General features: G+C 39.7%; 1 protein-coding gene across 3 annotated transcripts; it reads right to left on the minus strand.

The window, feature by feature from the left end:
- Positions 1 to 2,866: 2,866 nt before the first annotated feature.
- On the minus strand, positions 2,867 to 97,212 carry ST8SIA2 (ST8 alpha-N-acetyl-neuraminide alpha-2,8-sialyltransferase 2). 3 transcript variants are annotated; one of them, XM_072617475.1, is made up of 6 exons: positions 96,932 to 97,212; positions 47,772 to 47,834; positions 44,517 to 44,645; positions 38,900 to 39,157; positions 25,990 to 26,283; positions 2,867 to 11,509 (listed from the first exon to the last, which is right to left on the minus strand). In XM_072617475.1, exons 1-6 carry the CDS (start codon positions 97,027 to 97,029, stop codon positions 11,224 to 11,226), a joined length of 1,128 nt encoding a protein of 375 aa, XP_072473576.1. In that variant the 5' UTR covers positions 97,030 to 97,212; the 3' UTR covers positions 2,867 to 11,223. The 3 variants fall into 3 exon arrangements, with proteins under 3 accessions (XP_072473576.1, XP_072473564.1, XP_072473571.1); XM_072617463.1 differs by lacking the exon at positions 96,932 to 97,212 and adding an exon at positions 53,304 to 96,663; XM_072617470.1 differs by lacking the exon at positions 96,932 to 97,212 and adding an exon at positions 51,207 to 53,290.
- Between the last annotated feature and the right edge of the window lie 46,967 nt (positions 97,213 to 144,179).

A 144,179-nucleotide genomic window follows, 5' to 3' on the forward strand; every position in this document is an offset into this window, starting at 1 on the left:
CTTAGTACAGTGCTTGGTACATAGAAGGTGCTTAATAAATGTTTATTGAAATAGAGAAGGATCTGCTTGATGGAGATGAACAGCTGTTCAAGGGAGGTCAAACAGGCAGGTTTTTTCAGATGTAATTCTAGAACACCTCTTTACAGAGAAACAATTGATTGAAATGGGTAGAAAATTCAAAGTTCCACTGTGCTTATGTGTTCCCTATTTTATAAACCACATTTGATTTAGTAGAGCAAAATTTCACCTTGCCAGCTCTGCTCTAACATCGTGAATCCACATGTTGAAATGATGTACATTTCCTTGACAGATATAACAATGGAGATACCTTTGTGCAAAGACTCTCTAATTATTATTATCAACTAAGATGTACAACAAGGAGACCAACGATCATCAAAGGTGTTTGCCACTGTCTTGGAGAATGTGCAACTTACAGTCTAAATGGGAGATGGTATGGTCCTTCAGATGTTCTTATTTGTGTATGACATTGAGGTGATCTCAGCAAACCCTGGACTACTAGAGGACATCCCAAATGTGATCCATAATCACTTTTGTTCAGCCTAGAGGCCGATGAGCTACCTGAGTCTACTTACCTTTCGCAGGTCTTCGGAGGCCAACCAGATAAACGTATTGAGAGAAGAGACTTTCTAGAGTCAAACAGGGGTTAGGCTTTATTCAGGGTTTTAGTTACGTATCCATATGCAGGGTGAAATTCTTCTCCAGGAGAAGGGAACCCTCTTCCTCCCCAGGGGCAGGGATCATACAGTAAGAGGATGGGAGCAGAAGAGGGAGGGGACCTCTTCCCTCCAAGGGCCCTGCAGCAAGAAGAGAGGAGAAGAAGAGGAGGAGGAGAGGAAGAGGACCTTCAGGCTTTCCTGTCCCCACTTAAGCTCTCCCAGCCGCATAGTTTGCATGTGAATATTGTGAGCGCTCTCAGCCCCTAGCTAATTGACGATGGGTGTGCTCAGACCACAGACCAACCTCAAGGGTGGGATGCTCTCCCCAGCAAGTTTCCCACTGAGAAGAGGTGGAAATACACGAGATATCTCGTGTTTCTCGCCTCAATCCCCAGCTGTTCCCTGGGGGGTCTCGTGAGAACTCTGAGGTTTAGAAGTCCCCACTTTTACCTGCCCGACACTGTTCAGGTGAAACTGAGCTTACACCCCCAACACACTTTAAAGAATTTATGCTACATGACTGGCCCATTTCCTTTACTAGTTGTCTTTCTGACTGCTTTTCCTAAACAGTTATTTGTTGGCAATATGCTATGTAGCAAGATCAAGAGACAACTGATGGATAGATCTAATTCCCCACTGATATCCATGCAATAAAAGAGATCTAGCCAAAATCTCCAAACTCATAGAAGGGGCCCTATTGGAGGATTTAAAGGAGAACATGGACAAGAGTTGCACAGGATGAGAAAGTGTTGTTGTCATTGTTATTTCTCCTTCATTCTCAAAGAGGACTGTGACATCAGGAGGGAGATGCCATGACTTGTAAGTGAATTGGATTTAAGTGAGGGAGGGCTAAGTCAGTTTCTTCACTGGAGCCATTTGGGCCTAATGGCAAGATGTAGACCAGGACAACTGTAGATGGCCCTGGCTGCAGACCTTGGTCTTTTTAAGCTAAGGTCTTTTCCAGGTCTCAATTTCACTGAAGCAACACTCATTCAACGATTAAAGCAGGGTAAGAAATGAGGCAAAGACTGGCCTCTTTTACCTATTTAAAAAGAATCAATCTGGAAGGGGAAAGACCCTTAGGGTTTCTGGCCAGAACAGAAACAGTTGCTATTTACATTAACTCTGAGCCATGCCCAGGTGGGGCTTGGGTTGGGACCTATTGTTGGCCAATTAATGAGAACCAGAATGATTTGGGTTTAAGGTATAGTCCTTAAGAAAGAAATCTAGCTGGTAAACTCCAAGATATCTTTGGAGGTTTCAGCCATCAAAATTTACATTCCTTTGGGCAGAGCACCTGCAGGTAAGGGCATTATGCCCTCTGTGGACAGAGGAAGACGAGGAGAGGAGAGCAAGAAGGAAGGAAGTACCCGCATTGCCCAACTGGAACTGGCCAGTTGGGTCCCCAATGGGACAGCTCATATTATTGACAGGCTGTTGTTTGTCCTTCATTCTTAAAGAGGACCATGACATCAGGAGGTTGATGCCATGACTTGCAAGTGAATTAGATTTAAGAGCGAGAGAGATATGGATGGCTTGTGACAGAGAATTCATATCATTAAAATCAGAGGTACTTTGAAGTATCAATGTTTAACAAGAAAGTGAATGAAGATGCATATAGGCAGTTTCAGAACTGTCACTTAGCAGGAAATGGCAAAGGCTGTCATCAAGTCTTGGGTTCAATATTTCTCCAACAAACTATACTTTAACCCGAATTTTTCCTTTTTGGGGGAATATGTCTCTATATAGGAAAGGAGAGATATTAACCAAAGAACATGAGCCAGATAACAGAAGTTTCTTTCATGTTTCTGACTTTTTTAGAAGTAAGGACACAGTTCAGGGAACGGAATGGCAAAGTCCAACTGGAAAGGATTAGGGTGGGGGAGCTGAGAGCTCCATGTTGTTAGATAATGGGAAACTGATGTAGAGTAATGAGCTGTCTTTCCTCCCAGTAGTTTTAAGCTTCTTTCAAACATTACTTACTCTATGGAACTTAACAACTCTGTTGAAATGTGAAATTGGGCATAAAATGTTCCTAATTTTTTTCTAGCTGAAGAAACTGAGGCTGTGGGAAGCTTGAGTATATGTGGGGTCAACTTGGTTATAGTTCCAATAATCCAGAATCTACCAATGCCTCCTATTTGTCCATCAGAGCAACATAGTTTCAAAAAAACCAGAAAACAGCCCAGTGGTCCAAATAGAACTTTATAGGAAATAACAATAGTCAAAAAAGGGACAAAGAGGAAAAATGAGCAAATCGTAGGACAAATGATTCCAAGAATCCTAAGCCTGGGAGGGACTCAGATCAGTCACTGGACCCCTCCCCTTGACAGTAGCAACCAACAGTAGCGCACATCACCATACAAATAAGTGAGCCAAAGCTATAATGAGTCTTGTCTTCTCCAGGCTAAACATCTCCAGTTCCTTCCGTTATTGCTTAGACGTCATGTATTCAAGGCTCTTTACCATCTTGGTTGCCCTTTGACCCCTCCCTGGCTCACCCACAAAGGCTCTCAAACCCACGTGTAAGCTTCCTTACCCTCACCCTATTATTCACACTGAATATTTGATGTTTTAAAAAACCCTTTTGCTCTGTTTTCTTACCACTGGAGTTGCCAGGTCTGTGTGTTCACCTAGTCACTTTGTCATCTTGGTTCCATGAAGAGTAGGCATTGCTTCAAAAGGCAACAAAACATTTTTCCAATTGTTGGTGAGGCTACCAGCAGCTTTAGCACTATTTCATATAGTATGGAGGAAGAAGTACTGGTCTGCCTCCTTTGGAAACTTTGCCTTGTGATAGCATCATGGAAATCTCCCCAATTTATGTTATGAAGGTTGTTCAATCCCTGTTTCATGCAGAAGATTACCATCTTAATATCCAGAATGCCAAGTATCGTTGGGTTCTAACTCCCAAGGTCATGAGAGTTGTAGCTTCTTCTGTTCCAGCTTCCACTAGTGAAAAATTACCACCTACTTAAGACCTGAATTGCCAGTGATGTGTATGTGTGTTCATCCTTTGTTGCCGAAGAAGACCATGACATCAGACAAATGATGACATGACTTGCAATTGACTTTGAGTGAGGGAGGGCTGTGCAGGTCACCAGCCTCACTTCTCCTCCAGAAACCATCTGAATCTAGTGACCAGATATTCATCAGAATGACTGGAGATGACCCAGGATGAGGCAATTGGGGTTAAGTGACTTGCCCAAGGTCACACAGCTAGTGAGTGTCAAGTGTCTGAGGTGAGATTTGAACTCAGGTCCTCCTGACTCCTGCACTGGTACTCCATCCACTGCACTACCTAGCTGCCCCTACTGCCAATGATATAAAATATCTGGTGGGTAGATTGGGTGGTTGTTCAGTGTGAGGGCAAGAAAAATCAAATCCAAAGAGTTTTCTCTTAACTAGACTTGCCACTCCTGTGTGTGCCATGACCTCATATGCATTGGTGATAAAAACTTTCCATCACTGGTCATCTGTCTCTCACTGTTTTCCCTCTCCTGCCTGGACTTTTGCTATCTTTTGTCCCACCTCCAAGATATAGGCTAACTCAGTTTACCTAACACTAGTACTATTGACTCTCTTTCTTGGAGGGTCTGGTGACATGGAGGAAAAGCATGTTAGGAAATATAGTTTCCTAGACTATGCTACAGGCAAAGTATAGTTTAGCAAGGAGTTGTTTTCTTCTATACTGCAGTAAGTCACTTAAAAACGTTAATGACCCTGTCCTCAGACTGGGGTTACTAATGTTTCATGGCAGAGTTTACTTTCTGAGCAGATTCTTTCTTCCTCTCATTAGGAACCATGGATCTCTCCTCACTTTTTTCTTTTTTGGTATAACAGACTACTTTCCACTATTTCGTGTAGCTTACCTTGCTGTCAAATAACAATAACCATTATGATAACACCTCTACTAGAGGTGCAATGCCTCTACTAGAGTGGATAATAATTGTTTTTACATAGACTTTTGAGATTTGGAGCTGTTCTTCCTCCCCACTTCCCAAGGCAAGGAAATTTGGCATAGTTTGGGACCAAAAGGAAAGCACATTAAAAGAAATCGCTATCTTCCTCAGCCTCCCATGAAGGAGCAGCATAGCCACGTGGAGAAATTCTGCTACCTCCCGCCCCTCTGGATGTTATCTTTCTTTTCCTGGGGTTTTCATTTTAATTCTTTCCCAGTCCCAACGTGTGCACTATTTCCTTGCCTTAGAGATAATCCAGATTCACTTTTGGATAGCATTATTTCTGTATTTTTTTAGAGTACTTTTATACCAATTCTATTTTATAAATCTTTTCCATAACTCAATGAAGCAGGCATGGTATCATTAGCATCCTTTTGTAGATGAGAAAACAGGCACAAAATGGACCACTGGTTTGTTAGAAACATAACCCTACCTAGGTCATAAATAATAGAATTTTAAAGTTGGAAAGGGTTTCAGTGCTCATTTGGAAACCAGGTAGGTATTCTTTCTCCCAAATTACACAGTTCTTTCCTGTTTGTAGCAATCAAGGGACTAATCCCAGAGCTGTTATCAGAATAGGCTAGTTTCTCATCAGTCATCCTGCCACTTCCATTGCAATAAGAAAAGAAAATAGTCTTGGGTTTTCTCAAGCCATGTTCTCAAGCACACTAACTTGAGAAAATTGGCCAGTTGTTACATCTTCTGTAACATCCAGCTTCCCTTTAATATCATCATCTTGAATGATCCGTTCTTCCATACAAACGGTTCTATCCAACAATCTCAACTTTTGTGTCCCATTTTAGAGCAAAAGTTCATGACATGATTTCACCTAAGTTAAAGAGCTCTTCCAAAGGTACCTACCCATCAGTCAGATACAGTAATATCTGCCATATAGTTCACTTAATGTTGCCTATGTTAAATGGTGTGGAGACATTCCATTTTTCTACAACAGGATCTAGGGTTGGATAATGGACTAGATTTAAACTTGAGTAGAAGGGAATGGGTAGAAATTTGGGAATTTGCACCATCTTTACAGAGACACTAAGTTTGTTTCCCAAAAATAAAAACCTATCTTTTTGATGTCAGTATTTTTCTGATGATGCCCAATGTGATTGCAAGATTGGAAATATCATAGTCTTTAGGGAATTAAAGTGGTGAGTCCCCTAAAGGGAAATAAAGAGGCTTAGACCAACAAATAAAAGCATGGTGGAAGGGAAGAGGATGTTAGCAGAGAGATATGTTTGGAAAAGGAGACAGTCCAGTCATTAGCAAGTACAAGAGACAAACAATGGATATCTCATGTGGCCTGCTTGCTACACTGATAGATCACCGGGCCTGGAGTCAGGAAGACCTGAGTTCAAATCCAGTCTCAGATACTTCTTAGCTGTGTGACCCTGGACAACCACTTAACATGTCTGCCTCAGTTTTCTCAACCTTAAAATGGGGATAATATTACCTACTTCACAGGGTTATTGTGAGGATCAAATGCAAAGAACTTGCAAAGAACTTAACACAGTACCTGATTCATAGTCAGTGCTTAATAAATGCTTATTCCCTTTCCCTTCCTCCTCCCTTTTTTCTGATCCATGTAATTTCAAGAAGTTTAGAGGAAGGTCCTGGGTATCTTGAGTGGATAACCTGTAGTGGGTTTATAGGACACGATCTAGAGTTGTACAGAACAAGGAGGTGTAGATGGGGAACAATCTGCATACCTGAAGGGAGTAAATTGATAAGATCACAGATCTATTGAAATATGGAAGAAGTGGCTGCTCACAACTTTTGTTGAACTTCCTCCCCCCATCTGACTTGGCTAGAAAAGATAAACAAATAGTAGGTGAAGAAAGATCAAGAAGACCCCTATTTTGTTACCTTGGTAATTTGGAGGCTTGCCCACTGATAAAGGGTGAAGATTAGTTTGATTGTGTGGTTACTTAGTGTGATTAGTCAGATAGTATGGTTTGGACTTGGAAATTTCAAAGTAGCATGCATTGCATCGAGATCATTTGGCCAAATCAGGCCTAACCATCCTGGCTGCTACTGATCAAAATTCTGTTTCTACTCCCATAAAATCAGAGAAAAACTGAAAAATGGTCTCAGCTCAGTTCTTATGAACATTCCCCCTTCTTTGGCAGCTGGCTCCATCACTAAAATGGAATGGATTTCTCATTGCCTTTGTTTTGTGATTCATGGGGGATCCAAACATGGAACAGGCTAGAGAGACCCACCTCCATCTAAGCTTTTCACAGTAGTTACCCTAGGTCAGGACTCAGGCATCCTGGAATCATAGGATGTTTAGAGATGGAAAGGTGCCAAATACTCCTGCCTGGGCTCCCTCTGCTCTTTCTCTGAATAGAGAGGACAATGAAGACAGAAGATGAGTTGCCAAGGCTAGAATTAGAGGTTCGATTTGGGATGGGATGAAATGCAGAGCAGGAGCAGCTTGGGTAGGCTGCTGCTGTTGGTGTCATTGGGGATGCTATTAAGGACGCTGATATTGCAACACACATGTCTGGATTCCCATCTGATCAACATCAATATACTTTTCAGCATCACTCATTTTGGAAGAAGAGCCTTAATTAGGCATGAAGAGATTTATCAAACAGCAGCCTCCTGGAGCAGGTTGGTCTCTGCACCAGCTGGTCTGATGGTTTCTTATCCCGCTTGGAACATCAGCAGAAAAGATTTATTAAGACCTGTAGCTCCAACAACCCCTGCCTGGTAAAATCAAACAGCTTTTGTCTCCACCAAACAATGGGAGATTTCACTTACACAGACAAGCATACGTCTCTAGGTTCATGGTAACATATACTCTTCCATGAGCATATTCTCCCTATCTCATTATACAGATGGACAGAGAGTTCTTTGCACTCATGTCCTTTGAATATGATAAGGGTGCTACTGAATCACTGCCAATAAAGCATATACTTGAAGTAAATTTTTTTTAGTATTAGGAATATTTTTCATTGATTAGTCTACATATTATAGTGGAAAGACAGCAGGAGACTATATAATATAGTTCACTATATTATAGCGGAAAGAGGAGAAGACCTTAAATTCTAGGTCCAGCTTCACCATGTGCTTGCTGGGTGACTTTGGACAAATAATTCTGAGCTTAAGGTTTCTTCACCTCTAAAGTAGGGGAACTAATCCTGGCCTTCCAGGGTTGCTGGGAAGATCAAATAAAATTGAGTTAGAATCATGGGTTCATAGAATTTTAGAGTTGGAGGGAAGCTTAGTGACAATCTATAGGTGAATGTGCTATATTAATAAATTATAAAGTGCTAAGAAAATGTTATGACCATTAACTACCATTTCTTACTCTCCCTGGATGATTCCCCCATCAGCAACATGCCTGCAATATAGTTGGCCAAGGTAAGCCTATGGAGGCAATGTAATGTAGTAGTAGAAGGAATACTGGGTTTGGAGTCAGAAGACCTGAGTCCTAGCCCTTACATTAACAGTGGGACCTTGGGCAAGGTGACCTATCTGAATCTTCAATTCCTCATCTGTCTTAAAAAGATGATAAAAATGGCTTGCATTTGTACAGTGATTTACAGGTTACAAAATACTTTCCTTAAAAAAATTTCCATACGATAGGACTTGAAAGTGTGATCCCCATTTCACAAATAAGGAAACTGAGGCTCAGAGAGGTTGTCACTTAACCAAGGTCAGGACAGAGCTGGAAATCAAAGATCTTCAGTGCTCACAGATTTATCTCTCTCACAGGGTTCTTGTAAGAAACAGATGAGATTATGGGGTAAAGTGCTTTGTGATTGTAAAGTGCCATAAAAATGTGAGCTATTTTTATTACACTCCCACCCCAACCTCCCAGCCAAAGCTAACTTGTCTATACTGGGATAGAAGCCATGACCCCAGGCTTCATTAGTATTATGATCTAATCAAATAAGCCAATTAGGCAAGAACATATTGTCTACTTCCTTTAAATCTTAGTGGTAGCATGGAAAAGGACAGAAAGGAATAGCCAATGCTGCACAAAGCATTTTGCCAGTACAAGAATCAACCAAATTGACCTTACATTTCTAACCTTTTTCAAGAAATAGATGAAGGCAGGTTTTCAATCGCTTCCCACTTCTATAAAAGTATCCTTCACCAAAGCTGACCCTCAGGAAGAGGCCAATCTATTATTCTTTGCCATGAAGTTGAAAAGCAAAAATCAACTAAAATTGTTTCTGCATACAACTACCACTAATGTCAGTTTAAGGAGCCTAAACTATTATAGGCCAGAAAAAAAACCCCCCAAAACCTCAGGTAAACAATTTGGACTTCTTCAAGAATCCTCTCCATTAGGAATGGTATCTGCTGGCTAGAACATGGGGCTGGAATTCTGGGCTCCTGGATCTTTTTCCTGATCTTGCTCCTGACTTGCTTTGTTAATTTCCAGGTTAACCACCAGAGTCTTTTGTGTTTGAGTTAATCCAACTGGAGTATGCTGGCAATGTGACTTACCTGCTCCCTCTTGGGCTCTGTGAGCCTTGAAAATGAAATGTTCCTAAAACCCTTTGAGATCTTCAAGATGAAAGGCTCTAGAGAAGTGTAAAATATGATGTCAATTATTTCTACTTCCTCTAAGGAATCTGTATCATCCAGTTCTCACTGAAGCTATCAGCTGTTGCTTTTAAAATTTTCATTTCATGATGAAAACTAAAAATCTAAAATCTAGAACAATACTATGAAGAACAAAACGATTTATAGTAGCAATCACTGCCTTATCCTGGGGAGTATTTTGTCCTGGGTTAATGGCTTAGGGGCATCCTTCTGCTAGCTTCCAGCTACTCTCTAACCAGCCATTAATCTAGAGCAAATGTCCTGTCCTGAATTGCTATTGATTAATTATGTCTGATCTCATATGTTTAGAAGCAGATCTTGATTTCTTTTCTCAACTCCCTTCAAGATAATGGTTTTCCACTTAACTTCAAAATATGTCTTAATACACATTGTTAATCAGAGAGATAATACAGCAATCAAATCAAGACAACCTATGCCCCATATCCATCTCTGTGGCCCCAGATTCCAATTCTTAAGTAACTGGTTCTCAGCCTACATTTCCCCAGGATGTTATGTCCAGTGGTTTGCACCCTATAGTTGGCTTTATAAAAAGGAAAGAATATACAAACCCTAGTAGGAACAAGTCTAATTTCACAAAATCCCAAAATAATTGCGTCATTTGCGGAGGGAAGGGGAGGATTTAAATCTCTTCTTGCAGGTCAGAAAGCTAAACAAGAGGGTCAAACTATACCACCTGACAATCAGGACAGGAAACTGACAAGAAAGTGATGTTGAAACTGAGCAGGCTGGTCGCTTTGACCATACGGAGTGAGATGCAGAACACAAACGGTGTTGGTGCTGAGAAGTAAAACTGGATGTCTAGAATTCTTTCAGGTTTCACACTCTGGGGCTTTGTGCGCAGTGAGGGAAGGCAATCTTATATATTTTACCATGACGACATTTATCTTGACAGTGCCCTTTTAAGCCTTGGCTTTGGATTTCATTGCTGTGGTAGTTTTCAGTCCAATCCTTGACCTCATATTTTAACAGGAAGGTGGGTGGGTTAACTGTTGGGGATCAAAAAAGAGACTTAAAAGGTGACTTTGCTTGGTATGAGGTCAGATTATAATATCCGTTCTCTTACCCTCAATACCACTTTTAGGTCTGTAATTCCTTGTCTTTCCCCTAAGTCCCAGGGCTTTTCTCTTTTTTGCTACTCTAAAGAACATTTAGAAAAGACTGAGCATTGTTTGACACTTCTGTCTTTGCCCCAAGTGTGCATTGCAGATGGTTTTTGCATTTTTGTAAACAAGAATTGATCTGGTTTGGATGATCAGAGTACTTTCAGGGTCATCTTTTCTTCTCTGCTTCAGCCAGCAGTGGTGTTCATGCTGGCATCATGGTTTTGTAAGCTAGAAAGCCAAAGTCCATTGCTGGTTTTTCCAGTTTGTTTTACGAGCTGAAAGAGTCTCCCATCTGGAACACATTGATGGGCCATGCGCTTGTCTCCTGGGCAATTCACCTAGAGTGAATAGACCAAGGCCATCCACTAACATGCCCCAACCTGTGCTTCTTGGTTTCGTGCTCCACTTGAGCCCCCATCCCTTCCCCCTTTTTCTTGAAGTGTCATTTTTAACACTAAAGCCCAGTTGACAACCTCTAGGTTCTGGGTCACCTGGAATCTACTTTTCTCAGAGACACAGAGCAAAATGCCTTAGCATTCATCCATCTGCCCCCAGAATCCTTCAACCCAGGAGACTATCACATATCCAGTGCTGGAACAGATTTCCTTTTGAGTCCAATCCTCTCACTCCCAGAGATGGTGTCTCCAGATCAGGTGAGTCCCTCAGCACCTTCTTCCTCTAACTTGTCTGCCATACTCTGGATGAACACCACACAGTTATAATACTCAGGTCAATATATATATGCAGGTATATATATTCTTGTCACTGTTTTACACTTTAACAAAGAAAACCACTAGCCTCTGCTCGTCCTATTGTTTTTGCCTCCTGACCCCCATCTGCCCGTGGTGTAGCCTGCAGGAAACGTGAGCCACGGAATCCTCTTTGGCCCCCACTTTACGTGGCTCCATCACACTCACCGACGGTCAGTTTCAAAGCCCCCTGTTGGTGCAGGGTCTTTAGGGCTTTAAACTCCAAAGGCATGGTATGGGGGCTGGCCTGGGATGTATAGCCATATTTAAGGCTGTCATAATAGTGATACTTGACAGGGTTCTGATTCTGATCTCGTGGAAAGGGCCAAAAGCCATAGAGGTAGATGGTGTTGCAAAAGCGTGTAGCCAGGGTATACATCAGTAGTCCCGTGGTGGGTCTTTTGATGTGCACTTTGTTTGTCAGCCAATACCTGAAAAGAAGAGTAAAAAAAGGCCCACAAGTTTCACAACTCACTTTTTCCTGAGAAAAAGTACTTTGTCATGCCCTAGAATTGGGAGTATGCTGGATCCAGCTCATACAGTTAAAATTTCAGTATGAGCACCCACACTTTGGAAACTGGCAAATACTATCGATCAGGGCTTCGTTTATTGTTTCGTTGATGGTCTAGTCTTAAGAAAGTGATGTTAAAAATGTTAATAACACAGATTAAACTTAAAAGTTCATTGTAAGTATATTCCTGTGCGCCCCCCTCAAGCTGGTTGTTAAACATTTACAAGGACCCCTTTGACAAGAAACCTCCAACCCATCAATCCCAGTTTAGAAACAAAGGGAAAAAACATCAGTCATGCAATTACTCCTTCTAGCCCCATGTGATTATTTCCTGCTCTTCAATAATTAGAAAAATTCAACGTTAGAGCTGAAAGGAATCTTAGAGATCATTTAGTCCAAGTCTCTCATTTTATAGCTGAGGAACACTGGGGCCCAATGGCTTCATTTTTATTGGATTTGCTTCAGGCAAGCTTTTGATTGTTTTTATTTTTCTGTCAAAGGACCCAAGTTTAATCCTATCTCTTCTGTTCATTCCTTGGGTGACCTTGGACAAGTCACTTCACCTTTTGGGGCCTTGGTTTACCAACCTGTAAAATGGAGGATTTGACTAGATGGTTTCTAATGTCTCTTTCGGTTCATGAACCTATCATTTGTCTGGCAGGACTTTTATTTCAGATGTTCCCACAGTGGTGGGGGGCGGGGATGGAGGAACAGAGTATGATACATGTTTTAGAGGGTAGCCAGCATTTTGGGTCAGGGATAGCCTACAATGACAACTGCCTTTGCTCCCAACTGTGAAATGGAGATCAGTGATACTTACAAAGGTCAGAAGGAGGATTTGAACACAGGTCCTCTGACTTCAGAGTCAGTATTCTTTCCAGTGTACAGTTTTTATCCTCATTCTATCCCCACCTGGGTTCATATCCCACCTCTGAAATTTAATAGCTGTATGACATTGTTCAGGTCAGTTCATTTCCCTGGACCTCAATATCCGTATCTATGAAATGCAATTATACTACATGGCATCTGAAGTCCTTCTAGTTTGAGCTCTCTGTGTCTGTGAGTCTACTAATTAGTTGGGTGACCTTGAGCATGTGACTTAAACATCTCTGGGTCTCAGTTTCCTCATTTGTAACATGAGGGGGTTAAGCTAGCTGATCTCCAAGGTGCCTTATAGCCAGGATCATCCATGAGGTATTTTCTGCTTCTGCAGAGATAGAATTTTGTAAATACAGAATGTAATGAGTACAGTTCTTTGTGCCATCATCCTTCTTTCTTCTGTCTTTATAATTTGTAAGGACAAATTCCCTATGTCTTTATTAGCCAGCTAATTGAAGTTGCAGACATAATTCCAAGCATTCCATCCTTAGAATGTCCCCCTTCCCCTCTCTGCTTCTCAAGATCGACCCCTCCAAAGCTCAGTATTTGGACATCATGCTGCATTCCACAAGACCTTTCCTTATTTCCTCAGTTATTAGTGTCTTTTCCCAAATATTACTTTGTGTTTATTTTGTCTGAATTTTATATTTACTTGTTTTCCTCCAGTACAATAAAAACTTCTTGAGGGCCAGAGATTTATGATTTTGTCTTTGCATCCTTGGTGCTAATATAGTGTTTGGCACTTAACAAATCTTTAATCTTATAAAAATGAACAATCCTACTCAACAAATTAGCAATGAATAACCTTAACCAATCTTAACAAATGATTTCTGAGTGAATGAATCTAAGGATTACTCTCTCAAATACAGTCTAGTCAATGGTATAGCCTAGAAGTGCCTTATACTGTGAATTCTGTCTCTAAAGACCCTTCCTATGGGATCCCTATCTTGCTTCTTCCCATTTGCTGCTTTAAGAAAACCAAAACAACTCTCACCATAAAAAATAAAACTAAACAGTACAGTAAAAAGAGTGCTGGCTTTAGAATGAGAGGACCTGAATTCAAATTCTGATTACTACCTATACGGATTTGGACAAGTAACTTGTCATCTCTGGACCTCAGTTTCCTTATCAGTAAAATGAGGGTATTTTTCTCTGGGGTTCCTTCTAGATCTTTGATCCTATGACTAATACTCTGCTTTTGATATAGTACCAGTGAGGTTACCTGTCTTGAAAAAAAAAAGTAAATAATTTACTTCCACAAACAAAACTATAGACTATGCAACAAATGAAACTATGTAGTAAACGTGGACACTGGGGTCCTCTTGAACACTGTTGTATTCTGGTGAATTGAAATACAAGACTTTTAAAAGTCCTGCTTGGGATTTTATCAGCTACTTGTTTAGATTTAGAGAACCAGTGGCTGAAGTAACTGTTGCCACAGTAAGCTAAAACGTATGTCTTTACATGTAGTCATTTTGAGAAAGGAATGGAGCTTCCCAGAAAAGAGCTGTGTGTGTGCTCACATGTGTACTTGTGTGTACGTGTCTAGAAAAGAGAGGGAATTTCCCAGCTTCCTGCATTTTCTGGTACTATGGGCCACTGAGCAGAGGGCAGACATCCTCTGTTGGGATGAGTGCTGGCCTAAGAGGAAAAGCTCTGGGGGGTGGGGATATTTCTTCCATTTGATCTGTCTTGTTTCCCAGCTGCTATCTCAGCCAGCAGATGGAATTTCTCATTGAGGGCCCAGCTGTGATTTGGCTTGGATTACCCTGGCTCAGCCTATACTTCCCAGATTGTCACTGGGAGCTGGTTTCTCCATCAGCTGGCATGGTTGCTCATTCAGTTTAGAGGTCCCCACCCACTGAAGGCTGGTGGAGCTATAGTTAGAAAAAGTGGCAGGACAGAACTGGAGATCAAGTAACTGTGTAAGCCAATCTGGCTGCTTTGTTGACTTACTTTCCTGAGAAGAGAGAAAAGCAGCACGGTGGTGAAAGAATTCTGGGTTAGAATTCTGTCTTGTGATACCTACTGGTCATGTGACCACAAATAAATCCATTTCTCCCTTAATGCAAGAATGAGGAGTCTTAATTTAGGCACTTAAGGTCAGTTTTATACAAACACTGAATTCCTGGGAATCTACTATTTCTCTGTTGATTGGGGGGAAATACTTGGGCAGAATCACCTGTCCCATTGACAATCTGGGACAAGATTCTCTTGTTTTTAGGGCAGAAGGTTCTAATTCCAAAAACATCACCAAGGCTGTATGTGTAAAGGAGGGTGAAGAGCAAGAAAAATTACATGCATTCATTTGGCAAAAATCAAAATGTTTGACATTAATTATCTGGGAATTTCCAGATAATTATTTTCCTATTTGACCTTAAGCTCACTGAAGGCAGGGAGGGCATTACTATTCATTTTTGTATACTCATTGTCTATCTCAGTGACTTTCACATAAATGCTTATTATTAAATTGAATTGAACTAGGATCACAGAATCATAGATAGAAACCTAGAAGGGACCTAGGCTATTAGAGATTATCTAGTTTGGGGCACCTAGGTGGCGCAGTACATAGAGCAATGGCCTTGCAGTCAGAAGGGTGTGAGTTCAAATTCAGCCTCAGATACTTATTAGCTAAGTGACCCTGGGCAAGTCATTTAACCTCATTAGTTTTAAGGAAAAAAAGTCATCTATGTTAGCCATTTTATTTTAAAGATGAAGTAGGTCCAGAGATGTTATGGCTTGTGCAAGGTCACACAGATGTAAGTTGCAGAGCTGGGATATATACCTAGTTACTCTTTCCATCACTCCTATTACAACTATATTTTTACCTGAATATCAGATAGTTGCCTCACTCTACTTATCTTTGTACATGTAGACAGAATCTAAATGCCCTCACAATGATTTCCTTGAAACATCCCAGTGCTTCTTTTACTAATCTTTCTGGCCACATATATTTAGCTATTTTCTTACCTCTTCATGATCCAACCTTTCTTTTATTATAGTCGTTGTTCAATCATGTCCAACTCTTCATGACCCCTTTTGGGGTTTTCTTGGCAGAGATATTGGAGTGGTTTGCCATTTCTTTCTCCAGCTCATTTTAGAGATGAGGAAACTGAAGCAAATAGGGTTAAGTGACTTGTCCTGGGTCACACAGCTAGGATGTGTCTGAGACCAGATTTGAACTCACAAAGATGGGTCTTCCTGACTCCAGGTCTGACATTTTATATACTGAGCCACCTAGCTGTCCCACGTTTATATACTATCATTTGACTAATTGGCTAAGCCTATGACTAAGCTCCTATACATCTCTGCTTAAATGAGCATATTTCATTTAGTCCCAAGTACCACTAAGCACTGCTTATTAAGGTGAACAACAGGATTAGGCTGAAACTAGTCTTAATAATTCTCTCACAGATGTAGTGAGAAGGAGATTGGGTTTTTAGACTCAGAGGACCTGAGTTCAAATCCAGACTCTGTTAATTGCTATTGTATGACTTTAGGTAAGTCATTTCCTTTCTTTGGGGTTCAATTACTTTATCTTTTAAATGAGGATGTTGGATTTTAGATGATCTCTAAGGTTCCCTTCAGTTCTAAATTCATCTAGGTTTTATGAAATACTTTACCCATAGCAACTCTGAGAAGAAAAGGGGGAGGTATAGAACGGAAGGGAAAAGGAAGTAGCAGAGTAGGAAGGCACCCTGAAGGCTAGCTAGTCAAAGCCACATTCCTCAACAAAATATTTAATGAATGTCACCTAATCTCAGACTAGAGGAGTCCTCTAGGGGAGAAGATCTCACTCAATTACATGGCTATTAGGAAGTTTTTCCTTACTTGCAGCCTAAATTTTGCATCTTTGCAATTTTTCCCCATTGTTCCAAACAGAAACAAGCGTAATTCCTCCTTCATGTAGCTACAGCTCCTCTCTCTCCTCCACCCCTCAACCCCAGACTTCTCATTATTCCTGAGCCAACCCTCACATTTTATACGTTTATAGTAAAGGAAGACCCAGATAGGCTTTCAGGGACACATAGGTAGTCATTTGTAAAGTTGGGATGGAAATCTAGGTCTTCCAAGTCTGAATCTACTATTTGTTTGATTACAGAAAGCTTTTTTTCCCCCCTTTGGCTCTTGACTTAGATCCTATTTTCATCCTTGGCTCATGTTACCTTGCTGCCCTCTTGGTACTTTGTGTGATCCTGCCTGTCACCCTGACACTCTCTGGACTATGTATTGACTGACCCACCCTTGTGGCAACAATCCTGGTCCTAGACCCACACTCTGCTACCTCAGCAACCCTTCCAGAAGACTATAGGCCACACCTAGTCACTAACTCTGATATAGCTTGACAGCAACAAAATGAATAAAATGTTCATCACTAAGAAGGAATCCTCTTATCTCCTGGACTTACTGCATAGGTAAACAAGGACTCCTGAATGATGTCAACAGGAATAAGGGGGCACTACATCTGGGCAGTTTGTAATAAAAACCAAGTGGATTAAAAAGGAACAAATCACTCTCTATGTCCCCCCTCTCCTCCCCCCCCTCCCTTTTCTTATCTTTTCAGTTGCTCTGGACAATTTAGAGAATGTCTGTGTGGTCAACATGAATACAGTTCCTTTCCTTAGGATAACAGCTGGGGACTGAAACAAAAACCAATTAATTTTTCTTCCTCAAATGAGGCTAGCTCGGTACATCCTGGATGCTGGGTTGATGATGCACCTTTAATATTCCAGGCCTAAGATTTTAATTACAAGGCAAGGTAATCTCCAAGAGGACAATAATTATTTTTCAAATTGGCTGCACCAATCACAATAACTATTAAGCATGATGTTCCACAAACATAGATAGCAATAAATGAAAATAGAAGAATTTGTTTCTGTAATGTGCATCCTTCTTTCTTTCCAGGAGTCCCAAGTTCCTCTCCCTACATGCTGAGGCCATGGTTACTCCACAGTCTAAATAAGGGACAAGAAGAATTTTAGAGTATTAGAATGTAAGTTCATTGAAGGCAGGCCCTGTCTTTGCTTAGCATAGTGACTAGTATACAGTAAGTGCTCAATTAATGCTTGTCAATTATTCATATTTTTATAACACCTCTCTCCAAAAGGTTCACAACACTATGTGGTTACATGGAGTATATCTTAGAATCACTTCAACCCTAAGGGAGAAGCATTTCTATTTTTATACGGTTGAACTGGGCCAAGTGACATAGTAAGATTTACTTGCTGAGGTCAATCATAAAAAAGTTGGGAACAGAATCCTTGGATTCCAGTTATCTGTGTTCTACCCATCCTCCCATATTACTCCAAAGCTGAGCTGTATCTGATTGGCCAGTGTTTGAGATTCTCCAGTCAACCAGAGAATAAGACCAGCTGGAACGAATAGGGCTTGCCTTGGCATAGGTACAAAATCCAAAGTGGCCATGGGAACCCCCTTGATCCATTGCTACTCTTTCTTTGGAAGCTCTGGTATCATGGAAATTTCCTAGGTTGAAGTGATTCACCCCTGTCGTCTGGCTACAGAACCAGATGGTTTTGGCTTGGGAAGGATGGCATGATTCCATGCCTATAAGTGGGGTCCATAGCTTGTTAAACAATGGAGTACTCAAGGTTGGGAGGGGAGGCCAGCTGGCTTGTTAGTTGGGGAGTATCAGAAGCCTAGATTCATTCCTGGGGCTTTTCAGTCTGAATAGACAGGTTAACAGGGCACCAACTAGTAAGCTGCCAAAATAAAATATCTGTGGAATAGAATATTTATATAAATCAGCTGAGGAAGCTCCTGATGTTTGTGTCTATTAAGAAGGATATTGTCTTCTCAAGGTGTTACCCTGGAAACAAGCTGTGGCATAGTTCTTACCCAAATGGCCGGTATGGGTGGAGGGGAGACTGAGGGGAGATTGTGTATTATCAAAATTGATTTGAATTCTAGAATTAAATGTATTCCACTAGCTTGTTGTTCTTTAACACTTTGTGTGAGGTTCTAGGTGTTGTCCTACAAGGGTTATATTTATTAGGGAGGTAGAAAGAAAAGCCTGCTGGCCTCATTTAATACTCCGCATTGGGAGGAATTATTCATTCATTCATCCAGTCATTCATTCATTCAACCTTAGGCATTGAGTCTTAAATTGAGGTTGCTCCCTGGTTGAGCATCACTTGAGAAAAGTTATTATGAAACAGGTGGATACTGCTGCAGATATCTGCATCTTTCCTTTCTTTCTCCATAGGTCCCAGGCTGTCCCTTAACATCAGGTGGATGTTTTTGTGACCTGCCTGAGCAGGTTCCTCTCAGGATCTGGCTCTGTCTGTCTAAAAACAAAACCAGAAATCCATCACTTCTGGGACATGGCGCCAAATCTCCCTGTGGTGGCACACCACAGGAACAAACAAAGGTGGTTCTCTGGGCAGTGATATAAGTTTAAATTCCAGAACTGTCCAGGAAAATTTACAAAGGGCTTTTCCTAAAGCTCAGTTCCTAAAAACAGTTTCACTAATACTCTGGTGGACTCTTGCCTGTTTCAGGAGTCTATGAATAATAATAACTCATATTTCTGGGTCACCTTATGGTTTATAAAGATTTTTCTCAAACTCTGTGCTCTAGGCAGTATAAGTATTGTTATCTTAATTTTACAGATGAGGAAACTGAGGTTCAGAGCAATTGATTTGCTTCTATTTACATGATGCCTTTCAGTCAGTAAGGATCAAAGCTGAGGCTCAAATTTAGGTCTTCTGGCTTCAAATTCACTGCTTTCACCAGGATGCCATGGAAGATAAGAACCCTGTGGCTTACATAAGTAGAGTTGACTCTCTACTAAGATAGTGAAAACTCCAGCCAGTTGTAAGCCTAGGGTTTTAAAGCTGTAAAAAAAAGTATCTTGAAAACTTTAAAGTGCTTTATTGAGATCACATCTTTTTCTTTTCATTACTGACTAAGAAAAGCCCTGAATCTTTGGCAGTTTGATATAGTGGAAAGAAGGGAAAGGAATAGGCAGTTATTAAGCATCTACTACTTAGGTGCCAAGCACTGTGCTAAGTGCTTCACAAATATCTCATTTAAAGCAGCTATATAGTGCAGTGGAGAGAGTGCTGGGCTTGGAGTCAAGAAGACTCATCTTCCTGAGTTCAAATCCAACCTCACTCACTTACCAGCTGGATGTCCCTGGGCAAGTCACTTAGCTCTGCTTGACTCAGTTTCTTCTTCTGTAAAATAAAGTGGAGAAGAAAATGGGACCCCCACCCCAGTATCTTTGCCAAGAAAACCCCAAAAGGGGTCATGGACATGACTGAAAATGACTGAACAACAAACGAGCTTGTCACTGTGCTAAGGGCACTACTTTTAGAGTTAGGGGCCCTGGGTTTGAATTTTGACCATGCTAAAATATTAGCAGTGTTTTCTTGGGCAAGTTATTTCAGTTCTCTCACTTTCACTTTCCTCATTGTAAAATGGAGTTTATGGTAACTTAACCATCTACTTCATAGAATTCTTATTAGAAAAGTACTTCATGAACTTTAATGTTAATTATATCAATCAATTAATCAATCATTTATTAAGTACCCACAACCTGCTAGGTGCTGTGCTAGGCATAGGAGGCAAAAATACAAAATGAAAGGATCCCTGACTTCAGCTTCTGTTATTAAAGGCAACTAGGTGGTCCATCAGGAGAACAGGAAACCTCAAGTTCAGATTTGGCCTCAGACCCTAGCTGTGCGATCCTGGGCAAGCCACTCAATCTTCATCTATAAAATAGGAATAAAAACTTACAGAGTTGTTGAGAGGATTAAATAAGCAATAAAGACTATATAAATACTAGTGACAATTACGATGATTATTAGTAGTCTGGAGCTTTATACAGAAATTCTAGACTTGCATGAACCTTCTTCAGCCTACCCAAATGGATACCATATAGAAAAGTGGAATTTTAAAGGGCTATAGAGATCATCTAATTCAGCTGCCAAGTTTTCCCCTTTTGAATCATCCTATTTTAAAAAAATCAGTTTGTAAGAGGTGGTAAAGGAATTGATTTTTTTTTAAACATAGGATCATAAATTTTTTCCTTCCAGTCTAATCTCATTTTCTTAATGACTGAAGTGACTTGCGCTAGCTAAGCAGTGGCAGAGCTGCATTGTTAACCCTGGTCCTCTGATTCAAATGCCAGGGAGCTTTTCACTGCATCCTGCCATCAGGGAGGTTACCTTTGACTTAGGGAGCTTATAGTTTACGGGAACATATGTATACTTTCAAAGTTACTTCCTAAAAGAGTATAAAGGGCAGTAAAAAGAGGCCAACAGCTATGGGGCCATGAGAAAGCCTTCTTTCATATTCCTTATTAGAGAATTCACAGGATAATGGTTAGAAAATACTGTGGAGGGGTGGGGGGGACAGGCAAGAGAGGTAAGAAGGTTGGGGGTCCCTGTGATGTGAAGAGTTTTCAAGAATAAACTCAGATCACCAACCAGTTCAGTCAGAAAAATGAAAAACAAGCCAGCAGGATTCCCCATAATGAGAGTAAAGCTATGTCACAAAATTTGACATGCTTCTACCGATTTGAAGGCAACATGGAATTTTGGTGATAAATCAACAGAATATTTAAATCAGGGTTGGGACCTAAATTTCATTTAACTAATCCTACTCCTTTTCTCCCCTCCCTCCCCAGTCACGAACCAGTTTATCAAAAGAATAGAAAGTTTAACATAGGATTATACTAGAGTTATTATTTACTTTTGGGGTCCTGAGGTCCCAAGTTTGGTGAAACTGATTTTGGAGTCAAGGAATGACTTGTTAGCAATGTCATTCAAAATCAGGTTGTAAGCTATATTTCAAGAAGGAAAGTTATGCTATTAGTTAATTTTACCCGGATTAACTCTTATAAATACTCTCGTCTAGATTTGGAGGAGGTACATATGTGTATATGAAACAGAATTGACTAAATTGTCACCAAACTGTTGAAAGAGTGTTGGGTCTTTGCTGAATTGCTGGTCACAATCTTAAGGGATGCTTTCCTTCTCTTGAAGTATCCCAGGTCCTATTAACACTCTTGTGCCTTTTTAGTGTGGTGAAGTGGAGAAACCACTAAACTAAGAGCTAGGAGGTAAGTGTTTACCAGTGAAACCATGAACTAGTCATTTAGCCTTTGTGAGTTCCACTGAGCCCAGCTGTAAAAAAAGGAGAGGTTGGAATAGGTCATCTCTAATTTCCAGCTTGGAAATTCTCTGCATTATTGCTATGGTGAGTCAATGGCTGTTTTTGTCTAATTTAGCTGAAGACTAGTGTCTTCTAGATAGGGACAGTGCCCACCCTTATCACTACCTTCTTCATAGAATCTAGTCCTATACCTAAGGCTTCTTGGACAGTTGTTAAATACAATTCAAAATTCACAAGGAACAAGAAACCAGTAGCTTTTCAAAGAAGCTGGCTCCAGGAGCATCTCAGGGAGGAAAGGAAGCATCATGGCTATGTCCAGTTCCCTTAAAAAGTATTTTAATAGTTACTGGACTTCCTGTAGAGAAATTATGAAGCACAATTAGATGCTCAGACTAGAGCAAATCCATTGGATTCCAGATCTAACATTTCCCTAAGAGTTTCAATACAAATGTTTCCACACACAGTTCCCTGGTTTTGAGATTGCACTAGGATAAGAAGTCAAGTAGTCAGTTAAAAGATATAGAAATGCCTTGAAGAGTAGGCACCACCAACCTGATGTGTGATCTCGCTCTCTTTTTCTTTCTGTTTTTGAAGGAAGTGCCTTGACCTTAGCAGGAGCTCATGGATCTGGCTGCTGGCCAGTTGGTTTCTGCACCAGGCTGATAAGCCACAGGGACTCATCAGGAATACCTTTTCTTAAATACTTTATTTAGTATCTCTTCTGCCCTGGCTGTGGATGTCTGTACAAAGGGGATAGGGTCTTAAAGAAATCAGTGAGGCATCCAGGAGCCGTTAATTAGGCATCAATTTACATCAGTTCTCTCACTCTAGTGGGTTGGGAAGTGAGAGAACTGGAGGGGCTGAATAGGTCAGTGTGTAGCTTTTTTGGCTGAGGGGGCTACTCTCTCTGTGGGTTACAACCTTCTCCATTGCTCTAATTGAATTAGATCTATTCGGTACCAGCTGCTGACTCTCCTGTTTGCCACTTCTCACTGCCATAGTCAATTACCTCTGGGACTCATTTGTGGAACTCTGCCCCCCTGTTTCTCACCTCACTTGCCAACAGCCTGGCCCTCTGCATTCTAGCACTCGGCAGGGAGGGCAAGCCAGCTGCTCTCCCATGTTACCTCAGTCCAATCTGCCTGGCATCTCCCTGGCCTCTGCCATGGTAGGCCTTAGCTCCTGCCAGCTCCTTGTCTGGGGATTCACGAACAAGACTGTCAGTTCCAGCTCTTTCTTTGAACTCTCAATTCACCCTTTAAGGTACTAGTTGACTAATCAGCTTATATGCCCATGATGGAGCAGGAGCGATGACAGAATGACACGTATTAATGTGATTCTTTCAACATAAAGATGGGAGCCTACCTATCACTCTTGGAAGCCACACAAATGTCTGTCAGTAGATCAGATGTCACCAAGAGACACACAAGACCAATCAACTGACAAGCATTTCTTGAATACTTTCGTCCATCAGGAATGCTCTTCTGTCTTTGAGACAACTGCAACTGTTTCCAACTGGCCTCATCTAACTCTCTCCCTTCTGGTGTGCTGAAGGCCCCGAGCTTTTGATATGGAAAGCTCTCATCCAAAGGATGCAGTCATTATCTCAGGGGCTTTACCACATCCCTGGGTGCCTGTTTGGTTTCTCAGAGAGTAATGATGAATTTCTCAAACATAAAATCACAGAACTTCAGAGCTGGAAGGCATCATCATGGTCACCAAATCCAACATCCACCTGAACAAGAACCCCTTCTGTTACATACCTGACATGTGACCACTAGGTTTCGCTTGAAGACTTTTAAGGACTTTTCTTTTTGGAGAAGGCAGGCTGTTCTGCTTTGGAATAGCTCGGATTGTTAAGAATTTTTTACCCCACTTTTACAAATTTAAATCTGCTCTTTGCAACCGCTACCCACTGTTGCTAGTTCTGCTCTTTGGGGCCAAGTAGAACATATTCAATCTATCCATATGGCAGCCCTTCAAATACTTGAATACAGCTACCATATCTTCCACAACTCTTTTATCCAGTTGAAACATCCTGAATTCCTTCAACTAATCCTTATTAATTGAACTCAAGGTCTTTGACCATTTTGGTTATTTTGAGCTGGGGCACTCTCTACTTTCTGAATGTCTTTCCTAGTCTATGGCATCTAGAAATAAAAATGCTACTTCAGTTGTGGTCTAAACAGGACAGCATACAGTGGAATGACCTCTTTCCTGTTCTGAAGCATATGATTTCCTGCTTCCACGTTACATTATTGATTTATACCGGGCTTGCCGTTCACTAAAACACTTAGTTTTTTTTTTTCCAACTGCATTGCTGTCTATCTATGACTCCACTGTTTTGTACGTGGAAAATTGAGTTTTTGTGCCCCAGTGTATGAAGGAGTTATGAGTGAATTCTGTCCAACTCTACAGATAGGATATATGGCATAGAATGTCACTCACTGGCATTCTGCTACTGCCCTATTATGCCATCAACAAATCTTATGCCTCAACTAAGGGAAAAAGTTATGTGCACTGGTTAGGCCCAAAAATTCCTTCTCCTTTCTCTGTTCAAAGCTGAGATCTATTTTCTCCCAAGTGGAATATAAGCTCCCTGAGAGAAAAGATTGTTTTGTTATTGTCTCTGTATCCCTAGCATCTAGCAGCACATTGCCTGGCACAGAGTATGTACTTAATAAATACTGGCTTTTCACTGTAGCCTGATGCAACTAGGTTCTCAATCAGTGCACCCTTCAGGGAGTTTCTGGCATAGAAAGATGCCACAATCTCAGGATTAGCAGCCTATTTGTTTAAAGGGCTTATTACAAGAGCTTAGAGCAATTTTGACAGATGAAAGTAAGTCAATTACAGCTAGAAATAACTTTGCCTTCCCATGGTCCTTTGCCCCCTGCCTGGTTCCCTTTCAAGAGTGTTTTTTCCTCTTTACCTGCAGGCTACTCTTCTTTCTCACTAATCCTTTCTGACCCATAACAAGACATTTAAGTTAAGTTGCCTCCCTGAGGGAAGGATTATTATAACATACATGAAGCTTAAGAACTGTCCTTTTGGGTCAGATTTAGCAAACTAACTGTTCTGTCCCTAACAGCAGCACAGTGAGGGATTTGAGAGAGGGCGTTGTTGTTCTCTTTGATATTAACATCAAATATTTAAAGATGGACCACAGACATCCTTAGTTACTATTAACAACTTGTTAGATATCTCTCATGATCGAAACCTTTCTTGAATTTATTTACTTATCCTACACAGAGAGGCAATGGGATATAATGGACAGAAAACCGAACTTGGAATCAGGAAGACTGGGTTAAAAATTCTGCCTTAGATATTTACTAGCTGTGTGACCCTAAGTCAGTTAACCTTGCTCTGTCTCTGTTTCCTTACTTATAAAATAGGGAAAGAAATAGCTTCTGTCTCACAAGATTATTGTGAGGATCAAATGAAATACTTTATATAATTCAATTTTCATATCTTAGAGTATTACATAAATGTAAGCCATTGTCATTATTTCTTGCAAGATGGATGTGCTACAGGTTCACTATCTCCTGCACCGATGTGTGCTGCTCATAGACCTAGGTCATGGGTGATATTCTATAACTCATAATCATGAGACAACTGAGGGAATCTGACTTTTGACTAGGTATGTAAATTCTTTTTCATCTTGAATCCAAATGAAGAGCTTTATAAAAAATATTTTTGGGTAAGCATGGAGGACACAATGGACTATTTGGTCTTACTTTCATTTTAGGTCTCCTAGGGTTCTTGACCTCCTAAAGAGCAACAGAGCCCAGGAACTGAGCATGTGCTATGAAGTTGGGGAATGTGGAATATTTACTATTTAATTCTGGGTCTTTTCATTGAGACTGCCCTTGATGGCGCAATATGCCAGTGTAGATGCCAGGCTGATGGATTCTATATTACATTAAGAGATAGAATCAGCAGACTGTGATGTGAATGCTGTATGAAAGTCAACTTATTTGACTAGGATTGGTGAAGAACCAACAGATGGTGGTGATTTATTATCACCTCTGACTCAGGATGGATGAGGGTCAGGGGAGCACTGCAGAGCTTCTAGTTACCCCCTATATCCTTTTTTCAATTCACTGATACATTCACTTTCCCAGGAAGAGAGACAGCCCCCAGAAGGAAGGTATCATCACTAATGACTTAATCTAAATGTCTCAGCACTTTCCTTTATGTTATCTAATTAAAGAATTTCCTGTCCTTCTTTTCAGAGATCATACCTTGTAGGCTAGAAGACCCAGTTTGATTACTAGTAGCCCAATTTGCAAGAGGCTCCATATGGTAATAAAAAGCCCATATGCCCAGTCTACATCTTTGTCAACTACATCATCTCCTAGCCTCAGGAAGAGGTACTCTTACCCTCGGACAGCATGTAGCAGGCGCAATGAAGGGTAGGCTGTACGCACATTGACGTGGTGCTTCAGGATGAGTTCATTCACCCACTCTACCCTCTCCTTGCCACCCTTGGCCATGAAAGCTGGAATCCACAGGATGCTGCCATTGAGGCTGTGCAGGCGCTGAAGAAGCTTTTCCCTCCAGGTCTCATTGACCAAATCTTCGAAGGCCCTCTGGATGACAGAAGGGTTCATGGTCACCAGATCTGTCTTGACCCCTACATCCTGGGCATACTCCTGGACAGGTGCCAGGTTGCACCTGAAAGAAGAAAAATGAGCAAAACAGCTTCTGGAAAGTAGTAGGACCGCTATGATTTTCCCCTTCCTCCTCTACCTATTTTAGTGTTTGTTATATAGCAAATGCTCAATAATTGCTTTTTCCTGTATTTATTCATTCTTTAGGGTTCTCTCTATTCAACAGTCATCCATTCCACCTACATTTATTAAGTGCCTAATATGTGCATGGTACTAGGTGCAAGAATATTTGTGAAGATAAATGAGGTCCCTGGCCTCAAGCTTTCACTCTAGAAGGGGAAGATGATAGGTACACAGATAAATGTACAAATGAGAATCCAAAAACACAAGAGAAGCGTACAGCACTATGAGATTATAGGAGAAACAAATAACTTCCAGCACCAATCAAATGATATTTCTATCCCATTCCCACAATTTAATAGTAAAAAACTCCCCACTTCCCAAGGGCTTTTTCTGTGCCAGACTGGTACCCTACTCAATGGCAATGAGGTTAGCATTTGGAGGATGTTTCACAATAGTACCAATCTGGAGTTCCCCACCCCAGGCTCTAAGCCCAGTAAGTACCCTAAAGGGATATTCACCAACCTTTTGTATTATAGGTTTGTGCCTAACTATTCCCATTTATTTCTCTCCCTTATCCCTCCCCTTCTAGCCAGGTTCCTATCAATCAGGCAAGGGTTATTATTCAACAAACATCTGATTAGTGGGGAGCCACAGCTGAGGGACATTATTTACCACTCTCAATTGGTATTAGGGCTTTATAGTTATCAATGGAAAAGTTCTTCCGGAAAAATAAAACTGTTAGGCAAATAAGAATATGTATTTATTGAGTAGAGACATGAAAAGCTATTATTTTAAATGGAAACATTTAGGAGAAATTCATTTCTGTGATTTTTCTTTTCCCTTTCTCCAATCTCTTTGTTATAACTTCACATCTCTTAGATAACAGGGACTAAAATCAATCAGTCAATGGGCATTTATTAAGTGCTTCTGTGTCAGGCACTAGGTAAGGAAATGGAGATATGAAGAAAGGTGAAGACATGCTCCCTGCCCATAAGGAGCTCCCATTGTAGTGGGGGAATTGACAGGCAAATAACCATGTACAAATAAGAGATATATACAGGGAACCTGGGAGGTAATCTCAGAGGGAAAGAATTAACAGTGGCAGAGACCATGAAAGGCCTCCTGCAGAAGGTGGGATTTAGGGTGGGAGGCTGGGGAAATGAGAAGGCAGAGCAGAGGAGGGAGAGTATTCCAGGCATGAGAGACAGCTGATGAAAAAGCAGGAGTCCAGACATGGGGCATTGTGTACAAGGAACAGCAAGGAGGTCAGTGTTGCTGGGTTACAGAGTAAGAGGAAAGAAGAATAAGAATGTTGTGAAGGGCTATAGAAGTCCAACAGATCAGATGTTCTGAGGTTCTGAATGCCCATCCTAGGACACCAAGAGTTCTTGTCAGATGGAGCAACGGCTCTCAGTGTCACTGGTTTAGTGCATGCAGACGTAGAAGATGTATTGGGCTTTCAAATGCCTCCTATAAGTCTTTAAGCCTCAGGCTGATCCTAGGAACCCTAAATTTTCTCTAGGAGCATGTGTGCACTTCAGGGACAGTTTTGAGGGCTTTATTCCAGCGTAAGCTTTCTCATTGTCCATTGTGACTAGATTTCAGATCTACTTGGGGTGTTGATGATGGGGGAGATCCCATACTCAATGGACTCTGAGGACAATCCAATTTATCAAAAACTTTAATTCCATGGTAGGTTGGGAAGAGAAAAAAATGGCATATTTGACTTAAGCTTTTTCCTCATCAATATCAAACTAGGTCTCCCACAAGAATTCCTGACATTTATAGGAAGATAAGAAGGATCCATGGTTTTGCTTGGGGAACTTCTTTCACCAGTGCAGGTTCCTAACCCTAGTTAGTAGACAGGAAACTCTAGGGAGCTGCCAAAGAGACACCGTGGTTAAGTTAGCTGCCCCAAACCACAGTTATAAAGTGTCAGAGGCAAGATTTGAGCCCATGTCTTTCTGACTATTGATTTTACTACGTCAGCCTGCTTCTTCACTTATGTATGCTGGGAGAAATGCTGCTCCACTCCCCCCCTCTTTTAACTCTGCCCTTTGCTTTCCTTATTTGTTGAGATGAAGTTGTCTAAGATCTTCATTAAAAGAACATATGTGTTTTTTTGCATGTAACTGGGAAAAATAAAATACTAAATAAGAAAAAAAGAACATATATGTTCTTGAGTTTGGATGTGAGTGTAAAACCAAGATATATATATGTATGTATATATATATATATATATACACACACATATATATATGTATATATATATATATATATATATATATATATATATATATATATATATATATATATATATATGGAGTAGAGAGGAGAGAAGGGTGATGAGATAATTAAGAAGATATTTATATGTGTTAGGAATAAGCATGGAGGGTATGAGTCTTTAGAACTTTTATTGCATTTTTCTATGAAAGGAATGGACCTGCCCATTTTGATCCATTCTTGACTCACTGTGGATCTATTGGGGAAAAATTGGTTGGCACGAACTTCTCTGTAAGGTGGACTTTTGTGGGAGGAGCTATCCTGTATTGGCTTTAAAAGAAAAGTCTTCATTGCAGACCATCTTTTTGTTCTTTTATTGGAAGAAATAAGAGGGCATTGGAATTAACAGAAGACATGGGCCTTTTGGAGAGGAGATCTCTTCAATTTAGAAACTGCAAATGGAAATTACCACAGAGGAAGTTATATGTGCCCTTCTCCATGTGACCAGAGAAGGCAGTTCCTGAACCCTTGCTTACTGAATAAAAATGGATGGGAAATCATGGATAATGTTGAATTGTTAGGCAGCTCAATCCCCAAAGGCAGCCTTCTAACAAAAGAAGGGGTGGGAGTTCCTGGAAGTAAGCATATGACTACCCCCTGGAAGATGGAAGGGCAGCAAGGGACCAAAACCAGGACATACATAGATGAAGTCTTTTGAAAAAAGACTTGAATTTTGTCCTTTGCTAACATTGTGAGTTATTCAGAGAGTGTAGTTGAATGAGAACTGGGTTAACTGCTGTAGCACCCTCAAGTTCATTTCCTTCTGCAGCAATCTAAGCCCCCAGGATAGTACCATAAGGCTTGATTCCTGTATAGGCTCCTGGGTTGAAAAGGGATTCACCAGAATGCTGGGGGAATTGTTTCCCCAGGAACCCCAAGTTCATTTCCCTCCTGAGGAGAATCTAAACCACAGGGTGGTGCTATGAGTCTGAAAAATTGAGGAGCCCTGGGGAATGGTTTGACTCACTGTAGAGAGAAAATGATTGTATTGATTTTTGAAATGGGCTACTATGGGCCTTTTATGTGTCTCTTGCATCTTCTATTAGGTGGAATAAGGAATGTCCTGTAGTTGATATATGCATTGTTACCTTGTGTGCTTGTATGGGAGTTGAAGGACTTTTTTTCTCATATCTGGTGCTGTCCTTGATACGAATTATGTTTGAAGAATTTCTCATATTTACTCTAGGTGGGGTTATATGAGTAAAAGAATGATAATTTTGGGTCTGTCTCTAAGAATGAAACTTGTCCATATACATGAAAAGCCTGGGAGCAAGGATGGGGTAGGTTCCAGGTTATATAAGCATTCATAAACCCTAAGTTGCCTTTGTTGAGGGAGAATTTGCCCAGTGAGTCCTTTATATTGGACAAAGGTAAAAGTAGTTCTACAGTAATTATATGTATACGTGTCTGCCTTGAAACTTTGATTTCTGATAATTCAGAAATTGAATCTCTATAAAACTTAATGCTTATCATAATTCCCAAAAGAATTATAATTAGACAGGGCACACACTATGAATATGACAACATTGTCATTCTTTGTTATTCAGAATGATGAAACAATAGCCACTTACCCCCATGGAATGAAGGGTTTTTTTTGTGTGTCCCATTTCATACTTTAGATACAGTAACAACATTCCCTCACTTGTCACACCCAAAGTGAGGAGAGGACAGGACAAGCAGCTTCCAGATTGGTTTTTTCAGCCCTGGTCTCTCTTCTGAGGTTCAGACTTGTACTATCAATTGTCTTCAGGACATTTCTCCCTGGCTGTCCCACTGGCATGTCCAGCTTAATTTGTCCCGAAAGGAATTTATTCACTTCCTGTTAAATCTGCTTGTCTTTCTAATTTGACAAGACTTGTCCTTGGTGCTATCATCTACTCAGATTCACATTTAAAATCTTGGTGTTCTATTTGATTCTTCTCTTTTCTTACTTCTCATATTCCATTACCATATTTTGCTGGTTTTTGTTATCAAAATGTCTCCCATCTCCCTCCCCTGCTCAGTTCCCACCACCATTTCTTATTCCAGTCTCTCATAGCACCCACCTGGACTATTGCAATAACTTCTTAATGTTCTCCTCACAATCTTCCACTCCAGTCTTTTTCTCAAAATGCCGCCATATTCACTTTCTCTAATCACATATTTAATCGTGTTTCTTTGCTCAAAGCTCTTCAATACTCCCTCCTGCTCACCAAATAAAGCTCAAACTCTTGTGGCTGGCATTCAAGGCCTTCCACCTCTTCCTATTTTAGCCTGTTCTTACACTGCTACCCTCTGTGTGAGTCAACAGAAAACCATCTTCAGCCTCTCGCTGTTCCCCATGTATATTATGTGCTTTCCTGCCTCTGTCCCTCTGGTTTTATTTTTACTCATGGCTTGGAATACCCCCAACACACACTCCTACCCCCTGCCTGTTCCATTTATAGGTTTACAGGAGCATAGCTTTAGAGCTAAAAGGGATTTTAGGGGTCATTTAGTCCACCCCCACCCTCCCCCTCCCATTTTACACAGGAGGAAAAGGCGCCAAAAGGTTTAAATAACTCGCACAAGGGTCACACCAATCGTGGCAAAGCCTAGATTGGAACCCAGATCTTTTGATTCCAGATCTAGCACTCTTTCCCCCCTAAACCATATGGCCTAATTAGATGGAATCCAGTTCAACAGCTATTGTATTAAGTGCCTACTGAGCTAGAGATTGAGTGGCATATAGAGCTTAGATAAAAATTCGAGCCCCAACAATAATAGCCAGTATTTATACAGTGCTTTAGAGCTTGCTAAGTGCAAATATCTCATGTGAGATAAATTTTTACAAATTGTACCTGTCCTTCCTGGGGCTTATGGTCTGCTGTAGAACTGGAAGTAAGTGGGAATACATACACAGATACATACACGTACATATACATACATGATAAATGGGCATATATAAATATGATAAATATACATATATGCCCTGTAAATGGGCAGTAACCCCAGTAATGAGGATGATGTTGATGATATAAAAGCTAATATTTTCATAAGACTTGCTATGTGCCCAGTACTATGCTAAGGGCTTTCTAAGTATCATCCCATGACTGCTTTTATACTCTACTGATTTGTGTATGTTGTATCCACCTACTGGGGAAACTGGGTGGCTCAGTGGATAGACAGTCAGGCCTGGAGTCAGGAAGACCTGAGTTCAAATTTGGCTTTAGATACTGACTAGCTGTGTGACTCTGGACAAGTCATTTAACCCTTTTTGCCTCAGTTTCCATATCTGTCAAATGAGCTGGAGAAAGAAATGGCAAACCACTCCAGTATTTCTGCCAAGAAAACCCTAAATGGGGTCATGCAGAGTCAGACATGAGTGAAAATGGCTGAACAATAAATCTCCCCCTGCAAGTTTGGTAAGATCCATTAGGGTAGGGAACTTCTTTATTTTACCTAGCTAGTAACTATGGCCATACTCTCCATACAGTAAGCACTGAATTCAATTGAGCTGAAGAAGGAAAAGGAGGAACATAGACATCAGTTTATATAGGGTTTGTGCTTTGAGCTTACTTGGAGTCACTGGCCTTTTCAAACCTCCAAGGGTTTTATTTTCAGGCTCAGTCAAATATATCCAATTAAGGAATCATCTCTTACATAAGGCATCTGACATTAGTCACTGGCCTCTCTTTACTGTGACTACTATGATCTGACTCTCAGAGGAATAGGTGTTTCTCTGAACTGTAAACTGAGTGGGGGAACTGTTTAGCTGTTTTGGAAGAAAGTATGTCCATATTCCCCAAATCCAAAGGGGACTGGAGATGCTCATGTTCTTCAGAATTGCAGAAGGAGAATAGAGGGAAAGGCAGGGGTTGGATATCAGGTACAAGAAGCCTAAGGTTTCAGGAGCACTGGTTTTGACCTTGTCTTCAAGGTAGGGAAAATGGAAGTTAGGAGAGGCAGAAGAGGTGGTAGTAGCTCCACTGACTCCAGAAGGCTTTATTTATATGAAGTTGCTTTAGGGTCTGATGGTGGAGGTGTTATGGTCTAGCAGAAAGAGTACTGGAATAGAAAAATGGAGTTTCAGGCCCACTTCTGCAACTAACTAGTTGAGTGACGTTGTGCAAGTCACTCAGGCTCTTTGGATTTCAGGTTCTTACCAATAAGACAAGCAGGTTGGACTAGATGCTTCCAAAGGTCTCTTACAGCTAAAAACACATCTATGATCCTATGAACAAAGGTTCTGTGATCCTGACAAGATCAACCTGCTGACCATGGATGTGATGCCATTGAGCATGTATGTCAAGGAGGTAAGTGATGGAAAGGTGCCATACACACCTACATAATTACAGTCTCACTTTCTGTACTGGCAATAATCTGGAAACAGAGGCCTTTCTCATCGATTGGGGAAGGGCAGAATGAAACATAGTAAGAATGTACAGAATTAGAATTATACCAAAAGGAATGACAGATTTGAGGAATTGAGAGAAATATGGGAAGACTTATATGAACTGATACACAGTGAAACAATCAGAACCAGAAGATAAACAATGACCACCAATAATAATGAAGACAAAACCAAAAGATAATGGAACGTGGTTCAAATGCAATGATACATCTTGGGTCCTGGAGACTGAAGTTAGAATAAACTCACTTTCTTTCAGTAAAAGGCTGTGACCCAGAGATATGAAATGTTACATATCTGTCTGTCAGTTGCTTTGTACCTAGGTTTGTTTACCTCTTTTTAAAATTATAAGAGTGGATATTATGGGGGATAGTTCTATGAAATGAATGCAGTATAAAATAAAAATGCATCAGTAAGATATTTTTAAAAGAATATTAAAAACACTCAGATGAATGAATGAGATGGGACTACACCTATGATTTCATTGGTATAGGAGATTCTCTCTACCAATGCAGGATAGCACCTATTTGCCACTTAGTCTTAGAGAGTTGCCGCAGTGGGATGGGTGTGTGTGTGTGTGGTAGGAGTGAGGGAGGAAGTGGGTGCAGTGGGGGAACCAAAACATTAAATGACTTGCCCAGGATAATAGTCATATCTGAGAGATAGGTCTTAAATCCAGACTCACTTTCTCTGCCATATGCCATACAGTTTCTCATGACTACTTAAAATAGCCAGGTGGCACAATGGATAGAGCACTGGACCTGGATTCTGAAAGACACTCTGACATTTCTTGATTTTGTTGTTTTGTTTGTCTTACCCACCTATTATAGTTGACCCATAGCCTGAATGAAACCACTCCCACTACTGATCTCCCTGGTTTCCTTTGAGATCCAACTAAAATCACACCTTCTACAGGAAGCCTTCCCTAACCTCTCCTAATTCCAATGCCTTTCCTCTGTTCATTATTTCTTATTTATCCTGTATATAGCTTACTTTGTACGTATTTATTAGTATGTTGTCTCCCTCCTTAGAGAAGAAGCTCCTTCTAGGCAGGGACTGTCTCTTGCCTCACTTTGTATCCCCAGAGCTCAGCACAGTGCCTGGCACATAGAAAGTACTTAATAAATGCTTATTGATTGAAGATGGCATAGGCATGGAGTAAAGGGAAGGCTGACAAGAACCAGTTGAGAACAATGTTAATACCTAGCACAGTGTTTTGCCCATAGTATATGCTTATAAATAGCAAGGGGGTGGAAAATCAGCCCTGCGCGTGCTCTTATAGGGTGTCTCATTCTTGCCACAGTGGACCAAAGAGCTCAAAGGTGAACTTTTCTCCCTGACAACTCTCTGCCTCCCTGTAAGGACTCTTCAGTGGTACTGGGATTAGGATGATCAGAATAGTCCTGCAGGAGGGGCAGGGGTCTAACAGAAAATTTAGGATTAAGTTCTGGCTCTGACCCTTGCTGACTGTATGACTCTAGCCAACTGTTTCATACCTCTGAACCTCAGTTTCCTTTTCTGTAAAATGGGGATACCAGTATCTTCTTTATAATCTCATAGAGTTGTTGGCAGGAAATTGCTTTGTAAACAGTGAGTTGCTAAGTAAATAAGAGTGGCAATCCTGGTCATTTATTTGTGCTTCTATACTGGTGTTGGATTTTGATCTATCAAGTGCCTCCAATTAAGTGGCAAAGGAATGAGGGGAATGAAGCAATGCAAAAATGATAGTCCTCACCCTGCTGGTTGGGAGATCGGTTTAGCTTTTTTTAATCCAAGGGCAGAGGTCATGCAATTGTCATTCTTGGTTTTCACATGCGTCTCTTACAATGGTTGGGATGTCTCCACAAAAGAATTGCAAATCTCTCTGAGCACACACATAAATCAACCCTGGGTACACACAAATCCATGGGCACCTGCTAGGCATGGACTTTAAAGATAAAAGGATGGCTTTCCCTTTGAGCAGTACACTGGTATCTGGAGTTCTTTTCTCTCTAAATACACACACACACACACACACACACATACACACGCACACACACCTCTCGCACACATATTATCCCCTAAGAATATATTTGTATTGTAGTGTGTTTAGATGCTATCTCCTATACCCTCGAATCCTTCTGTCATGCTGTCTCTCCTGTGGGTCCTCATTATATGAGCATTATACAATGTTAATAATCAAATTAAAAAGAAATTATGTTTGAATGTGGGAAGTAGAAATATAGTATGTATACATGCAGTCTTTATGTATCAAAGTTAGTGACAGCTTTCCATTAGACTTTAGCTTTCCTGCCTCTTTCTTTCCAGGGTTCTTATCACTAGACCACACTGCCTTTCACGTGCATTTAGGTGGATAATGAATGGTGAGACCATGGGTGACCTGGAAAGGGGACTAGTCTTGACCAAGGTTTGCCATTTGGGTGTAAGCCTTATTGAGCATCATACAATGTTAATCCTTGTGAAATATTAAAATGAAATGATGCGTGTGTGACGTGGAACGATGGTGTCCATACATGCACCATAGTCTCTATGTTGCATGGGAACTATTGCCGGATAGTTCTTTGTCATGTCTGACTATACTGGATGGAGTATTGGATAATACAAGTAACACTGGACAACTATCCGAAGACGTGGGTTGAGTCCTGCCAATTATTAGAAAGTCATTTCTTCTTTCTGAGCCTCCGTGTTGTCAGTTGAAAAACAAAGATGACAACACCTGTATTTTGTAAATCTAAACATGCCACACAAAAGTAATAACTATTGTTGTTGATAGCATCATAGCTCTAGAGTTAGAAGGGACCTTAAGAACCCTCCAGTCCAGCCTCCTTATTTTCTGCTGAGAAAAATGAGGCTTAGAGAGGTCCAGTGACTTGTCCAATGTCACATGACTAGTAAATGGCGAATCAAGGATTCAAACTCGGGTAACTCTGACTCCCAAACCAGCATTCTTCCTATTACATCATCCTTGGCTCATCTGCTTTTTAATGCTAATTCCTATTGCAATGGTTTCCCTCCATTTTAATTTAGCTAAACCAACCAACCAATCAATCAATCAATCAGCCTACTCTGTGCCTTCACTGTGCCAAGCACTGGAAATAGGATGACGAAAATGAAATAGCCCCTTTTCTCTATTGGGGGAGACATATGTACAAACAAACATGTAAAATCTAGGCAAAATAAATATCAGGTAATTTTGGCAGGGAGGAAACCAGGAGTTGGGGGGATCAGGAAAGGCCTTGGGTAGAAGGTGACACTTTGGGCTGAATTTTGAAGAGAACAAGGGATTCTAAGGTATGATTGGGGATGAGGGGGAGGGGCTGTTGAGAAGGGCTCGAATTTCAAGAGTGAGGGAAAGTTGGAGCAAAGGTGGAGAGATGGAGATGTAAGGAGCAGTGAGAAGGTCATTTTGGCTGGACTGGGAAGGGCATAATATAAAGGAAGCCTGGAAAGGTAGGATAGGACCAGGTCATTCTGAAAGGCTTTAAATGGCAAGGAAAGGAGTTTATATTTGCTCCTAGAGTTAATAGGGGGTCCAGTGGAATTTACAGAGCAGGGGATTGACATAAATTTTAGGAAAATAACTATGGCAGCTATGTGGAATTGACATAACTCGATTTATTAGAAATCTTAAATCCCCCCTTTTATTCTCCTAGCTTTCTGCCATTTTCTGCTGGGCACTCTGCAAGATATATCAAATTGTGATCAAGAGAACATTGATTTTAATCGCCATAAAATGCAAGTTCTTAGAGTTCAGTGACTTTGTTCTGAGTTTTGTTTATACCTCTCTAGTATCTGGCGCAGTCTCTTAAATGCTTGTAAGCAGCGAGGTGACGGGAGACAGAATACTGGATCTGGAGGCAGAAGACTTGAGTTCAAATCTAACCTCAGACTAGTTTATGTTACCCCAGGCAAGATCCTGTCTCTCTCAGTTCTCCCATTTGTAAATGGGGATGACAGCAGTGCTTCCCTCCCAGGATTGTTGTGAATATCAAATGAGATAATATTTGTAAAGTCCTTACCACAGTGTTTGGCACATTACAGGAACTTAATAAATGCTTCAAAAAATTTCATTGGAAATTACATAGGCTCTATGATCTAGGCTTAGTATATTCCCCCAAATAATCAAACATTTGAAAGACAATTTCTTTTCTTTTCTTTTCTTTCCATGTCTCAAAATGGAAATCTCACTATGGCAGTATTGAGACAGGAATGGTGACTCTCTAGGTCCAGGAAATCTGAGATGGCCCCATGCAAATTTCCATGGGTGGTGATATGTGTGGAATGAAACATCCAGGATTTCTATGACCTCGCTCTGCCTGGGGAATAACTGCATAGACACCTGTTCCTGTAGCGTCTCTAAGGCACTAGGATGGATATTCTATTTTGAGTGAGATGACTATTTTCAAATGCCCATGCTAGTGAAACATGAGAAGAAGGGTTGAAGGAAAAGGATGTGGGATCTCTGCCGATCACTTTTCCTGACTTCCTTCAAGCCCCAACTAAAATCCCATCTTCTGCAGGAAGCTTTTCCCAACCTCTCTTAATTCTAGTGCCTAGAATTCCGAGCAGCAGGGGGCATAGTAGATAGAGTACTGGGTCTAAGAAGACCTAGATTCAAATTTGACCTCAGACACTTACTAGTTTACTAGGCAAGTCATTTAACTTCTATTTGCCTCAGTTTCCTCACCTGTAAAAATGAATAATAATAGCACCTTCCTCCAAAGAATGTTGTGAGGATCAGATGGGTTAATTTGTAAAGCAGTTAGCATGGTGCCTGGTACATAGTAAGTGCTATATAGAAGTGTATTCCCTTCTTTCCCCCAGTATCTTTCTTGTCTCTCTTAATTATTTCTTATTTATCCGGTGCATAGTTTGTATATCATTTGTTTGCTTACTGTCTCCCCCATTAGATTGTGAGCTCCTTGAGGGTAAGAACTGTTTTTAGCCTCTTTTTGTATCCTCCACACAATGCCTGGTACATAAAAGGTACTGAGAAAATGTTTATTGACTGGCTCATGGAGTCAAAATCCTTATTCTCAATTTTGTCCAAGTAGGTAAACTAAGGGTATCATGTTATATGGAAAAACCACTAAGGCTTGGAACTGGTTCCAGCTCTACCACTTACTATGTGGTCTTAGCTAAGTCACTTATATTCCCTGGGTCTTGGTTTCTTCATCTGTAAAACAAAGGGGTTGAACTAGTTGATCTCCAAGTCTCATTCTAGTTCTAAATCTACAATCCTATGATCTTAGGCAGAAGAGAAAGGGCCAGCCTAAAAGTCAAGAGGAACTGAGTTCAAGACTTGTCTTTGAATGGACCACTGGGTAAGTTATTTAACAGCTCCGTTCTCTATGTAACTCTCTTAGACTATTAGAAAAAACAGAATCATCCCTAGTGGAGGAATTTTCACACCATGAGCTCCCTATACCTAAGAAATCACAGATTCTGGCACAAATGTAACTGCTGTTACAATAATGCTTCAAGTAATATAGTGTCTCCTGCATTTTATATCATTCCAATGCTTTGAGATTCTTAAGTGTACTATTCCCCAGGAGGACTGCCTCAGTTTTCTCATCTGTAAAATGAGGAGGGGGCTTGCCGGTCTCTGTTTCCTTTAAACCCTTACTCTATGATCCCATGATCTTCTCTCTGTCTTGCATGTGCATAGATGGTGGCTCCCCATTAGAATGGGACCTCCCCGAGGGCAGGGACGCCACAATTTAGCCTTCTTTCATATCCCTGGTGTTGAGTGCAATGCCTGGGACGTAAAAAGTGCTTGACAGATATTTATTGATAGACGGACTGAATGGACCAAAAGTCCTCAGTTACTATGTCTACTCATCTGACATCTCTCTGTCTGTCTCTCACACCAGTTTCAAGTGTGAGCCACCCCTCAGGGAATTACCTTATCACAAAGCTGTGAGTGTCTATCTCCCGTCCACAGCCACTGTTTAGCAGAATTCCGGAGTTGCCCACAATGGCACAGGTCCTGAAGTGTTTGTTCTTCAAGGGAGAGGTTCTGGGCAGGAGTTCATACAGGTTCTGTGACACATTCATGGTGCTAGCTCGGTCAAAGATGTAGTGGATGATGTCTCCAGGCTTCAGGGTCCCCTTGAGCACTGATATGTCTTTTTCAGCATCCAGGAACTTCAAGATTTGCTTCCTGGAAAAACAGTCACATATGTAAGTGACAGGAAAGGGTCTCCTTCCTTCATCCCATCTCCATCTCTTGTCAGCTGTTCTTTCAGTCCTGCATTTTCTCTTCCTTCCCACCTTTCCCCCTCTTTGCACCTACCCCTTCTATGTCTGATAACCAGCCACTCTTTAGCAAACACAGTAGACAGCTGCATGACCACCCCCTGGAGGTATCTTGGGTAAGGGGTTTGGGGCAGAGGTTGGCTACCTATGGCAGTGTGCTAATGGTGACCCAAGGACCAATTTTCTTTGGCAGGTGGGCTGTCTGCCATAGCTGAGCCCTTACCCTTGCACTTATGGCAGATGGGACAGCTGCCACCTGCCATGAGAGTTGGTGACTCACATTTCCTTCTCTAATCTGAAGAGGAAGCTGCCAAGTCAGTGTGCCCCTCTAGCACACTAGAATTGATTAGGTTGGAACCTTGGCATACCACACACAAAAAAGATGACAGATTGTTGAGTTATCCTATACTGGAGCATCTTTGACAAGGACTGACACTAAGTAGGGTTCTGATTATAGGAGTAGGAGGTCAGAGTTCAGTTCTTCCTTGCCTTCTAACTAGCATCTATTTTTAATTTTATCCCAATCCCTTCTGTGGTAAATTGGAGGGGGACATTGACTGAACAGCTTCCTCTCTAGGTTGGGGAAGAAACAGTGCATTGAAAATTCTTGTATCCTAAGGTCTCCCAGTGCATCCTGGGTCATCTCCAGTCATCCTGGAGTCACTGGATCCAGATGACTCTGGAGGAGAAGTGAGGCTGGTGACCTTACACAGCCCTCCCTCACTCAAAACAAAGTCAAGTGAAAGTCATGTCATCATTTCTCTGATGGCATGGTTTTCTTTGGCAACTAAATATGAACATAGTCTACCTCAGATGGCAACTGATCAACTTACTCAATGGCCTGTGGAGGCATCTTGTACTTTTTTTGGAAAGTTTTAACGACTTGCCATCAAAGGAAACTGCACGGTCAACTTTCAGCAGTTGCTTAATGCGTCTTTCTATTCTGCAATATTTTAGCAGTGTTTATAAAAAATACATTTTGGTTCAAGGTCAAGAAGGGCTAAGCATTGTTTTTATCATTTGGAGCAATTCTCTTACTTTTTTTGCCCTAGGCCTCTATAAAATGGAGGGGCTGGATTAGATGACCTCTAGATCTCTTCCAGATCTAAGTCCATGAGGTTTGACAAATATCCAATGACTGCTAACTAGGTTCAGGGTTGTCTGCGATTCCATTCCATTCAAAAACCATTTTTAAGGCACCTACTATATAGAAGGTAATGTGGTAGGTACTGGGAACAGACAGAATGAAAAATCATGTCTGCCCTCAAAATTATATTTACCAGCAGGATACAACATGTACAAAAATAATCTGAAGATGGAGAAAACACTAATAATTAGGAGGATGAGGGAAGGTTTCCTACAGGAGGTGGCACCCAGGTTGAACCTTGAAGGAAGCTTAGGATTATAAATATAGGTGAGGAACATAGGGGAAGGAATGCATTTTAGGCAAAGGGGACATGCTATGCAAAGGTTGGGGGTAGGAGGTAGCACTCTGAGTTTGAAAACAGAAAGTAGTCCAGTCTAGCTAGAAAATAATATGAATCTTAGCTTTTGGGAAAAGAAAGAACCTTCTGTTTGGTTTCTCTTAGGATAGTGAGATCATATTTTTAAGACTTAACCTTGACCCATCCAGCAAAGACACATTTACAATATAATAGAGTATAAGAAGAGAGGAATTGTATTAGAGATGGCTATATGAAATGCCCTAAATTCATACAGGAGCAGCTAGGTGGCACAGTAAATAGAGCCTGAAATCAGGGAAACCTGAGTTCAAATCCTTCCTTAGACACTTCCTAGCTGTATGCCAATAGCTTAACCTTAGTTTGCCTCAGTTTTCTCAGATGTATAATGGGAATAATAGTAGCACCTATCTTCCAGGGTTGTGAAGATCAAATGAAATAATGTTTTTAAAGTGCTTATCAAAGTGCCTGGAACATAGTAGGTTGTACATAAATGTTAGGTGTTGTTAATTCTGGAGAAGCTGAATGCTTTTGAAACAAATAAACAAAAAAATGAGAGTTTCATTGATACAGAGCTCATTTCATTATAAGATCTCTAAGCACCTTGTAGATATGAACAACTAATCAATATCATCAGCCAGATTTTTTACTTTATTTAAAGATTTTTTACCTTTATTTTTCAAGAATCAATGAATTTGTTTGTGGAATTTCTTCCTCTACTGATGAAGGCTGTAATCTCTTCATGCCTTGGTAGAAGAGTTCATGAATTGCTATGGTTGAGAAAATTCATCACCTGGTGGCCAGCCTTCTGGTGCTGAGCCTTTCCAAGCCTAGCTGGCCTGACCCTTAGATGACAGATGTACATTCTATCACTGGACCCAAGCTTGATGTCTTGCCAGCTTGGTAGGATCTGCCAGAATCCATGTGCTGCTGCCATTGTCCTTGAGAAACCAGGGTTAGCTCCATTCCCCCAGAAAGCATCAGAATTAGGACTGCAGAAAGACCAGAAAAGCACTTGGCCATGAGACAGAGGCTCAGATTGAAATCTTGCCTCTCTAATTCACCAGTTTTGTGACTTTGGGCAAGTCACTTAACCTCTACGCGACTCAATTTTCTCATCTGTAAAATTAAAGCGTTAGGCTAAATGGCCTGTGAGTCTCTTGCAATTCTAAATCTGTGATCCTATGATCTCTGTTGTGCAGATAGGAAAAATGATGCCTAAGAGGCATAAAGTTTTCAGTTGACCATGGATTCTTGCAGGCCAGGCCAATGGGAGCCCTGATATTTAGCAGGGCAGGCGAAGCCTGGAGGGGATGATACGCCCTCTCCTCTTCCATTGATTCTATTTCTTAATTAATGAAGTAGAGCTTTTTCTAACACACAGAGAAATCTTGCATTTAATAATTTGTACTCCTTGATGGAAAATGGAAGCATTGTTGTTATTTACTGGTGCTTACCGAGGATTATGTAACTCAACTAACTCACTAATTTGTTTGGGAAATGGCTAAGAACCTTGCAGTTACCAACCCCCAAAGTATTTAAAAGCAGAGAAAACCCCCAGAAAGCCCACAAATAAAGACTTTCATGAGCGAATTAATTTCTAATTAATTACTAGAAATTACTATCAATTATTAAACATTATTTCAAATGACTTGAAGAGTCTTTTCTTATGAATAATTTCAATGACTAATTGCCTGGATTTGAAAGGATTTGTCCCTCCCCTTGGGTGAAGGCAAATTGTTCATACTGAGGGATCCTCTGGGCTCACAGTCAAGAGCCCTGAGATGGGAAGGGCCAAGCTCCTTGACAACTAATTCATCACAGTCCCCTAGGGTATGACTCCCTTCTCAGGCTCACCCACCCCAATCTCAGGACCATAAGCTGGAGTACCTCCTCTGCTTTGTGCCTTCAGTGAAGCGATCAGATTTCTTTGGCAGTTGATAAAGGAGAATAAACTAAAAGGAGTTTCCTCTAGATGAGGCTGAGCTGGCAAGAGGAGGTACAATTTCACTCACAGTTGGTCTTAATGACAACACAGCACCTCTTATTAAAGGGATCAGTAATATGGGCCTGCAGCTGTCAGGAAGCCATAGCTGGGGAATGTAGGACTGGGGACTTTGCAGGAAGAAATGTTGAAAGGAAAGGTAGGGGAGTAGAGAGAGAAATCTACTTCTTCAGATGATTTTTTTTTTTGGCTGCTCATTTCTGCTTCTGCTCCCACTCTACATACTCTCTGGAGATTATGTATTTCTAGAACTTGCTCTTCTCTTTCTATACAAGATCTCTTTATCCAGGAAACTGGAAACCCAAGGCATGAATGATAGGACTGCTACTTTTCCTTTGTACCTTTCTACAACCTCATTTTCTACTTCAACTCTAGTTCAATGGCCATACCCTAGGGCCCTTGCTAGACAAAACTGTGACTTGGGTAAAGACTTTTATAGCATCCCCAGACTCCATGTTTGCTACCCTCTTGTACTTTCCATAGAGCTCATTCACTTAAATAAATTTTTAAGAATTATTACATGCAAGGTGTCATGCTAGGTATTGGGAATATGAAGGTAGACACTATACTGACCAGGTCTCTAAGGACTTTTAGCTGAATGATGCTAGGCCTGATCTCATGTCAGCAAATTCCCCTTTCACAAATGTGTAATTAGATTCTTTATTCTTATGAAAAAGTAAAGACTGCTAAAGTCATAAAGCCGCTCTCTAAGGGGAATCTGCATCATAATAGCTGTCAAAGTCTTAAATAAATAAATAAAATAGCTGTCAAAGTCTTAATGATAATAATAGCTAACATTTATGTAACACTTTCCTTTTTTTATATCTCATTTTGTCCTTTCAACAACCCTCAAAGTTAGGTGCTATTATTATCCCCATTTTACATATGAGGAAATTGTTAAGTGATTTACCCAAGGTCACACAGATAGTGTCTTGAGACCAGATTTGAACTCAGGTCTTCCTCATTCTAAGGTCAACACTCTGTCTGCTTCACCACCTACTTACCTCCATCATTAAAGGATGGAATTTCCAGCAACAGCCAGCAGGAAAGGGAGGATTTGGGGAGGGTCTGTGATTCTTATTGAGAACTTAGGGAGCAGGTACAGGCTTGTCTGGTGATCCTGTATACATGCCACCGAGGGCATGCCTACTTCATCTATGGGTAAGGATGGATAGATCCAGAGTAATTCAGTGATGGACTTGGATGGAGGCTTTCTCTGGCCAGTCTTTATAAAGACATTTATGTAGAAATTAAGGGAAGATTTTCAATAGCTGTGATTCACACTTCAGTCTCAAATGTGGTGAATCTCACTGGTTTCTTAAAAACTATGAAAGTATTATACACCAGAAATCTAGCATAGTGGCACTATGGATATACTCAAGAAAGTAGCAGGTTGACCAAATGGATTTGTGTGATCAGAGAGGCAGCAGTCCCTTGATTGGTCTAATCTGGGGGGGTCGCTCCTGCCTAGTGTTCTCAATCAGAGGGCTGCGTCCCCAGCTAAGTGATCACCCTTCCTCCTTACCCCTCCTGTGTTGGCCCCCCCCATGACTCACTTCTTTGGAACCTTGAACCCCTCTCCCAGACTCCCAGTTCTCCTACGGTGCCATACACCTGCTGGGCTGCTAGGCTATTGAGATTTATATTTCTGACTGATCACTTACAGATGAAGCCTGCTCAGCAGGAGGTAAACATTTTATTTCTATCTTGACTTCCTTCGATGATAAAGAGAGGCAATTTGCCAGCTTGTGCTGAAGAGGGCCAAATCTGTCTTTTGTCCTATAGGTAATTACCAATACCTGATCTTCAAAGACAGGGTCTGGTTGTGTCTCCATGTGGTGGGGGCCGGCTTAATGCTGTGCTTTGCACTTTCATTACTTCTGTCAACAACAGCTGGAGATGAAGAGCCATTTATTACAACTTCGACTCTGGGGAGGAAAAAAAACATACCACAAGCCAGAGAAAGAAAGGATCCGTTAGCATGCTGATGACATCTCTAATGGTTTTATTTGTGTTTGGGTATGAATGTAAACTTCAGAAAAGCAAAATTGCAGTGATTACCTAGAGGGACGGAAGCCTATGGGTCTTTTACGATGTACACGTTATCTCTCCCCTGCCCCCATTCCCTTTGCTTTCCCTCAGGTACAAACCACACATACACTCCTTGCTGGTAAAGCTGCCATGTCTATTGGTGGGCGAAGAGGCCCCTTCACCCCTTACTTCCTTACCCTCGTTGAAACTTAGCAGTCACTAGCGGAGTTGGGTGCCTCTGTGGTTCAAATTGGAGGAAGAAAAACACATAAGCCAGATACTTTCATTCTTAATGAAATGCAGTGCCATATATTTAGAGCTGAAAGAGACCTTAGAGGTCCAACCCTCTCATTTTACAGAGGAAACAATTGAGGATCAGAGGTGACATGATTTTACCCAAGGTCTTACAGATAATAAGTGGCAGAATCTCACATTTATACTTCATTCTTCTCCAAATCTAACACTTTCCACCACACCTGACTGCCCTCTAGATGGGATAGTTTAAGAAAAATACCAGATAGCGCTCAGAGTGTACACCAAAGCTTCTACTGCTTTGGAACTATAGCCAAAGGTGATAGATTTCAGATCTTAGGGCAGCAGTGGGTCAATTGTTTCCACAGAGTGATGCACGGTTATGTGTACATTAAATGCTTCTTTTTCCCCCCTTCTTCCTCAAACACCAGGTATTACTGTACTCTCTTAACTTCATAGGCCTGTGATCTATGCCAGTGGGTTTCTGAGAAACTAGGTTATAGTTATATTTATATAAAGGATATAATATTCAACCTAGATACTGTAGGATGCATGTAGAGAGTATCTGGGTCACAGGAGAGAACCGTTCCTTTGTCTGGGGTGAGAAGGATAGAGAGAATTTTAAGCAGATTTGAGAAACCAAATTCTTGGCCTTTCAAGAGTCCAAATCAAAGAACTCTTTACTCTGAGGCTTCAAGCCAAGTTCAAAAACATGAAATTCTTTTTTTTTCCCTCATAAGGTTTAAGCCCTGTTCTTTTCCTTGGCTTTCTGCAGATGGGCTGAGTGAAAATTCATTTTTGTGTTTTTGTTGGTACCAGCTAATGGTACCTCCTTCCCTCCTCAATGGCCCTGGCTGCTTGTCTTGACTTCATAGTATTTCAAAGGTTATGTGGACATCGATGCTTAGAATTTGAGTCTCCCCTTTTGGAAACTATGGGCTATGGGAGGGTTATGGGAGTATCCCACATACACCACTGATAGGAGCACCTATATATAGGAGCAGGACCCCATATAATGACAATAGGCCCAGGGCACGCAGCAATACCACGAGACCATATGTCTAATGCCCATGTTTCACTGCAGCTTATATCAAGATGGCAGCATTTCAATATTTTATCATGATAAGCCAGTCTTCCAGAGAGAATGGCTGACATTATCATCAGGTATCAGAATGTATGTGAATAGCCCTAATGCCTTTATGCCTTAGAAAATGCCTGACACATATGCAGAGCATCTTTTGGATTGCCTGGTCAGGTAGGATACCTACACCCCCACTCTATGCCAGGGCACAACAGGAATGGACATTTTTTGCTATCGTTTGATTTGATCGGTGGATAAATTTCGGTGGTGCTGAGGCATATAAGAGATCTTAAAGCAGTGATTCTTGATTAACCTAGGGTACTTGGGACCCCACCCCCTCCAATGTGTCTATAGTTAGATTTTAGGAGATCTATGAACCTGAATGGGGAAAAGTTATATCTTTATTTCAATATAATTTTACTTCCTTGTAATTCTATGTATTTTACTTTATGTATTAAAAAATATTATTCTGAGAATGGGTCTGTTGGCTTCACTGGAATGGTAAGGTATCCAAGAAAACAAAAAAAGTCAAGAATGGTGATGGAGGGCATCTTCTTTAGAATGGAGGTATGTCAGGGACTGTTTCTTTGCAGAGGACCCATATTAGAACCCAGGTCTATAGCTCTGAATTTGGTTGCTATGCTACCACGGCACAATGACCTTGCCGTAAGAGAGAAGTAATAAGAATCTGTAAAAAGCTAGCTCCTAAATACTTTAGGTTTAGAAGCCTGGTCTGTTAGAATCATTAGGAAGGAACTATGAGGGACATGTGTGATGATTACTTGGATAATCTCGGTTCTATGAACTGAACTTTTCAAATTTCTGAGCTTACACAATGACCTCAGACACAAAATGTTTCAGAGGGTTCTTTGTCTTCCCTCTTTTGGTCAAGGTCATTGTAACAAAATAAGTGACCTTGGAATTGCCACATGACCAAAACAAGTCAGAAACAATGGCATCTTTTCTTTGCAGGCTGCAAAATGAGAATTTTTTTTAAAAAAGAAAGTATCAGTAAATCTTAGGTGGATCTAAGAGATGCTGCAGGAGAAATTACTTTGCCAGAAATCTCCCATATTTCTCAGGATTAGCCCACATGCAGCTCTTAACACGGTCAAATATTCCACTATGGCCAAGTAAGAAAAAGCCCTATTGGTATATTGAACACATATTAAACGATCAATGTTCCTTCATACTAATTGCTTTCTGTACACCCAAACATTTTAAGTAGCTTCAGCTGACATCTTGAACTTTTTGTTCAAACTCCTTACTAGAGAGTGATTATGTTTTTCCCCAATAAATTGCCCAATTTTGGCGATGAGTTTATATTGTGACCTATATTGAAATCTTACAGAAGCCAAGTTTCATTGTGGATATACAAATTCAAGGTTTGATCCTTGATATCCAAAGCTATCTAATATGATTTTGATTTTTATCTCCTCAACGTATTTGCTGCCTTCCCATATTTCCCATCTTTGGAACATGCAGACTTGGGGTCATTTGCAAGTGATCTTACATTGACAGCTTTCCCCTTCCAACACCCCCCAAAAAATGATTAGGGAAATGGGAAGCAGAAATGAAACAAAACAGATCTGTTTGCTAAGTAAGAAGGGCACCAGCCAGCAAAGAAGAGAAGCAGATTAATAGCTGCCTTACAGCAAAAACAAATGAACACAAAATCTAATTTACAAACCTATTAGATTTGCTATGTAAGCTGTTCACAGCTGATCTGATTGTACCTCTGCCTCCAGAATTCCTGCAAGACAAAGGAAATGCATTATTTATAAACCCAGTTCCTCTTTGCAAAGCTTTGTTCAATAGTCAAGAGATCCCCCAGTCTGGAGAGCTGTTCACAGAGGAAGCAGCTCTCATTCTTGCCACTTGCCAAAAGAGTCCATCTTTGGGAGCCATTTTTCATGATGGTAAGTCAGACTGAGTAAAGAGTAAGATATATCCTTTTTGTTCCTTCTGAAGAGTCCCATTTTCAGGAAACTTCACTTAGCCTCAGCCTTATGGTGTGGAGTAAGGGCACCTGTGATTAGCCATACCTCGTTAACACCACCTGACAACTCTGTTACTGCGTGCCCTCTTTGGACTTTGTACTTAATTGTCTTCGACATTAATTTAGACTTGTTTATATGTTGTTCCATTACTGTTCTTAAGCCATCTTTAAGTGTGCGTCTGCTCTCTCTACAAATTTCAGACCACACTTCTTCCTTTTCTTTCATATTCTCCACAATGGCCCCTAAGGGAGATAATGGATCTGAAAGCACCTTAAAAAGCATGAAATGTCAAACATAAAGTCTTATTGTTATTCGTGGAAGCAGTAATATTCATGAGTTGTAATCACAAAATAATTCATTACTTAGTGAGCTGACTTCTCTTGATGAACTATTACATACTTATAACTTGGGTGGTCCTCTGAAAGATGATATAGTCTACAACCACTACTGGACTTCCATGAAAACGTCCTAACTTGGTAGAACCTTGTGCTCCAGTGGCAGAGCCTTGGAGTATCCACCATTCCACTATGAGGCAGGAGAGCAGGACTTTTGTGGAGGTAAGAGTAATGCAGTTGTGTTGGGGTCAGGGTGGGTTACTTATTTTTGGTCAAGACTTATGATTTGAACTCTTCCTAGGATACAGGCTGACATCTATGCAATTCATAATCCTTAGGAGTTGCTTGAGACACAGACAGGTTAAATGACTTGCCCGTGGCCATGGTATTATTATGTGTCAGAGACAGGACTTCAACCCAGGTCTTTCTGGTTCCAACACCAGGTCTCAACCATGCTGCCTCTTGGTCTTTACTTAGTTGTCAATAAAGGAAAATTAATTGATTATTAAAAACAAAATTACCATCTCTTTTCTATGCTGTCTATAAGAGAATGACCATAAAAAAAATGCAATCAGGTTGTAGCTGGTATATTAGATACTTTGAGAGGCCCCATGGTGTCTTGCAGAAAAGTGCTGATTTTTGAGTCACAGGATTTGGATTCAAATGTTGGTTCCATTGTGTATTAACTGTGTGATCTTGGGCAGTCAGCTCAACTCGTTTAGACCTTAGTTTCCTCATTTGAAAAAGGAGGGCCATTTGGACTAGATCGGGCCAGTTCTTCATTCATGATCACCTCACTCATGCCTCCAACTCTTTCTCTGGACTTCTCATTGCCAGTTTCCTTGACACCAAAGAAACCTCTGCCCTGAAATATTTCTTTCTGGATTGATGTCTTCCTCCCAGAAACCACCATTTTAGGTGGGACCTTTGCCATGTTTTATCTAACTTAATGCCTAGAGCCTCTCTCTGGATTCATTCTTCTCCTCACCTGCTATCTTGCCCCCATTGTGTTGTCTCCCCCCATTGGAATTTTAAGCTCCTTGAGGGGAGGAAGTGTTCACTTATTTTACTAAGCACTTAACTACTGTGCTAGTACCACTGTTATAGATTCTGGGGATACAACATCTAGCAGTTCTCTTTCCTTCCTAATCCCCAATATGATTTATTTTATTTTTAATTCCCTTTATTCAGAACTTTGGAAACACCAAATAAAATGAGCATTTTCATAGTCATAGTAGAAGAGGAAACAAGAATTATATATGAAATTGTAGATTGCCATTACATAAAGCTCGTTTTTCTTTACATAAACATAAATTTAGCATGCAATTTTCAAACCTGTCCTGTCCTGTTTGTGATTCTTTCTGGAAATTGCTTCCATGACCCTCCTTTCTTCCTTTTTTTCTTTCTTTTATAGATTTATTCTTGAAAAAGTTGGATATAAATCAGACTTTGCAAATGAAATGACATTTTTTTCATTCGTACTTCAATATCTTTGTGACATTACTGATCATAGGATTATAGGCTTATGACCAAAAGGTTCTTTAGAGTTCACCTAGTCCCAATCCCCTCTGAAATGAAGTTCAGAAATGTTCAGTGATTTGCCCAAAGTCACTAGGCTAGAAAGTGTTGGTGGTAGGATCTGAATTCAGGTCCTCCTGTCTCAAAGTTCAGCACACTCTGCCACATTGCTTCTCTAATGTAAGTATTGCTTCCAGGGATACAGATTGTAACTCATCCATGGCTAACTATCCTGTGTGGTTCTTCTCCATCAGTACTCCACTAGGTCTCCGTCCAAATGTGGGTTGGATTTTCCCAATGACTTACATACTTACAGAAATATTTTAGTCTCCTTTCTAGTTGATCTTTAGTTGGCAATGATGCCTGGTACAGAGAATCAGTGAACCTGAGATCAGGAGTTTCTCTAACTTGAAGGGTGAATCTCTTTGATGACAACCAAAAAATGGCTATTCAGCTTCTACTTGAAATGCTCTAGTGTTAGGGAATTTACTAACTTATGAAGCAATCTAACTCTCTTTAGGCTATTTTCATGTTTTTTTGTTTTATTTAGCAAGAATCTGCCTCCCTTTTATCCACTGGTGCTCTTTGGGTCCAAGGAAAATAAGAATCATTCCTCATTCACATAAATATCCTTCAGATATTTGATGACAATTATCATATTTCCCCTGTTCTCCTCTTCCTCAGGTTAAACATTCCCATTTCTTTCAACTAATCCTCCTATTAACATGTGTTGTAATCCAAAAACTCTCTGGTTTTTCAGGTTTTACCTTTCTTGCTGTTACTTTTATAGCTACCTATATCTCTTCTTATGTAACACCCCTTGGTTGCAATCTCTCAGGAATCTCCCATATTAATAATTTTCATTTGCCATTCAATCTGACTCATTAGTGTCCCCCGCCAACTTGTACCATCAAAGGCTGGAGATCAATCAGACACACCTGAGCAAGGCCCTTTTCCTCCCTCTAAAACATCTCCTCCTTCTAATGAATTGAGCTTCCTATTGCCTGGGACCTACCCAGGTGCATCAAGCTGGGAAGACTGGCAAGAATCTGGTATAACCTGGGTGCTAGATGCTGAGTGAACGTCTTGTATGATTATCCATTCTCTTCCTTTTTTTTTTTTTTGTTTTTTTTTGCTGTAGCTTCATCTCACCTAAGAACCAGATGCTTATACTAAGTCAGAGATGGAGCCTGTCCTTCTGGAGATCCAGCTGTATGCCTATATCTCAGGGTAATTACAACTCTGAGGGATCCTTTCCAGCACTCCACAAACCTCATTCCTCCAAATGTGTTGCAAGAGAAGAGCCTTCCCTTGTTCCAGGTAAAATGTGTCTCTAACAAAGTTCTCTAGTGCCTTTGCGTGGATCCCTTTGGTTAGCTTTTGGGAAGATATGGGCAAAAAATACTCTGGATGGGTAGGCAAGGATGGATTGTGATGTCATGTGAGGCTAGAGGGACCTCCCAAATCACTGAGATCACAAATCCATTCACCAACATGAATATTTAAAGTAATGAAAGGCTTGTAAAATTCAAACACAATTTTGAAATCCAAAGTATACTTTATTTTAGTGAGGGATATAATAAATAGAAGTCTTTTTAAAACAAATAGTCTTGGCAGCAGAGGACTAAACAGAAATGCAGTCAATTAATTTGCTAACTTTTTTTACTCTCCTCCTGCTCTTGCAGTCTTTGGATATTAGTAACTAGCAGTCTTTAATCATAGTTAACTGTGAATTGGGAATTTTCATCAAGTTTGTGTGTGTGACTCAACTGAGTCACATCTTATTTATAAACAACCACTTACAGTGTATCTTAGGATATTTTTTAGTACTCACTACACTTGTGATAAAACCTTTCTTTTGAAAATTTTCTGTAATTCTTTCTTTTCACTTTCAACCTTGATTTCTCCACTTTCTGGATTAGTCACAGCTAATTTTTCATCGTAGGTCTGTTTTTGCCTACCATTCAGTCAGCGCATGGTCAGGCACTCTAAACTTATTTTAATAATGTTTTAAGTAAAGTAGAAATGAGAGAGTAAATCTTCTGCAAAATCATTTTACGATTATGGAGTATTTTCTATGTAATCGAAAGCCAAGCATAAAAGACTTGGGAGTTATTTGATCTTTAAGGTTCTCTGCATCACTGACTGCTTCATTAAGGTAGATAATCAAGAGCTGAGTGTGTATTTTTCAGAGTGTGAGCCTGTATAGAAGAATTCCAGGAGCTAGTCACTATGGAGTTTTTTATTAGCAAAGTCCCAGTTGAACAATGTAACTGACTTGGTTTACTACAGTTTCTTTAATTTAAGAAAAACACAAACACCTAGACTTCATTTTTCTCATCTAAGGACATTGGATTGGACAATGAAGGTCCTTTGTAGCTATTACACTTTTGAAGTATCATACACAGTGATACACATAAAAAATAAGGATAGTACGAACTATTATGTATAAGAGAGGCACAAAACAAATTACTCTGAAACACAAAGGGAAGAAATTCATTATTGACTAGCAGGATCAAAGAGAAGGGAGTTTGCGAAGAATGCATAGGAGTTCGACCACAGAAGGTGAAGAAGAGGAGAGAGCACATTCTAGCCATAGAAACCCAAGTGAGGAAAGAAGCAGAGAGCCAAGTATGGGATTGGGTGCAAAAGATGACAAATAATCCAATCTAGTGGTAGCACAGTACATGAAGAGAAGTGGTATCAGTACTTAGTACTTAATACCTGTACTCTTCATTTTTTTTCCTTTCTAATACTGACTTTATCATTAGCCAATCTAATTCTTGAGTCCTTTGCCCTCTTGCCAAACCTTGGGCTGAGAAGATATGATTTAGGTGTGAGTTTATGAAGACCATTAAATGTCATATGAAAGAGACTAGAAACTACTTAGTGGGTAAAAGGAAGCCATTGAAGAGTACTGAGCAGAGAAGTGATCAGATCCATGAGGAAGAGAAATCTGGTAGTAGCAGGAGGTGAGAACTGGAGGGAGAAAAGAGTGGAAGGAGGAAGACTTGGTAGGCTAGTGCAATGATTCAGGCAGGTGGGAATGAGAGCCTATCCTAGGGCTGTGGCAGATGGATTCCAGTGATATTTTGTAGGTATGGCTGACAAAATTTAGAATTGATTGGATTTAAGAGATCAAGAAGAGTCAAAGATAATGTCTAAGTTTCAAGCACTGGAGACTAGGTAAGTAGTAGTGTTAAGTGAAATTAGAAGAAACAGGTTTTGAAGGATAGATAATAAACTCAGTGTGAAATTCTCCAAATCTTTTAGTGGTTCCTTGTGAGCAAGTGAAAAAAAAGTTCACACAGTAGCCTGACTGGGAGCCACAATCTGGATTCACCCCCTCTTTCCAAACTGAATACATACTGCCTATAGGGTCCAAGGTCTCCCAGTGCATCCTGGGCCATCTCCAGTCATCCTGGTGAATATCTGGTCACTGGATTCAGATGGCTCTGGAGGAGAAAAGAGGCTGGTGACCTGCACAGTCCTCCCTCACTCAAAACAAAGTCAAGTGCAAGTCATGCCATTATTTCTCTGATGGGATGGTCTTCTTTGGCAACGAAGGATGAACACAAGAACAATACATACTGCCCATGCTTTGCTCCATGATTCAATGAATCTGAACCACTTTGACCAAATGTGTCTCATACTTTTCCCTTCCTCTTCATGTTCTATCTGCCAGGAAGGGCCTTCCCTCTACACCTGTTCAATTCACTTCAGCTTAGTTCAATTCAACAAACTTTTATAAAGTATCTACTGTTTGTGGAACACAGTGCTGAGCACTGAAGGAGGTACAAAGTCCTTGCCCTCAAGGACCTTGTAGTATAATAGAAATCCCATACTTCCTTTAAAGTCTACATTAAATGTCATCTCAGAAGTTTAACTATTTTGAAGGGTGAATTCCCTGGAAGGGTAAATCCCTTTGATTACAACCTAACAAATGACTATTCAGCTTCTACTTAAAATCCTCCAGCATTAGGAATTTACTAACTTATGAAGCAATCTAACTCTCTTTAGGTAATTTTCATACTTATTTTTCTTTTATTTAGCTCTTTGGATTTAAAGAAAATAAGGATTTTCCTCATTCACATAACTAACTAATCTTCAAATATATGATGAAAGGAAGCCTTTCCTCATGGCCTCCCATCTATCAAGATCTTTCTTTTCTCAATTTTCATAAAGCACTTATCTTGTATTATTTTGTATTACTGATGTATGTAACACATCTCCCTGTGTGGCTACAAGTTCCATGAGGGTAGGAACTGTGTCTAATCTAGTCTTTATATCTGCCTCCAGCCCCATGCCACTAAATCAGGGGTGGGGAACTTGCAGTCTCGAGGCCACATGTACCTTTTAGGTCCTCTGGTGCAGCCTTTTGACTGAGTCCGAATTTTACAGAACAAATCCTCCTTTTAAGAGGATTTGTTCTGTGAAGTTTGGGTTCAGTCAAAGGTCTGCACTTGAGGACCCGGAGAGCCACATGTGGCCTTGAGGTGGACCCTTGCTCTAAATCTTTCTCTCTCCCTTTTAAAATAAAGTAACAAACTGCGTGTAAACTGCTACATAGTTACTGGAAATTTTTCTGTAATTCACATTCCACTCATTGCTGAATCTTTGTCCTTTTCACCCTGGTGACCTCGGGTCAGCCCTCACAGGAGACAAAAATCAATAAGTGAAAAAGTTATTTTCTACCTTTCAAAGGCATGGTGCATGTAAACTGGCTCCATTTCAAGATAGTCCCCATCCCAGACACTGAAAACAAAAAGTCAAAATTCTTAGTTGGCGTCTTTAAAAGTAAGCATATTTGGGTGGTTAGGTCTGAGGTGTTAAACTCTTTTCTGGTGAATTTAGAAATGAAGAACTGGTTCTCCTCCTTGCAAGATTAACTTTCCTATGTGTGCCCTTAACTCCATCCTTGACTCTATGCTCTATAGATCATTCTCCTCTCATAAAACTGGCATAGGTCAGCCTATGCTTCAATGCCATCCTCTCCCGTTATCATCTTGTACCTCTCCTCTCTGTCTATTTCCAAACTTTTAGAAAGAATTATTTATATTTATTGGGCACACTGCTGCTTGTAAAATTGTTACATGTCCTATAAGACAAATCTATCCTAATTCTAGCTTCCTTTTCTCCCATCCCCATTCACTTCAACTCTACCTCCCCCTTCCCCATCTATCCAACATCCCACTACAATCCTGCCATTGTGCACTAAGGAATTCCCATTCCATAGTGAGCAAATTTCTTTTCATCCTGGGTCTCCTTCTTTCACATTCTTATTATTTTACAATGAGTTATTTCCTGCCCTCCCCCATGCTACATACTGACTGTTACCTTGGACACCTTTCCCTACCCTAGGCAAATCATTAAGAGCATAAATTGTGAATTGTTAAATCATAAGTTCAATTCCTCTCTCTGTGCAAGCGTCTGCCAGTGACAATGACTGGCTAAAAAACAAACGAACAAACAAAAAACTTTCACTGGCTCCCTATTGTTCACTTAAAACATTCCAACTCTAGCATTTAAGACTCTCCTCAATCTAGCTCCAACCCACATTTCCTATCTTGTCCCCCACTGGCCATTCCCCAATCTTACCTTGCTCTCTTCTGCTTCCCTGAAATTGCTTAGGCTACACCTTATAACTGACACATTTTCCCTTCATCTCTGTATGTTGTATTTTTCTTCCTTAAACATCTTGGTCATTTGCCACCTTCTAAAAGAAGCCTTCACTGGACTTCCCAGCTTAATGTTCTCTCTTTTCTCTTCATATATTTCCAGGAAACTTTGATTTCCCAATTGTTCTTGTCACATTGTACTTCATATCATCATTTTTTGCTTACGTTTGTTGTATCTGCACATTCGACTGTAAGATCCTCGAGGGCTGAAACTGAGTCTTTTTCTCGATGTGTCTCTAATACCTAGGACAGTGTCTTACCTATTGTAGGTGATTAATAGGTCTTTTGTTGGATTGAATTGAACTGTTAGAAGCCTGATGTCAGAAAGGGCCCAGTTTTGGAGGCCACTCTCTCTTGCTTATGGGGAGGGAGTTCATCTCTTATGGTGAAGAAGCCCTCTCCTATTCTGCATATGTGGATGCATCTGACAGTAGTAGAACCTGAGATCAAGGAGGAAACTCACAGATCAACTTAATGACAAAGGGGAAGTAGCTTCTGAGACACTCTATGCCATCAACTTGAGTAAACTAACCCAGAGAGACCCCATTATTTTGGATTAGACTCAGTCATTCTTTTCTCATTGTCAAATCCAAAAGACTTGGTGATGTGATGTGAGCTTTGGGAGGTAGTTTTTACAGTCTGATGCTGAACACAGCATTTCTGAACCAAATTTGCTGAACAGGCCTGTATGCTCTGGGGATCACCCTGAGTTATAGCAAGTCCTGGAAGTAAGCCATTAAAAGCTAACTTGGCTGATCTGATCTCTAGGGAGAGATAGCCTAGAGACTGAACATCTGAATGGGTGTTCCTTACTTCACTGAATGAGTCTGTCAAGGGACTGTCTAACTTTGGCTCTCAGTTACCAACTCACTCTACCTCTTGGCAGAGCTCTAATTAGGAATGCTTGAGCCTGGGACAAATTCACTTGAGCAGGTTAGGTTGGAGTGAGATAGAGTGTTCCAACATCAGTGGTTCAGAGGACACTGACCACGGGTATAGTTAGGTAAAAAGTGAGCAGTGCCCTAGAAAGTCCCAAATGCATCTTTTGAGAATTTGGAGAGGATTTGCTAAGATGATGGGACCCTGATGTGAGTGGGCAAGGGGTGATAGCATTGTGGTTCTATGGGAGACCATAAGATGAGTTGCAGAGGGAAATGGTTTCTTTCTCGTCTTTGTCAATAACCAGCCCCTTTCCCTTTTTCGGTGCTCTGAAGAAAAGCCAGGGTTCCCTGAAGTTAGTTATGACTCTGGGCCTTGGGAAATTTTTCTCCATCTCTAAGCAAACCAAGATCAATATAGAAATTCTCTGATATCTTTGGGGCTTCAAGGTAGCCTTTCCATGGAAAGTACTGTCATTTAGAAAAGGGACAAATAATCATCTTTCCTGATGTCTACAGCTTCTAGTATCCTCTATCCCTAAATTATCTTGCATTTATTCTGAGTATATAATCTGTATATACTTTTATATGTACATGTCTCCACCCTCAAAATGTAGAACTCTTTGGGAGCAGGCATTGTTTTCATTTTGTCTTTTTATTTCCCAGTGCCTGACAGGAAGTAAGTTTCTAACAAACGTTCATTAATTGATTGGTTATTTCCAGATCACGGGGGCAGACAAGGGTACAGATGTTGAAGATAAGGAACCTTCATCTTCTTGTATCACAAAAGTTCATCTTGGACAGATAAACCTTCTAAAGACTCCAACGGGCAATATTATGCAGACTCTACCAAACGGATGTGTGGAAGACTAGTGTATTTTTTTCTTTAACTTTTACATCCAGAACTTGAAAGATCTCTGTGTTAAATTTGGCTTTTTTCCTGTTTCATTCATTTCTTAATAGGACCTAATACAGAATCAGTGCCCTCTTATAGAGGGGTGGGAGAAGCTTGAACTCTCTTAGGTCTACAGTTGCTGCTCTAATGGGTCCCATCAGAGCCACAAGAGAAGAAAAGGGAAAGGCTGCATAATCTATTAAAATCTGCTACATTCTTTTTATTATAAAATTCCTGGAGGGCATCAGAGTTGGGGAAGACTTTGAAGTAACTTTGCTTCCTAATTCTTGATGTCTTTCCCTTCTAAGTCTAGGCTGATCCTAAAAGAAAAAAAAAAGCAGTGACCTCACTTCCACGTGAATGAATAGTTTCTTCATGGCTATTGTAACCTTTGATCAAAAGCATTTGTCTCCAAAGTCACAGGATGGTGCTTATATATCTCTCTATCTAGTGATCAATCTACATTTATATATATATACACACACACATATATCTACATATATGTATGTATGCAGGTATACATATGTATGTGTATCTGTATGTATGTACATCCATCCACACACACACATACATATATCTGGAGCCAGGCAACTAGAAATCTAGGTTCTAGTGTCTGTTCTATCTTTGACTGAATAACCTAGGACACAACCTTCACAACCTTCTCTTTTTGTTTTCCTATCCTCAAATTTATTTTTCCAGTTGGCAGATTTGTTTTTAATTTAATTTAATTTCTTGGTTATATTTTAAGTTCTGAACTGTCTTCCTTCTCCCTTCCCCACTCTGCACTAGAGAAGACATCCATTTCACACATACAAACACACACACACACACACGTACACACATAAAATTATCCTATTCATAATTCTGTTTCTCTGTGGATAGCATCTTCCTTCAAAGGTCTTTGGTAGTGATCTGAACATTTACTACTTAGAATGGCTTAGTCCTTCACAGTTATTCTTTAAACAATATTGTTGTTACTACATATACTATTCTTTTGGTTCTCCTCAGTTCACTCTTTATTATTACATGCAAGTCTTTCCATGTTTTTCTAAAATCAACCTGCTTATCATTTCTTACAGCACAGTAGTATTCCACCTTTCCTCCTATTTAAGCAAGAGTTGTTCTGAGGATTAAAAGAGGTGAAAGTGCTTTGAGAAGGAGGATGTACTACTCAAATGTGCCAAGAAGAATAATAAAATTTAGGGCAATCTGTTCAGACGCTTGGGAATAGAAAGAAAGCTGCAACTTGGGAGACGCTGAATTTCCTCTTGGAATATCTATTTCTCAGAGAAGTTGATTATCAACATTGCCATCTCTGTAGAGAGCAGTTGGAGAAGAGGCATTGGATTCAATAAATCAGTCAATCTTAGAAGTTTAGAGCTGATAAGGACATTAGAGATCACCTCGTCTAGTGGTGTCACACTCAAATAGAAACCCTGCTGGCTGCACATGGACAAATTAACAAATTATGTTGTGTTATATTTTTATTTATTTTGTTAAGTATTTCTTAATTAGATTTTTATTCTAGTTTGGGGTCTACTCAAGAGGTTTGCTTGACATCTTTGATCATGTCCAGAGTCCTCAGTTTACAGGTAAGGAAGCTGAGGCCCAGAGAAGAAAATGATTTGCCCATGGTCATGGCTAAAAAAATGGTCTATTAGATTTTACCAGACATTACTTCAAAGGGTTTTCTGTGTCACACAAGTAGATCTGAGGTATTCTGCCAACCATCCAGTGTCACTGAGCCATCTTTTTTTCAAGTAGTCTCTCAATTTCATTTTGGAAATACTTCTTTAAAGGAGGAAATAATTAAATTCAGTGAACATATATTGAGATGGCTAGGGTGTATAATGATTAAGAACACTGGACTTGGAGTATGGAAGACCTTGGATTCTTAGCTATGTGATCCTGGGCAGCAGATTTTTCTACCTTGTCAAAGGGAAATATTGAATTCCTATGAGATAAACTGGAGATAATGACAGCACCTACATCTCAGAGTTATTGTGTTCAAATGAGATAATATATACAAATATAATATAAAAAGCACTAGATAAGTGTTAGCAATTATAATTATGACTGTTTCATGACACTTCTTTAGTCTATAGGGATATGAAGGGAAATAAATGAAGCAGCCAATACCCTTACTTACATTCTCTTGGAAAGGATTCTACAACTGGGAGATCAGAAAAGTCCTTGTGTAGGAGGTATCCCCTAAGTTGTGTTTGGAGAGAAGCTAGGGACTCAGTGAGGAACAGATGAGAATTCTGGAGATGATCCAGAATTGGGACCAGCTGCGCAAAGGATGGTAGATGGTAAATACATTGTGGAAGATGGAAGATAGGCAGGAAAGTGTTGGAAATTAGCCCATATCAGCTCCTAAGAACTAATTGTAAATTTTTGTTGTGAGTGTCAACTCTTTGGAAATTAGTAAGCACTACAAATCAGTGCTTGCTTCGTTATTTTGTTGATCGACCAGAGAACAGATCAGATTGATTGATTGAGAGAGTGTGTAAAAGGAAGTAATGTGAAATATGACTGGAAAGGTAGTTCCAAGGCATTGTGGAGGGTTTTAAAGCCACACTAAGGATTTTTTATTTTAGAGGAAAAGAGGGAAATTCTGAAAATTTTTTTTAGTAGGGTAATGACATGGTCAGATCTTTGTTTTAGAAATATTAATTTAGTAGCTCTATGGAGGGTCGATTAGAGAAATGACAGACTGGAAAGAAAAAGAAAAAAAAACTAGGTGACTATTGCTATGACTAGGAAACAACAGTTCTCTCATGTTTGGGTTCCTTTGAGCACCAGAAGTAGGAAGAGTAGGTTCCTTTTCGGTTTTGGGTCTGGAGGGATATTATTTTCTCATCATGATAAGATATTTCTTGTAGTTTTTTGGCAGAGGGACTGTTTTTTTTTAAAGAGGTTATTAGAATGATGCAATCAATATAATATCATCTACACTGACGGACCTCACCATTTATAGAGAATCCCTTTTCCATTTGGACTTGATACTGAACATCGATGATAGTAGCAAATGTCTTTATCAATATTGCACCTTCTTGCTTCACATCTTGGTTCATATGGATAATCAGAGTCATTGAAAGAATTATTTCTGTGGTTGCATCTTTCAAGGAATCTTTGATGATTTGTAACATGGAAGGAAGCAAACAAGCATTAATTAAGTACCCACTGTTCATTTGATCCTCACCTCAACCCTGGTACGTATGAATGGAAGATACTTTATGGAAGGAGGAAATTGAAAGCATTATTCTTCTCTATTGAATCATGTTTGTTTATAGTCAATAAACATTAAGTATAGTGGGATGTTATATACTCTGTACATCTTACAGTCAATTGTGTGATGATAAAGGTCTAGTCTACTGTAGAATTTCATGTATGAATTTTTTCTTCTAATATCTTCATCAAAGATGCTCACTATATATATGGAGATTATCTCAAGTTTTTTTATAGGTTGGAAAGTAGGCCTATGGGGCAGTTCTAATTGGTTTTTCAGCTGTCTTATTTGAGTAAAAGTCAGATTGGAGATTCTTCCCCACATTTCTATTATTTTCCCCTCCTTCCTTGAGAATTGATCACCCAACACCTTCAAAACTATGTCACCACCAGCACAGATTTCTTCCATGTAAACTTGGTCAATTCCATCTTTTTTTCATATCCTCTTTTTTAGTGTCATTTCCACTTCCTCCAAAGGCACATCCAGGACTGTGATATTAGATTCCAAATGTGTTAACTCCACTATCACTGATGATAAAAAAAGTTTATTATAGAAATACTGACAGATATTTTCCATTTCTTGTCTGTTTGTTGTGTTCCTTTCAATTTCAAGCTTGAATGATCTCAGGATAATCTGTCTCAATTGGATGTATTACCAAGGCTGTAAAATTGTTTTTTTTACTCCTGCTTCTTATTGTTTTATGAGGCAACACTAATCATAAGGTTTCACCATCCTCCTCCATAAGATTTAGCAAATAAGTTTATATTCTAAACTTTTACTGCCTTAGGCTGTAATATCTTTCTAATTAGAAAAAGATCAAGTGTTTTCTAGCAAAGGTGATTTCTAGGCTCTTTTTTCCTCTTTGCAGCAACTGACTTAAATCAGTTAAACTTAGGAACATCTAATAGTCTGTATCTATGTCTGTTCTTGTGTCTCTTTCCCATTTTCAGCATCACTAAGTTGTTTAAATAAAGCCTCTTATTGCCACAATTAGACAACATAGTTTCTCACTTTTATTTACTTCTTCTGAAGTTATTGATAGAGCCATCTGACTCTACACAGTCTTCTGATTCAGAAATTCCTCCTAACAATATCCTGTAAGGTCTTATTGTTTAAGATATAGCCAATTTCATTTTTTTTGGTGATATTATTCAATACTAATTATATCTAGAACATGCTGACTCTCGTGAAGACATTATTTGTATACTATAGGCATGAGTCTTTTGTGTATTCTACATGCCTTTGAATTTTTTGTTCCATCATGTATTTCACTGTCCTCCCCTAGGATGGCCTTTGTATTGAAGTTATGTCTGTCTGTCTGTCTGTCTCTCTCTATATATGTGAAGAAGTAACAATAGTAATTATGTCATTTGTATAGAGCTTAAATATTTGCAAAGCAACTTATAAATATCTCATTTTATCTGCACTAGCCCCGTGAGTTAGATGCTTAACTTGTCCCTGCCCCCACCCCTGTGCTGACCAAAGCATGGAAAAAACACCAAAATTTTCCCTCTTAGTTCAATGCACATACATATTTGTGTACACACACAAATATACAGAGAGAGGATTAATTTCAAAGGAATTATCAAGGTATTTGTAGAATTTCTCCTTATCCTCTGAAATAGATTTTGTTTTTTTTTTTGGATGCACGATGAGATGATCAAGTGTCCCATGAAATGGTGTTTTTTGTTATCTTTAGGCACATGATAAAATCAACTGCAATTACTCTTTTACTACTCCAAGAAGATCCAGTAAGCCATCCTTCCACTGAACTGTAAAAATAGCTGTCGTATTAAACCATCATAGACTTATGTGTTAAAGGTTCAATTTTTAAGATGCCATCTTTTCTAAGAATGAAGTTAGAGAACCTTGGGAAATGTTCTCTCCTTTAGTTGGATATAACAGAATGATGAATCCACAAGAGAACATTGTGGAGAAGGTGAATGTAAGCTCTTTGTAGGCAGAGGCTGTTTCTCATTTGTCTTTGAACCTTCAGTGCCTGGCCCAGCACCTTGCACAGTGCTTAATGAGTGTTTGATAAACTGAATCAAAATAAATGAATCTGGTCATTTCAATGAGTTTTATTTGTCAGTGAAATCTGGACATATTAGTCATATCAAATGAGATAATATTTGTAAAGCACTTAGCACTGTGGCTGGCACATAGCTTTTGCTATGTAAATGCTTCTTCCCTTTCCTTCCCCAGTGTCTTCCTCTCTTAATTATTTCCTATTTATCCTGTGACTTTCTCATTGAGAAGGACAATTACTGAGGCATGATAGACCAAAAAGTGTACAAAGTATTAGAAAAAACAATGGAATTTGGTGTTGGGGGAACCTGGATTTAAATCCCAGCTCTTCTTTCTTTTGTATTACTTTGAGCAAAACTTCCCCTCACTGGACCTCTTTCCCCAACTGTAAAACGAGAGGGTCAGAGTAGATGACTTCTAAGTGCCCTTCTAGTTCTAAATTTCTACGATTGACTGATTTATTGAACCAAGTACCCTGGATTCCTTGTTGTAACTTTAAATCCTGAATCTATTCAAGAGAGATTCTGGCCTAAGTAGCTTTTGGGAGGGACTGGAAATGGAGCTGTCTTAAAGTGCCTTTGACTGATAGCTTGATCTCTCTGTTTAAACACCCAAGTCACATGGGAGTGAGATCTTAGGATCAGGTAAGGAAAAGGAACCCGGAATTGAAGTGTCCTATTAGACTTTGCCAGCCAATCTAATTTGAAGCATGAACTTTACTTAAGGTTAGAACAGAAACTTGCAACCTCCTGTGTTTATATATGGTTTGTATGTGTGCTTTAGGTTTTTTTTCAGTTGCCTAGAAAAAGTTCCTTTGAAAATGCTGACTTGCAATTGAATTAAGAGAAAAAACTTCTGTTGTTTTTTTTTTCATGCTTTGGTCAGCACTGGGGTGGGGACAGAGACAGGATAGGCACCTACCTCACAGGGCTAGTACAAATAAAATGTGATGATAAAATCAGATATTTATAAGGCTCTTTGCAAACATTAAACTCTATGCAAATGACATTATTGTTATTGTTACTTTTTCTACTCTCCACCTTCTATTACTACTACTGCTGCTACTACTACTACTACTACACCTCGTAGGTGGGTATAGTGCTGATGACTACTACTACTACTACTACTACTACTACTATTACTACTACTACACCTTGTAGATGGGTATAGTGCTGATGATAGCTAGTCCTGGATCATATTCAGAGTTGGGGAGATTAGATGAGTTGAGCCAGCCAGTGACTAAGAACCCAAGAAGGCACCTAAAAATAGGGTAACCAGTTGTCTCTCCCAAGAAGTGTTTAAGAAGGGAATGGCTGACCACTTTCTGGGATATTATATACAGGATTTATAATTTGGGTAATAATAATAGTTCACATGCATATAATACTATAAGGATTACAAAACACTTTCGTCACCATCACCCTGTGGGATAGATAGTGTAGGTATTTTTAATTCCCATTTTACTGGTTAGGAGACTAAGACTAAGAGAGACAGAATGGCCACAAAGCTACTAAGTGTTGGAGTCAGGATTTGAACCCTGTGATCATGCTTTTACTACACCCTGCCTTTAGCCTACCAGAATTGGGGTGGATGACCTTGGTGGTCCCTTCTAATTTTGAGACTCTGTGATGCGATGAGAGTTGAGACTGGCCGTGGATGGAAGAGCTCCTACTTGCTGCCACTTTATTTAGCAAATAACCCATGCTACCCTGTCCATTTCTCCTGAAAAGGTACTCTATATGTGACCTTCACAAAGCAGAGTATTAAAGGGGAGAGGGGTCAAAAGCATCGCTGAAGTGGATTCTGGATTTCTGATGTCATTATGAACAAGATTCTGATCCATCAAAGAGACTTAAAGGAACAAAAGGCAAAAACCTAATGGAGACTGTTTTCTAATCAAATATCCCTCATGATTTGGAAATGTTCCTTGAAAATTCATTTAAACTTTTCCCTGTTTTGTTGCAGCTCTGTATTTTTATTTAAAATATTCCCTTCCCCTAAGCCCCCACCTCCTGGGACTGAAATAACCCCTCTATCACTTGGGATTCAGTGAAATTAGAATTGGTGTTGGGGTTAATTGTGTCTGGATGCCCAAACTGTCCAGGGGTCTACCCAGGGCACTGAGATAATGGGTATCTGTGATTCTCTGGATTCCTGCCAGATGGGATCTTGTGCTGTGCCTGTCTACAAGGCAGCCCAGGCTCTTCTGATGCTTGAGAGAGAACAAGGTCAGACTGAATGAAAGTCAGGAAGGAATGACCAATGGATCACGAGTCCAGAGACTGGCTTGGCATGATATTTAGGTCTTGACTTTCAAAGCAGAAGCAGCAGACGTGAAACAGCCAAAAGGTTTCTGGAAGTGCTCTGGGATACACATGGCTTTTCATATCCTTGTTGCTTCTCAGTGACAGCAGCACCAACCCAACAAGATGCTTATTCGATTCAACTATGAAGACAGGGTCAGAGGATGAGCACAGATACCTAAGGACATGATTTTTCACACCAGATTTGGCAAACAACTAGCATCAGAAAATGAAACCTGGGCATATGTAGCATAAGTACCCGGAGACATTTGTGAGGGTCTGTTTCTAGGATCTGTTGAGTAAGCAGCTAATAGAAAAGTAACTACAAGGGAAAGCTAACCTGTTTTTCTGACTGGGAATCATAACGAGCACATTTTCCTCATCACCAGCCATCCTTCTCACTAGGTTTTAGCCTCCAGTCTTTCCTATCTGAAGACATATGGTTCCAGTAAATACTGCAGGCATTAAGTCCAACCAGAAGGAATTGGAGTAATCCTCTATCTCTTAGGTTTTCCAGCTGAGACCATCTGACATGCTAGCTTTGGTGACAGCCTTGGGTAGAGAGTCATTTTATTTTTTGGACTAGATTTGTGACTTCATCAGTATAGAAGAGGGAACTCCCTTCCTTGATACAAACTGATAACTCTTTTATAACTTACTGCCTTCAAGGGTTTGCCTGGGACCACTGAGAAATTAAATGACTTCCTCATGGTTACACAGTCAAAAGCAGGACTCGAATCCAAGTTTTCCTGATTCCATGGCTGGCCTTCCATCTACTGTCTCCCACCTCTTCTCCAAGTCACATAGATGAGGAAATACCTCAGGGCTCCTGTTTTAGGACATAGGAAATATAGGTGAATGAAGTTCAGAGCTTAGGTTTTGTTTTACATTATCATGGGGCAAAGTGATTGACTTGACTGACCATTATATCCACATTTCCATTGTTTAGGGATAGATATAAAAGTGTATGGCTCATTCAGCGCCTTTGCTTTCCTTCTCATTCCCTTCTGCTTCTTGTTTATAAGCACTGATGTGGACACCAAAGGTGGTTAGTGGCACAGAAAGGAGAGTAAGTTTTGCATGTATTAACATTTCTGATAAAAGAATTGGTAGAGAAGCGGGGAAGAAACTAAAGGCTAAGGCTTTTGGTTTACTGGAGAATTTCTAGAGAATTGAAATTCTCTGTGATACTATCATGAAGTTGAAATTGTACAAAGAAATATTCAGAAAGAAAGGAAGAAGAGACATTCAATTACTGAGCCTAGACCACTGGAACAGAAGGAGGGTACCTTTTTCTAGCTGTTTCAATGAAAAAATGTCTAATACTTTTCAGCATGTTATCTTAATTATTTTAATAATTGTGCCTTAGTCACCAAGATGGACAATGGAGAAATGATTTAATCCTAGACTTTTCCAGACAATGCACACTCTCAGAAAACATCTAATGTGAATGAGATCCCTTTCTGGATGTCAAATTGGGCAACTACTTCTGGAAGGCATTGGTAGAAGAGAGGAATAAGTTCCCCTTTAACTGTCACAGTGGATCTAGTATCTTTGTTTGCACTTCAGTAAATGATTAATTTATCCAATGTTCTCATGAGAATGAGGTATTTCCTCAGCTGCTGCTTAATGAAAAGATCAAGGTCATCCAGGTTTGAGCTTCTTTCTTTCCTTACCCCTGATCTCACAATGTCTTTGTATCTGTACTCTGCACTCTGACTTGGGTTGTCTGTAGTCCTGCATCTGCTAATTAACTCATGGGGTGCCCGGGACCAGCTCACATCACATCTGAGTCTTAGTTTTGTTGTCATAAGATATAAACCTGAAAGGGGCCTTAGAAGTCATTTATTTCAATTCTTTCATTTTATGGATAAAGAAACTGAGACTCCGAGAGTTTCAGTGACTTGTCCACGGTCACACAGGGAAGAAATAACAGAGATGTGGCTTAAACCCAAAGCCTTGGACTATCAATCCAGCTTTGGCAAATGCAAGCAGAAGGGACTATTCATTATGATGCCCCTGGGATAACATGATTTCTAAAATGCCTTTCAATTTGAGCATCTTATGATTTTCTGATTCTATATTCTATCTTCTCTCCTATAATAGAAAAGGTAAGGCACCCCCCTCTCCCCGCCCCCCATCCCATCTAAGACTTACCAATCTCTACATCTGGATCCTTGTTCGATCCTAATTCTTCCTGGTTTATTGTAGAGCTTATTGTGCTCCATCAAGACCTTTTTTCTCTTGAATCATCAGTCTTCCCCTATCTGCTGGTTAATTAGCCAACAATCAGTTATTAAGTGCCTACTATTTGCCAGATATTGCTAAGTGCTAGGGATACAAAGAACGGGAAAACCAGTCCCTGTTCTTAGAGAACTGACATTCTAAAGGGGAATTGTTGTTCAGTCTTTTCAGGTGTATTTGACTCCTTGCAATGCAATTTGGGGATTTTTTGGCAAAGATACTGGAGCGCTTTGCCATTCCCTTCTCCAGCCCATTTTACAGATGAGAAACTGAGGCAAACAGGGTTAATTAAGTGACTTACCCAGGGGTAAGTGTCTGAGACCAGATTTGAACTCACAGAGATAAATCTTCCTGAGTTCAGGTCCTGTATTCTATCCATTTTGCCCATCTAGCTGCCTCTAATAGGGGATCCAACATGTAAATAACTAGGTAGACATACAGAAAAAAATGGAAAGTAGTCTCAGAGGGAAAAGGCACTAACAATTAGGGGGATTGAGAAAGACTTCTTACAACTCTCCCCTATATTTAAAAAAATAAAATGAGCAAAAAGCCCCAAGCTTCCTTTTGACTTGAACAATTACTTGATGGATATGTTTTAGGGAAGCTTTCTTTTTGTTTGAGTTGGAATAGATGATTGTTGAGTCCCCACCCAACTCACAGATTTTGTGATTCATTGAGTCATTGATAAAATAATGATGGTGATGAGCAGCACAGAGTCCTGCAGCACTCCATTGGAGACCTCCTTCCAAGCTGATATTGAACCCTTAATGAAGATTTTTGGTTCTGATGAGTCAACAAGTTTCACCTAATTGTTCTATAATGTAGACCCCATTTTCCATCTCCATACCTTTAATACAAAGGTAGCATGAGAGACTTCATCAAATGCTTTGCTCAAAACTAGGAAAATAGTATCTATAGCAATCCTCTGATTTACCAGTTTAGTATTCCTATCAAAAAACAAAATAAGGTTAGTCTCGCCAGATTTGTTCTTAACGAAGCCATGTTGGTTCTTTGTGGCTGATGCTTCTTTTTAAGAGTTTTATTAACCATCCCTTTAAATGTAAGTGTGAGAATGTTGACTGGAATCAAAAGCTTGTTCATAAATTCTTTCAGGTAAATGAAGCTTATTTTTTAAATGTCAAAGTTTTATTTTTACTTTAATGATTTTGACAGATTTCCTCTGCCCCCCAGATATATGTTTTCCCTGCTTTAAAGTGAGAATATCAAACAAAATTTGTGTTTCCTTTGATGACATGGGGTCATTATTAGAAACACTAATTAGGATGCTCTAATACAATGAACAGTTTGTTTCATAGATATGTCGATGGTAAATAGGAGGGCGATTTACTCCTTCACAAAATGGCCTCAGACTGTTGTTATAAAGAATTGAAATGTAGACAGAATTAACAGTTTTTCTGTAGTCCTTCTGTCGCCTTTCTTTGTTGTTAGCAGTCATTCTCATTACTGTCAATGTGTCCTGCTGTTGTAATTTTACACATAATTAATTGACTGGGTAAAAGCCCAAAGGGGGTTCTACCACTCCTGTGGAGTAAAGTACATGGACTCAGTGACAACTCTTTGCTGCTGAGAGAACTTTTTGTTTATTTTAAGGTTTTTGTATCTTATAGGATTGAGGCCATCAAAAATTTGAAGTGAAATGAGCATTTGGGGCTTGGAAGGAATTGAGATGAGGCAGGACTTCATTCTTATAGGCACCACAAGCTCTAGTCTTGTATTTGGGGCTGGGAACCCAATTGAGACCTATTTTCTCTTCCTTTTTGCTCTTTCTTTTCTTAAGAGTCTATGTCTGGAATTAGGGGCAGCTAGCTGGTACAGTGGATAGACCACCAGTGCAGGAGTCAGGAGGACCTGAATTCAAATCCCACCTCAGACACTTGACACTCACTAGCTGTGTGACTTTGGGCAAGTCACTTAACCTCAGTTGCCTCATCCTGGGTCATCTCCAGTCATCCTGATGAATATCTGGTCACTGGATTCAGATGGCTCTGGAGGAGAAGTGAGGCTGGTGACCTGCACAGCCCTCCCTCACTCAAAACAAAGTCAAGTGCAAGTCATGTCATCATTTCTCTGATGGCATGGTCTTCTTTGGCAACAAAGGACGAACACACACATCTAGAATCACAGAATTTGGGTACAGGAAAGAATCTCCAAAGGGCCATCTTATCTATCCTATTGCCTCTGGATAGCGCTACATTCAAATTACTCCAGGTTACCCTTGTCTTGGTGGAGATGGGTAGGTAGGATATAACCCAGGATTTGTTTACTTACTATATGACCCTGGGAAAAATTACTTAACCTCCATCTGCCTTAGTTTCCCCAGCTTTGAACATGGGATAATAATAACACCAACCTCCCAGGGTTATTGCAAGGACAAAATGAGATAATAGGATAATTTCACATATCTTCCTCTTTTAGTGCTCTCCAACTTTTTTTTGCCTTTAGTATGGATACTTTCCAAGTATATTTGGCTTGGTTTTCTTAATTCTATCTTCTTATCTTTCTACTTTCTCCCATGGTACATTGGGACTGTGTTGTTAGAATTGAAATGTGGTCACTTCACTTTATTGAAAAAAATATATTCCTCTTGAAATAACGGCAGGCCTGCTTACCTGGTTTTTTTCTTCACTTAATCTCTATATGTTCCTAGGCAGCTAGGTGGTACTGTGGATAGAGTGTTGGACCTGGTGTCAGAGAAACTTCGACTAAAGTCCAGCCTCAGACACTTACTAGCTGTGGGACCCTGGGCAACTCACAATCTGTTTCTTCATCTGTAAAATGGGGATAATAATAGCAGCTATCTCCCAGGATAAAATGAGATATTTGTAGAGAGTACTTTGTAAGCCTTAAAGTACTTATGTAAATGCTACCATATATTATCATCGTTCATTCTTATTAGCTGGGTCCCAAATCAAATCTTCCTCCCTCCCCTTGAGCTTCACCATCCTCCTTTGTAATAGTTTACAAGCGAGTTTATACTGTAAATTGTAAAGACTTCTCTCTACTTTGCAAGTAAAGGACATGTTTGCTGACTGTACAGGTCCTCTCATTGTGGCACTTGTGTTACATCTGTTGAATTGCTATAGGAAATAGTGATAAGGAGAGGGACTGGTTTTTGTTTTATAAATTTCACTTTGGGGGTGGAGGTAGCTTGTTTGAATGACTCAATAGGCAATCATTACCCATGGACTCCTCAGCTCATAGATAGTGGTCATTCTCTCTTTTGATGAGTTTCATGCTAGTGGATACAGCACTGGACCTGGAGTCAGGAAGACATGTATCCAAATCTGACCTCAGAAACTTACTATATGATCCTGGGAAAGTCACTTAATCACTGTCTGCCTCAGTTTACCCATTTGTGAATATGGGATAATAATAACACCAACCTCCCAGGGTTGTTGCAAGAACAAAATGAGATAATAGTTATAAAGAGCTTTGCAAACATTGAAATGCTACATAAAAGTTAGCTATGATTTTTCTCTAACCCAACTCTTCCCCTCATATTATAGCTGTTGTCCTTTGTTCTCGAAGAGGACCAAAATGACATCACTTATGCTAGAGTCTGACTGTGGCTGACCAGACCAATACAAGCTTGGAATGTTCTACCACAGGTGGGGCACAAATAGCCCCTGTGAGCATCTGCAGTGGATTCTCTAAATTTATGCATCCTGAGTTTCCTTTGACCTATTTCAATTCTGTTGTGCTCATGGAGCACAGCCCCTTCTCTGGTATGGGTATGCCATGCTGAGTGGTCCTGTGCCAGTGTCTCCCATGTCACACAATCAATTCCAAAGTTCTTAAGAAAGACCTTGAAACTTCATATTATGACTTCAACATACATATTAATGCTCCTTCAAATGTTCTGATTCCTTAGTTCTTTATTTCCCTTGACCTCCATTCTGTCTCAGCTACACACAAAGGTAGTCATACCCCTCATCTTGCTATCACCCACAAAGGTCTACTTCGTTCATGTTCATGAATTCTCAAATTCCTTTATCTTAACCAATATATATATATTTTTAACATTGCTAACCCTGTATTTTATTTTCACCTGGACATTCAAAGCATTACCACTCAATACTTTCTCAGACTAAGACTCTTGCACTGATACATTCTCCTTACTTCCAATCTTGAACTCTTGGTCAATCATTTCAAACTCTATACTATAGTCTCTTCTTGAATGTCTTCTCCCTTTGTCCTATCACAGATCATTCTTCACCAAACCCCAAACTTGGATCACTGCACCTCCTTAGCTCTTACTCATGTGCTGCTTAATGGAGCTGGTACAAATCACAGAACTGTGCTAAGTGAGTTCACCACAAATTTATGTTATCAAACCTCAACAGGGGCTGTATAGAAGCAAGGTAATGCTTCTACTCCTCTCTAATTGATTTTCCATCTTTTTCACTACAGCGGAGACTTTTCCAAATCTTCTTGTCTTTCCTCAACCATTTTCAGCAGCCCTCCCCCAGCCATCTCATCTGAGGACCTCAACAGACATTTCATCAAAATATCAAGCCCCATCCTTCTTCTCTTTTCTTCCCTCTAATACCATCCTTCTCTATCTCCTCCTTCACTGCAATATCTGATGACAAGGTGGCCATTTTCCCCAAGGCCAACTTCTTTACCTCCACTCTTAAGTTTATCCTCTCCAGTCTTCTCTAGCAGATTTCCCTCATTGTCATCCCTGCTTTCCCTCTAATACTCAGCTTCTCCTGGTCTGCTGGCTTCTTTTCTGCTGCTTACAAATATATCTGTTCCCCATTTCCTCAAAATCCTTCACTTGATTCTACTATGCCCACTAGCTATCACCCTAGATCTCTTCTATGCTAAACTCCTTGAAAAAACTGCATAGACCAGTTACTCCACTGCCTCTGTTCTCTCTTTTAAATCTATTGTAATCTGACTTCTGACCTCATAATAAAATTGAAACTGCCCTCTCTAAAGTCACCAATGATCTTTAATCTCCCAAGCTAATGCCTTTTATCAGCCCCAATTATTTTTGATATTTCTTCAGTACTTGACACTATTGATCACTTTCTCCTACTGGATACTCCCTTCTCTCCTACTTGACTGACCTCTTCTTTTCAGTCTCCTTTTGTTGGATATTCATCCTTGTCAAACCCCCTGTGAATGTCCCCCCACAGTCTCTTCGGGGCACTCTTCTCTTTGCTCTAGAATTTCAATCTCCCTTTGTGATTTATCAGCCATGAGCTTAATTACATCCTACTTTTAATTTAGTTTAATTTAATCCAGTTCTCCTCTTTTTTTTTGAGTTCATATCCTGCATCTTCAGGATATACAAAATATCCTACTGGACATTTTGAACTGGATTTTTCATGGGTATTTCCAAAACCGAACTTCTCTCTCATACTTTCCCTATTGATGCTAAAAGTATCACCACCCTCCAAATCTCACATGTTCAAAATCTTGGTCTCCCCTTTAACTTTGCACTTGGACTCACCCTACATATCTAATAAGTTGCAAAATCTTGGCATTTTCATCTTCACAACTTCTCATACTATATTCACCCTTATCATTAAAAAAAAACCACAGAGATATCTTTACTCAAGGATCCTGTGTTTGTCAATTTCAAATAAGATATAAAACGATGAGACTTAGATTTGCCAAGGAGGCTTATCTAGGTACAATGGCAAAGACTATGAAATCAATCAAACAAATAATCAATCAAGCAACCCTAAATCAAGGGTTCTTAATCTGTTTTTGTGTCATGGACTCCTTGGGCAGTCTTGTGAAGGCTCTGAACACATTCCCAAAATGTTGCTTAAAATAAATAAAATGTGCAGGAAACCAATTATATTGAAATAAAATTATGAAAATTTATAAAAAAAAACTCTCCAATGTTATGGATGCCACATTCAGAACCCTCTGGAAATGGAATGATTTCCTACAGAGAGGGAGGTCCTTCAGATAGTCCTATTTATGAATAATAGAGTGGTGACCAAATCAAGACCAATAGGGACTCTTCTATAAGGTCCATGATTTTCCTAAAGAGATGGGCCTAACAATCCATACAGGAAAAGTGGTTTAATAATGTTCCTTTCTAGACAATGATGTGTAATTGGATGGGGACCCATTAGTTTATTAGTACATACTTTCTGAGCAGGTACTAGAGATGCCCATAATTGAACAAGAGAGCACAGGCTGGATTGTATTGAAGTAATTATGTAGCACTTTGAACTAGCCCAGGTTCCGCAAAGACATAAAAATCCATCTAATCCACTTTTGATGATGCTATATGGCTGTGAATCACAGAACACCACAATGTCCAAAGAATCAAAATTGCAGATGACTCAAAGAGATGCATAGTGGGTATATAAATAGGCTGCAGCATATTACCATTGATGGCATGCATATAGTAAATGGTGTAAAAGGTATCATTACACCATGGGAAAAGAAGGTAGACTTGTCATGCAGTAAGAGCGAGAGAATGATGGCTGAGGTACCACCTTGACATATAATGTTAAAGACTCAGAGGAAGCTTTCCAATACTAGATCCTTTATGAAGGACATAGTCCCATAAGAATCATTCCAGGTGAGAAAGCATCGATGGATTTTAATCTGCTGCTTTGGAGTGAATACCTCCTTTGATGAAAGCATGCCTCCATTGAAGTATTGAAATAATCATTTTCATGATCAGAACTCAAATCAATAGAGTGTTTTGAGGTTAACAAAGGGCTTTCCTTAGAACAACTGGGTGTGGTTGCTAATGCAAGTGATATTATCCCCATTTTAAAGATGAGAACACCGAGGCACAGAGAAGTTAAGTGACTTGCCTGAAGGTACATAGCAAGTAAATAAGGGAGCAGCGACTCAAACTCTAAGACTCTTTCCATTGTATCATATTGCCTCTAGAGATACCCGTATGCCCTTTTATTAAAAAAAATTCAGAGAAGGAAGGAAGCACCTAAGTACCTACTATGTGGTAGGCACTGTGCTAAATAATTTACAAATATTATCTCATTTGATTCTCACAATTAACTGTAGGAGGTAGGTGCTATTGCTATCCTCATTTACAGTTGAGGAAAGTGAGGCCGACACAAGGTTGTGACTTTCCCAGGATCATATAGCTAATAAACGTCTGTGGCTGGATTTGAACTCATGTCTTCATGATTCTAGGCCCAATATTCTATCTAGTACACCACTTAAAAGAGGACTTCTTTTAGCATATTATGATGTCCCACAAATTTTGCAATGAAAGTTTACTTTTATCTAACCTTTGTTTACTCATTTATACTAATCCCTTCTTATCCTTACCTTAATGTAAATATTATTCTTTTTTTCCATATTCTGTTCAATCTCTCCATTCTAGTCTCTCCAGGAAAAGAAAAATAAGCACCAAATAATCTTTTTGCATCTCTCTATCTATTCATGCCCTAGTTCTCTTAAAATGGAAGCCATCTGACTGTATTTTGTGTACAATGCACAGCCCTCTGGAAAGTTAAGAATAAAAATCATCATTCCATAACCCAGGAATCATCAGTTTCTCTTTCTCCAAAACTGAAAATCTTCAGGAGACTAGACACTGCTAAGTAATGGCGATACAAAGAAAGACCTCCCCAAATTCCCTGTCAAGGACTCTCAAGAAATTCATGGTTTAGTAACTATGTTCAAACAACATATAGGTTGGATCTGTTGGAGATGCTCTCAGAAGAAAAGCATGGAGTTTAAGGAGGACAGGGAAAGGAGAAGATGGAGCTTTAGGCAACAATGGAAGCTAGGAGACAGAGATGAAGAGGAACAATGGGCGGATAGTTAGGGAAAATGACTGGCATCCGGAGGAGTGTCATGGGCAAGGAACAGACAGGAGGCCAGTGTCACTGTATCACAGAGTACCTAGAGGGAAGTAAAGCATAAGAAGACTGGAAATGTAAGAAGGGGCCACGTATAAAGGGCTTTAAAAGCCAAAGAGAAGATTTTATATCTTATTATGGAAAGAGTAGGGAGCCACTCATGCTTACTGAATGGTCAGACTTGCATTGTTTAGTGATTAGAGGACTGACCTTTGAGTCAGGGAATCCTGGGTTCAAATCCTCCCTCTAACCCATACTGACTGTGTGACGATGTGAGAGGAGGGATTAGTGAGAACCGAGAATGATTTCTAGCCTGAAAATTAGGGGAATTGAGTTATCATAGAGTATTAGAGCTGGATGGAAACTTAGAAGTCATTTAATCTGATCCACTACCTGACACATGAATCCCATTGTCCACATGGTCCACTGGAGGCCTCCAGTGAGGGGAATTTATTACCTCATGACAAACTAGAATACCTAGCCCATTTTCAGATAATTCTGTTAGTAAGTTCTTTCATATAAATGTTAAAATGATATATACCTCTCCATCACTTCCACTTAGTGGCCCTAATTCTGCCTTTTTGAACGACATAGAAGTCGCCTGTTCATTCTACATGACAGTGCTCCAGATATGACACACAGCTGTCACACCCCATCTAAGTTTTCTCTTATACCAACTAAATATTCCTTGTTCCTTCAACTAAACCGTATGTGACTACACATTGGTATCGCCTTCTTCCCTCCCCCGCCGCCCGGTTACCTTCCTATAAATGTACTCCAGCCTGTTAACATTTCACCTAAAATGTGGCTCCCAGAACTAAACACAATACTTCAGGTGTTATTTGAGTTTTGATAAATACAACCTGACAATTACTTCTCTTTATCTTGACACTTTACGGGGATTAATGCAGTCCAAGATCATGTCATTCTTGTGTCTCACTATTGTTGAGCTTTCAATTGACTAAAAACCTTACTTCTTTTTCCCCTAAATGATCCCCTGCTTAGTCTTTTCCCCCCCTTTCAGGGATGTACTGGTAAATGTTTAACAATTGGCACGCTGAAAATGCAGGATGCACTTTTTTAGTTTAATCTCCATTATTTAAATTTTTTCCACCGCTTTCTTAAGTCTAGACAGTCAACAAAGCAATAAATCAAGCCCAGAATTTGTAGCATTTACTGATTTCTAAGGTGTAAATGCTCTTACTGATAATTTAACACGGAAGTTGGCATGAGCAGGCTCTAGCACACCCCTCCCCCAGTCCCTGTACCTGTACCTTCAATATTTTAACCTAAAAACCCAACAATAATAGTATATAACACTTTAGAGTTTGCTTGTGAAGTGCTTTACATATGATACCCTACTAGAATGGAAGTATAGGAGTCAATGCTGAATCACCAAAATCAATCTTAGGTTCTAGCCTTCTATCCATCATTCTAGATTGTTGACATCTTTTAGGATCAAAATTCTGTCCCCCAATATAACAGCTATCTCTCTCAGCTTCCTGTCATCCACAGTTTGATAAATATATATCATTCATCTCACTTATAAAAATGTTGAGTAAAATAGGTCTGAGCACAGAGCCCTGTGGCTCAGCACAAGAGACCTTTTAGGCTGATACAGTTTTATTTATCTATATTGGGAAATAAAACTTTAAAAATTTATTGTGACCAAGATATGTCAGGGAATCAGCTGATATAGAAATATTAATGAATACTCTTTAGATTTATTAATCAGTACTCTTTAGCTCCTTAAACATTAAGAATACTATCATAAGTGTGTAGACTTTATGGAATAAATAAATATAGCTCATGGAATCTAGCTGCTATCTATCTTCAGTAAACCCCTGATCTGCCAACATAGTCATTATGCCAATAAAGGAAATAGAGTTAGTCTCACATGACTAGTCCTTACCAAACCCATGCTTGTCCCTAGTGATCACTGCTTTTCATTTCTAACTGTCCATAAGCCATCACTTTAATAATAGGTTGTAGAATTCTGATGGGGAAATCACACTAGATCAAGGTCACTTCTCTATAGTTTCAAGGCATTAAAAATCAGCATAGCATCATTGGCTTGTTTTTCAATACCTTTTCTATTCTTCATAATTCCTCAAAAATCATTTTCATTGCCTGCCTTCAATTCAGAAGGCAGAGGCGCTGAGTGAAAGGTGTTCATAGTTGGGGTTCATCTGAAAAAAGTGGGGGAGGCTAGTCTTATATACTGTGAAATAAAGTTGCAGGTACAACCTGCTCACTGAACAAAACAAATTATCAAAACTCTGCTTGCACTCAGATCCTTTTCCTGAATGGATGGCCATTTGGACCCTGGGCTATTGATTATCTGCTCTCTCAGATTCCCTTGACTCTTGGTACTATGTCCTCTAGGCATGTCTCTTTATCTTTAATCTTCCTAGACTTCCTAGATTCTGTATTTGATGATATGGTTTTTGATCTCATCTGACCTTGAGGAATTCTGATTGTCTGTCTTGCTTCAGACCTTTTCCTATTCTAATCCCCATAGCATTGTACCCTTAAGATTTCAGATGACACCATGAAAGACTTCTGGTATCTCTGCATCCCTGGGTCTGTCTCCATTGCTGCAACCTGGCCAGAGGTGGGAGGAAGGGAGTACCAACTGATGGCCATTCAGAGATCAATCACATGTGCAGCTTTGGTTCTGTACCCCAGGGGCAAATTTTGACCTGTCCAGGAGACCTGAACTCATTAAGGCGCTTTAAGTTTTCTGTTACTATCTCCTCAACTATCTTGGACTTAAAATCTCTTTTAGCCTTCCTCTCTCCTCCCAGCCCCCCATCACTGATTCATAGACCTAGAGTTGGAAGTGGGAAAGGAGGGAGAGGGAAGGGGATAAGAATTATTCCTTTAGCGACCTAAAGAAGCTCCTATTGAGTCCAATCCCTCATTTTACAGAATCCTTGGGAAGTTAAGTGACTTATCAAAGTTCACCTGTGTCTGAGGCAGGATTGGATCCCAGATGATCTACTCTTTAAACCAAAAGTGTCAAATAAAATGTAATTGGGAAATAGTTTTTAAAATAAACAAAAATATAATGGAACAGAGATAATGCTAATATGTGATTTTCTAAGTCAATTTGTGGCTGGCAAGGAGCCTTATGTAAGCCACCATTTCTTTTTGAGTTTGGCACCACTGCTCTATATGACACTGTCTTTCTCTTTCAATTAGAAAATCATTCTTCAAAACCATAACTGTAGTGAGTCACATTCATATAGTGTTTTAGGTAGTTTCCTCACAAAAACTCTTGAAGGTAGGCAGTGCAAGTATTATTGAGAAGATGAAGGAAGGCCATATAGTTTAGTTCTGCTTCCTCTTTATCTGTTTTCATAATTCTACTTGGCCAAAACATGGAGCTGATCTCCTCTTTGTTCTTTCTCTTCCCCAGACAAAGCCTTAAAAAATTCCCTTTTCTTTTCCTTAGCAAGTTTATTTGTTTATTGCTTTACTCTTTTTTTAACAAGCCCTAGCTCATTCTGGACTTCAGCCTTGTGGCACTATTCTTATCAGTCGTGTTATTCTTTAGGATTCTTCCTTGGTGATATGCCATCTTTTGTATGTGCCTTGTGTACCTATAGCTCACAGAGAGCTCCTTGTAAAGGTGCATTCTCTCTAAATGCATCCTTTTTTCATATAAGGATGTGGGGCAAAGTTCCTTTCAGACCTTGAGCTCCTGGATTTGGAGGATATAAGGGGCATGAGACAGTGCACATGAAAGGTCAGGGAAATTGAAGATTGCTACAGAAAGTTGGCAGCTAAGTGGTATAGCCTTGAGACTGAAGTCAAGAAGTCAAGAAGCCAAATCTTAGACACTTACTAGCTGTGTGACCCTGGGCAAATCACTCAATCTGGTTTGCCTCAGTTTTCTCATCTGTAAAAATAAACTGGAGAAGGAAATGACAAACCACTCTAGTCTCTTTGCCAAGATAGTGCCAAATAGGTTCATGAAGAGTCAAACACAACTGAACAGCAACAAAGGGAGATGACCTTGTCCTTGGATGTGGATAGTCATGAAGTGACCTTGGACAGTGGTCTACAATACACACCAGGGGGGTTCATATGTAGGGGGTAGGTGTGGAATGGCAATCCACACCTCCTGTTGTGCAGGACCTTGGATCAAATGCTTTGGTTAGTATGGTTGGTCTGCTAGGGTTGTTCTCTTTGAGGCATATTGATCTGAAGGTTGCCAGCAGGCTCAGCTGCTTCTAGCTTCCAGCCAGATTGAGTTCCTTGCCAAGGGCACCACTAGGTTCTTTCAGAAAGAACCACAGCTCTTATCCCAGGAGCAGCAGGAAGTCTCCCCACGTCTGCTCACTTGCAGTTGCAGCTATGAGGTCTGCCATCTCTGGAGAAGATGAATGCCTGCTTCTGGCATCAAGCACCCTCTCTTGAATGTTCTATAAGAGCCTTGAATTCAGGAAGCAATGCCCTTGAATTCCTTCTCACACTGCTGTAAGTCTCCATTGCCCATGAGAAAGGTAGAAGCGAAGAGAAATCTGTTTCCCCCACCCTACCAATTGTGTTCTGCTAAATCCATTAAATCTAGCTTTCTCTTTTATCTAGACCTCAGCAGGTGTGGCTGATCATCTTATCCAGTTGTGAGTAATTCCCTGTGCCCCATCAGTTGCCTTCATCCAATGACCAACTTCTTACAATCCTATCAAGTTAACTGAGAAATGCCTTCAATTTAATTACCAACTTATTTAGCTAACATTTTATTATGATAGCAAGTTGTTTAGAAAATTTCTTTGTAGTCTTATTAGGAAAAGTTACCCAGTTCAATCAGGGGCTTCCTTTTGCCTTCTATTGTCCTTTCCCCTTCTCTCCCTGTCATATAGCTAAATACATTCTGTCCTCAGCAGATAAGATAGGGTACTCCCGGAACATTTGTCCATAATCCTTACTCTGGATTCCTTTTCGGTGACTTGGGGAAGCTCATGCCTTCACCTTTCATGTGCTGGTGTTTTGTACTGAAAAGTCTCAGCAATTCTGTCTAGCACAGTTCTTAGAAAATCTGCAAATTATCAGTTTTTTGGAGGGCCCAGACCTACTTCAGCTGGTAGGCCTGGATATTATACTCACTCCCAATTCATGGTCATTCAAATTCCAAAGCAATATTTTAAAATTCTCTTAGGCTATTTTTTGTCTTGAAATAAAAAAAAAAAAACAACACCAAAAACTGAAAATAGCAAAAATGAAAAGAAAGAATAAAATAGCTTCTCTTCTCAGAAGAAAAATCTGATTCCCATATAAGCTCTACAATATATAGGGTGCTCCCAACAAAGATTGGAAAACTAGAATTACTGGAAGTTATCTGTCACTTTTGGGTTAGAAAACAAACTGTCCTGGGTGAAAATTCTTCTAATGTTTTTCTTCAGCATATAGACAATTCATAAATCCATACAAAACCTCAGAGCACTCTAAATAGAAGTCCAGACAAAAATTTCTCCCAGTAGCAATAAGAAACCTGAAATTTCTCCACACATAAAACATGAGAAATGGATGCCCGAACCCACCATACATTAGGATAAGTAGGTTAGCTTAAAGAGAAATCATACAAAATCCGAAAATCCCCAAAGATGTACAAGTCTCCGCCAAAAGCACTTGAACTTTTGAAACAGACAAACATCATCTTATAGGCCTGTATATTTTGTTTCTGCACCACTTTTGTTATCTGTACCAATAACTCATCATCCATTTCCTCCATTGACTGGGTAGTCTGTGATGCACTTTTATAATCACTAGTATTTTCTTTTTAACCGTACACAAACATATTATGTACCCTTTCCTCCTCTCTTGGGTTTATGGATTTCTATACAAATATCTAGCTTTTTGACCCATTAGTTTATTTTCTCATCTATTAGATTGGTTTCTTTTGAACAGAATATAATCTTCTTTTGCCATATCTGAATCATGAGTCTATCATGAAACTTGGTAGTATCTGTGAAGCTGTATTGACTTTTATTAAAATCTCAAATTCCCTTTATGTCTGGTCTTTACATAGATATCTGAGACAGTAAGTATCATTGCCATCTCAGTTATTGTCTTATGAATTACTGGGGATCACTTTGACTGTTAACCTTTTTTCTAACCTGATGCCCTTCATGTTATTTGGATTTATAGTTTAATTTAGGCATCTTTCTCTATCCTATCTCCGTTTTCACCTTTAAATGCTCTCAGGCAGGTTAAAAAAAGTCTTTGGCCAAATACATTCTTCCTAGTCTTTGGGAGATGTGCTTTGTCCTTAGCCACTACACCAACAAACATCATGTTACCACTATTCATTGCTCCATTCTGAAATCTAAGGACAAGACATTTAAGAAATTAACATGGTCAGCTATTTTCCGACAGAATGGACCGTTTGCCTGGAGAATTCCTTGAAGGGGGGAATCATTATAAGAGCTCGTGAAATAAAAATTTCATAAAGAGGATCTGAAGATCAACTTTCATCATTCTCTCTTTGGGAGTAGAGCTCATGCTTTATATTCAAATGTCCCTCACAACAACACAATGCATCATAATGTGTATTGGAAAACACAATGTATTGGAAAGAGAGCTGGATTTGGGGGTCAGAAGATCTGAATTTAAATTTCTTTGCCACTTTTTGATCTTGACCAAGTGACTTCATCTCTAGCTCTCAGTTTCTTCATCTGCAAAATCAGAGTACTGGAATTCTGAGAACCCTTCTAGCTCTCTCTGCACCAATGAACCGGAGAATTCTCTACATGAATGAAATTGCAGATCTGGACAAAAAAGGGAACTTAGGAAATAGCTTCCCCAGATTCATGATTCCTTCTTCACCATATTTCCCCTTCTGCATTCTTTTTATCTTTAGGATAGAGTGCTACACAACCTGATAGCCACATTGACAACTGTTTTCTTTCCAAGGACAGATGAGTTGACATTTTTTAAACGAAGGACAAAGTCCCTGTGAATCTGCTACTTCTCAAGCACCAAAGATGTTTGATTTTTGCAGCTGAGTGACAGTAACAACAAGTCATATAGGCAGGTCAGTCCTCTTGGGCTGCTCCTCTTCCAAAATTACAGGGAGATATACGGTCATTAATTAAGAGTAATAATAAAAAAGTCAACATATTTTACTTTATTTTATTAAAGTTGATTGATTGAGACCACCAAGTCTTCAAGCGTCAAAAGGCAAGATTAGGTACGATTAAGCCAGTCAGACAAGCATTGATTTTAAAACGTTTCTTCATGCTACATGACTGGTTAGGTTGTAGACCCTGATTAATCTTGTTTTTATCAGTTTGATCTCAGCAAACTCACCTGCTTGCCAGTATTAGCCACACTATTTCATTCCACTGGCTCTTAAGTGCTTTTCTATTGGTCAGGTAGATATTTGTTGTTCAGTTGTTTCAGTCATGTCTGACTCTCTGTGGACCCACTGGGGGTCTTCTTGTCAAAGATACCAGAGTGATTTGCTATATCCTTCTCCAGATCATTTTACAGATGAGGAAAGTGAGGCAAACAGGGTTAAGTGACTTGCCTAGGGTCACACAGTTAGTAAATGTCTGAGGCCAGATTTAAACTTGGGTCTTCCTGACTCCAGGCCTGGCGCTGTAACCACTGTGCCACCTAGCTGCCCTTTAGACATTTAGCAACACTCATAAATTGGTGTGCTTCCTTCTTCCCTCCATCCCTTTTCCCCCTTCCTTCCTTCCTTCCTTCCTTCCTTCCTTCCTTCCTTCCTTCCTTCCTTCCTTCCTTCCTTCCTTTCTTTCCTTTCTTCCTACCTACCTTCCTTCCTTCCTCCTTCATTTTCCTCTTCTCTGGGACTGGGTAGATGGAAAGAGGATATCGTCTATGAATCAGATACCTTAACCTCATAGTATTTTAGCTCTAATAATTATTTGGAGAAAATCCACTTGTAGTGGTATGTGAAATGTTTCCAGTTTGCATGGGTGTGCATCTAATTCTTGACTGTAAAATGCTAGATATGGGAGTATTCTCTATGGTAATATAGTCCATTCCCTTGCCTCCTAGCAGGACTGTTCTTTCTCAGATGGATGTCATGTCAGATCATTTTAAGTCTTTCATAAGAGCCTCAAAAGAATATTCTAAATTAGACAAGCTGTTCGTTAGCAACAACTGGACTCATTTTCTCTAATCATGAGAGAATTTACTGTACAAAAGGAAAAAAAATACTTCTGAGATAAGGTTTACTTCATGAAGATTAACTCAGGATGTGTGATGATATGACTTTGCAGAGATAACCCTGATTTCTGACAATCAATACTTGATGTGTAGGAATTTTAGGGTACAATAATGAAAAACAGCCACTGCCCTCAATGAGTTCATTTTGGTAATCGCGTGTGTGTGCGTGCATGTGCGCGCACACGTGTGTGTATGTGTGTGTGCATATGTGTATGTGTGTGTATGTGTGTGTATGTGTGTGCGCACGCATGCATGCAGCTTGGTGTCTACCAATATGTTTTGACTTTATGGTCGATCATGTCAAGGAAATATTATCAACTGCCTTTAATTCCTTTGTCCCCTTATCCTGTCAGCCATGCCTTGCCAAACTTAGAACCTAGATTACCCCTACCAACTGCTTCTCATGTGCTGCCAGATGCTCTTGGAAAGTCATTCAACCATGCTACTGGGTATACTAGAGATAATCTCAACCAGGCTTTCAGTGCTGTATGGCAATCCTCTTATTCTTCACTGATGATTGCCTTACCATCTATTTAGAACCCTCTACTCTCCTCAGATCTCCTTCACCACCTCCCCTGACCCTCTCAGTAGAGGACTTCACCTCCTACTTTTCCTGAGAAAATAGAGGCCTCTGTCCTGAGTTCCATCTTCTCCCACATTCCACTTCTCACAAGCTGTCTTCATCATCCTCCATTCCCACTTCCTTTTCTCCAGTGTCTGATAAAATGGTAAGCCTTTCTTGCCGAAGCTAATTCTTTTCACTTGTGTTTTTTTGTCCAGTAATTAATACTTACTAAATGCCTACTATGTATGAGATCCTAAGCACTGGGGATACAAAGAAAAGCAAAGGATAATCTTTGCTTTCAAGGAGCTCATAGTCTAATGGGGGAAATAACATGCAAATAAATATGTCTAACCAAGACATACAGGATGTATGTGTGTGTGTGTGTGTGTGTGTGTGTGTGTGTGTGTGTGTGTACATCCATCCCCTCCTGTCTTCTCTAGATGTTTGCTCTTTGAGCATTCCTTATTACCTTCTCATCTTCAATTCCTTTTTACATCCTGGTTCCTTCTCTACCTCCCCCATTCCCAGGTCTCCCAGAATTCTTTATTTGGCACTTCCCCTTTCTCAAGGCATAGTTCTATATGTCTCCTATGTTTTCACAGTTTAGAGTACTCCAATAGCTTTCTAATAGGTTGTTCCCCCTCAGGTCTCTCCCCAGTCCAATCTATTTCAATCATCTGACAAAGTCAGACAATTGAAGTCAGTAAGCCAAAGTCAGTAAGTCAAAGACCTACACTTTAGCTCTTTGTCATCATTCTCCTCTCCTGCTTCATGAAATCCCAGTGGCTCCCTATTACCACCATGATCTAAACCTCTAGGATATAAACTCCTCTGTTTGGCATTTAACGTTCTTTACAACCTGTCAGCTTCCTATTTTTCCAGTTTTCTTAATGTATCTCACTGTCCTTCATTCACTCTCCAAACGAAATTGCCATTTTTTTTTTTTGCACAATAGTGCATCTCCTCTCTCCATGAATGGAAGGTTCTCTCTCCTCACCTCCACCTCCTGACACTCCCACATTAATTTAATTTTGTTGAGGACTTCCTTGCATACTCTTGAAATATCTTAGGGCACTTCAACACTAGAGGCTTAGCCTTTCTCAGGGAATGTCATTCTATCGGATAAAGGCTGGAGACAGAGACTGCAATGAGAAAGCTAGGTGGTATAGGGAATAGAGTTCTGGGCCAGCAGTTAGGAAGACCTGAGTTCAAATTTGTCTTTATACACTTACTAGCTGTATGATCCTTGACAAATTTCTCAACTTCTGCCTTAATTTCAATGCTATAATGGGGATCGTGAGATCAAATGAGATATTTGTAAAGTACTTAGCACAGTGCCTGGAACATGGTAGATCCCTTCCTTTCTCTCCCTTGACCCGTTGATAATTTCTCAAATATGAGTGAGTATTACTCACCAGAATGAGTTTGCCTACTTCAGAGCTGGAGCCTCAAGATACAGGACTAGAAGTCCCAGGAAGGGGTCATTAGAAACTCTGGCTGGCACCTCTCCAAATTGCCCAGGAAATGATTAAATCAATTCATTGTTACTGTGTATGGGCAGTTTGACTGGCAGGACTCTGTCTAGGAAAGCCAGACTGTGTGGACCGACACACAATGAGGACTTTGGAACATTTTTCTTTTGGTTCACTTCATTTTTTTTCTGGTTCTTGGACAAATTGATTTGTTGTTCAGTTATGTCTGACTTTTCGTGACCCCATTTGAGATTTTTCTTGGCAGATACTGGAATGGTTTGCCATTTCCTTCACCAGCTCATTTTACAGATGAGAAACTGAGGCAAACAGGGCTCACTGATTTGCATAGCTAGTAAGTATCTGAGGTCAGATCTGAATTCTGGTCCACCTGACTCCCAGGTTGGCTTTCTAGGCACTATGTCACCTAGGTGCTCTGACATATTGATTAAGAAGCAGGTAACGGGTCTAATGAGTTTAAAACTACATAGGCATTCTCCATGATTTTCACTAGATAGTTTCCCACACCTTGGAAGCATCATGGCCTTGGCATGTATGCCTGATTGATAAGACACTTGAAGCTGGAGAATGCAGAACAGAAATAACTTTGATCAATTTATCTACACAATTCTCCCCCCGGACGTCTTACTCTTTCTTTCCCAATTACTTAATCTTACAATGACATTTACTGGGAAAGAAGGTGTTAATTAATCCTGGATATCATAGCTGCTGAGTGTAGTAGACATTCTCTTTTGTTGAAATTAGAATTGAGAAAAATGAACAAGTATTCATGTCCTTGACAGCTTCTTTACCTGGCTTTATTTGGAAAATTTTCAAAGTATAGCAACATCCACCATTTTTCTTGGAAATGCACCTAAATTAGTATTTTGCATTAGGAAGAAGTATTGAATCCCTTGGCGTCCTCCATTCCTCTCTCTCCCACTTAATTTTATTCTATTTGTATGTAAGCCTCCTTCCTCCCTTGGTGCTTACAGCTTTTCTATATTTTTAGATATTCCTTTCCACTGTAGTATCTCTCAGTTCTCCCCCCTTCCCAGCCAACTCCCACCCCTTCTTTAGTCTTTGCTTGGCCAAGCTGTCTATATTCAGTTTGTCTAATCTTTTCTCGTAAGAAAATCCCTTCAGGCCTTAATCATTTGTGGTGTTTTTCTTTTCTTCCAGTTATTCTCTGTCTCTATAGTAATGAGGTACCCAAAACACATACAGTATTTCAAGGCCATTCGGATGAGAAATGGAGAGTGAGAAGGTTGGGGCTATCCTTTCTTTGCTCTGTGACATGATACTTTAGTATTAGCAACCCCAAATTGTATTGACCTTTTTTGCTGCCATTTCCCATTACAAACTTGGATCTAATTTGCTGTCCCCTAAGGTCTCTTTCAGTATTACTGTTTTCTAAGTTTCTCCCTTTTGACTGCTTCTGTTCAAGTTTTTGTTGCTTCAGAGCTATTAGTTTGCATGTTTTCCAAATTGGACCTCATCTTCTTGCCTTACTTTTAGATCCTTGTATTTTAATTTGTTTCCTCTTGGTGACACCCTTGCCATGAAGGAAGCAGTGTAAGGAAAAGAGAATCTTCAATCTACCTAGAGTGTATCTCAACCTTAAGATGCTAACTGAGGTAGAAGAGCAAGAAGATTTTACTCTATTGTGAAAAAAAAAAGATTCATGAATTTTAGATGGATGCCATTATGTTCTTGGAAGGAAAAAATACTTAACTACTACTAGGCAGGACAGAGAGCTTTGTTTGAGCTGTGTATTTTTCCGAACTCAAACATAAACCTATATAATAGAGTAAGACTGAATTTTGATCCCTTGCTTAAGAGCACAGATTGGCCTTCTGGCAATCTGAGCTACTGAAATGAATGGAAGTGCTCAAGGAAACAGAAAAACTCACTTGGTGACATTTCATACATACAAGGGTTATGGAAACTTTATTTCTCCAAGTCTGACCATTTTCCATCATTTTGCACCTAAGCCTGAGACAATTGCAACCTGAGAAAATAGTGAGCCAGAGAACAGGTCCTGTCAGGTAACCAGTCAACTTCATCATTAAATGATGAATTGTAGGAGATTGTGAAGCGTTTAAAATCAGCTGATCTGCTACCTAGGAAGGAGAGTGGATAGCTGGAAAGCTTAAAGGTGAACTACAAGAACTGTGGCTGGAGAAAGGAATCTTTAAACACACTGTCCTCTAGACATTTCCTATGTGCCAAGTGGGGCAATGAACCTGTCAGGATCTGTCAATGGGAAAAAACCCAAACACTAGTAATTTACTTCACTTGTTGATTTCTGGGTTGATCTCATTCACCTGGTCATTTTTCACTGTATCTTTCTCCTTCCTTTGAAATTGCAAGCTCCCTCTTTCTTTGGAATAGCTATGCCTTCTCTTTAATTTATTGATGGAAATCAGCTGATGGATATAAGGTTTCTGAGTCACTCAGCCAACAGCAACATGGACTTTCTATCCCCATTAACACCATTCACATTTTAGTACTATTTTGAAAAAAATAAAAGTAATAACACACACATGTTTTAAAAGTGAATTGACGCACAGGCATGGTTGACCTTAAAATGCATCTGGAGTGCACTAGATTCATTGCTTACTTATAAGATTTCCATCAAATGCTCTAAACTAATAACTTCTGGTCTTTATGTTTACTACTTCTTGGAGTAAAACAGCTTGCCATGAATTCCCCATTTGCTCTTAACACCACAGAGTGTGGAAGCCCTTAACAAGGCTATATTGGAACGATTGCTGTGAAGCCTCCTCTCCAGTTGGATGGAGGATCCCATGAAAATAGGTACAAGAAGGGTGCTGACTTTGGTGGAGACAGAGTCAGCCAGTGAATAATCCACTGGCCCAAGAAATGTGTCCCTTAATTCTGGCCTGAACTAAGTGGACACAAATAAGTTTCAAGTTTCCACTTTTCTTGAAAATGAGAGGGGGCTTTTGCTTTCCCATTACAGATCACACTGATAAATGAGTTGGCCAGATTCTGCCAGTGCATAAGTTAGTGAGCCTCTAGGGGTACCCTTTAGTCAATTAGTGTTAAAATAGTTCCCTTGAGACCAGAAAGAATTAATGTTCATCCTTTGCAGTGTCCTAGACCTAAGGTCTATAGGAGCTCGCTGCTTCTGAGAAACATTGATAATAGGAAAGTTACAGTATTCCTAAATAATTCTGGCACTTAACAATCCAACCTTGAAAGTGAGAAAGATATCTCTGAGAGGGTTCCCAAGATGAATATCCACTTATGGGTTACGTGCAGGGAGCAGCTGATAATAGTTACCAGGGACAAGTGAATTAAATATGGTTCCTCCTTCCTGTTCATTTATTCCTCCTCCTTTTCTATCAGATATATGCCATGGAGGCTTAGTAGCTGAACTAGGGAGATGCCGATTTTTCCATATCTTTTCAGAATTTGTTGAAGAAACTAAGGAAAAAACTTAGGAAGGCATGATAATGGTTTTCACGTATTTGAACTGGCTGCTGCCCCTCAAGCTAAGAATGGTCTTCCTCCTTATCTCTGCCTCAGAACTCCATTCTCCCTTTATTTCTCAGCCCAAGCACCATTTTCTTAACGAAGCCTTGTCTGATTCCCCCAATTGCTAGTACCTCCCTCCCTAACTACCTTATATCTAACTATTTTGTATATTTGTATTTATTCTATATGTATTAATGCTATATGTAGTAATACATGTACTTCTCCCAAGCTCTTTGAAATTACAGATGATTTCCTTATTTGTGCTTTTCCCCCCAATGCTTAACCTAGTTCCTGGTGCATAATAGGTGTTTGATAAATGCTTATTGATTGACTGATGAGTGGAATAAGGGTTACACTTAATCTACTTCACCCCAGACTGTATACCAGCGAGCAGTGGTGGAAGGTGGAGGAAGGCGAATTGGCACCCAGTATATGGAAAGACTTCTTGACAACCAGCCTCCAGTAAAAGATAGGGTGCACCACCCTCAGTGGTAGTGGGTTCTCTTAAATTGGAGGCTTGCAAGTGGAAGCAGGATGAACCCACTCATCAAAGATAGCATAGATGGAATTTCTGCAGGAACAAATTGGACCCTATTGACCACTGAAATCTTGTCCTACTCTGGGATTCTGTGGATTCTAATACATTTAAAAGGGCACTTTTTACAGACAATTTGAGATAACTTTGCCAAGCATATACATAACTTGGAGTCATTGTACCAAGTCCTCTCTAGGTGACTTTTTCCCTTCTCCTTCCACATAGATGTATCCTTCTAAAAGGTGCAGTTTCCTAGTATTAAAATGGAGCCTACATCTGATGATAATAGTTGCCCCCTACTTCTAGATCTGCTTAAATCTGACGATAATAGCTGCTCCCTGCTCAGAAATCACATCTCCAGACCCTGAGGTGCCCAATTCAAATCATATTTGGAGACTTAGGATGCCCAGGAAGCCCCCTTAATTTACGTCAGGAAATGATTTGCAGTTTATTTTTCTTCTTTTTCTTCTCTTTCCATAAGCAGAAACCTCAAAACGAGACCTGTGAGTTACAGGGATAGCACAAACCGATTCAACAAGAAAGGGTCCTTCAAGGGCCAAACTCATCTTTCACCAAAATAAAACTCTGCCATTGACCAACGAGGTCAACAAGATCCAATCTGCTGAACTGGTAAAGGACAAACTAAAACAATTTCTTCTTTGAGGCCTTTCCCTGTATCAGTATGGAATAAAGGACTAAAGCCTAAAGTAGCCTTTAAATGAGCTGTAGATAGAGGAAATCTTTGCACTACTCCTTGGAAGAAGCTTTGGAAACAAAGGAGGACATATGCATAAAGCATCGTCTTAATATAAAGGAGGTTCATTCATATAATGAGCTGAAAGCATTAGATTTGAAGTCAAAGGCCCTAGGTGTGAGATCTAGCATTGCTCGTTGGGAAAGACGCTTAACTAACCCTTGTTGTCCTTAACTGTAAAATGGGGACAATATGATTGGCATTTCTTACCTTACACGAAGAATGCACTTTGCAAACTTTAAAATGTGAATTAGGATTGTGTTTTAGAAAAGCAGTTTTCACTGTGTGCTTCATGGACTCTTGGGTGGGTGAGTGGGGAGTTAGAGTGACCATTTCTGGAGGTTTCTGAGGCCCAAACTATTTTGGTAAAATACAAAGATGTCATTTGCCTAGTAAAATAGTCCTCTCTTTTCCAGTAACTACATATCTGGATAAGGTTGTATTTTCTTCATATACTTCAACTAAAACACCAAATTAAATTAGAATGAATGCAGCAGCAGATATGAAAATCTAGTTGTCTTCTATTGAGTCAGACATTAAAGAGATTTGCAAAAATATGGAAAACAATGCCAACCATATATACATATATATGAAAATATGGCTGTTTTCACAAAATGTTATTTATGTTAATACATATGTTATTGTTCGCTTATTGCAATCATGTCCCACTCTTTGTGACCCTATTTGGGGTTTTGTGGGCAAAGATACTGGAATAGCTTGCCATTTCCTTTTCCAGATCATTTTATAGGTGAGAAACTGAGGCAACCAGGGCTAAGTGACTTGCCCAGGATCACACAGCTAATGAGAGTCTGAGGCTGTATTTGAACTCTAGAAGATAACTCTTCCTGACCCCAGATCTGGCACCCATCTAACTGCACCTTTCCTATTGTTCCAGAACTGATAGTAGAAATAAATAAAAATTCTGAGACAAAAGATTCCTTTCTAAACCTCACTTCAGAACTTGTGGCCCACTAGTACTACTACAGTTTATACAAAGGGGTTTTATCCATGTTATTTCTTTCAATCTTCAAAACAACTCTGTGAGGGAGAAGTATTATCCCTGTTTCACAGAAGAGGAGAATGACTCAGAGGGGTACAGTCTCAAAGGTCACACAGCTAATTAGTGCATGAGAGCAGGATCTAAAACCAGGTCTTTTGACACTGAATCTAGTAAGTCCTCCCTGGCATGACCTTTGGCTATTTGGTTTTCTCAGAGACCCAAGTCTGCATCAAGTTGGAGCTCAGTTTAAATTAAGGGCATAAATCAGTCTATAAATCAGCAGTGATAGAAGAGCATGGCAGAAGGTAGCAGGAGGCCTGAGTTCTAGTCCTGGCTCTATTACTGGCTACTCTATATGATGCTGCATAACTCTGTTCATCTCTCTCTGGGTCTCAATTTCCTCATCCATAGAATGAAAATGACTTTTTAAGGTCTCTTCCAGTACTAAAGCTACTATCCTATGATCTCTAAAGTCCCTTCTGGCTCCTAAATGTTGTGGTTCTAGGTATTTATTGATTATACATTATGTGACTAGTACTATAAGGCATATTGGATAACTATTAGATAACCAAGGATCTGTCAATGCATTGATGTGGGAACTCCTTTTTCCAAGTAGAAGAGATTTTTGTCAGTCTACAACTTATAGGACAAATCTTAGAGCTGCTGGAACTCATAGACCTTCAGTGACTTGCCCAATCTCATAACAGTATGAAGTGTCAGAGGCAACATTTGAATTCAGTTCTTGCTGACTCTATGTCTTGAACACTACCATTTCACAACGCCTCTCAAGAAGCTTATCATCTAGACACAACTAAAATACATGAAGCTATTAATGAGCATTTGAGTTAAAAATATAAAAACTTGAGACTATCACCTAGGTGATCATAAGACCTATTTTAAATTAAAAATCAAATCTCAAACCTCACCCAACTCTTGATTTTAAAAGTTAAATAATTCATTGTTTACTTTTAGGGTTTCATTTTGGTGCTTTCCAGAGAATCCTAGGACAGCATGGCCTCATAGAAATGGCATAGCGTAATGAAAAGACTTTCAGTCTCCTGTCTTTTCACTCGACCACTTTCACTATGACCATGGGCAAATGTCTCCATTTCTGATCCCGAGGACTACTTTACTGGGTTGTTGTGATAATCCAATAAGATAATTTGTGGGAAGTACTTTGTAAGCCTTAAAATACTAGGTAAATGTCAATTATTATTTGTTATTTTCTCCTGAAAATAGAACACTTGAAGAAAAAGTGTTTTTAAAAAAGAACATTGTTTGTTTTTATTTCAGTTTATATGGAAGACTGATCCAAAGTTCATTGCTACCTAGTGTAGTCATGTTTCTGGTTAAACTTGGAAGAAGGTGCCTAGTGGAGTACTCTAGGTATCTGTTATTGGTCCTGTGTTATTTAAATTTTTTTTTTAATCAATACTTTGGATAATGGCATGGGTGGCATCTTATTAAATTTGTAAGTGACATAAATCAGGGAGAAGATAGGTAACATGTGGGATGGTATAGAATCCAAAAATCTTTGTAGAAGAAAGTATGCTATATTTGAAGCCAGAGGACCTGTGTTTAGATCTCCAGCTCTGCCACATACCACCTGTGTTAGTTTAGGCAAAATATCTTCACTTCTCAGGGCCACAGTTTTTTCATCTGTTAAATAAGAGGATTGGATTTCTAAGGCTTCTACCAGCTCTAAATCTATGGCTCTACAATTCTAACAGGAAGGATCACTGCAGTGAATCTAAAAAGATAAGTTTAACAGGCTACAAATGATCTTACACGTGGGTCTAAGACATCAACTTCACAAATACAAGGTAGGGAAGGTATACCTAGATAGCAGTTCATCTGAAGAAAAAGATCTTGGGGTTTTGGTGGACCATATTGACTGCTATGAGTCAATGCTGTGATACAGCAAGGCAAAAACACTGAATATGGTCATGGATTATGAAGCACAATATCCAGGTCTAGAGAAGTGATATATCACATCTGGGGTATCAGATTCAGTTGGGGTCCCACATTTTAGGAAAGACATCAACTAGTGGGAGAACAAAGAGAAAACAAAAAATGATAAAAGCACATGGAGTCAATATCACATAAGGATTGGTTGAGTCAGTCAGTCATTTACCAAGTATTTATTAATTGCTTTTTATGTGCCAAGAAGGCACTATCTTCAAAAAACTGGTTCCTGCTGTCAAAGACAACATTCAAATAACACCGTACACACAAGATATATACAGTCTAGTTACATGATAACTACATGGGGAGGACACTTGGAGGGAGAAGAGGAGAGGAACCAGAAAGACTCTCTGTAGAGGGCAAGAGTAGGTTGAATTTAAAGGGAGCCAAGGAAGTTAGGAGACTGAAATAAGGAAGGAAAGAATTCCAGCCCTGGGGAAGGGACAGTGCAAAAGACGCAGTCAGGGGTGGATCATACTGTGTAAGACACAGTGAGGAGACCCCAGTAGCTAGAGGGTAGAGTATATGGAGGGAAGACAGGTAGGGACTGGGTTGTGAAGGGCTTTAAATATCCAAAAGGATTTTTTATTTTACCATGAAGATAATTGAGAGCTACCGTTGGGCAGGGGGATGACATAGTAACAACTGCACCCTAGAAAATCACTTTGGCAGCTTAAACAAGTTGGAGTGGGGAGACTTCAGATATAGAGATCAGTAAGAAGGTCATTGAAATACTCCAGGCAGGGGTGAAGAAGGCCTGTACTAGGGTGGGTTGAGAGGTAATGGGACACTTAGCCTGGAGTAGACCAAAAAACTGGCATTCTTCTGATAGGCTACAGAAGGCACTCGGGCATAATGGAACAATGGGTAGAAGTTGCAAAAAGGATAAATTTATTTTTTTAAAATTGAAATAATATTTATTGTTTATAGGCAGGTAAAGCCAATATATATTTTTTTCACATGCAATCATGAAAAAGGACAAATTTCGAATGACTCTCAGGAAAAACTTCCTAAAACAAAGAGGCATCCAAATGTGCAATAGGCTGCTTCAGGAGGTATCGGGTTTGCCTTCAGTAGAGGCTGTCAGACAAAGGTTTGACAACCACTTGTTATATTGTAGACAGAAATCTCAGGTTTAGGTTGAACTAGACGACTTCTGAAGTCTCTTTCAATTCTGATATTTCTGTGATAAACATTGCCAAGGAGATTGTAAGCTACGTGAGGACAGGGACTACCTTTGATCTCTCTGCTTTTTTCCCAGTTTATTAGTTTGAGAGGTATAAAAGCCACTGGACTGAGTTAGAGATCTGCTATATATTAGCTATGTGACCTTGGACAGGTCATTTAACTTCCCTGTATGTCAGTTTCCTTGTTTTTAACAAATGAACTAAAAATATCTTCCCTACTTCTTATGTTGGGCACATAATAGGTATTCATTAAATGCTTACTGATCTGCATGGGGTTATTGTGAGGAGTAAGTGACAATGTATATAAAGTGATTTGTAATTTTAAAAGCTGGAATAAATGGGAGTTATTTTTTTACTATTCACCATACTGGTCAGTATTGTGGATAATAATAATAAAAAAGAAATAATAAATAAAATAGGGCCTTAAACTGCAAAGTTTAACTGCAATTGACATCTCCACTTTGCCAGAACTGACATCTGTGAAAACCCAGTCAGGATCCAAAAGCAAAAGCTATGTGTTATATGGTAGAAAGAGTCTTAGGTTTGTAGGGAGGGATCCAGTTTCAAATCTTAAGTACAATACTTGCTACCTTGGGAAAATCTCTTTACATCGAGATTTCAGTTTCCTGCTTCTACCAGTTAGAGGAACTCTAACTCCTTTGACAACAGCTTTTATTTTGGGTCACTGGAGGGACTAGAAACTTTATAAAGGAGTTGTGACTCCTGCCAGTGTTTCTGAACCACAATATGTTGACTCAGAAACTTGGTAGAGGTGTGTAAAGACACAATAGCGCATGCTTTTCCTTTTTTAAAGTTTTCTGAGAGGCTTGGAGAAAATGAACATACACTCCAGAGACAGAAGCAGAAGGTGGAAAGGAAATTCCGGAAAGGAGAAAGTCACCAAAAGAACAGGAGGAAGGGAGAGGGCAGAAATGATGGTGAAAAGAAAGAGGAAGGGAAAATGCTGTTAGGAAGTAAAATATCTTCGACAACTTGGTTCTTTTAGTTCCCGGTACCTTGACCTGGGAGTGAGGACTTGGGTTAAAAATGCTTAGCTATTGCAGAAACCTGGTATTAATACAGTGCTACTAGAAGGCTGGGAGGGTGGTATCAGCTGTCACCCCTCCCCCCTCCCCATAGTTATCTTCTGCCCTGAATCTAGGCACTGGCATTCCCATCCTGTTTCCTCGTCTCCCCCTCTCTGGTCCTTTGACCTCTTCTAGGATCACCTGACATTCCTTTTTCAATTCCAAGAAATTCTCTCTGCTCTTCACAGTCCCTAATTGCGGGATATTTCCCTTGGGATGTGCTCCCCCGCCCCTATCCAAAGCCAATTCAGTCTTATTCTCCTACAAGCTCCTCTTTGTTGCCTTTAATTTCACCTGGAGAGTCAGGCTTTGGGGCGGGGTGCAAACAGTGAAGATGGGAAGTCATTGCTGGGTTATTGTCCCGGGACCAGACCGATCCCAGGATCCTAGATCGGAGCGGGTCCCAGGAGTCTCTCGCTCTGAAACCTCCCCGACCCCAGCTCCTGCCTCCGCCCCTCAAAGTAAGGGAACCAAAGCCACCCAAACCTGAGGTTGGGGGGAGATACCACTCGCTGCAGGGCGGGGGCATGTGTAGCCAGATAAATAAGCCTGCTCACCTCCTAGTAACAATCGGAAGCATCAAAGCAATAAATAGTAAGGAACGCTAAAGCTATTCCTGGAAGCTCAGGAGCGAGGACAGCAGGAATAAAGTATTCCTAGAAATTGACTCATTCCCGCCGTCCCTCTTCTCCCCCCGCCCGCCTTCAGCACCCGGAGCAGGGACAAAGGGAGACCGAAGTCCCCCCCAGGTTGACTGGCAGAGGGTGGAGAGGGACGCCCAGTCTCGGAGAGCCCCTGCAGAGCGGAGTGTCCGCTTCTCGGCCCGGAGCAGTGGGTGGGAGGGCGGCGCGGCTGGCGGGGCGCGTGGGGAAGAGCCCGAGCGCAGCTGCCCCTCCCGGGACGGCCCCGCGCCAGGGCCCCTGGTTCTCGGCCCGGCCCGGCCCTCTGCTCTTAGCCGGGCTGGGCATCAGCCCCGGCAATGCCCTTCCTCCCCACTGAGATGCAGGCGCGCTCCCTTCCCACTTTGTAAAGGCGAGAAACCCGTGGAGCCCAAGACAAAGAAACTCTCCAGCCTTCCTCTCCAGTACCCCCTCCGCCCCCAGACACTCCCCTCCTCCCGCAGCCCGCCCGTCTGGCGGTCTAGCCCTCTCGGCTCTTTCACCAGCCCCACTCGATTGATAAAGGGGTAGGGATGATTGGGAAATCCGCTACAAAAGACACTCCCGTGCCTTCGATCTCCCCCCTCGCTCCGTCGCCCGCTGGCACACTAGCCAATACCTAGTTAACGACGCCCCAATTCAGTGGCGTCCCCTTACCCTCTCCAACTCTCACTGCCCCCCAAACCGTCCCGACCCTCTTGCCCCGCGACTCACTCCCCCCTCCGGGGCCTCAACTCCTGGGCCACCCACCTTCTCCTAGCCAGAGCCCCGACCTAGTCCCGGCCCCCGCCAGCCCGCCCCCCAGTCGCTCTCCCCGGCTTCGGGGAGGAGCAGCCACATCTAGGGGGAAGGACGAGGCGCATACAAAGCCGGGGGAAGGAGCAAAGGGGGAGTGGAGTGGGAAGCGGGAGCGTGGAGGAGGCTAGAGGGTTGGGGGTCCCGGGGTGGGGGAGGGGGGAAGGCAGGGTCTATTTACCCGATTTCTTCTTCGACCTCCGAAATATCTGCGAAGATGAGAAAGACGACAAGCAGGGTGAGCAGAGCCAACATCCAGCTCTTGAACTGCAGCTGCATGGCTCGGGCGCCTGCCTCCGACCGGGACCGACGGAGCCGGCGAGGAGCAGAGCGAGAAAAAGCGCCTCTCCCACCTGCCTGCCGTCCCCCAGCCCCGGGAGCCCCGCTTCGGCACAACCGAGCGGCAGCACGGGCTCTGCGATCGTCCCCCCAGCGCTGCCCAGCCCAGCCCCGCCGTCCCTCCCAGCCGCGGGCTGCTCTCCGCGCTCAGTTTGACAGCTTCGCTTCAGCCGGTGCCCGTTCTCTTCTGTCTCTCTCCCCTCCCCTTCTCACCCCTCCCCTCCCCTCGGTGGTATCTATCGCCTCTTAGGAATTTGCCAGGCACATCCCCGTCGCTCCTCTCCCAGGGATGTCGAGCTCTTCTCCCGCCCTCCCTGACCCAGATGGGGAGGGGGGCCACGGGCATCCCCCGACCCCGAGAAACGCAGCCGCTCCCCACTCTTTGTCCAGCTCCCTCGCTCTCTCTCTCTCTCAAAGTTTTCCCGACACAAAGACCCACACCTGGGGACCGCCACCAGCCCGGGAGAAGGCGGATCCACGCTGACAAAGGTTCAAGCCTCATTTGCCTAATTTGGTGGGAAGGTGGAGGAGAAAATATTTGCCGTGGTCCTCCTGCATCCGAGATACTGACACCTGCCGGTGGGGCAGGTGCCTGTCAGCCGCTTCAAGGATGCGGTCGGACTCTTCAACGAGGGATTTTAGAGTGGGAAGTTCCTAGTTGAGGGAGGAGGAAACTGAGGACCTGAGAGGTTCGCCAAGGTCACACAACAAGTCACTGGTAGAGCTAAGACTAGAACCCACATCTCTTGACTACTTCGCCAATATTCTTTTACCACCATAATTCATTGAAAGGAGTTTTTCTGTGTGATGTTGAGGACAGAGCACTTAATTCTAGTATCACATTCCCGCTTGTTGCAAAATTAATACCCACCCCTAGTCTCATCTTGATGGAAAGAAAGGCATGGTAGAAAAGCCGGGGTAGAAAAGCCCATAAGGGGTAAATGCCCCCCATGCTGTATATTTTACGCTTCCCCAGTCTTATACAGATTAGCTCAAATTAAATTTTGCACCAACCATTTGCCTAGGGCTGGAAGGGCTCCATTAAGTTTTAGTGGAATTAGAAAATTGCTTAAAATTTTTCTGAGCTAATTGCACAATTCATCAGAACTAGAAAAAGTACCTTTACAGCAATTATAACCCAATTTATGTGAAGATTATTGAAGTTTGATCATGGGGAGAAAGGAACTATATGGATAGTAATTTTAAAATCATAATCTTAGTAATAGTAAGTAACCAGATCTTAGGATCTTAGATTTAGAGCTTGATGGGACCTTTGAGGTCAACCAGTCCTGAATAGGAAAACTCAAGGGTACTGAGACTGCTCTGATTTCTGGGTTATCTACATAGTATTCTTGCCATCCATATATATCATTGGAACATCCACTGGAAAGAGGTAAGTTTTAGGAAGAGTACCTTTAAGTTGTTAGAATGGGGGAAGACCAGGTACTTTGTTTTCCAGCTAAATCATATTCTCAAACATTTAATTTTTCTAGGTGCTAATCTATCTTAAAGATTAATGAAAGAGATAGTTTCCAGGGCTAGTGGAGTAGTTATGAGAAAAGATGTCGGTTAGGTGTGGGAGGAAGGTCAGAGTATATAAACCCAATTAAGAAGAAACTGCTTTCTTTTGTTATAAGGAGTTCTCATAAACGCGAGTCCTATCTTGGGGAAACTATGTCAGTAATGCTGCATGCACAGACTGTTAGGTGGTCGAGTTTGGCGAGTAACTGGATATTATAATTGGGGGGATTTTGAGTGTAGTGGCTTTCTTTTTCTTCTTTACAATTTCTTGGCAAATCATTATCATTGAAATCCCATTATAAGGAACTCCAGGAAGAACCCCGATTTTTTGTTACAGTAGAATTTGCTTATGACAGCTCATAGATGAACATTTATCCCCAGTTTGCTGGAACTAGAAATAAAAGAGAACCTTCCAGTAATGAATTAGCAAGTGAAGAGGTGCTCTAAACTAAAAAAGGAAATGAGAGGCTAGGCACACTCTCACTGCCACCCCATTTCTCTTCCTGAAAAATGTTGTTTCTTTCTGTATGTTGAGTATATTTGAGTGATTGCTTTGGGAATTTGGGTGTTAGAAGAGAGGTGATTGCCTCTTAAAAACTATTAAGAACTTAGTTCTCTTTCCTCAACATAGATACTGCTTCTAGCTTCTCTTCCAGTCCTTTTTTACGTTCTTCCTCCCACAGAGTCTGTTTCAACCAACCTGTATGACTCGCTGTTTCCAAAATTTGACTTAGTGCCCGTCTCTGTACAGCTTAGCACCATGTCTGGCACCTAATAAACTTTTTATAAATGTTTTTTTCAAGTCCCAGCTAAAATCCCACCTTCTGTAGGGAGTCTTTCGCAGTCCCTCTTAATTCTAGCGCCTTCTTTCTATTGGCTATTTCTTACTTCTCCTGTACGTAGCTTGTTTGTATATAGTTGCTTGCAGGTTATTTCCCTCATTAGATTGCGACTTCATTGAGAGCAAAGACTGTCTTTTGCCTTTCTTTGTATCTCCAGAGCTCAGGATAGGTATTTGGCACATAGTAGGCACTTAATAATGTGTATTCCCATCTTTCAGATTCCCTATCTTTCTTGAAAGTATCCACCTCTGTGCAATCTTCCCTGATTCATTGCTTGAAATTGTTTTTCCTCTCCTCAAATTTCCCTAGAACATTTTCTGTGACCTCTCTTCTGCCCTTATCAAACAAAATAATGTTTGTAAAAGTGTTTAGTATGATAAATGCTTCTTCCTTTTCCCTCTCTTCTCCTTCCCTTTCTCCCATCATACCTTACTCTGCTTATCTGTTTATTGTTGCTCACCTCTCCATAACTAAATGTAGCCTCTTTGAGGACAGGGATTGTTTATTTCATTTTTTGTTCCTATATCTACCACCTAGTGTGCTCCCTGCTGCTTAATAAATTCTTATAGACTGATTATAGAAAAGAATTTTTACATGGGCAGTTACTGGAGACAGTTAAGTTGTTTTGGTGCAGGATTGTTCTTTGTAAGTGGGGTGTGATAGGAATCTTCAATAACATGCTAGCTGTGGTAGGATGGCAGTTTTCTGATGTAGCTCCCCTAACCCTGACTCAGCTTTCTCCTCCCAAACAACCCCTACCCACACAACTTCCTTTAGCCTCAGCTTCCCTGAAGAAGCTTGCTGGCCTCATGAAACCTTATTGCCCCCCAACTTCTTTAACATAGCTTTATGGCCTAAGGCCAGTAAAAAACCCAAGCCATGTGGGTTTCTGGCCTCTCTAAATTGGCCAGTTCCTAAATCTACTCAAATCCTAGTTGCTTTATCCTTATGACTGGCCCACCAGAAACTATTCTGATAACTGATCAGATGAATTTTCAGATGGAGATGGGGGTGGGGGGAATCTACTGTATCCTAGTTGCATATCCTTGCTGTGTGAGCAAAGTAAATCTCCTTTGTTGAACTTTCATTGTCTTGTGAGTATTTTGTTATGTCCCAATGCTGAACCTGAATGCAGAGTGGGGACTTTGGAGCTGCACCTATAACATAGCCCCATTTCACTTATGTATTATATAGGCAAGTGCATGGGGAGCAGCTGGCTCTCTTTCTTTCCCTCTCATATTTTCTAATGCTGAAAGAAATCCTGGGGCTAGGGTAGGATTTGCACAGTCTTGCATCAGCCCTGAGACTGAGAAATGGAAAGGGGGCATGAGTCAATACACTTCCAAGATCCAAAAAGACTCAGTGGGAGATATTGATTCTGTGGGTGATGTGCTACCTGACTGCAGGGAAAAGGAAGAAATGAATGGGACCAAATTCTCCCTAACTTGGCTAAGGACCTTTAGTTGAGCAGAAAAAAAGACAGAACATTTTGACTTGCCTCCAGGCATTCTGGGTCTGGATATTTCTCCGAAAGAGCTGGTACCATCTCCTGAGAAAGATCATAGAATCATAGATTTAAAGACAGAGCCTTAGAAGTTATCTAGTCCAAATCTCTAATTTTACACATAACTTCAGGGGCATTCCCTCTCAAATATTCTCTGCCCCCCAAAAAGGGTAACCCAGCTTCAAGACACTCTATGGGTCATCACCTGCTCAATTCAAATAGTTCAAGAAGCCCCACTGGCGTATTTACTCTTTCCAGCTATTAATTCACACAAAAGACATTTAATAAAACAGCATAGCAAATAAAATGGAAAGAAATGTTTTTCATATTTCCCTACAGCCTCACATTACCAGTGATGGAAGGCATACACACACAGATGTATGACTGGGGAACATGCATAAAAAGCACATATGTGGTTAGGGAAGATGCATGGTCTCTGAGACAATATGTGGCCAGGATATACATGTACATCAGAGGCATGCCTCGGGACTGGACATCTCACACCTGTGACAATTCATGGTTGCTAATGTCCTCTGGTGATGTTCTCATATTGATCTTTATTCATCTCAGATGGGAGCATTGTTTCTACTGGGGACATCTTATCCTGCTACCTACTTCTGGGCATCATCTTTTCAAGATAAGAGGGAAGGAAAGTGGGAAGCACACAAGCATTTATTAAGCACCTCCTATGTTCCAGGCACTCTGCTAAGTGCTTTACAAATATTATATCACTCGATCATCACAACAACCTTAGGAAGTAGGTGCTATTATTATCCCCATCTTTCACTTGAGGAAACTCACAGAGAAGTCAAGTGACTTGCCCATACAGCTAGTAAATGTCTGGATTTCAGCCCAAGTTCAAATTTTCAGACGTGAGCTGCCCTGTCCACTCATGCCTCCTATATGTATGACCCTTATGTGTTGCCTTATGTGGCCATTTGTGCTTTTTATTCATGCTCCTTGGTCACTGATTCCAAGCCCAGCTCTCTCTCTATGGACTATATCACCTAGCGGCAGGGTTACCTGCTGACCATGTCAGCTACTATCTACTAGGATACGGTGACCAACAAGCCTCTCCCTGATCAGGTAGATTGATAGTTAGAACAAAGGTTGTATAGCTATATACTAAAGGGTAGTTGAGAAAAGCCAGGGTAGCCCCACACTGAGATGATGTCATTTAACTGCCTATGTCTTGTGCTGAATTGAAGTCAATTGTACCAGACAATTGGAGTAAGAATGTCTTGTAACTTTTGCTCAGTTTCTTGTAGGGATCCTATGTTCCCCCAAATCCATTTTGATGCATTCTGCCAAAAAAAGCCTGCATGGCGTCTGGCTATTAAAGCTCACTTTATTCAAAGATTCTCTGATTTTTTGAGCTAGAAAAAATGCTAAATGATGGAAGAAAGGTTATTATCCTCTATGTTCCTAATCCACATTCTTTTTTTTTTATATCATGTATGTTTGTCAACAGCAAAAACAAAATGAAACAAAGCACAGAAAAAGCCTCCTGGCTTTTGTGTTTTATTTTGACCAGATTAAAACTTCACTGTCTCCCTATATATAGATGAAAAAATTAGGCTTTCAGACTTTTTGATTTATCCAAAGTCACATGATTAGCAGCACTGGGATTGGAATGCAGGCCCTTTGACTCCAAATAAAACCTCTCACAGCACAATGAGGAATTTTTATTGGAGAGAGAATATTATTGGTAACACAACACTTACTGCACGCATTCTGTCATTGCATTTGTAACATTCAAATATTCAATCTATCCAATAAACAAATACTATTGAGGAATTTTTTTTTCTCTTTGATAGATTGCTTTCCTCCCTTCCTCTCCTTCATCATCTTAAATAGAATAAGAAAGTAAAAGGCCAGGGATTACCAGATAGGAGGGCTATTGCTTACTACTCTTAGATGGAGCAGATATGCTAAGTGGTAAAAACTAAATGCACATAAGTTAACTTGATAAGAATCCAAGGAGACCTGCCAGAGAGAACTGAGGCAGCAGAAAAACATCCTCAAAGGGTAGCAACACTGCAAATAAAACTTAACTCAGCCAAGATGGATCTCTATGATCAAAGTACAGTCTCAAATTGGTAAGAGCTGGGACCTTGAGATGTGTAATGGGGACATCTAGGAGGACTTTGAGGAACTAGCTGAGTCCTTCAACTCACATTCTAATGATCGATTGCTATAGACCATTTGTCTCATCTTCCAAGTCCAAACACAGAATACTGGCCAGTGGCTAGCAAGTGCAAAAATAGGGTGGGAGAAATTATGTCTTCAATGAGATGGAAGAACCACCCCAGGACAAGGCAATTAAGTGCTTTACTCTGCACTGAGACAAATAAAACAATTGCTTGGATAAGGAGCTTCTAGAATTTAGCTAGGAAGGGACATCAGTTCTGTGTTTACAAGGGTTCTCTTGTTGTATTGTAAACCTGTGGGGCATAGGTATCTAAGGAAGTAATTTTGGAAGAGGAAGGGTCTATTTCACCATAGAGTCAATGGATTGTAGACTCATCTGCTCCTGAATTTATTAGAGAAATAGATATTTTGAATAATTTGCACAACTCCCATATTGTCTCTTAGGCATTGATTGGTTGGGCAAAATGGAAGCCAAAAGAGCTTCAATCACCCTTAAAAATTGTAAATGGAAAGTAATATCATCTCCCCAAGAAAGTAAAAAAAATAAGCAAAATAATAACTAAAATATTACAGTTATTTGGAAATGAGTAACTGTTACCTTCTAGCTAATTACCTGTTTGGTGATGCAGGATGAAGGGGAAGGTAGATCATCCTGGTGATCTGAGCTCAGAATGGTTTGAACTATACTAAGACATGAGGAAGTTAAGCCATAGGAAGCAGTACACATCTGTATGTAGCACATATACTGGTTTAAGAGCTGAAGGCTCATCCAAATGATCTGGGGCATGACAAGCACAGAGTTGGAAGAGTGGAGATAAAGAGATATAAGGTAGTACTTTTGGGGAGCATTTCATTGAATGGGGTTGCTATTAAGCACTTAGATGTCCAACGTAAATGTCTGCTTGAAATGCTCCATCACTGGAGGTGAACACAATAAGGTCGACAGACTCACCCAACCTATAACAAAAGTTAATATAAGCTGCTTGCTAGACTTCATGAACCATGCAAGATTGTCCCCAGAGTAGGATGGATACTGAGGAAGGGAAAGAATGTATGTGTTGGCTAGAAATCATGAGATGCTATTAACCAAGTCTGATCTTACCACTATGGCAGCCAAATACTTCAGCTGCCGGCAAATATGCCTTGCCTTAAAGCTCAGATGTGGTAGATTTCCTGATGAGGAATATACCACATATTATGGTGGCAGGTTAACTATGTAAGGTTTCTTTTGTCATGGAGGGAGGAGAGATTTGTTTTGAGTATTGGCACTTAGGATTTGCATTTCCAAGATGCTGAATTTGGGCAGAAACAACCACTGGGAACTAGCAGAGTGATTGATATACTGCTCTAGGATTCCATACTTTATGGCTCCCCATCAAGGATTCCAATTTATCACTAATGAAGTCCAAGAGTAGGTACAGGAATATGGAATAAACTGGACTTTATATTTATCATATTACACCCAAGCAGCTGGCATTATAGAATGCTGGAATGGGTTGTTAAAATCGGAAATAAAATGGTTTTTAGGAGGCCAAGCCCTATAAGACTGGGGAAGCATTTCACAGGTGGTAGTTTATGCCCTTAGTCAGCAGTCATTATATGACTTGGTCTGTCCTTTCCTTAGGTCACATGGGTCTGAGAATCAAGGTGTGGAGAACAGAAGGGAAATAACTAGAGCTAACACAAGCATTCAAGACTGAGGCATTCTTCAGAATTTCTTGATTTCCATAACTCATACCCTTTGGCATGTCTGGCTACCCATTCTTGTACGGAAAAGGATTGGAAGTAGATCCTAGGGTTTGGGATACTATGCAACAGATTTATGGGGGTGATATTGATGTTGGTGATGTTGAGTTGTATAAACAATTGCAATGCACTGTGTACGCTTTTCTAGAAGAGATGGGCAAAAGGAGAGGAGGCCCATCCAAACCTCACTGCAGACACCTAAGATGCCTAAATATAGCAATGGAAAAGAAAAGAGAGGAGACGGAGGCTATCTGTGCCCACACTAATTAAGTGCTGTTAGAATGCTAAGTTTATGTTGTGGGTAATACCTAAGATTGATTAGCAGTTCTGCATTTATAATGTAATGTCTGATTATTTTGCTTTATAATGTCCTTGATCATGTATAATGCTTGATGCTTATGAGAAGTGAGGGGTGGAATGTATTGAATAGAGAAACTTGCTTGTGACATGAAGAGCTTATGAAGTACTTTTTACAGTTGCTATGTTTGTAACATATAAATATTCAATTTTGACCAGTGGGGGAGTCCCAGCCAGGCATGTCCCCACTTTGATTGACCCAGCTTAGCAATGGAGTTTACTGATTGGCCAGAATTGCCTCAGTAATGATCTTCAGGCAATGAATAAAACTCAATGTTTCAAAAGACAAACTGACTGATGTCAAAGCCACTGGGAAGAACTCAGCTCTAGAATGGTCTAGCAAATGTACTCAGCTAGAGGTCATCAGCCTGTGTATCATATGGTCATGAGAACCAACCAATTCAAAGCTGACTGTGTCTTGAGAAAAGAGGCAGACCAGACAGTGTAGAACACTGGAAAGAGTGTTGGACTTAGCATCATAGACCCTGAGTTCATATACTTTCTCTGCTGCTTACTATCCCTGTTATGTTGGAAAAGTTACTAAACCACATTGAATCCAATTCTCCTTTTTAATAAAAAGGAAGGGGTTGCATTAGAGGCCAGGGATGTCAAACTCAGAGCCCCAAATGTGCTTGTAAAACCCCCTGCGTAAGGCCTGAATTGGATTAAAAGCAATTGGGAAATGTTTTAAAAATAAATAAAAATAAAATTAAACATAGATAATGTTAATTTGTGATTATCTAAGCTGATATGCACCTGAAAGGATTCATTTCTATTTGTTTGATACCATTGGACTAGATAACTCCAATTCTTTGAGCCTGTGAATGTGGGGAGACTGCATGGAATTAGCTGAGGACTGAGGAGGAGACCATCAGCCTAGATGTCAGAACACTCACTTTACAAGGCTACATGTTGCATCTCAATAGCTCTTTGAATCTACAAATGCTTTTGGGATTTGAAGGCCAATCTAATTATTTTAAATATCAAAAATCTAAATAAAAATGAATGGCCCCAGCTTGAAATGGAGCAATAAAACCAAGTGGAGGACAAACACTGAGAAAGATACCAGCACCTTTTGGGAAAGTGTGGTAGAGACAGCAGAGCACTATGGCACTAATGGAGAGAAAGACTGATGAGACAAGGATCTGGAATAGGGGAGCAATGGGGCAGCAGCTGAAAGAGGGGATAGCCAGTTAGTAATGAGCCACCAGTCCTGGTGCAAAGGTCTACATTCAGACCTTGCCCTTACCAGGATCTTCATCTAGAACTATGCTATAAAGTTTCACCAGCTGTATAACTAGGTGGTGCAGTGGCTGAAGGGCTTGAGTGGGAAGAAAAAGACCTTCATTCAACCCCGTCTCTGACATGTACATACAGTGTGGCCCTAGGCAAGTCACTTCATCTCTCTGAGTCTCAGTCTCTCATCTGTAAAATGAAGCTAATAATCACACCTGCCTAATAGGATTGTAGTGAGGATCAAATGAGATCAAATATATATTGCAAACCTTAAATTCATTATTATTGCTGTTATTATTACAGTTTCTGAAGAGAGTTGATTTTCTAGAAGGATGAAGAGGCTCTTGAACTTATAGAAAAATTCAAGTTCTTTCCAACTGGAGGCCTTACCCATTAGGTAAGTGTTCTAAGTGGAGAGGACTATGTTAATTCTTAGGAGGAAGGTGGAGGCCCATTTAAGGAAGAGAGGTTGCACATTCTCTCTCTCTCTCTCTCTCTCTGTCTCTCTCTGTCTCTCTCTGTTTCTCTCTCTCATTTATCACCAACTCTTTCTCTCCTCATCTCTTTCTTTTCATCTCTCTTTTTCTCTCTCCATCTCTCTCTCCATTTGTCTTTGTCTCTGTCTCCATCTCTCTCTGTCTGTCTGTTTCTGCTTGTCTCCATCTCTCTTTGTCCATGTCTGTCTATATCTCCATATCTCTCCATCTCCTTCTCTCTCATCTATCACCATCTCTCTCCCCCCATATCTCTCTCCATCTCTCTCTCATCCTCTCTCCACCTCTCGCTTTCTCTCTCTCCATCTGTCTGTCTCCACATCTCTCCATCTCTCTCTGTCTTTGTCTCTGTCTCCATATCTCTCCATCTCTCTCTCTTTTCATCTCTCTCTCCCATCTCTCTGTCTTTCTCTCTCTCTGTCACTGCCTCTGTCTCCACATCTCTCCATCTGTCTCTGTCTCTATATCTCTCCATCTCCATCTCTCTCTCTCTCATCTATCTATCTCCATCTCTCTCTCTTTTCATCTCTCTCATCTCTCTCTGCCTTTCTCTCTCTTTGTCACTGTCTCTGTCTCCATATCTCTCCATCTCTCTCTGTCTCTGTCTGTCTCTCTGTCTCTCTCCCTCACTCTCCCTCCCCAATCACCAGTTCTATTGACCATATTTCACTGAATAGTTGAAGGGCTGCCTCTGAGACTAGGTACTAAACTTCTCCCTGGCTACAGACAGAACTGTGAAAAATGGGTGGAAGTTATAGGGAGCCTGATTCTAGTGCAATCTAAGTAAGAACTTCCCAACAATCAGAGCTTTTAAAGAATGGAATACAGCCTGCCTCATGAAGTGGTACATTTCCTGTTATTTGAGGTGTTCCAGCAGAGACTGAAAGGCCACTTGTCAAGGATGTAGAAAATTGGACTAGATAATGTCTGAAGTCCCTTGTCATCAAAACTCTCTGACTCAGAGTGTGGATAATCACCCCTTGTATGCTATCGGTTTTGTCTCAACTCCAATCAAGGCCCATCAGTCTGAACAGCGGGGTCTTGTGGTCCTGTTTCTTTTTCTGCACCTTAATGTGGGCTGTGAGTATAGGCTGCTAGGGGAACACCTTATGGCCCTTGCTGCAGCAGAATGACTTGACTTTGCTGTGTATTTGCAGGTGACCCTTCATATCTGCTTTTAGGCCAAAGGTCTTGTCACACTTGACACTGGAAGGGTCTCTTCTCTGTGTACAATCTGATGCACTCAGTAAGACGCAGTATTTGGTGAAGCCCTTGCCACGTTCCCCACTGTGTGGGAGTTGATGGACTTCCAAGCTGGCTTTCACTCAGATGGTCTCGACACACTCAGGACACTGGAAGGGCATATCCCTCATTTGCAGGTGCTGGTGCCTGGGCACTTGCCGTAGTTCTTGTTGTACTCAGTGCAGAAGAAGGGTTTCTTCTCTCTGTGCACCTTGATTTCATTGGCCATTTGAGACTTTGTGAGTAAGGCCCTTGTTTTACTCACTGCAGCAGAATGGTAAGAGCCAAGATGAGTTTTGATTTTGAAATAAATGGTTTTCCTGCTCTCTAGAACTTGAAGATCTGGAATTCCCGGAAAACAGCTGTCCCCATGAGCTCTTCAAGTCAAAATGTTCCTCAGCACTGGGATCAATAGCCAGGTATGTTATCTCCAAGTGTCCCTACACTCTGAAAAATGGTTTTCCCCTTGTTCAGTCTGAACAATCAAGTCTGGCTTGCGAATGACATAGCCCAGTGAGACTGAAGTCTTATAATTGTCCTTGTAAAGTTCTTTCTGCTATTCCTCTAGAGTCCTCCACACTTGCTCCACAATGGCCACATTGTCAAATATCACAGGCACCAGAGTAAGAGCCCCTGGGGCCATGGCCTCCTCATAATATGTAGAATAAAGCAACCTCATGTATGTCTATATATAAGATATATAAAATACCCTATGTAATTTATTAATAAGTAAATGTATATATAATAGGAGTTTAGGATCAAAGTTTTTATTGACAGTTTTGTGTTCAATAAAGTTTGGAAACCATTGTATTAGAGAGTGAAGGAGGGAAGGGAGAAGGGGTGACACCTCCTTGTGACCCATAGGACGTGTGCCTCAGTTGTAGCCTGTATCCAGCAGATGAAGTTTGAGAATACACTATCAGGACATGAGTCTAGTCAGCATGTAGAAAAGTGCTGAGGCGGGGACCAGCAGAGGGAGCTTTGCGTAATCGAGTGTTACCCTGTAGATGGTGGTAAGTAACCATTATGGCTGTCTGGCCATTAGTGAAGATTCATGTCATTGCTTCATAGAAACTCAATTGTATTGAGATCAACAAAACACTGTTTCAATGCTCCATCTGGTGTGAAAAAATACAGAAGGTTATAATGTGGTTTTAACTTCTATTTGATGAGAGAGCTTATGAGAAGCTGCATTTGTCTCATATATTTAAATTTGTGGGTTATATTCCCCTATGAGCCAGTTATTATCACAACAAGGCAGCATGGTGTAGTGCAAGGAGTGCTGGACTCAGAGTTGGGAAAGTTCTTGGTTTGAATCCTCTGTCTGATTTTTACAAACTTTGTGACTGAAGAAGTCACTTAACCATTTGTGAGGTTCAATTTTCAAATCTGTAAAGTGAGCAGAATAAGACTTGCAGTATCTACCTCAGCAGGTTTTTTTTTAGGAGGATCAAATGAAATGATATGTATGAAAAGTGCTTCTCATTATTACTGTTAATTATCACTATGTCTCACATTCTCAGATTGTACCTCCAATTCCTGGGAGAAATGGATCCTTGATTTAGAACTAGAAGGCATCTATCTAGTCCAACCCTTCCTTTTACAAATGAGGAAACAGGAACCTAGAGAGGTTAAGTGACTTGCCCAAGGTCTCACAAGTAATTAATTGCAAAAGCAAGCTTTGAACCTCTATCCTCTCACTCAAAATCTAACACACTTTCCACCATACCACAGTGGGAGACTGAGAAGAAAGAATGTAGCAAGACTGTAAAACCCATTTCCAACAGGTATAGTTGTAGGTATAGTTGTCACCCTGGGCAAACACTTGCACTCCTTTAGGTTCATAAATGGAATGAGATACATTGAAATTATCTTCCTCTTAACACTTTCTATCTGACTGTACCAATCTATGATTTAAAGGAGTTACTCCTTTGGGTTAAGTCATCAATTATCTTGCTAAAGTTAAACAATGATAATAACAGCACACCCCTGAGAGATACAACACACTAAAATTATCATCATCCTTTAGCACATTAGGTCAAGTTATTTTTTCAGACTAACTTTCTATTCATCTTAGCCTAGCTAAGAATGTAGTGAATAAGACATTGGAAATTAAGATTTTATGCAGAAACAGATGATAAAGTTTTAGAGTTTGGAGGGGTCTTGGCAATTATCTATTCCAAATTTCTTATTTTAAAAATAAGAAAATGAGTCACATAAATGAAATGACTTTTCCAAAGTCACTTGGCTAGCTAGAGACAGAGCCAGGATTAGAACTCTGTGTTTTTTGTTATTATTGTTGTGGTTGGTTGTTTTTACTTCCTGGTCCTTCCTCCAAGGGAGAAAGAGGTGGAAAACGTGTTTTCTAAAATCTTCCATCTTTCTCTTAAAAGTGTTATTGAATCATTCACACATTCCCTCACATGCAAGGAGACTGAAGTCTAGAGAGCATAAGTCACACAGGGAGTAAATATATGATAGACCCATTCTCTGAACTAGATCCTCTCACTCAAAATTTAGCACATTTGAGATAAGCCAATTGCTTGTCCAACTGATTGCCAAATCTTTTAGGAGTCCATATCTTTTTCTATATTCTCCGTCACCTCATTTCCAGTCTTCTGTACCTCCCACCTGCACTATTAGATGAGTCTTTTAATGGGTTTTCCTGACTCAGATGTCTCCCCTCTCCTATCTGTCTTCCCAAGCCTTCCCAAGGCTACCCAAAGGAGATTTTTCTAAAGTGTCAGACTGACCCCTTCACTCACCTACTCAATAAACTACAATGACGCCCTATTGTTTCTATGATCAATCATATAATTTTCTTTATCTTTTAATATTCTTCACAAGCTGGCTCCAACCTACCTTTTCAACTTTACTCCTCTTTCTGCACTCTGTGGTCCAGTCAAACTGGTCTTCTTAACTCACACTTGAGACTATTTATTGTCATTGTTCTTAATGTTTTGAATGTATTTCCCCCTCATCTCTCCTTCCTAGAATGCCTTGTTTCCTTCAAAGCTCTCCTCAAGTGATACTCACAATGTGAATCACATCATGACTCCCAGCAGATACCTCCTCCCTCATGCTCACTTTGTGCATACTGATTTATGTACACATTGTCTCCCCTAAGGATCTGCCCATCTGTATCTCTCTCTCTCTCTCTCTCTCTCTCTCTCTCTCTCTCTCTCTGTGTCTGTCTGTCTCTCTCAATACCTATCTAATCACAGAATATTCAAGTTGGAAGGGCCCTTAGCAGCCATCTAGTCCAAGTAATATCCCAAAAGGAAATAAACAAAATCCGGTCATCCCCCCTCAGCTTGAAGACCTCAGATGAGGGATTTTCTCCTGAGGCAGCCCATTCTACTTTCATGTAGCTCTGTTATTAAGAAGTTGGCTTTTTTTTCCCCCTGAAATCAAGACCAAATTAATCTCTTCACGATTTCCAAGCATTGTTTCTGGTTTTGCCCACTGGGGCCAAAGAGAACGAGTATAATCTGTCTTCCACATGACAGTTGTTTAAAATGCTTGAACATAGCGATCATGCCCCCGTTAAGGTTTTCCTTTTTCAGGCTAAACATCCCTAATTCTTTCATTTGATAGTCAGATGACATGGACTCAAGGCTTTTGAACAGCTTGCTTGTCCTTCTCTTGAACGTTCTCCAGTTTATCAATATCTTTCTTAAATTTTGGATACCCAGAATTGAACGTAATAATCCAGATGTGAAATGATCTAGGTAAAGTACAACAGTAATATAATTTCTTAAATTCTTGGATATCATGTATTTCTTTATGTATATATATATATAAACGCATACACACATAAATATATATACATATGAATAAATTTCTCCATTATATTGTTGACTTATATTGAGTTTGTAGCACAGTAAAACCCCCAGATTATTTTCAGACAACATACTATCCAGTCATTCCTTCCCCATATTCTATTTATGAAGCTGATTTTTGAACCATTTTAAAGATCTGACATTTATTCCCACTGAATTTCATTTTATGAGATCCTGCCCAATGTTCTAGTGACTAGTCTATGAAGAGCCTTCGGGAGTGCATTCTCTCATTCACTATGTTAGCTTTCCATCACAGTGTTGTGTCACCTATGAATTTGATAAGCAAATTATTGAATTGTCATTGTCTTATCTGTTTCCTTTCTCTGTCCAGGCTGTCTGTGTGTGTGTGTTTGTCCTTCGTTGCTGAAGAAGACCATGCCATCAGAGAAATAATGACACTACTTGCACTTGACTTTGTTTTGAATGCGGGAGGGCAATTGGGTTAAGTCACTTGCCCAAAGTCACACAGCTAGTGAGTGTCAAGTGTCTGAGGTAAGATTTGAATTCAGGTCCTCCTGACTGCTGCACTGATGCTCTAGCTACCTTCTGTCCAGGCAGTCTAAAGTTAACCACAACGACAAGACTTCTTCTGTTTCTCTCTCCATTGACCTTTACCCATGTGGCCTCCATCATACTTTTCCTCTATGGTTCTTGAATTTTCTTACATGAGTATATCTTCTTAGTATAAGAAAATATTTTAACTATCCTATTCCTTTTAAATATGGCTTATTCATCTAAAGCCATAATCCAGTCATGAATTTCATCCCACTAATCTCAGTGATACATATAAGGCTATATTTGCTTCTTTATGTTAGGACCTATAGTTCATCTTGCTTGTTTTTAAAAAATTTCCAGTATTTATCTGTAGACATTTGATGTTAGGGCCTGTACTGCTTTTTTCTGGCTATAACTGTGTACATTTGTGAACTTCTGGGCATCTCTGTAGTTATTCTTATTTCTTCATTGGAGGTGTACTATTCTCCATGGTATCTAGCTTGGTGAATATACAAATTGTTAGGCTGTTAAATACCTTCTGCATTTTAAAGACCTTGGGTGTTTTCCCCCCTCCACTTAATAAAAGACAGACAGTTGTGAGAGGAAAAGTAAGAATATCATATTCTGAATAGATTAATAGTCTATTATTTGTCTGCCTGCAGTAATTCAGAGAAGTCTTCTCTTTTGAAATTTACACTAAAATTGAATATACTCACAAATGCAACTTTTTAAAAGCAGAATCATGGATATGAGGATATGGTGATAAGTAAAGGTAAACCAGCAGATTTGCATTCCATTTGGAACCTTTGTAAATAGCAAAATTTTGTACGGGCCTAAAAAAAAGCAACCCAGGTAATTTCTCTAAAGGTTTCTTGAAATAACAGTAAGAGATCTAGAGAGATTTATAACGCAGCAAGGTAGGAAAGATGGAAATGAGCCTAAAGAATGAATGTGAGGGGAGAGGGGGAAGGGGTTTTTATGTGAATTATTTGGTATGGGTGTTCCAAGTGTCCGAATTCTGATTAAAGACTAAACCAAGAGAGGAAGTTTTATACTGACAAGCAGAGTAGCTTTGGAATTAAGGGTTAATAAGATATCTGCTCACAGTCTTAGCTTTGCTACTCCATCTTGTAGTTCAGTTAAATAAGCAGTTTCTAAGCACTTGTATCCTCCAGCTTTGTAAGTAGTCAAAACCAACGATACTCCTAAGATTCTAAGTCTTGTGCCAAATTAAGGGAACAAAGGTTGCTGAACTTGCATTGACTTGTCCCTTATCTATAACCCTATTGCACACATTTGAAGCATGTATTCAAGAACTATCTAGTACAAGCAACTTGGCATAGTCACTCAGCTTGGGGTCTAGATTTCAAAGGCTGCTAGACTGGGAATTAAGAAGATTTGGGTCCAAATCTTACTTCTTGAAACCTACTAGATAGTTGTGTAAAAGTAGGTAGGTCCTTTAAACTTTCCTAGCCTCAGTTTCTCCATTTGTAAAATGGGGATCTGTAGTATCTATCTTCCAGGGTTTTCATGAGACAAATGAGAACATGTTTGTAAAGCCTTATATAAATATCATTTATTATTATTATATTCAAGTCAAGAGGGTTTATTAAAAATCCACTATGTTCTACGCACTTATGACAAGTGCTTGGCATGGAAAAAAGGCAAAACCCCAATGAAACAAGTTAAAAATCCCTGCTTTCAAGGAACTCACAGTCTAATGAGGGCTAATGCAAATAATTATATATGAGCAAGATATAGACAGGATAGAGGAATGGCAATGGCAGTAAAGAGGTTCAGAAAAAGCTTTTTGAAGATGGTGGGATTTTAGCTGAGAGCTGAAAGAAGTCAGGAGGCAGAGCAGAGGCTGAAGAAAATTCCAGGAATGGGAGACAGTCAGTGAAAATTCATGGAGTTGGGGGATGGAATTTTTTGTGTCAGGAACAGTAAGACAGTCTTTATTACTGGATGGGAATAAGGTGTTAAAAGACTGGAAAGGTAGGTAGGAACCAAGTTATGAAGGGCCTTAAACACCAAACAGAGCATTTGATATTTGATCCTAGAGATAAAATTTAAGGAGACAGGGATTTCTCTAAAGACAGAGAGCCACTGGAGGTGATTGAATGGTGTGTGTGTGTGTGTGTGTGTGTGTGCATGTATTATTCTCAGACGTGCTTTAGGAAGATCAAGGATTTAACAGAATAGGAAGGATCTCAGGGAACATCTCCAAACCCTTCAGTTTTTAAATAAAACTGAGGTTCAGGGTGAGCAGGGCCTGAATTTGAACTCGTCTTCTGACTTGGAAGCCAGTGCTAATGCCACTATACTAAGCTGCCTCTCCCATTGCTGTTTTGTAATTCCACTCTTTTGCATGTGATTGCCTTGTCTTCTTGATGAAGTTATAAACTTCACAAAGTCAAGGACTGCAAACTGACCTTTTTATTATGTCTCTTCCAACTCAACACCAATGCTCACAGTTGGAAGAGGCTTTTGCGATCAATAAACATTTATGGAATTGAAACAAGACTAGGAGAAACCACAGTAACTTATGTCATCCACTCTCGGTATTACTGAAGTTGATAACTTAGTTGTTTTTTTTTCCAAGCAGGAAGATCTCAGGATTCGTTTAAAAGCAGTGAATGCTCACATCCAATGTTAGCTTAAAAGGGTGCTTTGTAGAATAATATTTAAAATCACTTTCCAATATCATTTAGATCCCCATTCCAGAATACAGGAGTAAATGACTTGTCTAGCAAAGGGGCTTCTTGCAGATGAAAGCACTCCAAGCTTCTTTACCAAGTAATTTGTGTTGACACAGTGAACATGGAGTATGAGAGTTGGAAGAGACCTGAGGAGATATCTAATCTAACGCATATCTGAACCAGAAGCCCCTTCAGGACATACTAGACAAGTGACCAGCCGGCCTTGGTTGAACACCAGAATGGAAGAACCTACTCCTTTCAAGGTATAATGCTCTACTTACTTTTGGATAGCTTTAATTGATCAGACTTCCTTTGCTTGTTTTTTTTGTTACATGAACCCTAAATTTGTTACATGAACCCTAAATTTGCCAGTGGATTGCCTCCATGATCTAGGCTGGTTCCAGTGCCATTTTTCATTTTTATCAATGACTTGGGGACTCTAATAGCATAAAATCTAGCTCTAGTCAATGATAAATGGATTCCAAAACAGTGGGGAGCCAGCAGATAAAGGTGTTACCTAAGGAATGTATACAGATACTTGTTTGCAGTATGGAGATTGAGGCAAGGATGGGAGACAGTGCCTAGTAGATCTGATGGAAGAGATCACATGCTATTTTTGAGTATGTATTTGGAAGCAGTTCAGTGGTAGTAGTACGTTGGATAGAGCAGTGGACTTGGAATTAGGAAGACTCATCTTCATAAGTTCAAATTGGGTTTCAGGCACTAACTCTGTGACCCTGGGCAATCACTTAACTCTGTTTGCCCCAGTTTCTTCATTTGTAAAATGAATTGAAGAAGGAAATGGCAAACCACTCCAATGTCTCTGCCAAGAAAGCCACAAATAGGGTCAGGAAGAGTCAGACACGACTGAAACAACTGAATGCCATCACCACCAACAACAATAAGGCAAGACAAGTTTCTTTTTCAATTTATTTTTTTCATTTAATGAATATCTGCCTTTTTTCTTTTTCATAATTGAGTTTGTTTTGTTTAATACTAATTCCTCTCTTAACCTATCCTCTCTCTTACTCCCTCATCTTCTTTCTCCCCTTTCCTTCCTATATCCAAAATGTACGTATGTGTATATGTACGTTCTTTTCTCCTTTAGATGAGAGTGAGGCTCAAATGTTGACTGATACCCCAATCCTTCTTCCTTGTTTGTATAGATTTCTACATTTCCTATATCCTTTTTCTTCCTTTCTTTCTTCTTTTAAAATCATCAAAATATAATGGGACCATTCCTAGGTCTTTTATCTAATCTGACTCCTTCTATGATCCATGATGATGATAAGGTTCTGAGTATCATCTTCCCATTTAGAATGTTATGGTTTATCCTTGCTTAGTTCCTTATGAAATTTTTGCTTAGATTTATCTTTTTATATTTCTCTTGACATCTAATGTTTTTATTTCAAAGCTTCCATTCAGCTCTGGTCTTTTCATCAGGAATGCTTAGAATTCCTTGATTTCATTAAAGATATATTTTTTTCCCTATAGGATTATATTCAGTTTTTCTGGATAAATAATTCTTGGTTGTGAGCCCTCTGGACTATCATTTACTTATTTTATCTTCATTTACTTTTAGTGGTTTGTTGTTAAAGAGTGTGCGATCCTGACTGTGGCTACTCGGTACTTGACTTCTCTCTTTTTGGCTGCTTGTATTATTTTTTCTTTCACCTCAAAGGTCTGAATTTTGACTATAATATTCCTGGGAGTTTTCATTTGGGGTTTCTTTCAGAAGATGACTGGTATATTTTTTTTTTCATATTTCACTTTTTCCTATGGTTCTAAGAAATCTGGGCAGTATTCTTTTATGATTTCTAAAGATATGATGTAAAGGCTCTTTGGTTTGCAGGGGAATGGGTTACCTTTCAGGTAGTCCAATAAGTCTTAAATTCTCTTTCCTCAATCTATTTGCTAGGTGAGTTGTTTTTTTTCTATGAAATACTCTTCATTTTCTTCTATTTTTTCAGTGTTTTGACTTTAAAAAAATACTTTTTGCCTCATGGAGTCATTATCTTCTTTCTGATCCATTTTCATTTTCAGGAGTTTGTTGCATAGATAAGGTTTTGTAACTCGTTCCAAGAAGTTAATTCCCTTTTCATTTATTTCTTTCACAGCTCTCAATTTTTCCAAAAGTTTTCGATTTAGCATGATAATTTTATTTATAAAATTTTTTAAGCTCCTTTCTGTAACCCTCTCTTCATCTGTTCCAGGAATTCTAGTTGAACTTGTGCTCAACCTGTGTTTTATTTTGAAGCTTTGTATAGACATGTTTTGTAATAATTCTCTTCTTCTGGGTTAGTTTCTTGAAACTCCCTGTCACCATTATGTGTCTCTGTGGTGGGACTGTCTCTTTTGTTGTTGTTTACTTACCCTTTTAGCCTACTTCCTGATTTTGGACTTTATATTGGGGCCATTCTTTTCACCCTTTTGGAGACAATGTCTGGTTTGGAGGCAGTATCTGAGTTTGTTCCCTTTGCTTCTTTTATAGGGTATTGAGTGTTTTGTCATTCAAAGATCTCAGGGACTGCTGAAAGTATCTGATCCAGGGCAAAGTATGATCACTTCCCTCCTGGTCTGAGCTCTCCAAATTCCTGACTTGAGTCTAGGTCTGAGCATCACACTTGTGGGTTTACCCCGATGGAAGTTCAAGTAGAATGCTGCTGAACTCAGTCATTATCAGTCAGCTGGAAAATTACAGGTTCAGAGTGACAGAATGGCAGGCTGCCCTTTGGTTTAGGATTCCTTCTTGAGTTACTCTATGGCAGGCTTCAAGCTAGGCTTAAGTTTGGAACTGAGACTTTGCTCTCCTACTGGGGTCAGAACCACACAACTATCATTTGCTTCTGAACTTTATTTTTGCTTAGTAGACAGCCTAGGACATGGTATTATTTTTCACCTTGGAACACTCTCAGTGCAGTTCTCCTCAGTCCACTATGGATATATGACCTGGAGCTGGGTAGTGAGCAACAGATCTTCCATTTAGAATCTATCCCTGTGTTCTAGATGAGGTCAAAACACTCTAGGTTTTGTACCTTATCTTTCTCTGTTGCATAGTCTTGTTCCTCTTTTGGTTCCTGAACCTGGAAAACTCAGCCTAATGTGCTGTTAGATGGACCCTGACCCCAAGGACTAGACTTTTCTGCCTCTCTCCCCATACTTACTTGGGGTGGAAATATGACTGATTTTTTTTCATGGATTTTCTTACCAAGACTCAATCTGGTAGATCTTCTAGATTTTTTTTTTTTGTGTGTGAAGTAATTGTGTTGATGAGTTTACTTGTCTTGGCTCCATCTCCAATGCAAAGCAAATTTAAGAAGATAAGAGTCCTAATGACTGAGGCTTTCAGGAAAACTTTCAGAGAGGAAGTAGGGCCCATGCATAGCTTTTAAAGAAGATAGGAATTATGAGAGGTGAAGATGAGTAAGGAGGGCATTCCAGGGCAAAAGACACAGTAAAGAGTCTGGAAAACAGGTAGTAGTTTCATTTGGCTGGAATGTAGAATTCATCAAGGGGATTATTATGAAATAAGGCTAGAGATGGGGCTGAATACAGACTATGCAGCTTGTATTTTATTCTAGAGTCAATAGACTGCAGGCCTTCAAACAATTTCTGAGGGCTATAAGCTCAGGATACTCTATATAGGGGCACATACTCTGCCCTTGCAAGATCCTTTCTAGAGTATTGTGTTCAGTTCTGGACACCACAACTTAAAAAAAGACATTGATAAGCCGGAATGTGCCTAAGGAATTGCAACCAAGATGGTGAAGGCCTTAAATCCAGGTTGTCAAAAGATAATATGAAGGAACCTGACACATTTAACTTTGAAAGGAGAAGACCTAGGGGTTGAAGGAGGGGAAATGATGGTTTTTAAAAAAGTATTTGAAGGGCTGTTATATGGAAGAGGGGCTAGTCTTATTCCATATGGCCCCAGAAGGCAGAACCAGGAACAATAGATGGAAATTGCAAAGAAGAAAATTTAGGTTAGGTGTCAGGAAAAGCTTCTTAGCAATGAGATCTGCCCCAAAGGAGAAGGAATTCATGGAGTAGTGGTGTGTCCCCTCTCCTTGGTGGTCTTCAAGCTAAAAGATCAATTGTTGGGTATATTATAGTGAGGATTCCTTTCATGTATAGGTTTGATCAGACAACTTTCAACTCTCAAATTCTCTCATTCTGTGGTGTTTTTTGAGAAGATTTGCTGAGTAAGACCTGTGCATTAAGAAGAATCAGAATTTAAAGCAATCAGACATAATCAGTAAGGCATGAAATAGAGATGCTACATCAAAGTCTTGGAGTTTTTAGGTACATAGGTAATAACAGGATTTCTTGGTGGAGAACTTTAGGCCTTTATTGAATTTAATTCAATTTAAATTAAAATTTCATTAATTTAAATTCAATTAAAAATTTATTAATTGCCTACTATGTAAACAATAAGAGATCTCTCCTAGTGTATAGAAAGCCGGTTTCAGAGTCAGAAAGATATATGTACAGCTCCTGCTTCTGACACATATTGGCTGTATGACTAAATAAGGCGCTTAACCTCTCGGTGGCCCTGGAAACTCTCTAAAGCTATAAGTTACAGAGAAGGTACTATTTGCCTTAGTAGAGGAATTTTCCTCACAGGGAGTTCCCTACATTCATGAAATCACATATTTGATTTAAAAATTAAAGTGTACAAGGGGCTAGACATGTAGAAGATAGGATTTTAGTTGGGACTTAAAAGAAGCCAGGGAGGTCAGTAGTCAGATGAAAAGGGAGAGCATTCTAAGTGTGGGGAACAGCCAGAGAAAATACCTGGAGTCTAAAGGTGGATAAATGTGTTTGTGGAAAAGCCAGGAGGCTAATGTCATTGGATTAAAAAATATGTGTTATGGAGAAAGGTCCAAGAAGATTGGAAGGGTAGGAAGGGGCTAAATTGTGAAGGGCTTTGAGGCTTTGAATGTCAAATATGGTGCTTTGTATTTGCTTGGTGGCCATTTTTTTCCCATCCTGCCCAACCCCAACCTTAAGAGGAGCATGTGAAGGAAGGGAAGGGCATATGCTTATCTGAACTTCTACAAGCTCTCTGTTGCTCTCTTCTCCCCTCTCTACTCCTACCTTCCCCAGAAACTGATTTGAAGTCTATTTTATTTTGTGTTATTTGCCCAGATAAACATTAGTTATAGTTCTGCCCCTATGGCTTCCAGCTGAGCTTCCTTGATGAAAGCTTCTTCCTTAACTGAATGTCAATCTTTTATCAGTTGTCAAATTCTTTTGATATTGTGCTTGGTCTCCCTGTCAACCTAGTGAGTCTGCTTGAACTCTGTGTCCTGACTTGACCTGCCACCACCATCACCTTAATTCTGATTGGAGGAGGGGGAAAATGGAATAACTACTCACCCTGAGACTTCTCTTTTTTCCTTTCCTTTTCCTTTTCAATTCTGCCCTTGATTTGGGAAAGAAGCTTGAGGAAGAGCAAAAGATTGAAGATGAGCAGAGTTCAGAGACTCCTTTTTTCCAACAGCTCTTGACTAAAGTGCTTGGCTAGATCTTCAGAGATTTAGGTGCTTGCAGTGTCTGTGGTTTGGGAGAAGAAGGAAAGATCTAAGCTTTGAGTCCATCTCTGTGGTCAACGGGATGATTCTGAATACTGGTGGCCAGTGACTTAATTATTGGGGATTCTGGACAACTCTGTAGACTGTAAGTTGCAGAGATAATGCCAATCTACCTTGGTAGAGTGGAGGGGACTCATTCAGAGAGTTCCCTATATCCATTAATCCCTTCCTTATCCCTGTTTACATTAGGAATATTTATAGAAGGAAAAAGGTGAGGGGATAGAGGAGATCCCTGGAATAATTTGAAGAGACCTAGAACATTCAAATAGCCCCCACAGGTTCTTCTAAAGGTTAATAATGCAAGCACAATTTTTGTTAATTTAATGTTTAACATTTAGAGCTCGTGGGCTCTATAATTCTGAGATATTAGCTTTAATTTGGTCAAATTTATGACCCAATAGAGTTGTATTTTTTTATATGCTGTATGTATACTTTATGGTGTGTAGGGAAATCATTTTATAATCACTATTTACAGTATATTTGTGCATTTTATAGAACTTGGTGCATAATTTGACTACTTTAAACGATTAAGGTTTATAGGTGATATGATGTTTTTTATAACATATTGTTGATCATATCTCTGATTTATTGGTTGGATCATTGGTCAGTGAAACATCCCTCAATTATAACATTGTTCCTTGGGGAGAATACAAGCTGCTTTATGATGATCTGCTTTATGACAATTCATTTTACAATGTTATTTCAGGGAAAGGATTCCTGTGAAGATTGGGGACTATATGTAGTGCCCAATTTTAAAGTATTTTAGCAAATTTCCTCAAGTGTTCTAGAAGGATACCACTGAGGCTGCTTATGGGCTTACAAATAACTGATGTTATTTATAATTTGGGAAACTGAATCAAAGAATAATCAGGGGGCCTTCCCAGGTTTGCAGGGCAAAATAATGATAAATTATGAAGTAGAAATTGGGTTTCTTGTTTTCATTCATAATCAATGCTTTGGGTGTAACAAATCTCTGTGATACCTATTTCTTCACCATTCATTGACACCCTCTACGTTTACAGAAGATTACTTCTTGGCTAAAGATGACTTGGATAGATTTTTGAAGGTTAATGACTGATCTGCATGGGGAAAGCACTGAAATCGATGGAGAACAGGCAAGATTTAGAATAAGGAAAACAGTTCAGATCTGCTTATCTCCTTTTGTTGCTCAGTTTTTCTAGTTGTTTCAGCAGGATATTTGTTTATTTTGCATTTAACAAAGGGGAAACGATGAGCTGAACCTTTTCAAGGGAACCTCCATATTTCTAATTACCCCATCATTTTTATCCTTCTATTTGGCCCATTATTCTACCCATATACTCCTTTTCCCTATAAAATGAGAGGGTTGGACTTGACCGCTAGGGTCCCTTCCAGCTCTGGGATGCTGTGTTCCTATTTAATGATCCTTATCTTCTTGTGCAAAGAAACTCTTTTCAAGGACAAAATTGTGAAATCATTTGAAGCTCCTAAAAGGACGGTAGGTCCTATTATTCTTTCCTTCCTGTTTACCATCATTTTGAATCAGATGTGAAAGCCCCAAGGATCAACCCCCAGCTGGCCTCTGCCAGGGGTACACCAACAAAGCAAGTAAACAAAAGCAGGGCTGAATTCATTTCAAGCTCCATTAGGGGCAAGGGTTGGAAGAAGAAATCAGTGGGAAAGATGAGGCTGGCACCAAAAGAACTTCATTTCTCTGCTTCTAGGAGGGAATTAACCACAAATGACAGAGAAAAAAATTGCGAAATGTGATCATTTTGAAAAAAAATTTAAAATCGTACTCATCAGCCACTTTGCTGTCATTTTGCAAATACAGCAAAAATAGATAACTGGCCATTACCTCCTTCTCCCCCCGCCCCCCTTTACATAACAAAGTGTGAACCATGACCCGCTATTATAGTACAGGCTGCTACACATTGTGAGACTGAAATGCTTTTTATAAAATTAGGATTATCTTTTTGAGGTTGGACCAGCTATGTGAATGAATAAAACACCCAATTATCAGTATTATTGATGATTTTGGAGTAGAATGCCTTTAACTAGAGAATAGAAAGTAATTTTGCAGTTTTGTTTTCAAAAGTTATCAAAGATAGATAGACCTTACTCGATCCCCCTACAATCATCCACAAATAACACTGAATGCAAAATGGTTTGATTTAAGGAAGAAATGATTAGGAATGGATGTTTTCGATTTTCAAAAATATGTATGATGAAAACAGGCAATGGGATAGAGTGGAAAACACTTTAGTCCTGTAAACCTGCATTCAGATCTGCTCTCTAACCCTTACTGGCTGTGTGACTTTGGAAAAAGAAAACTCAACCTCTCGACTGAAGTTTCCTCATCTGCAACATCAGGGTGATAATGTTTTTGATATCTGCCTCACAAGGTGGTTGTTGGAAAAGCCCTTTGTAGACCTCTCTGTGTTCCTTATCCATAAAAATGGGGATAATAATATTTGTATAACATATCACTGACTCGTGCATCTCAAATGAAATTATGTATACATATATAATCTATATATACATATATATGTACATACACACTCACAAAGTTGCATTTGTTTTGTATATGTAATAGTGTATGGAAAGTGCTATTTAATATTATTAAAATTAAATATTAAATATTATTATTATTAATATACTACTGTACAAAGTGGAGTTGTTAGAAGGTTTGGAATGGCCACCTACAGCTTGTGAATTCATAGGCAATTCTCCTGAAGGAAGGGTTTTATTTGCTATCATTTTCTCTCCTAACTTTTAATTTCATGGGCAGATTTGGATGCCTAGCTCTGATCTTGGCTCAGCCAGAATAAATATGCGTTGCTTTTTTCCCCTTCATTTGGCTTAGACCATGTTTTTATGCTAACAACATACATTTTCCACTGATCTTTAAGTATTGTAAACCAAGAATCAGGCTTCCCAGTATGCTCATCTTTCTTTCCAACAATTCCAAGAAAAATTATAGTAGTGTATCCTTTACTATCTCTATATCCTAGCTAGGTGGTAGAATGGACAGAGCACTATACCTGGAGTGAGGAAGAGCTGAGTTCCAGTTTGGTTTCAAACATTTACTACCTGAGCCTGGACAAGTCACATAAATTTGTCTCCCTTAGTTTTGTCATCTGCAGAGTTGGGGATAACACCTGCCCCTTGTGAGGAGATATTTATGAAGCCCTTTGTAAACCTTAAAATCATATCTAGGTGCTATTATTACTATTATCTGTGTGACCTCTGTCAAGTCACTTAACCTCTATCTGCCTTAGTAACCTCTCAGGATTGTTGTAAGGATAAAGTGAGATAATATTTGTAAAGCACTTTGCAAACGCAAAAATGCTCTGTAAGTTTTAGCTTTACAATACCACTACTAGGTCTATATCCCAAAGAAATCAGAGAAAAAGGAAAAGGACGTATATGTACAAAAATATTTATAGCAGCTCTTTTTGTGGTGACAAAGAGTTGGAAATTGAAGGGATCCTCATGAAATTAGGGAATGGCTAAACATGTTGTGGTATATGATTGTAATGGAATACTATTGTGCTATAAGAAATGATGAGCAGGATGCTTTCTGACACATCTGCTAAGACTTACATGAACTGATGCAAAGTGAAATAGGTAGAAGCAGGAGAATATTGCACACTGCAACAGAAATATCGTACAAAGATTAACTGTGAGTGACTTAGATATTCTCAGAGATACAATGATCCAAGGCAATTACAAAGGACTTATGATGAAAAAGTTCTACCTACCATCAGAGGAGTAACTTATAGAACGCAGATTGAAGAACACTTTTTCAACTTTCTTGATTAGTCCTTTTTTCCCCTGTGTTTTCTTTTGCAACATGGCTAACATGGAAATGTTTGCACTGCTGCATGTGTATAATCTACATGAAATTGCTTACTTTCTCAAGGAGTGAAGAGGGAGGGAGGAAGAGAATTTGGAACTCAAAATGAAAATAGTCAATAATGTTTGTTTATATATAACTGAAAAAATTAAATGTAAAGACAAAAGAAAACAATCCTAGCTATATTATCTCTCCTCCACGCACATTTTGTTGACTTTCTTTTCTCGGTTGTGCCACATCAGTGGCTTAGGAAAGCCACCAGATGGCACCATGGAGGAAGTAGGGTCCTAGAATGAGTGTGAATTAGAGGGGAATGAATGTATGGATCAGAAGTCTGGGGGTGTATCTATCCAACAAGCATTTATTAAACATTTCTTATGTTCAAACCATTATTTTAGGACCTAGGGATGTTAAAAGGAGGAATTTAAAAAACTCATGTAATTACCTAGTACGGGGTGATAGAAGGGTCATGGGAAAAAAAAGAATCCTAATAAGAGGTCACTATTAGTACCTTAAGGGAAAGAATTTTGGAGCTTGTTTGTTGACTTCTGTGAAACCTTTAGAATCGCATAAACTGGTGTCAATCCGCAAGTAACAAAAACTGAGATGAAAAGTAGGCACATTGTCCCCCAAAATCGGAAGTTGAGTTTGAACATATGTCTCGTCAAAGGAAAACAGTCAGCGATCACCAAAAATGGAGTGGAAAATTCAGGTTATCTATGTCAGAAATCCTATTCTCTCCCTCTTTCCACTTACTTTTCTTAACTCTTTCCTTCAAACTTCTGCATTTGAAACCTTATTTTGAGCAGGATTATCAAGTACTTTAAAATGACCAATTGTGTAAATCAATAACAGATGGAGAGGCAATTTTAACTACTTGGCTGTCATCTTGGCTCAACCTGAACAGCTTTATGATTTTCTTCATCTGGTTTAGAGAGTGTTTAAATGCAAAACACATACATTGCCTATTTATCCTTAAGTATTGTAAAACCAAGAGTCAGATTCACCACCACATTAATTTCTTTCTCCAATCTCCTAAAAGAAGAATTATTTTAAAGTGGCAGTCCATTCCCATTACAGTGTGGTATTAAGGAAATACTCAGCTTCACAAAGCTGCTCCTCGTACACATATTCAGACAAAGCTACAAACCAAGTAAAAAATATTTATTAATCTACTTTCTATGTACCCAGCACAGTGCCAAGCATTATGGAATATGAAAAAGAAGTTGAATCCACACAGATCTTTGCAAAAACAAAGAAACAAAAACAGCTATGGGGAGATTACGTGTCACATGTTGCACAAAGAGATGCCAGCACCCAAACTTCATCGTTAACTTAATTGATTCATAGAGTAAAAATTGTCGGGGTGGGGAGGAGGTGAGGTTTTTAAGTTGTTGAAGTATGGGTGTGCCTATAAATTAATTTCCTGCTACTCTTGAAAGATATAGAGATCTTTTTGAGCACATGGTAAAGATGGAGAAAGTGAATGCCACAGCGAAAAGTTTGCTTCATTCATTGATATATACAATTGTTTACTCATTTATGGTTTTTTTCATTCCTACTACTTTTCCAAGTACTTTTATTTATTTTATATATATATATGTATATGTGATAGAGAGAAAGAGAGAGGGATGAATAGACAGACAATAGATTGATAGACTGATAGAAAATATATAGCATATTCTTCAGTTTACTGTCTCCCAACCTGGTACTCACAGGCTGTGTCCTCATGGAGGAAACTACTCAAGTTATAGCTCATAAACTCCAACTGGCTATCTTTAATTCCAAACAGTAGATATAAGGAGCTTGATTTCTTAGGGAAATAAAGATAATTAACTTTCTAACATTTTGTCAATGAAGTTAAAAGTATTTCATTTTGCCTTAACTTTGAAGGGTAAAGTCATTTCTTTAGAGCCTTTGTGGGCTGGTAGCTTCACTTAGAACTAAAAAAAAGTATAGGAGTTTTATGATTACAGGCTTCACTTTGGACTCTGATCAGCTGTCTCTCAAATATTTCCTGAGAGTGTAGATAGATCAACTAATGGAAAAGCAACTTAGCATGGTCTACTGATGGTGGGTCAACATCTTAACATATAGAAGATAACACAATTATATTTTGGGGGTGACACCTGGCCTCTTCATTTCCCATTGCAAGGTGAAGTTCAAAGGAGACTGGGTGCTTGCCTCATAAGAATACTTGTTGTGATGTAAATTTCTGAATTCTGCATCTAAGGTCCTAGCTAGTTCAGAAAGGGTTATCGCTGGAAGGTTAGTCACCTGGCAATGAAGTTTTTTGGTCAATGGAAACTGATGAAAAACTATTTACTAAAGCACAGAGGGTCACACTACCCTTTGGTGGAGAGATTAGATATATCTATAGATAGTGTAATGAATGCGGAAATCATCTGAATAGTGACAAACCCAGGTTAATCCTAATGATATATTCTAGCAAGTATCAGGACTTGAACATCTCCAGTATAGCTTCATTTTCCCAAGTATTTTTGTTGCTTGGGGGAGGACTGGGACTAGATTGGAGAAGAAAGAAATGAGAAGAGGAAAAGAGGAAGAGAGAATTAGATGGAGGGGGAGGGAGAAAAAAAAGCTAGAGAGGAAAGGGAGAAGGTAAGAAGAAAGGGAAGAGAGAGACAGGAGACAGGGAGAGAGAAACAGGAGGACAGGCAGAGAGAGTGGGGAGAAAGATGTAGAGACTAATATGGAGTGATATTGTCCAGCCAATCAGGGCACTATCTCTTCCTTTTTCTCCAGTGAACCTGGGGTGGGATAGTCAACAATCTGTCTCATACCTGTGAGGCACCAGAGTGGCCAGGATGATCTTTCTTCTCATTTCGTTGAAGTGATCGGTGCAGAGTGAGGAGTCATCTATAGTGTACCAAAAGCATATTGATAATCTGAGGCATTTTGAAAATACAGGTGAATCCTCAGAATACTTGTTAGTCTGAGCCATTTCTGTGAGTGACTGAGACTTTTCTCTCCACTGGGAGACAAGGGAGTTCATTAAGAGACAAAGCAAATGCCTGCCTTCCATTTCCAGGGGCATGAGGATGAAATGGTGAGTAGAGAAGACTCAGACTCCAGCCAGAGAGTTGAGAGAATATTAGTGCTGAAATAAAAGTGATGGTGATATATTATGTAATCCATTGCCTGATGCTTTTCAGTGTCATCATACCTTTCTGAGGAGTTTTGAAAGGGTGGAAGATGAGTCAAGAATATTGAAATAAAAACCCGAGTGGATTTTCCTTTTTTTAAAAAATTTTATTTTAATACTTATTTTAATATTCTTTTCTTTTTAAAATTTGAGTTCCAAATGATCTCCCTCCCTCTTTTGCTCCCTCCCAACCCTCCCTCACACACTGAGAAGGCAAGTAAAATTATATCAGTTATATATGTGAAATCATACAAGACATATATCCATATTAGCTCTATCACAAAGAGCAAGAAAAATAAAGCAAGAAAATTATATTTGCACTCAGGGTTTATCAGTCCCTTTCTTTGGAGGTAGCTTATTTTTGTCGTGATTCCTTTGAAATTGTCTTGCATCATTGTATAATCTTCCAGTAGGTTTTGCCATGTTTCTTTTTTTCTGAAACCACAGAACTCATAATTTTTTACATAACAATAGTACTCCATCACAATGATATGCCAAAACTTGTTCAGTCATTCCCCAATTGATGAGTGTCCTCTCAATTTCCAATTCTTTGCCACCACAAAAAAACTGTTATAAATATTTTTGTACATATAGGTCCTTTTCCTTTACCTTGGATCTCTTTGGGGTAAAGACCTAGTAGTTATATTGTTGGGGCAAAAGGTATGCCCAGTTTTATAGCTCTTTGGGAATAGTTCCAAATTGATTGGATTAGAATGATTGGACCAGTTTACAACTCCACCAACAGTTTATTGGTGCATTTGTTTGCTCTCATTCCCTCCAACATTTGCATTTCTGATATGTATGAGGTGATACCTCAGAGTTGTTTTAATTTGCTTTTCTCTAATCACTAGTAACTGAGAGGATTTTTTAATTTGATTTCTTCTTCTGAAAACTGCCTGTCATATCTTTGACCATTTGTCATTTGGGGAATGGCTCTTATTTTAATAAATTTGACCCAATCTGGTTGAGAAACGAGGCCTTTGTCAGAGAAATTTGCCCTTAAAATTTTCTTGATATTACTTCATTGTCTATGGTACCTTCTAGCAAATTTTAGTTTCCCTGCTTATCTCTTTAATTAGGTCCATTTTTGTTTTTGCTTTGTCTGAGATCATGATTGCTACCCCTGTCTTTTTTACTTCTGCTGAAGCATAATAGATTCTGCTCCAGTCTTTTTTTTTTTTACTTCTTTGTAAAATCTTTCTGTTTCAAGTGTATCTCTTGTAAACATGTTGGCTTCTGGTTTCTATTCCATTCTGCTATCCACTTCTGTTTTAATGGGCAAGCTCATCCTATTCACATTCAGTTATGATCACGAACTGTATATTCCCTTTGCCCTTTTTCTTCTCTTTCTTCTTCTCTCTCTCTTTTTATCCTGTCCTTCCTCAAAAGTTTGTTTTGCTTCTGACAACTATTTCCCTTAATCTGACTCCATTTTAAAAGCCTCACTCCCCAATCTCTTATTCCCTTCCTGTCCTATTTCTCTTTTGGGGTAGATTTCTATATCCAGCTGAGTTTGTATACACACACACACACACACACACACACACACACACACACATTCTATCCTCTTTGAATAAGTTCTGAAGAGAGTGAAGTTCAAACATTGCCTGCCACACTCCACACCCCTTTTCCTCCCCATTATAAAAGTTCTTCCATGTGTGCATCTTTTATGTGAGAAAATTTTCCCCATTCTGCTTTTCTGTCCCCCTTTTCTCTATATATACACTTCTTTCTAATGCCATAGAGATCATCCCAACATAATTGATTCACACCTGTGCCCTTGGTCTATGTAGACTTCTTCTAACTGCCTGACTAATAATAAAATTCTTGGAAGTTATATGCATCATATTCCCTTATAGAAATGTAAATAGTTTAACTTTGAGTTCCCTATAATTACTCTCATATTTTTTTATGCTTCTCTTGAGTCTTCTGCTTGAATGACACATTTTTCTTTTCTGCTCTGCTAATCAGAAATGCTTATAAGTCCTCTACTTCATTAAATATCCATCCCCCAACACCTGAATGTTGGGTAGGTTTTCTTTGTTATAATCCTAGCTCCTTTGCTTTCTGGAAGATCATATGCTAAGCTTTCCTTTTCTTCAGTGTGGAAGCTGCTAAATGTTGTGTGATCCTGACTATGACTCTGTGATAACTGAATTGTTTCTTTCTAGCTACTTGAAGTATTTTCTCTTTTTCCTAGGAACTCTGGAATTTGGCTATAATATTTCTGGGAGTTATCATTTTGGGATCTCTTTCAGGTTATTGGTGGATTCTTTCAATTTCTATTTTACTCTTTGGATTTAAGATAATCAGTTTTTCTTTATAATTTCTTGAAAAATGATGTCTAGGCTCTTTTTTTGAACATGACTTTCAGTCCAAAAATTCTTAAATTATCTCTCCTTTATTTGTTTTCCAAGTCAATTGTTTTTCAATGAGGTATTTCATCTTTTCTTCTGTTTTTTATTTTTGACTTTTTTAATTTTAAAGATATTTATTTTGACTTTGTTTTAATGTTTTTTGATGTTTTATGGAGTCATTAGTTTCCACATACCCAGTTCTAATTTTTAAGGAATTATTTCTTTATTTCACTGAGCTTTTTTGCCTTTTTTTCATTTGTCCAATTCTGCTTCTTAATGAGTTCTTTTCTTCAGTGAATTTCTGTACCTCCCTTTCTATTTGGTCTATTCTGCTTTTTAAGGAGTTCTTTAGAGAATTTTTATTCTTCTTTTATCATTAAGCCATTCTGTTTTTTAAAGGTGCTATTTTCTTCAGTATTTTTGTGCTTCTTTTATCAATCTCTTTTCATAATTTTCTTGCATAATTCTTATTCCTTTTCCCCAAATTTCCTCTACCACTATTATCTCTTTCTTTAACTCTTTCATGAATTCTTGGTGGGCTTGGTTCCAATTAGGATTTTTCTTTGAGACTTTACTTGTAGCTGTTTTCACATTATTGTCTTCTTCTGAGTTTAAGTCTTGGGATATTTTGCCACTATATGGTAAAGTTCTTTCTTGTTGTTGTCATTATTGTTTGATCATTTTCCTAGCCTGTTTCTTGACTTTGAACCTGATATTGAAATTGGGATGTGCTTACCTGAGAATGGGAAGACACTGTCTCAAGCTTCAGGCTTTTTTGTGCTGGTGTTTTCAGAGTTAGCTCTGGGAATTTGCAAATTTTTGGTGTTTCCAAAATAGTATGATCTGAGATAGGTATGGTGACTACTCTCCTGGTCTGTACTTTGGTCTTTATCCTGCACCCTTGCAGCCACAAGTCCTGCTCCCTTTTAACTGACCACAAATGCAGGAACTCTTCACTGTGGAACTGTGACCCAGAACTGTGTATGGGCAATAGACTTCCCAATCAGCACCAGCTGCACCTACTGCCAGTAAAGGCTCCCCTGTAATCTATTTTTGACCAGTCCTCCAACCCCTTATTTTCTCTGGATTAAGAATTCCTGAAGCTGCTACTGCTACTGTAGTCACTTTCAAGGCCCATGACTGGTGCTGCTGCCACACTCTGGGCTGACTCCTACCCTAGTGTTACAGACTTCTTCTGCCAACTTCTTTGTCTTAGTCTGGAAAAATTTCTCACTCTGACCTTACTGGTTCTGTCACTCCACAATTTGATTTCAAGAGTTATTTCAAAGTTGTTTGGAGGGGAATGTTGGGAGAGTTCAGCTGCATGGCTGCCTCTAATCCACTATCTTGGTTTTACCCCAAATGCATCAGCAGGAACTGAGCAGGTTTTCCAGAAGTAAAAGGAAAGTAGTGCCTGTGATAGGACCCCTCTTTCCTACTTCGTCAACCTATTATACATGAAAATTGAAGTTTTTCAAAGTATCAAAGAAGAATAAATGTCTATCACACATTTTTAAGGGCACATTTACAAAATCACCAATATATAGTTTAAAAAGGAGAAAATTTAACCAAATCAATTGCAAAAGTCCTTCTGATACTGACATGTTATATATTGTTGGGTTTTGATCTTCACTGGACTGACCAGATTTAATTAATTTTTCATTCAGACAAGATGAGCTCAGGCTCTGATACCTAATGCCATGTCCCAGATTCTTGGTAAAGGTAGCACCTGGTTTACTCTGAACAGGAGCTGTCTGATAGGCAGACCATAATTACGGGTTCTTTTCAAATAAACTGCTTTATCTTTTCTTTTGTATTTTTTGTTATTATTTTTGATGAGTTTATAGCTTAGAAGAGCTATTAAAACTGATTATTTGCATATAAACTGATTCTGTAGCCTTTCTTTTTTATTGTATTTTATTTTTTCCCTCTTTAAATGCTTCATGTGAGCAAATAAGAGAGAGTTTAACAGGTGAATTAATAGAAGATGACTTTGGAAAATGCAGAAAGTAACCTGTGGGTTATTCATGTCTTATACTATCACTTTTCCAAAGTAAAAAAATCACCTAAATGTATGAGCTTTTTTTGGAACATACTTTTCAAATGGATCTCTAAGCACTTTAAAACCTTTTAAAAACAACTTTGAAAGACATTGGGGTTTTTGCAAAAGGCAAATTAATAATATAGGAAGCTTGGAACTCTAGACTTACAAGGTTATTTTTAAAGATCTATGTTATGAACTTAACAAGAACATTTCAATATATAAAGAACAGAAAAGAGGATAGTGTACGAAATTGTGAACTTCTATTGTTATTCGATGTTGTTTGTTGTGGTTATTCAGTCATTTTCAGTTGTGTCCAACTCTTCATGGTCCCTGCTGGGATTTTTTTGGCAAAGATACTAGAGCGGTTGGCCATTTCGTTTTCCAGCTCATTTTACAGGTGAGGAAACTGAAGCAAACAGGGTTAAGTGACTTGCCAAGGGTCACACAGCTAGTAAGTGTCTGAGGCTGAATTTGAACTTGGGTCCTTCTAACTCCAGGGTGCTATCTATAGATTAGGGAAGGACTAAACAAATCGTAGTCTGTGAATATAATGGAGTGCTACTGTGCTGCAAAACATGGTAAGTACAGAGAGGTATGGAAAGACTTAAAGGAATGGATTTACAGTGAAGCAAATAGAGCCAAGAAAACAAATGATTACAATAATGTAAATAGAAATACTAATCACTAGAAAATAAAGGAAAATGTTAAAAATCTTTGGACAAGAAAATCTTGTCTCCAAAGGAAAGATGTGAGAAAATTCCTTTCTCCAAATTCTTTTGCAGAAGTAGTAAGTCCCTGAATGGGAAACATTGTATATGTTGTTAAATATTTTTTGATTTATGATTGGTTTTGCAGATTTTATTCATTTCTTCTTTTCCTTTTAATAAATAATTCTTTGTTATAAGAGATGATTCCCTAGGAGCGAGAAGGGAACTAGATTTACAAAGAAATTTAGGGTCAATAAAGGAGAGAAAGATATCAATAAAATAGATTTAAAAATAAATGCTCATTGTTTGAATGATTCAAGACTGAGCTTGTAAGTCATCTCCTTGTAATATTTATGGTCAGAAATGATTTTTCCTTTTTAGGAATTTTCATTGTGTATCCTTGTTCCTCTCATAGGTTCACCACAAATTACTCTCATTCTCCCATTCTGCAGGGGGAAGTCTTCACGTGCTTGGGGTACACATTTCCTTAATTCACGGACAGGTCCGAGACCTGTCAGTTTCCCTCAACCTGGTTTAGCCCATCTGCCAAGATGGTTTTATTGGGGTGTGGCTTCTGTGCGTGCTACATGAGGTTACATGTGACAGTTAGGTGAAAGGTGGACACCAAAGGTAGATAACCAACCTCGAAAAGAGCTCATCAAACCCTCACACCAAAGGTGCTAGTCCTCCCTGGATGCTCCATGCACCCCAGTGGCTGTGGAGACAGCTGAAACAGGCTATGTGGAGCACTTCGAGCTTTGTCAGACATTGAAGATTCCAAAGTCATCCAATGTATGCTGGGGGTTTTCCAGTCTTCCTGACTTTTCTCATGCCACTGGACTTCAATGACTCTGAAAGAGAAAGTGAGGCTGGTGACTTTGTGCAACTCAGTTTCACTTAAATCCAATTCATGCACAAATCAAAACATACCCCCATGGTGTTATAGGTCCTCTGAAAACAAAGGATGAATGACAACAGCCTCTAGTACCAGGAGAGGCTACTATTTAAGACAAAACCAGCACAGAACATTGGGCACTTGACATGGGACATATAGTGTAAATTTCTAGTTACATTTCTGTGCTGTACATTAAGAGACAGAGCAAAGGTTAAATTAGTACACCAGCCCTACCCCTTCACTACTTTCTGGTATATTTCCTGGTACGTCTTATAACAGCAACCACTGGTAGGTTGAGGGGGTTGGGACAAATCGTTTCCACTAAGGGGCCCCTATTGCTCTCAGTCCTTGAATGTGGTCCAAAACAGACTTCATGCCAAGGAAGCTTCAGTTCTGATGAGAATACTTGGGCTCCCTTTTTTCATACTCACTGTCTTACTATACCTCCTACCCTAGTGCCTCAAAGATAATTTATTTAAAGCTCAGGTTTTGGATCATGTCTAGGGTTTTCTCAAAGTGGGGAGTAGAAAAGAACTCAATGTATAATATAAATCAAATATGGAAAAGTATTTATTTCATATATATATATACACACAAATGCTTAACAGAACATTTACAAGTAGGTGTTGATGGAAAGACAAACTAAATATGCTGCAATTATAGTTACAATTTTATTTTGCCACAAGGTTGATGCTTAAAATCATCTAAACATGAAGAAATTTGTGAGATTGTTAATTAGGCATTCTGCATTTTACCTTGTTTCTATACTGACTCCCTCAAAGTCTGTGTCTTCTGGCAAGTCAGGAAAAGAGAATGAATGTATCAATTAGCCAATGGCCATCTTCTCTAAGAAAAGCTGGAGTTAATTGTCAGGGGCTTTCCTCCTTGCTTCCAATCAGCTCAATCAAACAATTCAGGATCTGTGAGACATAAATTCACAAGGAGACCTTTAAGTTTAGACACATCCATCTTGGGATCCATTCTCATTCACCTAAGATCAAGAAAGAACAAACACAGAAGGGGTAGCCCCCAAGCAAGAATTGAGTTTGCTTAGTATGACATGGGATTTAGCTGACAGAGGGGGGCAAAGGGAAAGCGTCCCTTCTACCCTCTTCTTACCTTACCACCTGGGGGATTGAAGGAAGACACTGAGATGGGTCCCAGTCACTTCCTTTCTTAAAGGTCCACTAAATTCTATCTTATTCCAAAGATGGAAAACAGATTGTAGCCAGACACTGAGTGTCAAATCCTGGAGGGCAATTGGAAAACCAGAGTTCAAAGACAGAGATGTTTATGCAGATATATTCTGATAGAAAGGAAGAATAAAGGGAATTGAAATCCTTATTAAAGCCAGGGATTAGTGTTGAAGGATCATTGCATCCTTTGAGGATCATGAGGGAAAGATATTATTTCATTCCTTTCCATTCTCTTCTTACTTTATGAATTTCTTTATCCACTATGTCCCAGCAGCCTTCTCATCCTGGAAGATCACTCCACCCCTAAGACTCCTTTCTCTGATCATTCAGTTCTTCCCCAAATCTCCATTTTAAGGAATATGCCAAGCTAGCCATGCCCACTCCATTCTTCTCTGGGATCCAATTCCAAATCGCGAGGCATTTTTCCTCACCTTGACCAGTGTGGTCATGTACTTCTCTTCCATTTTATCTTCCTTTTATGTACTGTCTTCCTCCATTAAAATGGAAACTCCTTGAGGGAAGAGATTGTTTTTCTTTTCTTTATTCAATTTGTATTCTCATCACTTAGCACAGTGCCTGGCCATTACAGATTCAAGTTTTTCCTTTCTGCCTTTATTTTTTGCTGTGCAGGTCAAAAATTCTTTTCTCATAATTCTTAATTCTCCTTTAAACCACTCAGGAACTATGTGTTATAGTTCCACATTCTCCTCAAATTCCAGAGGGCTCCCTGTCTCATCAAATGTTGGATCATTTTCCTTTGCTTTACAGTATTTATTCATAGCTGCCTGAACTTAATTGCTAGATCCAGAGACCATATTTTCTGCTGCTGTAAATGTTTTTCCTGTTTTTTTATCTGCTTATTGTTTAAGGCTTTTGAATTTTTCTTCTTCCTGAGATTTTTGGTAATTTCCTTCTTTTATTTTTCCTCCCCCCTAATTTTCCCTTATTACTCATTTTCTGACTCCCACTCCTTTGTTGGTGGGATCCCTGGGAGCTGGATCTCAAAGCATCCTAGCATCTTTCCACTCTGCTCAAAGTGACTTTTGGGGGGGACAGAACTGGCTCTAGCTGGTTGCAGCACTCTGTCCCTTAGGCTAAGTGGAGTGCTGTATGGCTCCCCAAACATTATATCATTTATCATTCCCTCTGTTCCTCAGATCCTTGGCCAAGTACTACACAGTGCTATCTCACTGTACTATCGCAGCAGGGGATGATTCTGTCATTTGGAGTTTGGGTCTCCAAGGCTCTAGAGAGGGGGGAATTGATAGGGTGTGGGTTTTGGCCTTATTTCAAGCCCAAACACATATTCTTCCTTTCCCTCTGTTTCTCTATTGTCATGAAGAAATCTTTTTTTTTTTTTTTTTTTTTTTTTTACAGCCCAGAACAGTGCAGCTGTAAGGTGAACCAAAAAGCTTTCATCAAACCTCTATAGCCTGGAGCCTGGGTCTCCACAGCACCCAAAAGAAGGAGGAGGGACCAGAACATGAGGGGTTAGGTTTTGTTGAAAGCACATAGGTCAGGTCTTCAGATCAATCTAGAATCTAGTACAGCCTCACTACTGGTATTATAGAAGTCAGTGAGGGAGGAGAGCGTTGCATAAGGTTATAGAGTAGTCACAAACTCATGATCTGTTTGTTTGTTTGTTGTTTTTACCTTTTGGGTTCCAGTTGTCTTAGACTCTGGAAACAACAGAAGTTACTTTATCTTTGATGCGTAATTTCTGTCTTGGGGAGCTTTGGAAGGTCATGGGGATCAGAGAAAATGTGTAGCACTCCATCTTTTTGTCATGTAAACATACGATAAGCATTTAATAAACGCTTATTGTTATTGTTGTTGATTTCAACAAGGGACTAAAGTTACTATAGCTAGCCCTGAGGCTAGAATGACCCTTTCTACTATTGTAAGACCTCTAGAATTTAAAGGGGGTTCCATTTATTTTTTAAAAATTATTTATTTATTTATTTCTTAAATTTATGGAATAAAACAAACATTTCCATAACATTGTATAATAAAAAAGAAACTACAAATCTATTATGTACAACTTGCTATTGCTCTTAAATATATAATAAAATTATGATGTAAATTTTCTTTTTTTCCTTTTTCTCCTCCCACCTACCCTAGAGATGGCTACCATTACATGTACACATGCAAACATGCACACACACACACACACATAAAATCGTTCTATACATTCTTCTATTTATCTCTTCTTTCTCTCATCCTCTGTCCTAGGTCCTTTGTAGTTAATGTGGGTATTTATAATCGTCAAAATGACTTATTCACTCAAAGTTGTTCTTAAAACAGTATTGCTGTTACTGGTATACAGCATTCTTTTGGTTCTGCTTATTTCATTCCTCATTATTTTGTGCAAGTCTATCCATGTCTTCCTAAGATCACTGAGATCATCATTTCTTATGGCACAGTAGTATTGCTTCACATTCATATACTACAACTTGTTCAGCCACTTTCCAATTGATGGAAATTCCCACATTTCCAGTTTTTTGCCACTACAGATAGAATGGCTATAAATATTTTAGAATGTATAGGTTCTTTTCCTTTTTCTCTAATCATGTTGGGAAATAGATCTAGTAGTCATATTTCTGGGGCAAAGGAAATAGTTTAATAACTCTTTGGGCATTATTCCAGATTGCTCTCCAGAATGGTTAGATCAGTTCATAATTCTATCAACAATGAATTAGTGTCCCAATTTTTCTCACATCCCCTCAAGCATCTGTTGCTTTCCCCTTCAATCATTTTGACCAACTTAATAGATATAAAATGATATCTCAATGTTTTTTAAATTAATTAGTTTATTTTTAGTTTTCAACATTCATTTCCACAAGATTTGAGTTCCAAATTTTCTCCCCATCTCTCCCCTCCCCCTACCCCAAAACACCATGCATTCTGATTACCCCTTCCCCCAATCTACCTTCCCTTCTATCACACCCCTCCCTTCCTTGTCCCCATCTTCTCTCTTTTCTTGTGGGGCAAGATAGATTTCTGTACTCCATTACCTGTATTTCTTATTTCCCAGTTGCATGCAAAAAACAATTCTCAACATAAAACTTTGAGTTCCTATTTTTCTCCTTTCCTCCCTCCCCACCCATCCCCACTGAGAAGGCAAGCAATTCAATATAGGCTATACATGTGTAGTTATGCCAAAGACTTCCATAATAGTCATGTTTTGAAAGACTAACTATATTTCCCTCCATCCTATCCTGTCCCCTATTTATTCTATTCTCTCTTTTGACCTTATCCCTCCCCAAAAGTGTTTACTTCTAATTACTCCCTCTTCTCATTTACCCTCCCTTCTATCATCCCCCCCACACCTCACTTATCCCCTTCTCCCCTACTTTCCTGTAGTGTAAGATTTTCATACCAAATTGAGTGTGCATGTTATTCCCTCCTTAAGTCAAATGTGATGAGATTAAGCTTCACTTTTTCCCTCTAACCTACCCCCTCTTTTCCTCCATTGAAAGAACTTTTTCTTGACTCTTTCATGAGAGATGATTTGTCCCATTCCATTTCTCCCTTTTTCCTCCCAATATATTCCTCTCTCACCACCTTAATTTTATTTTAATTTTTTTTTTTAGATATCATCCCTTCCCATTCAACTCACCTTGTGCTCTCTGTCTCTCTCCAACTACCCAAATACTGAAAAAGTTTCAAGAGTTACAAATATTATCTTTCCGTGTAGGAATGTAAATAGTTCAACTTTAGTAAGTCCCTTATGATTTCTCTTTCCTATTTACCTTTTCATGCTTCTCTTGATTCTTGTGTTTTAAAGTCAAATTTTCTATTCAGCTCTGATATTTTTATCAAGAATGCTTGAAAGTCCTCTATTTCATTGAATGACCATTTTTCCCCCTGAAATATTATACTCAGTTTTTCTGGGTAGGTGATTCTTGGTTTTAATCCTAGTTTCTGGAATTTGGCTACAATATTCCTAAGAGTTTTTCTTTTCAGATCTCTTTCAGGAGGTGATGGGTGGATTCTTTCAGTATTTATTTTACCATCTGGTTCTAGAATATCAGGGCAGTTTTCCTTGATAATTTCATGAAAGATGATGTCTAGGCTCTTTTTTTGATCATAGCTTTTAGGTAGTCCCATAATTTTTAAATTGTCTCTCCTGGATCTATTTTCTAGGTCAGTTATTTTTCCAATGAGATATTTTACATTTTCTATTTTTTCATTCTTTTGGTTTTATAATTTCTTGGTTTTTTATAAAGTCATTAGCTTCCATTAGCTCTATTCTAATTTTTAAAGAATTATTTTCTTCAGTGAGCTTTTGAACCTCCTTTTCCATTTGGCTAATTCTGCTTTTAAAAACATTCTTCTCATCATTGGCTTTTCGGACCTCTTTTGCCATTTGGGTTAGTCTATTTTTAAAGGTGTTACTATTTCCTTCAGCATTTTTTGGGTCTCCTTTAGCAAGCTGTTAATTTGCTTTTCTTGATTTTCTTGTATTGCTCTCATTTCTCTTGCCAAGTTTTCCTCCACCTCTCTTACTTGATTTTCAAAATCCTTTTTGAGCTCTTCCATGGCCCAAGACCACTGCATATTTATTTTGGAGGTTTGGGATGTAGAAGCCTTGACATTTATGTCTTCCTCTGATGGTATGCTTGGTTCTTCCTCATTCAAAAGGATGGAAGAAAATACCTTTTCATTAAGAAAGTAACATTCTATAGTCTTTTTCCCCCTTTTCTGGGCATTTTCCCTGCCAGTTACTTGAACTTTGGATCCTTTGTCAAGTGGAGAGTATACTTTAAGGACCTGTAAATTCTCAGTTCCTCCATGGTGGCACAATCAAGGGCCTCTCCTGGCCTATGCTCTGGTCTGGAAGCAACCACAAGCTTTTCTGCCCAGGATCTGTGAATAGAATTCCCTCTCCAGAGACTCCACCAGCTCCACCACACCAGAGCTTGTCCTCACCCCAGGACTGCCACTCAGGGCTGAGATTTAGATCAGCCACTCAATTACCCCATGGTCTTTAGGCTAAGGGCTCCAAAAATGGATGCTACCACAGTGATTCTGCTGCCCTGGGGCTGCAGTCAGACTGCGTTCCCTTCTCACCCAGATGAAAGAGCTTTCACACTGACCTTTGAAGCTGTCTGGCATTTGTGGGTTGAGAATCAGGGAACTGCAGTTGCTGCCTGTGATTCTGTGCCCTGAAGCCTGCTCCAGTCCCATCCCTGCCAAGGCTGGGCTGTGCTCTGCTCTGAGCCCAGTGAGATAGACCTTTCCTTTCGGCCTTCCAGGCTGCCTTGGTTTGGAAATCTTTCACTCTGTTGTTTTGTGGCTTCTGCTGCTCTAGAATTTGTTTAGAGTAATTTTTTACTGGTATTTTATGGGCTATGGGAGTAGAGCTAGAGCAGGTCCATCCTTCTACTATGCCATCTTGACTCTACCCTCTCAATGCTTTTTAATTTGCATTTTTCTAATCAATAATGATTTAGAGCATTTTTTCATATGATTATAAATTGTTTTGATTTCTTCATCAGAAAACTTTCTGTTCATATCTTTTGACCCTTTATCAATTGGAGAATGTCTTGTATTATTATAGATTTTACAAAGTTCTTTACATATTTGAGATATGAGACCTTTATCTGAGAAATTGTCTATAAAATTTTGCCCTTAATTTTTTGCTTTCCTTCTGATCTTTGCTACTTTTTTTTTACTTGTACAAAATCTTTTTAAGTTGGACATAATCAAAATTATCCATTTTATACCTCACTCTTTCTATCTTTTATTTGTTCTTGTTTATTATTATTATTGAAATAGATTCCATTTCAAGAGGGAAACCTGACATATCTGGGGAAGTTTACCTTGGTAGTTCCAGGTTCAATTCTGAGAGTCAGAGAATGTTAGTGGTGCATTCTCAGGTTGTGGAGATGTGTTCTTCAGTAGGGTCAGTGGTCTTTCAGTGGTTGGAGTTTCCTAAGATCTCTGGAGGGTCTGCTTTTGGCTTCTTCACATAATTCTATAGTCCTGAGAACAGGAAGTACGACAAGTTCTTACTGGAAAGTCTTCCCCCTAAACAGCACTGCAGTCAGCAGAAAGCTGTATATACATAGTATGTGATCAATGATAGTCAATATTGAAATGATGAAGAGGGAGAACGGGAGATTAGAGGCTTTATTTTCTCAGATTCGAGTGGGGTTTACTTACTCCAAGGGGAAAAAATAGCAAATGGCACTGAAAATAAAGAAACATCAATAGGGAAATACACCATCAACTTTCTAATGTTGAAGAGATTATAATTACTCAGATCGACACTGGAAATGTATTTATTACACACAGAATTTCAAAGTGCCTGTCAAGGATAGGGTTCTAATACCTAAGGACCAGACTTTAAGTGCTGGAACCAGGGCTACAATTTACTGATAGGTCAGGCTTATTGAACCCCATAAATCAAAGAAAGATTTTTTTCTCAGCTAAGGTCATAATTTAGTTTTAGAGAATTGCATATAGCACTAAGAGGTTAAGTGACTTGCTCAGTCACATAAGGCCAGTATGTATCAGTCTAGAACCCAGTTATTCTTGGCTTCGGGAACAGCTCTTTGTCCTCAGAAATAACACCATAATATCTGGATGGTCTGGGACATTTGATCACTGACCAAGATAAGCTGATTCTTCATCACCCATCTATCCAACTATTCATTGGCTGTAGTCAATCTTTTCTTTTGCACACCACCATATCTAATTATGAACAAAACTTGCTGGAAGTCAGAAGCTCAGGGAAGCATTGGAGGAGAAAAATAAATAAAAATCAAATCAAATGCAGCTCAAGATCAGAGTTTTATGTGAGCAAATAAAACTCTTTCAAGGATAGAACAAATGTAAAATGCTTTAAAATCTCCTTTGATTTATGTGTTTTAATTCAATGGGAAATTCCAAGAATCAGAATTGGGCACTTTGGTAGACATGATCCAAATGAGTTTATTTATCTGTCTGTCTATCTATCTGTATCTGTTTATCTAACCATCTGTAATTATCCATATATCTATTTATCTAGGACCAGATTTGTGATTTCATTGGTAAAGGGAATTCCTGATAAGGAACTTTCTCCTACAAATACAAATCTGCATTTTTTCTGCAATTTACAGTCTTAGAGAGTTGACTAGAGCCTTGAAAGGTGAAGTGACCTGCCTAGGGTCATGCAACCAGTGTGTTTCAGAGGTAGGTCTTGAACCCAGCTTTTCCTGACTCTGACACTGGCTCTCTATCCACTCCACTGCCTCACGTAATGTCTTAATGAATAATAGCTCACATTTATGAGCATTTTAAGCACATTTACATAGCACTTTATATGCATTATCTCATTTGATTCCTATAACAGCCTTGCAAGATAGGTAATATTATTATCAGTCCTGTTCTACAGGTGAGGAAACCAAAGTTCAAAGACGTTGAATGACTTGCCTAAAGTGACACAGGTAGGAAGTGTCTGAGGTGGGATTTAAATCTTGGTCTTCCTGACTGCACCCCTAGGGCTCTATCCACAAGTGCAAGATCTGTGAATTATTTATTTTCCTTTCACTCTGTGCTAGGCTTCCTTAACTTCAGTAAATTTTTCTAAACATAGACCTACAAAACACATACATACACATACAAATGCATGCCCCCTCCCCATATACACATACATTCTTTGTTTGACTCCAAATCATTGACCTCGATCATAAATTGAATCCACCTTTTAGAGAAAGATTTATACGTTGATTCCCTTGAAAGGTGACTTTTGAAGTTCTCTTTCTCTAAGGCTGACATTAGGAAGAAGGAGGAGAGGTAGTGATGTGGAAGGCTGAGCAGGGGAAATGGGCGATGATGAGATGGATGGTCCAAAGGAAGGAAGGACTGGGACGACTGTGTGGACATGGTCATAGGAAGGTTATATTAATAAGCCCAAGGGGACGATAGGGATTCACTGACCCCTAATCTGAGAAAAGATGACACTTCTACATTATTTGTGTGCCTGGTGGATTTAATGGACCTTTGACATATTTGTGTTACACTAACATGAAAGACCAGTGCTGCAGGGATGGCAGAGTGTCAGCCTCTGTGGTCTGAATGCATCCATGGCGTCCGTATTCCTGGCATGTACTGGCTGTGTGACTGTGGACAAGTCACTTAACCCTTGCTGCTCCAGAGGAGGGGCTCTGTAATTACAAGTTAGTGGCATTTATTGTGGATGAGGGGAATCTGAATCTGTAGAGAATTTCGACACCAAAAGCATCACTAAAGGTATACCTGATATTGAAAAATATATCCCTAATTTGGGGGAATTTGGATTGCCCTGGCAACCCTCTCCTCTGTGAGTGTCTAAATCTGCAATTGAGATACTATTCAGAAAAACAGATTCTGACCCGCCTGCAGGGGCAGTCAGATAACTGATCATCCAGGACAGGTTACAGTGTGTGTGTGTGTGTGTGTGTGTGTGCATGTGTGTTTGTATGTGTGTGTGTTTGTGTGTGTATGTATGTGTGTGTTTGTGTGTGTATGTGTGTGTATGTATGTGTGTGTATGTATGTGTGTATGTGTATGTGTTTGTGTGTATGTGTGTGTTTGTGTGTGTGTGTGCATGTGTATGTGTGTGTTTGTGTGTGTGCATGTGTATGTGTGTGTTTGTGTGTGTGTGCATGTGTATGTGTGTGTGTTTGTGTGTATTTGTGTGTGTATGTGTATGTGTGTGTTTGTATGTGTGTGTTTGTGTGTGTGTGTGTGTGCATGTGTATGTGTGTGTGTTTGTGTGTGTGTGCGTTGTGTAGAACTCTACCAAGATTGAGAGAGAGAGCATAGCACTCAGCTAGGGCCAGTTCAGACTACCCAAAAGCCACTTGAGGAAGAGACCTAAGTGGTTGAGCTATGAATTGCCCAGTGTGGGAGTAGGCTGGTAGGAAACCACAACCAGGAAGTGAGTGATAAGGAAAATAAAGGAGGGGGAGGGGGAAAAAGTCTGAAAGTACCAAAGATTTCAGGAAAAAGAAATTTCAAAGACCTTGAACATAAGCAGGTAAATCAACAGAAAAAGACTAACAATAAAAGGAGAAGGAGATGTTATTCAGAAAGTTTTGTATCATTTAATTTTCCTGTTTTATTTAGGAAATTCATATTCAATTCAATAAGTATTTATTAAGAACCTATTACATCCCAGCCACTGTGCTAAT

This window comes from Notamacropus eugenii, chromosome 1 (genome assembly GCF_028372415.1).
Source record: "Notamacropus eugenii isolate mMacEug1 chromosome 1, mMacEug1.pri_v2, whole genome shotgun sequence".
NCBI lineage: Eukaryota > Metazoa > Chordata > Mammalia > Diprotodontia > Macropodidae > Notamacropus > Notamacropus eugenii.

Bases quoted from the DNA above. Each gene is read 5' to 3' on its own strand.
- ST8SIA2 (XM_072617475.1), bottom strand. From the start codon at position 97,029: ATGCAGCTGCAGTTCAAGAGCTGGATGTTGGCTCTGCTCACCCTGCTT. The intron at 44,646-47,771 runs GTTTGTAAATTA...TTTCCTCCCCAG, and splicing joins TTACATAGCAAATCTAATAG to AGTCGAAGTTGTAATAAATG. The intron at 11,510-25,989 runs GTAAGAGTACCT...TCTTCTTTTCAG, and splicing joins CTGCTACATGCTGTCCGAGG to GTATTGGCTGACAAACAAAG.